Consider the following 138613-nt stretch of genomic DNA (forward strand, 5'->3'; position numbering starts at 1 on the left):
TACGCTAGTGAAATTAATCTCTATGGATTGTTAATTGTTAACACAAGTTGTTTGTGTTTTTTCTGTTTATATAATTAGCTAGGTAATGATTTTATGATGGTTTTGTTTGGTTTGGTCTAAATAAGATAGTTTATTATCAATTTTTATGCTGGGATTTATGATTTTCTAAACAAATTGACATGTTATTTAATCGCTAATCTCTCCTAAGCCATACGTGATTTGTTGTTGAGTGGTAGTTTGTTGCGGTTTTGTTCGTGGCTGCCTCGGAAGTGTGCCTGAATGCCTCTTTAAGTTTCCAAGAGTGTTCCGAAATAGCTCCATTATGCTCTAAACACTTATTTAATATAAAAAAAAAACTATATAAAAAAACATTAAAACACTTGAGAACTCGCTTTGAGTATTTATGCTTAGAAATACATGATAACTGTGTATATAATACACGTATGACTTTTTCACCGAAATCGTTTCATGCTAATGGTTCGCTTAATGTGAGAATGGTAGAGTTAGTAAATCGCATGTATTTCTATTCACAATTGTTAGTCTCGCGAATGAACCGAGAATATTATAAATACCAAATCCATGGATGGTCTTAAAGGTGTGGGGTTCCATCTAAAACCAAGCTTGGTTTTAGATGGAACCCCACACCTTTAAGATGGTATCAGAGCGGGACCCATTCTCAATTGTGGGCTACTTGATCGGGCCTATACTTCACGCTTCCAGTGTCTGTGCCAATGTGTGCCTGTGCCAGTGCGCGTGAGGGGGTGTATCAAGGATAGTCACACATCGACTGGGTATTACGATCCTGGGCTCTTTATAAGGATTGTGGGTTACTCCTCTAATCACCAAGCTTGGTTTTAGATGGAACCCCACACCTTTAAGATGGTATCAGAGCCAGGTTAAAGGTGTGAGGTTCCATCTAAAACCAAGCTTGGTGATTAGAGGAGTAACCCACAATCCTTATAAAGAGCCCATGATCGTAATACCCAGTCGATGTTGGACTATCCTTGATACACCCCCTCACGCGCACAGGCACAAGCACACATTGGCACATACACTGGAAGCGTGAAGTATAGGCCCGATCAGGTAGCCTACAATTGAGAATGGGCCCCGCTCTGATACCATCTTAAAGGTGTGGTTTTAGATGGAACCCCACACCTTTAAGATGGTATCAGAGCGGGGCCCATTCTCGGTTGTGGACTACCTGATCGGGCCTATACTTCACGCTTCCAGTGCCTGTGCCAATGTGTGCCTGTGCCTGTGCGCGTGAGGGGGTGTATCAAGGATAGTCCCACATCGATTGTGTATTACGATCCTGGGCTCTTTATAAGGCTTGTGGGTTACTCCTCTAATCACCAAGCTTGGTTTTAGATGGAACCCCACACCTTCCAGGCACACATTGGCACAGGCACTGGAAGCGTGAAGTATAGGCCCGATCAGGTAGTCCACAACCGAGAATGGGCCCCGCTCTGATACCATCTTAAAGGTGTGGGGTTCCATCTAAAACCAAGCTTGGTAATTAGAGGAGTAACCCACAAGCCTTATAAAGAGCCCATGATCGTAATACCCAGTCGATGTGTGACTATCCTTGATAGATGGAGGTTTAGCGTTGGTGGAGATAATGAACTTTATATTATTGTACTTCATCAATAATTTTATCATTTCAATTTAGCTTTATTCTCAACCCTTCCTTTGTCTTTATTTTCACTATAACTCAAATAAAAAATAAGTTTGATTGGTCTACGTTAGATTGATGTTTGCTTTCACTAGACTAATTTATTTTAGTAAGGTTTTTAATTTGTGAGTGTGCAAACCACATACATCAATTACCATATAAATAGTTAAGGTTTAAAGCGCAAGATACTTCGGATAGGATTAAATTTTCGGAGAGAGTGATTGAAGAAGGATATGTTGACGAGCTTCTGGATTGGATTCAAATACATGCCGAGGCTCGATCACAAGGTTTTGATGTTGATCCGGTGTAATGGTGTTGGTATCAATTCACATGATTGTTAATGTCAATTTCATATCAACACTAGAGCAGCTCGGCTCGACAAGAACTTGCGTCTGACTATTTGTGATCGTTTATGCCTTGAAATGTCGTTTTTTCACTTGTGCAAAACGGCAACATAACAATGACCGCCAGGGGTCAACAAATGATGGTGAATGTGATATCTTACGTAATGAAATATGAGATAAGGGTCTCAAGCTAATCTAGGATGTCAAAGTTGACATACGAGGCGTGCAATCAAATATCTTACTAATTTTGGAATATGAGATTAGGGGTCTCAAGCTAATCTAGCTAGGATGACAAGTTGACTACGAGGTGTGCAATCAAATATCTTACTAATTTTGGAATATGAGATAAAGATCTCAAGCTTATCTAGGATGTCAACTTGATTTCGAGGGGGTGCGATCGAATGTCATGTAACTCATCTTCTATATTTGATGTCGCCATCGAATGAATATTATAGCGATCGACAAAAGATGAATGGGCTGCAATGTTCATCTCTTCTATCTACAAATGCAAGGCTGACCAAATGGCTCCACTATTTGAACTGTTCATATCAACTCTCTCTATATCGCCCCTTAGTTTCAAAGAGAAAATGATGTATTTTGGTAGTGCCCAATTACTTGATAAGATCCGATAGACATTGTTATGGCATTGGGAAATTATCATAGAAGAAGCTCGAACCATTATTTATTTGAAAATTTTGGAGGCAAATATTTAATAGAATAAACAACAAACAAACTATATGATTAATAAAAACCCAAGCACGTTTTGTTATCTAGCCAAGGAAAAGAAAAAGCGTGACAAAGTGACAAAAACACACACAAAATAAATTTCCAACATACATTAATGTTACCATATACAAATTCAATATTGGCTTAGCTTTTCTCATGTGTGAACAAACAGAGTAACTTATCAAAGTACTTTTTTCTCTCCCTATATTAAAGCCACAGAAGCTCTCTCACTCTCTTCAACCTTCACAAAAACCACCATACAATCTCTCTCTCTCTCTCTCTCTCTCTCTCTCTCTCTCTCTAGACCACATTGCAATTGGCAAAATGAGTGGGGTTTGTGGAGTGATCGGAAAAGCGGCATTGACGGTAGTACTTGCATTGTTGATTTGGTCATCGTCAAGCTTTGAAACTTGCGACGCAAGAAAGCATATCAACAGACACCACCACAAAAACAGAGGATCCCCTGTTTCTTCGTCGTCCTCTCTCAAGAGCAAAAGCTCCTCTCACCGCCACACTCACCGCCACAAACACAAGTCCGTATCTCCGCCGCCGGAGAAGAATCCCGGAAAGTCGCCGGAGATATCTCCGGCGCCGGTAGCCACTCCCACTCCCATTCCTTCTCTGCCGCCGCCGGTCGAGAGCGGCGGCGGAGGCTCTGCTTCGTTTGACGTTTTGGATTTTGGTGCCAAAGGTGATGGGCGTACGGACGACACTAAGGTTTGTTTAATCATTATTATTATTTTTGTGTTAATTAAATTATTTATAAGCGTTACGGATATAAATGGTGTAATTTGAAATTAAAAAAAAGGGAATTGAAGTCATGGACAAAAAATTCATATAATTTTGTACTAAAAATATATGAATTGATAAAATTTTGAAGTAACAATTTTGATTTTCAAAAGTTTAAGGAGAGTGTTTAGTTACGCCCTTAATTTTTTTAGCTGGTAAGGGTAAGGATCGAACACGAATTATATTATAGCCGTCTTTTTAAAAAAAAAAAATGTGAGATGAGCAAATCATTGGCAAATACTCGGCAATGTGTGTGTGAAGAATAATTTATTATTATTTTTTTTTGCATCGTTATTTCAGACTCAGGTTAGGTATATGTATATATTTTTTTTCTACTAATGGTCGTAAAAGGGTACTTGAGAGTTATTGTTATGGTTGTGACTCGTGACTATTATGAATTTGAAAGACGAAAAAGGAAAAAAAAAATCATGCAAGCAATGAAGTGGTCTGAAAAAGTGTGTTTTGTTTTCTGGTTGGTGTAAAAAAAAACACTTTAGCTTTCAAGAAGACTAAAATAAAGTTGGTTTGGTTTTAGTGTTTTTTTTTTTTTTTTTTACTCTGCCAACTGAAACCAGTTATCACGTGTTATTCTATGCTACATTATGAATTTGAATGGATTCATGATTGAGTTTTATTTTTTTTAATATATAAATTAGAATCTACTAAGTGCGGTAACCTGAACTGAACATTCACATATTTTGCTGATTATTTTTTATCCTTTTTAACCCTCTAACAAAGGAAGGAGTTTGGTAAATTTTGTATTATTGTTACGCCTACGCATATAAGTTTTTGTGAAGCACGTAGTATTTGGAAACTCGGAAAAAAAAAAAAAAAAAGTACAAGTATTGCGTGACGATGATATGATGCCTAAAATAAGTTTTGTGAAGCACGTAGTTTTTTTTTATTTTTTTTATTTATTTTTAAGTGAGGACCACCTTTTAAATGATTCTCGTTAAATTATGGCAGTTGGGTTGGGTCAAGATTCCAACAATAATTGTTTGCAAATTCTTGTTAAAATCTAACACCCTGTAGGCTATTTTTTTTTTTTTTTTTTTGCTCAGAGAACACCTATAGGCTATATCATTCTTCTCTTTTTTTTTTCTTTCTTTTTTTTTTAATATTTTTTTTATATTGGTTTATTAAAAACATGTAGGCATTCCAAGCTACCTGGGCAGCTGTGTGTAAGGTTGAGGCATCAACGTTCCTGGTTCCATCTGGGTACCAATTCCTTGTTGGGCCCATCTCATTTTCAGGCCCATATTGCGAACCCAACATTGTTTTCCAGGTAAATTATGAGAATAATATATTGAATATTTTAAATTTTTTTATATATTATTTTTTTAAAGTAATTTTGTATTAAAAAAATTATGGACATTACTTTTAGACATTAATTTTACATAATTAGCAAATTAGCCATATTTACACTTTTAAATTGCTATATAGCCAATCTTTAGTAAATATTTGGTAAATAACCACAAATGATTACGTGACAGCATGTGCATCATTTACGGTTCTTAGGTTGCCTTTCTAATTTCATAAATAATTTTTAGTAAATATTACCTTTTGACTATTTACAAAATATTTATTAAAAATTGGCTAAGTAGTAAATTATATATGTATTAAAAGTTGGCTAAATAGCAAACTGTATGTATGTAAATATGGCTAAAGTTTATTTATGAAATTTGGACTCCAAAAAAGGAATCAAAGGACTCGTACAAAAAAAATTGCACATTTTTGTCTTTCATCATCAATACACTCTCATTGACGTTCATTTCCCTTTCATCGTCATTATTATCAGTACTTTTTACTTACATAATTTCCCACAAAATTTGAGCATAGAAATTCACTCAATAAATGCTCAATTTATTTTTGTATGTGTTTTTTTTTCTTTTTAACGTAGCTTTTGAAAAAAAGGATGTAATAGAATTTTGTTAAAAGGAGTTCATAAATGTGTACTGTCCTTAGGACGTGACTTTTGTACTCCTAACTTTAATGCTCCACAAGCCCTTACAAACAGTTCACTATCACTCATTACATCAGAAGAACGTAGAAGAAAGACAAAAATAAATTTTGTAAGACTAGACATGTTACATTTTGTGGCTCGAATTCTTATTTGTTTTTTTATTTTATTTTTATAAATTAAGTGAAAAAAAAAACTCGTAAATTTTTCAAACAAAAATTAAGCTCACTAATTAGATCTCAATTTTTTTTTTTCGTAGCTCGAAGGAACAATAATAGCTCCAACGAACCCCAAAGCTTGGGGTAAAGGACTTTTACAATGGCTCGAATTCTCGAAGCTAAAAGGAATTACGGTCCGTGGGACCGGCACAATCGATGGAAGTGGCTCGGTGTGGTGGCAAGAATATTCTCCTTATGATGACCCAGCCGATAATGACCTAAAACTAATCGTCCCTCTAAACAAAACCGCACAAAACCACCCTCCCGACCCGGTAATTAATTAATTAATTAATCAATTATTTAGTTTCGTATTTTTTCAGCATTTTTTTTTTTACATATTTTCTTTATGTGGCAGATAAAAAGCAAGCTCAACAACAAAATGCCAAGCATCAAACCAACTGTAAGGACCACCACCACATATAGAATTTTCTCAATTTTAACCACATTTGCACGTGAATGAGAGTATTTTACTAACATGTATATGGTTTGTTTGTTTGTTGTGTTTTTTGTGTTTGGGGAATATACTATATTCTATATGTAATGTTTATAGGCTTTGAGGTTCTATGGGAGCTCTAACGCGACGGTCACAGGCATAATGATTCAGAACAGCCCTCAATGCCACCTCAAATTCGACAACTGCGTCGGAGTTTTCGTGCACGATATGTCTGTTTCGTCCCCCGGCGACAGTGCTAACACCGATGGAATTCACCTCCAAAATTCCAAGGACGTCCTAATCCACTCCACCACTCTCGCTTGCGGTAATTTTTTTTCTATATATTTTTTTTATTATATTGAAATTTAAAGTAAATAATTATTTCGACGTAATTTAAGCACTATGTACAACATTAATATGTTTTAATAAATTATCACATATTAAGGCAGACAAAGAAAATATACTTTTCAGTAACATTTGTTTTTATTAGAATTCCGTTTTTTTTTTTTACTATTTATCTAATAAGTTAAGTTTGAAAAAATATACAAAATGTTTTATAAAAAAAAATACATACATAATGTGACCAACAGAAGTAGAACATCCAAATATTTGCTTCTCTGGGATCACTGTAACCATCGGTTGCTGGACACGTGGTGTTTGATGGGCACTACATGGCATCTTCGATCCCTAGCATTAACTATTTTTTTTTTTTTGTCATTATTTTATATCTTATGCTTAGCTATACTATATCAACTACACTTCCATTGGTGGACCACAATCAGATTAAATGTTGATGATTTGTCATCTTCATCAAGGAACTAAAAGTTTTGGATCTGTCATTTCTGCACTTTTACTCCTTTTTAAGGCCCACTTGACTTGATAGCTTTCACTTATTGGATCACGTAAACCAAGCCCGTCTGTCATCACAAAATATGCATCCATATTTCATGGGTTACATTATGAATCAATTGGTGTGGGACATCAATTTTTTTTTAAATGTAGTTTAATAATTTGTGTAACACTATTCGTGTAGGCGACGATTGTATCTCGATCCAAACCGGGTGCTCGAACGTGTACATACACAACGTCAATTGTGGCCCGGGCCACGGTATCAGCATCGGAAGCCTAGGCCGGTACAACACTAAAGCATGCGTATCTAACATCACGGTCCGTGATGTCAATATGCACAATACAATGACCGGCGTCAGAATCAAGACCTGGCAGGTACATTTTCGAGATTTAACCATGCGTAAGTTGAAAAACTTATCAATATATAATAAAAAAAAATGCGGAAATTGTTAAAAATATGACTAAATTAAGGCCCATTTCCAATTTCCTACTTTTTCCAAAAATTTACCAAACTAAGACTAGTAAAAAAAAATTATTTTACTTGATGGGCTGAGCGGGTAAAAGAGAAAAAAGAATAGATTTTATTGGGGAAAATGGTAGGTTGGTAATTAGTATGAGTGTATAATAAATAGAATTTTGTGTATCTCTCATTTGACTTTTTTTTTTTACTAGTCCTAGTTTGGTAAATTTTTGAAAATAGTAAGAAATTGGAAATGGGCCTTAATTTAGTACTACATAAGGAAATGTCTCATAGTAAAATAGTTGTTTTTTGATTTATTTCTTTCCGACGATGTTAATTTACAGGGAGGATTGGGATCGGTCCAGGGGGTCTTGTTCTCGAACATACAAATGACTGAGGTTCAGCTCCCGATCGTCATCGATCAATTTTACTGCGACAAGTCTCAATGCAAGAATCAATCGTCAGCGGTGGCAGTGTCTGGAATCACGTACGAAAGGATCCGCGGGACCTACACAGTGAAGCCGGTCCACTTTGCGTGCAGTGACAACTTGCCCTGCACCGATGTGACACTGAATTCGATACAACTCAAACCGCAACAAGAGCTCTATCACATGTACGACCCGTTTTGCTGGCAAACATTCGGGGAGTTGCGCACCCCCACCGTCCCTCCAATCAGTTGCTTACAGCTCGGCAAGCCAGCTAGCAACCGCGTCCAATCCGATCTCGACACTTGTTGATAAAAATGCTAAAACTATTACATTGTCGTTGCGAGGTCGGCCCGTATTTCCTGACCCCTTCTCTAATTACTAATATTTGTATTATCATTATTATTATTATTGTTTGTTGTTTGATGTTTGATGTTTTCTATTTGTAGTGGTAGTAAATAGAAGAGTGTAAATTTGGAAGTGGCTTAGATTCGTAGGAAATTTCTATTATATATTTACATTTCCGTTGTGATCAGAGAGCATATAGAAAATGGGTTTTCAGCTTGAGAAGTACCTATATATATTGTAATAGTGATGTATTTATACATATGTATAAGCTTTCTTATATTGCTAGGCTATGATAGACTTGGTTTGGGTTTTGAGTGGTAGTCAATTACGTAGTACTTGCATAGTTTTGCAATGGTGTTTACTATCTAAATTCTATAGTGATTGAGGCTTTTGGCAGGAAAAAAAAAAATTACAACTTAAAAACTCGTAAAGCACAAAAGAAACCGAAAACGCGAACAAAATTATGAAACTAAAGGGACATACGAAAAAAATTTATGAGAAATAAATTAAGCGATTTGGTTTCTTTTTATGATTTTATCTCTTCATCAAATTTAATCTTAGAACATCATTTTTGTGTGTATTTTTTGTGGGCTTTTTTTTTTTACCAGAAAAACAAAAAAATACATTCAGTTTCTTCTTTTGTTTGGCTGCTTATAATTTCAAGCACCCTTTACTACTTCAGAACAACAAAAGCATTTCTAAATTTAATGATAAGTTCCGCTGGTATATAAGAGATGTTAAAATGTTGTCAGCCGTATAAAAGTTTTTTTACAGATGGGATTTGATTCAAGAATTATAAGTAACTTGTAGACATTAAATTTATTAATTACATTTTAACCGATATTTAGTTAATAATAAAAAAATAGTTAATTTATAAAGTGACAAGTAAAGTAAATTATTTTGGACTGTACATACTCTTTATTAATTAGTTAATCAAATTAATTTTTGAAATAATTTTTTAAAATTAATATATAAATTTCTTAAATTTTAGAATCTAAGATCTATTGGGCTGTAGATCGACCACGGCTTTGTTCAAGCTCAATATTGATGATTTGGTCCCCAACAAGACTGTGAGGTGTGAACACGAGTTTTGACTGGTAATCTAGAGCTCTGTAGGCGAGGTAGTAAGGGCTTTCTCTAACAATATCACCTCCAACGATCATTTTACGGCTGAGTCCCTCGCAATTCGGCAATACTTTGGTCTTTCCGGAAAACACGGTCTCTCAATCGATATGGTGGAGAGCAGTTGCCCATCCGATTAGCGTTGACCTCATTTTATATCCCATACAAGCAATAAGACGGCTCACATCCAAATTCATGAAACATTTTCTTATCATACCAATTTGAATTGAATTATTGAAGGTCTTTTTTTTTTTTTTGTATTAAAGGTGTTATTTTGGTGGATTCCCCGCCTTATTAGTTATTAGCGAGAAGGATTATGGTAAGAAATTGGCAAACACACTTACTAAAAGAGAAATGTGATATTATAGATCTAATATTTAATAGTTTATCAAGAATGAACTTGTTCTTGAGAAAGTATTTGAAATTGGACTTTTGATCTATTATCAGACAAAAATGCCCATGAGAGTACTGAAACCTTGATTTTCAATGATTTTTTTATTATTATGATTTTTGGTGATTTACGATGACCTGATTAGATTAATTTTTTTCCCCATGGTTTTCGATAGTTTTCAATGATTTATGAGGGTTTAAAATTACAAACATGGTTTGAATATTATCAAGGGCATTTTTGTCTAAAAATGTGATAAAAGTCCAATTTAAATATTTTTCAAATAACAGTTTCAATATAGGTATTTTGTTAATTATAAGTAGGGATGACAATTTTACCCATTACCTGATGTAGACGGGCCAGGTAAGACCCGCTCTTATCGGGTAAACGGGTAAGACGCGTTAAGATTTTAGCGGGTCCGAGTACCAGAATAGGTGGACCCGTACTCGTCTACTCGGGACCCGGCCTGTTAATAATTTAACATTAAAAAAATTGTTTTGACTAAAAATTGATCCCTTTTCCATGAAGTTGTTTCAAGCTTTTACTACTGCTCGACTAATATTATAAGTTGTTGATGTAGTTTTTTTTTTTTTTTAATTATGTTTGACGATAGGTCCAAATGAATGCTTAAGTATCTGTATCTCACATTCTCCGTCATTTCTCTCGTACTTTCCTATGCTAACTAAAGTCACCACTATTATTTTACTCTCTTTTATTTTATAATAATTGTGTTTAGAATATCATGTATGGTTTTAGTTTTGTAAGACTGTTGGTTGAATTATTTTTAATGTTGTTTTTTTTTTAGATTCTTGGTTGATTTTTTTTAATAAGATTGTTGATTGTTTTTTAATTTTTTTATGATTCGAACGGGTAAACGGATCTATCAGGTTTACCCGACCGGAGACCCGGAAACTTTGAACTGGTAAACAGGTAAACGGGTCCAACACTTTTCTGCACGTTTATTCGGCGAGTATACTCGTTATTCTGCCCGGTCTAAAAACCGAGTAAACGGGTCTATTTTTAAACAAGTGGACACGGTCGGACCCGTACCTGTTGCCATCCTAATTATAAGGTCTTATAATGTGAAATTTCTCTACTAAATTTTGCTTATTTATTTATTTATATTTTTTTTTGGAGAAACTTATTTATTTTAATTTGTGACTTTATTTTATTTTTTTTTGCTCTAATTTTAATTTGTGACGTTTTAATTAGAAAAAATGTCCAGCATTAAGATTAACATCATTTAAAAAAAAATCATAACCGATACACGAATTAGAGTGTCGTGTACCTTTTTATTTTGTGTACTGAAAATGTGTTTTCAGGTATCTCGGGGAAAGCTGCTTAAGTAGTTTTTTTTTATTATTTTATTATGAATTTAGTTTTGATTTTGTATGTGCTTCTTTTGTCTGATACAATAAATATTAGAAGAAGAGCTAGAGCAAGAAGCGAAAGTGTGTCTTTTTTTTTAAATGGAGCAAGAAGCGTTAGCGACGCCGGCAAGTATCGCATGAAAACCACGACAACCTCATTCCCTCTCTTCGTTGCTATCCTCAGGAAATCGATCCACAATAATCAGAGACTATTAACACTCACAGATACTCATAGAGAAGAGATCCACTAAAATCTTTCACAGAAAAAGGATGAGTTACTAATGAACACAAAATAGCTCATAGATACTTCAGGATATTAGATCAAGCGTCACTGTGACCATCATAAGCGGTCTCGGCAAATGCATCGTAACGGTTCTTAAACGATGCATCTATCCAAACCAAAGTTTGTCCAGGTCGTATATCTTCTGCAAGTGTATAATGCTCCCACTGAGTGATCAACCATTACTCATGTTCCACATATATGAATTTAGATAAGACTTTCCCGGCGCATATTAGTCATCGACCATGTTTTAGTTCACCGCCCGAACTCGGATGCCCAACATGCGACTCAGTTTAATACGGAGACTATGGAATGATAAATGTTTGATAAATATTTGGATTAAGATACTATCGCGTTCAACTCATAAAGACGGTAAATGACAAACTTTATTTTATTAATTATTTCAGCGTGAAGTTACAAATAATATCTTCTCGTGGGCAACAATTCATAACAATACGATACACAAATATATTATATAGTTTCGTGATTGTTGAGGAACCGAATCCGACATCAACACTTATGTTTGTTTATAACTATTATGTACAAATAATTTTTACTCTCCTACTCTGTTTTCAATTATTATAAGAGCAATGCTATACGGCCCGATTCACGATTCCAAACGATCCACTCACGTGTTGACACATGGCAGTTTGTTGCCACGTGTCAACACGTGAGTGGATCGTTTGGAATCGTGAATCGGGCCGAAAATCAATTCCCTTATTATAAACATGTAACTTTATAGTTTTGCTAAATACGTACATTTGTTTATAACTATTATGCACAAATAACTTCTATTCCAGCAAACAAAAGACGTATGGGAATATATTTAAATAAACTTATTTTTGAACTATAAACTAGTATTTCACTTAATCGGTCACACTTTTATATATTTCTTGAAAACACAAAATAATCAACTTACCAACCTATAATATATTACACAATAACTATATCATTATAAATTATATTCTCCAATAAAATATTTATGGATTTCTCCCATTTTGATTTATCAATTTCTTACCTCTTATATGTATAAATTTACTGCTCTTTATTATTGTACTTAAATTAAATTTAAAATTTTAATTTTAACTTACTATATATATTAAGTGAAAATATCATAATTTAAAGACATTTAAGTTTTCACTATATTAATTTTTATAACATAGTAATAAATTTCCCCGCATGGCACAACAACTAGTGGTGAAAGAAAGAGAGTTTGACGAAACAGTTATTTCCACTTTTGATCTACGAGCAGCCCAACCGTTAAGATGGGTGATCCGTGCCTTATAAAAACAAGAGAAATTGCTTCATTTGCCACTAATTTCATAACATTTTCACTAATTTCATAGTAATAAAATAATTATTTCTACTTCAATATTCATAAAAACGGTTTAAGTGGCCTTCACTCCTGCGGTCTCAATTTGCTTCACGACACCGAATTTGAGCCCTGCCGCCGGACGTTGATGCCAAGCGTATATAAGCCAACAAAAATAAATCAATTAAAATAAACTGAGTAGTAATCGACGAGCAATATAAGTACGAGGATTTCTCATGTAAATGGTCATATAGAAGAGGTCGGGGAGAGAATGTAATTTTTAGTTCATGGTATTCTTAACTAAAATGTATTTGAAAAAAAAAACATGAATTTGATTACTCCCTGACTAGAAAATTTAAAGTTTTCCACTATTTTTGATTAATTTCTTGTAAACTGTTATTTGAAGGATATTTAAAATCTCTCTTCGATGAGGTGATATATACACATATGGTGGTACATTATCATTTGTATTTTGTTTGACGTATATGCATGTATTTCTCGATCGGACTTGTATATAAGAATGGGTATTATATAAGTTTCCATTCTAGCTTCTTCTTTAATCAAGTCTTACATTTTCAAATGTTTATTCTCCTATTGTTTTTGTTAATCAAGTCTTACCTTTTCAAAGGATTTTTTTTTGGGTGGTCAGGACTTAGAATTCAATTGGACGGTATTGCTTTGTTAGGATAAAGTAATTTATAAAATTATCAGCATTTATAAAAAAACAAAAAATCGTATTTGAAGTATTGAATCTAATTAATTGTTATTGAATTTGGTAAACTATTATTGAATTTGATTACCTAGTTTTGAATATGCTAAACTGTTATTGAATTTAATGAACTGTTAATGAATCTGATTCCAAATGTTGGTATATTGATCTATTAAACTCTTATTGAATATGGTAAACTGTTAATGAATCTGGTAAACCATTATTGAATATATGGACTCTTATTAAATCCGATGAACTGTTATTAAATCTCGTTCTAAATCTTGGTATATTGATCTGGTTAACTGTTGTTGAATATGATTATGTACTTTATTCGTATATTTTTAATAGAATTGGATATTTAGGATATATAAATAAAGTTGTAGATTTTTTTTCAAAATTAACCAAAAAGAATATGTTAGTTGGCTCTATGCCAACAAATTTTCGCAAGACTAAAATTTGTTGACAAAAGATGTCATTAAAATATGATTTTCTTGATATACGAACCGTTAATTATTATTATTAATTTTTTTTTTGGAATCTCTAATTCACTAGCATATTTATCCGTTATTATTATTATTCTATGACTTGTACAAAGATTTTGGACCAAAATCTACTAAACTCAAATAAATCATAAACTATGACTACCTATTTTCACTAAATACAAAAACACCCTTACTTTTAATAATATTTGATTTTCTTTCTTATTTAATTATTTGACTTTCTTTTCGTTTTGGGTTCCGCTCTCTTCCACTCTCTCTTTTCGTTTTTCAGTTCGTCATCTTTGTTTGGGTTCATCTTTGTTTTTTCAATTTGTCTTTTTAGTTTAGGGTTAGAGATTTTCATGAAAAAAATTTGATCCTATTCAAAGTGTTTAAGTCGTTAAATTTCTGTGGTTTTTGAAGTTAAAAAAACAAAGAAAAAACGATTCTCGGGATTCTGGAAAATTTTGAAAAGTTTATGAAAATTTATGGGTTTTCGTTGAAGATTTATTGACATTGATGTCAATAAATATTCATTTTTATTGACATTAATGTAAATAAATCTTTAACGAAAACCCAGAAATTTTCAGAAACTTTGCAAAATTATCCAGAACCAAATCTTCAACGAAAACCCAGAAACGTTGAAGATTTATTGACATTAATGTCAATAAATTTTATTGACATTAATGTCAATAAATCTTCAACGTTTCTGGGTTTTCGTTGAAGATTTATCTTCAACGATTCTGGAAAATTCCTTTGAAGATTTATTGACATCAACGTCAATAAATCTTCAACGAAAACCCAGAAATTAAATTTTTCAAAATTATCCAAAATCCCGAGAATCGTTTTTTCTTTGTTTTTTAACTTTAAAAACCACAGAAATTCTACGCGGAATCCATGGCGGGCTGTTCCGGCGGACACTTCGAGGTCTCCGCCGCCGGGATGGCCATGGGATGCTCTCCGGCGGCCATGACCGTCGTTCTCAGGAGCTTCAGCGTCGGAGATTCCCAGGGCTGCTCTCCGGGTTTTTGTAATGATGTTTGTTTTCATAATATAAACTAAATAATTGTTTTTGTTTTATTAATTAACTAATAAAAATAAACTAAATATGAAGGATAAATATGTAATTACTTATTTCATTAAGTCATAGTTTAGGATTTATTTGAGTTTAGTAGATTTTGGTCCAAAATCTCGGTACAAGTCATATAATAGGAATATCCCAATCTTTTTACTAATGCTGAAATTGCATCGGTACAAATGGCCCAATATATGAGCCCGGCCCACACTTAGCTAGGTTTAATAATCGCTCAAGCCTTCTTTATTTCGCCTCTTCTGCTCGGTCGAAGAGAAAACTTGGAGACTCTTTTTCTCGGGCAACCATGGGTATCTCTCGTGACTCTATGCACAAGCGTCGTGCCACAGGAGGCAAGAAGAAGAGCTGGCGAAAGAAGCGGAAGTAATTTGATCCCTCTTTCTTCTTTTTTTTTTTTCGCTTCTGATTTTTGTATTCCGTTCTAATCAAAATATTTGGTATAATCGAATAGGTATGAGCTGGGACGCCAGTCGGGAAACACGAAGCTGTCGAGCAACAAAACGGTTCGTCGTATCCGAGTGAGAGGAGGGAATGTGAAGTGGAGAGCTCTGAGACTCGACACTGGAAACTTCTCGTGGGGAAGCGAGGCTGTGACTCGCAAGACTCGGCTCTTGGACGTTGTCTACAACGCCTCCAACAACGAGCTCGTCCGAACTCAGACCCTCGTGAAAGGTGCGATCGTCCAAGTCGATGTTGCCCCTTTCAAGCAGTGGTATCTCCAACACTACGGTGTCGATATCGGGAGGAAGAAGAAGACCGTCTCTGCCAAGAAAGACACCGCCGAGGTAATGCTTCCATTCTCGATTCGCGATATGTAATTGTCGAAAATTGAGGTTAAGTTCTAATATCATAGGGTAAATTTGTTTATGGTTGTCAGAAACAGAGATTAAGTTCTAATGTCATTACATTAATACAGAAAACTAACTTGAATAAAAAAATAGGTACCGAGTCATTTTATTTCTGAATTGTGAAAAATGGTTTGGGGTTTTCGTAATATAACAAAATGTGGAATTAGCTTTCGTATTCATTTGGGATGGGTAATATAATATAATGATTCCATCTAAGTTAAAATCGAATTAATTTGAAAAGACAGTTTTTTTTTTTTTTAGATTGTCAAAACAAGAGGCTTAGTTATTATGTCATTGCATGAATACAGAAAATTTGATCAAGTACTAAAGTATGAGCAATTTATTACTGAGTTGCAAAAACTAGAGTTACTCTGGGGGTTTTCGTATCCCATTAAATTGTGGAATTAGCTTTCTTATTCACTAGGAATTTATGTATGATGTGTATATTAGGAGGGAGAGGCAGTTACCGAGGAAGTGAAGAAGAGTAGCCATGTCGTGAGGAAGATTGAGAAACGTCAAGAAGAGCGAAAACTCGACGCCCACATCGAAGAGCAGTTCAGCAGTGGCAGACTCTATGCTTGCATCTCGTCCCGCCCCGGCCAATGCGGCCGAGCTGATGGGTAAATCATCAAATTCCCAAATTTTTTCTATTTCCCGAACATTGGGGTTTCCTTTCAGTCCTTTTATTTGTTTTCTAATTGAACTCTTACGAAATCAGGTACATCTTGGAAGGCAAAGAGCTCGAGTTCTACGTGAAGAAGCTCCAGAGGAAGAAGGGAAAAGGCGCCGCAACTGCTTAGATAGTCTTCTTTCATGTCATGAACTCAGTTTTGATTTTGTATCTGCTACTTTTTTCTGGTTCAGATTAAAAGGGTTTTTGTTCTTGACTAGCATGTGTACTAAGACTTGATTCCTGCTCCAATATTACATTGATCTGGCTTTTACACCTCTAGTTCAAAGCAACTTTGTTATTTGCTCATATTCGAATGCTTAATGTATCCAAGATTAAGGTATTAATAGTTTGGTTTTTTTATTTTTTCTACTATTAAAAATTAGATGCTTCGAGAATTTTTATTTTTATTTTTATTATTATTATTTTTTTTTTGCAGTAGTGACAATTTGAGAAGTAAACTTACTTCTTCTTATCCTTTTGTTCCAAACTTTTATCGGTGTTCCTCATTTCAGGAAAGGGTCTTTTTATAGCAGGCAGGGCAAGTTCACGTAATTACTTGCATGGTTTTTAGTAGGGATTCTTGGGAGGTGCATAGGTAGAAAATCATGTACCCTTGCCTACCTGATGAAATCTCATTGCAGGCTGTGACTCGCAAGACTCGGCTCTTGGACGTTGTCTACAACGTCTCCAACAACGAGCTCGTCCGAACTCAGACGCTCGTGAAAGGGGCGATCGTCCAAGTCGATGTTGCCCCGTTCAAGCAGTGGTATCTCCAACACTACGGTGTCGATTCACTTTTTCTCGTCCTTGAATTAATTTTTATACCTAAAATGCGAAAATTAAATCGAGTTTTGGGGGTTTTTGAATTAGCTTTTCGTTTTTACTTTGGATGTATTTGTGTGGTGTATAAGGAGAAATTGAATAAAGTACCTGGTGTCCGACTAAAACGAGTTTGTGTGGTTTTCAAACACATCAAATTTCAAGAGTAGCCGTGCAATTAAATTTTTTATTAGAGATGTTCTCTCTATACTTTCTCGTGAAGTTTCACGTTGCAAGTGAAATTTTAGAATTTCGGAAGAAATTCTTAATTTGGATAAATCAATAAGGAAATGATGAATTGTAAGTGAAATTTTAGAATTTCGGAAGAAATTCTTAATTTGGATAAATCAATAAGGAAATGATGAATTTCGATAATCCGAATATAAGGAAAATGATTTTTTAAAGCACTTGAACGCTATAATAAATTTAAGTGCTTGAGAACGAAGGAAATAATATATAAGGTTGACAAAATTTCGGAATAAGAATATTCGAGTAAACTCGATATTACTTTCCGAATAAAATTATTCGGAACATACTCGGAGATTTAAAAAAAATCTCAAGAGTAAAAATAAATTCCGGAATCCTTTAAATATATTCAAGATGACTGGAATGAATGAGAATTTTCTCGATTATTTCTCAAGAATATTTTCAACTAATCAAGGACGAAGTTGCGAGGTTTTATTTTAAAAGGACTTATGTGCAACGTTTTAAAAAATTTTGTCAGCTCAAATCACCATCTTTGCCGAGCCTCACCATCATCACCGTAACTCTCTCTCTCTCTCTCCTTTCTTTCTTCTTTTCGCGCGCCATCACCGAGCTCCTCCACCACCGCGCGGAGGAAGAACGACGCCGCCGCGTGCTACGGTGACGCCGGACCGGGAGAGGACGTCGGGGAGGAAGTGGGAACTCATCAACGACACTCAATTCCACGGATTGAGGTGAGAATTTCTCTTCCCAGATGGATTTTCATTTCTAGGGTTCATAGATCCAAATTGGGGGGGTTTTTGAATCCGTGATGATTTCTGAGGAATTAGATGGTTTTGTTGGTTCATTGAGCTCGATTGATGATGATTATGGCTTGAAATTGAGGATTGAACTCGGAATCTCTTGGTTTGAGTTGATTTGACCGAAATTTTGAAAAAAGAAACTGTTTTGAACAGCCTCTGTAAATCGACGTGGACGGACCGGTATGATCTGAGTTCTTATTTTTGGATATTTTTCATGGATAGCTCTCATCTTCGCTCCATTATCGTCCTGAACGGAGCGCCATTTTTTAACTCTCTCCTCCGCTTCTTATCTTCGTCCCACATTCAAACAGGTTACATCATAAATCCTCCTTCCAATTCGATGAAAACGATGCGATATTGAATACTGGTCAACAAGTTTCTCCATTGTAAATTTTGAAGTTTGAATTTAGGAATTTACGGTTTTATTAGCATTAGGTCTGTTCGAATCAACACCCCAAAGTTCGCTTGACTGAAAAGAAAAGGCTTCTCTCTTGGATTTGCTCGGGAGTCTCGTCCTTTCCTCGGAGTCAGAGAGATTTGTAAAGAAGAAGAAGAAGAAAGGAATCTTTGTGTCTGTTCTGAAGGACGAAGGGTAATTGTGTAGTAGAACGTTTTTTTTTTTTTTTTTTTTTTGCTATTGAACCCTTGAAATCTGTGAAAATACAATTTAGGAGTTGTTCAAAGATCGATGATCACTTTCTTAATCGTGTAAGTGTTATTATATGTAATTTATCTTTTTTTTCCCCTTCTTCTTTACATTCAGTTTATTTGCTCGAAGCTTTTGAAGAATGAGTGGGAACGAGTTCCGCTTCTTCTTGTCCTGCGATATAAACCTTCCTGTCACTTTTCGGATCCACAGGCTAGAGGGGAATTTGCCTATTTCTAAATCCACAAATACAGGTTTGTTTTGTTTTTACCGAAGTAAGCAAATCTCTGAGTTTTTTTAGCCAATCGTTTGGTCGGAATTGGAAATGACGGTCATAGATTGTTTTCTGAAGTTAGGGCACAAGTCAAAGTAGTTTTTCTTATTCAATTGTTTTCGGTGTAGAAATTGATTTGACTTCGGGCGAGAGAAAATCGGAGCTCTATGTGGAATGCGCACTGTATATTGATGGTGCTCCGTTCGGACTTCCAACTAGAACAAGGTTTATTTCGATCACTGAACTTGTTTATTTAAGAACTTTATTTGTTGATTTTTAGTATTTCAATGGGTTTGTAATTGTTACCTTTCTTCCAGGTTGGAATCTGCAGGGCCTTCGTATTGTTGGAACGAACTGATTACGCTGAACACGAAATACCGGGACTTGACTGGTCACTCTCAGCTTGCTTTTACTGTAAGCTTGTACTTTATCATTCGACACTCTTGTGCCATTGTATAGTTCTTTTTTAATTTTGTAATTTTTTTGTTTTTTTTTTTTGCATTTGTTGGAATCAAATTGGTGAGTTTTCATGTCGATATAGGTTTGGGATGTTTCGTGTGGGAAAGACGAGGGATTGATTGGCGGGGCTACGATTCTTCTGTTTAATAGCAAAAGACAGCTCAAAACTGGGAAGCAAAAGCTTCGGCTTTGGCAAGGAAAAGTTGCCGATGGATCATTTACAACGACCACTCCGGGGAAGGTATAACATGACTTACGAGTTCCAATTTTCATCAAGTACATTTTTTCGGGTTTTTTTTTTTGTTTGTTAATTCTGTCAATTATCTGCAGGTACCTAAGCACGAACGCGGAGAGTTAGAGCGCCTAGAAAAGCTTATGAACAAGTACGAGAGGGGACAGATTCAACACGTTGAATGGCTAGACCGCCTTGCGTTTAAAGCTATCGAAAAAATCAAAGACCGCGAAAACTCTCGGAATGGAAGCTCTAATATATACCTGGTTGTTGAGTTCTGCGGGTTTGAACATCGGGTTGTTTTCCAGGTAACCAAGTATGGGATAAATATTATGTATGCTTGTAATTGTATGTATGGATCTCTAGAACGGTATGTAGTTGATTGGAGAATTTCAAACAGTTTCGGTATCTCATTCTGATAACTGTAGCATGTATTTATCGGATGTGAAGGAATCGGGGGCTAATTTCTTATTACCGTCACCTATCGCTTCCACAAATGAAATTGTTACTATTTGGGACCCAGAAATGGGAAAGATAAATCCCTCGGAGCACAAGCAACTAAAGCTTGCTAGGAGTTTAACTCGTGGTATCATTGACAAGGATCTTAAACCAAGCATGAATGAAAGAAAGTACGTTTACAAGTATTAAGTTTAGCTACATTTTTCCCCCATAATTGTCAGTTTTTTTTTTTTTAGTTAATTTATTTTGTGTGCCCTGGATGTTAGGTCAATTCAAAGAATTCTAAAATACCCACCGACAAGGACACTAAGCGGAGAGGAAAGGCAACTTTTATGGAAATTCCGCTTCTCGTTGATGTCCGAGAAGAGAGCTCTTACCAAGTTTCTGCGTTGTGTTGAATGGAGCGATGTTCAGGTTAGCAGTAATAATAAATACAGTTTTTCCATTGTTTTGTATCCCCCAATAAACACAGCCACGTTGATACATGGTTGAAACTTCTTTAGTATTTTGACCTTCTATTAAGAATTCAATATCTATCGCCGCCGGTTTATAAAGATTGCAATGTTAATGTCTTTTTCAGGAAGCCAAACAGGCACTAGAGCTAATTGGAAGGTGGGAAATGATTGATGTTTGCGATGCTTTGGAGCTCTTATCCCCTGTTTTCGAAAGCGAAGAGGTATTTGTACCCGTAACTCATTTTATAAGAGAAAAAAGATTTGTGCTTTAAGAGCCGGTTTACCTTGGTTATTTGTTGTCCTTTGTCCAGGCTTGGTATTTAGTCAACCCTACATATTTTTAGCCACAAATCTGATGTTCTACAATAGAGAGACATCATTGCCGAATGATTGGGTCATCTCTAATTCCATGTGCTAAATTAGTTTGTTTTTAGTCAAAGTTCAATGCTATTCACTACTTTGTTCAGGTTCGTGCATATGCCGTGAGTGTTCTAGAAAGAGCCGATGACGAAGAGCTTCAGTGCTACCTCCTTCAGCTTGTGCAAGCACTTCGATTCGAGCGCTCCGATAAATCTCGATTGTCTCATTTCCTCGTGCAACGTTGTATGTGCTGTGTTTCGGCTACTTATCGTTATGGATGAATATAACGCTAGTGATTAGCTTTTTTTTTTTTTTTTTTTTTTTTTTTTTTTTTTCCCTTGCTAAATACGCCTTTGAACTTGTAACAGCGTTGCGGAATATCAAGTTTGCCAGCTTCCTCCGCTGGTATGTTGCAGTGGAACTTTACGATCCGGCCTATGCCAAGCGTTTTTACTGCACCTACGAGATTCTTGAAGAGAATATGATAAAGGTGTGATTCTATGCTGTAACCTAGACCTAATTTTTTGTCTCCCGTGTCGAAATAATAGTCTTCTGTGTGATTTTTCTGTTAGCGTCAGAAAGATCATCACTTTTTTTTTAATTTTTTTTTATGGCATGAAAGAAGAATATAATTTATTGGACTTCGTGATGAATCGGCAAACGTTCTTAGCAGTTATCAGCTGGTGTGAATAAAGATGAAGATGGATTTAAACTATGGCAAAGTTTGGTTCGACAAACTGAATTGACTGCCCAATTGTGTTCGATCACGAGAGATGTTAGAAACGTGCGCGGTAATACCCAGAAGAAGATTGAGAAGCTAAGACACCTACTTTCTGGTCTTTTAAGCGAGCTTACTTATTTTGAAGAGGTTTGTTCTGAGCTTTCAGTCCCTGTCGCTACTGTAGCGTAATATCAAATATATATTTTTATAGGAACTTGGATATTGAGGATATTATAGCAACAAGTAGATAGTTCCAAATTAAATATATACTACTTAGAGAGGCAAGTCAGTCTATATATTCTCAGTAATATAAAATATACAATTAATGCCATACAACATTGTTTGTTTTTTTAAAATTTTTTTTTTTATTCATTTCAGCCGATTCGGTCACCACTGGATCCGGGCGTCCTCATCAATGGAATCGTGCCATCCGAGTCGTCGATTTTCAAAAGCGCTTTGCATCCTTTGCGCCTCACGTTTCGAACGGCGAATGGCGGGAGCTGCAAAGTGATATTTAAAAAAGGGGACGATCTTCGGCAAGACCAATTGGTAATTTTTTTTTCCCTCGATATACAAATTTGTTTCTTGCTCGAAAACCCATGTGTTCTTGACCTTTGATTTTTCCGAATCTCTCTCTCTCTCTCTCTCTCTCATGTAGGTTGTTCAAATGGTATCTTTGATGGACCGGTTGCTAAAATTGGAGAATCTTGATTTGCACTTGACTCCTTATAAAGTACTTGCAACAGGACAAGATGAGGGAATGATGGAATTCATTCCTTCCCGTACCTTAGCACAGGTATTCAAATTAAAAAAAGAAAAAATAAGAAAACCGCATTGACTTTAAAATTCTAGACGACGATGTCACGTTTATAGATTTTGGAATTTCCAGATTCTGTCGGAGCATCGGAGCATCATAAGCTACCTTCAAAAGTTTCACCCAGACGAGCACGGGCCATTTGGAATCTCGGCCACCTGTCTCGAAACATTCATCAAGAGCTGTGCCGGTTACTCCGTCATCACATACATTCTGGGCATTGGTGACAGGTAATTTTTTTTTCTTAATCCCACAATGAAGACGGTTTATGGAAAATTGAATCTTTTTTTTTTTTTTTTTTTTCTTTAAGACACCTTGACAACCTTCTCCTTCGAGACGATGGACGTCTTTTCCACGTTGACTTTGGCTTCATTCTCGGCCGTGATCCCAAGCCGTTCCCTCCCCCGATGAAGCTCTGCAAAGAAATGGTCGAGGCTATGGGCGGAGCTGAAAGGTATTTCTTCTAAACTAAGTTTGACATTGACTTTTTGCATAATTATTCATATTTATTTCTCGTCTTGCAGTCAATACTACACGAGGTTCAAATCCTATTGCTGCGAAGCGTACAACATTCTCCGAAAGTCGAGTAACCTTATTCTGAACTTGTTTCATCTGATGGCCGGCTCTAATATCCCCGACATAGCCTCTGACCCGGAGAAAGGCATTCTAAAGGTGACCCCTTTATCATTAATTTTCATCTGAATTTCCACACTTTGATTTTTTTTAATATATAATTTATTTTTAATGTTGTGTAGCTTCAAGAGAAGTTTCGGTTGGACTTGGACGATGAAGCGTCGATTCATTTTTTCCAGGACCTAATCAACGAGAGTGTTAGTGCTTTGTTCCCGCAAATGGTTGAGACGATTCATCGATGGGCTCAGTATTGGCGTTGAAATAAACCCAGGTCAAAGTCAAACTCGTTTCTTAACTGTGAAAAAAAAAATATAATTGCCCTATATTTCAGAAATGTACAGAGTTACCACATTAGACTCAGATTGTACCACTAGCAATTTTATAAGAAATAAACGTAGAATTTCAAAATGATTTTTTTTTTTTTTTTTTTCCTTTTGTTTTGATTCAGATCAGTAAAGCCAAGCCAGAGGCAAAGATGATAGAGCTGTGTCGAAGTCCTTGTGCTCAATGTAAATACTAAATATGGCTTTGAATTTGTAGTTTTGCACATATTCTTTTTGAAACTAATGTAAATAAATATGTACATATGCTATTTAAGTTACCGACTTTTTTTTTCTTCTTCCAAAAATTGACTTTGAATTTGAAACATACCAAGTCCTACCTGGACTTTCTTTTTCTCTGTCTTTCAGATGCATTTATTTCTCTTAATTTTCCTTGTCTGTCAGAAAGTGCCAAAAAAATAAACAAATAAAAAATGGGTTAAAAGTTAAAACATTTGCATTAAATTCGACATAACGCAAGACAGTCAATCAGGGTTGGAGAGATGCACATTTTCATCATTCTTTATTATAAAAATAATCACACACCTGATTGATTACTATAAGTCATTTAATTTTTTTAAAAAAAAAAAACATTTACAGACGTGCTACATTTTTAGCAAAAGAAAAAAAAAGACGTGCTATTGCTAACAAGACATCTATATAGACAACATTAAATATATATTAAACATATAGAATTCTTTTGTAGAAATTCTAAGCTCATACATCATGTTTAACTCTAATACATCTATTACTTTTAAATCAAAAAACAAAAACAAACTCTAATACAATTATTAAAACTTAGAACTTTCAAACTCTTAATCAACAAGAAATAAGTTTATAATTATTTTTCTGGGTCAAGTGGCTATCTAACCATATTAAACGTTAGAAATTTTGAAATAGCAAACGTTTCGTTAATTTTTTGTAAATAGCCACGTAAATCTATTTACGCTATAAAAATAACAAAAAACGCAGAGTAAATTTCTAGTAAATATGGTTATTTACGAAATATTTACGACAATTTTGGCTATTTACAAAAAATTTACAAAACGTTGGCTAAAAGGCAAACGCTTATGTTTATGTGGCTTATATCGCTAAATTTTTTTATTTTTCTTCATACGAGCCCCTTGCTGACGTGGCGGTATCTGATTCGAAAGACGAGCGTAACATGTCGCTTAAAACTTAAGCTGATCAAAGGGTATTTCGGTAATCTGAACTTATAAATGCAAATAAACACAAAGATATATAAATACCTCTCTACTTGTTCATTCTCTTACCAAATTCCGCGTTGGTTTAAAGCTTCTTCTTCTTCGTTAAAATCTTTAGCTCTCTCTCTCTCTCTCTACGCTTTAGAGATCTCTCTGCGAAAAGCTATTTGAAGGTCAGTTGTACTCTCAGATCTCTGAATTTCCCGTTTGATTCTCGAGATTTTAATCGGAATTCGATTTTCTCGCTTTTGAGTTTTCATACGCCATTTTGCTCATTTCTGGTTCCGATCGCTTGATTCGTTTATCTCTCTGCATGGGATTTGGATTTTCAGATCTCACGGTGTTTGAATCGGTTTAGTTTGATCTGATTCGCTAGAGCATTTCGGTAATGGAGTCATTGTGTATTTTTGTTGCTCTGCGTTCGGATCGAAATGTGTTTGAATTGTGAATGAATACTTTATGCCTTGTTATGTTGTCCGGATCTATAAAAACTGAGTCGAGATTTCTGACGAACTTGCAACGGGAATTGGATACTAAAGCTTCAATTCTTATTTACCTCTGGATCTCTTAGATCTGTGGATGTGTAGAGATGGTTGATTTCTCTTTTGTTAACGTTGTGTTGATGTTGGTGATCCGTGTTTTGGTTGTTTAGGGGATCGTCAGCGAAGAAGAATGGGGTTGACATTCACGAAGCTTTTCAGCCGGCTTTTCGCCAAGAAGGAGATGAGAATCCTTATGGTTGGTCTCGACGCAGCTGGTAAGACCACCATTCTCTACAAGCTCAAGCTCGGCGAGATCGTCACAACAATTCCTACTATCGGTGAGTTAGTCCTTGTCACTGAGTCAATTGGAATGTTTGTTAAACCTATTATGGCGTGTCCTGTTTTTGATCTGGCTCGGAATGTTAAAATGTTAGGGAGTTTTATAAAATTTATTTATTAATTTCCCGGGACTTGCTGAAACCCGTGTATGCTATTGATTCAGAGATTTTCTATTCCTCTCAGGGCAATAGGGTTATTTACGTCTGTTTTTAGGTACACCTTTTCCTCAAATCATGTCAAAGCACATTACTGTGTGTAGATTCAATCACAGCCCTAAAGCATTCGTTTCCAAATCTATATGCTATTCAGATTTCCAGGATTGATTAAATTTGTTTTTGAGATACAGAAGACCATGTTCCTCAAGCAATGCACGCTATTAATTTTTAATTTCTTATTTGTATTGAATCACAATAGTAAAGCATTCATTTTTTTTTTTTTTTTTTTTTTTTTTTTTTTTTTTTTTATCTAAATCATATATATAGTGGATTACAATGAGCAATTGTACATCTTTTTTTTTTTCCCAGGCTTCAATGTTGAGACGGTAGAATACAAGAACATTAGCTTCACAGTTTGGGATGTCGGGGGTCAGGACAAGGTATGGACATTTTTTAGTGTGTTATTTTTTTTTCTTTTGGATTTGGTTGTTTTATTTGTCTTGATGGTTGAATAGTGTTTTCTCTCTAGATATGAAGATGGATTGTCAATTTTAATTTATTATCATTTTTTTTTCAGATCCGCCCCTTGTGGAGGCACTACTTCCAAAACACACAGGGTCTCATTTTTGTGGTTGATAGCAATGACAGAGACCGTGTTGTTGAGGCAAGGGATGAACTGCACAGGATGTTGAACGAGGTACGCTAACATTGATTCAACTAGTTGATTTAATCTTTTTTGTTTCACTTTTTCCCCACATTGTTTAAATTGATGTTTATACATGAAAGAAAGGTATCTATTCCCCAAAACAATCCCATTGTTAGAGCTGATAAAAGCTGCAAAATAAGGTTCATACTTTTAAAGTTTTTAGTCCAACTAGACGTAATCCCCAATAGAATCTGTCTCAGGCATCTTTCATCTGTGGATATTTGTATGACATGACTGCAAGCTAATCCTAGACTTATTAGCTATTACCGTAACTCGACCATTTCTCATCTTCCAAAGTTACTCATGTTCCATAAATTTCCTTTTGTTATTTATTGTTGTATATTTTTTTTATGGGTATAGGATGAGCTACGTGATGCCGTTCTTCTTGTTTTCGCCAACAAGCAAGATCTTCCCAATGCGATGAATGCGGCGGAGATCACTGACAAACTCGGTCTCCATTCTCTCCGACAGCGACACTGGTGAGATCGCCTCTTATGATAATGCGTTTCGCTTCATTCTATTCTATCTTCAAGATTACTCGTAAGAACAGGTTGTGTTCTTTTAACAGGTACATCCAGAGCACATGTGCAACCTCAGGAGAGGGTTTGTATGAGGGTCTCGATTGGCTCTCCAACAACATTGCTAACAAGGTAATGCACATTTTTTCATAATTGCACATTTTAATGGCTTCAAACTTCACGTTAGGTTTCTATGCATTTTATTTATTTATTTATATATTTTCTATTGAAGGGTGTATGTAGAAAGGTAAAAACTAGTCAAATTACAACACTTTCAATTCCTATTGGAAATTTAGTCTCTCACATTGGTTCATGTTTTCCTCTAATTATTCCCTTAACTTCTACATCAGGCGTGATGCTCTTGGGACCATATTGTGGACAGACTTCTGGATGCAGGGGTGAATACTATCTAGTTTTGTTTTGTTTTTTTGTTTATTTTTTTGTGGTGTTGAAACAATTCTATTGTTATGTCTGTCACCCGGGAAAAAAATCATCTACGATTTTTTGAATGGTTATATGTAATAGAATGTCGGTTGGATATGTGCATTAAATATTGTTTGGGTTTTTAAAAACTATATACATTCTTTTTTTAGAAGTAGAAGAGTCTTATCAAACTGGACAAAACATTTGGCTACAAATATGCCTACACCAGCAAAAGTTCCCACCCAAATGGGAACGGTATTAGACCAGGGAAAAAAAAAATCACGCTTAAGGAAGATGTTTTAGCCACAATGGCGTAAATACAAGGACACTTAGAACAAAGTGTTGCCTTAGGGATTTGATGTCGTCGATGTTACAATCTGCTTCTCGTCCTACTCGATCATGAGCTTCGAGTGTCGCCTTTCGATTGTCTTCAAGATGTGCTTCTCAATCGGCATGGCCTCGTCAAATGCCACTTAATAGCACCCTTTCTTCGTATACCTAAAGAGATTGATGACATGTCTATCTGCATTTCTGAAAATCTCACCCAAGCCACGAGTATCGGAACTATGATCCAGCAGCCTCGATTGGTCTCCGACTCGGAGATGCTGCAGAAATACGAAGGGCTTGGAAGTCGATGAGCATCTTTGCGGCGCTATTGAGTGTAGAAGAAACCGTAACAGACAGTGTTAGTAGAGAGAGACATTTTAATCTCAGACACATAAATTTTCGGGGAGTAGATAGTGGCGTGACTCCTAGTTTCATTATCTCCCGAACAAAAAAGAAGCACATGGTGTTGTGTCTCGTCTAATTCCCCGAGAGAGGGAATAGTCTATTGGAACAAGTGTCGAGCAAAGATTTTCAATTTGTTGGGGACTTGGAGGTTTCACAGACTCCCACCATTCACGATAAACTTTGTGTCGTGCTTGGTTACCTATGAACTCTTCATCATAGGCCGTTTTCATCGAAAAATTCCCGTCCTTGTTGAAATGTCAAAAAGTAGAAGGGCTTTTCCTCGATGGTATCGAGATCCCTTTGGTTAGAACGGGGTGGAAATTGTGGGGGCGAGGGATTCCAATGTCGTCCATAAGATGCACAATATTGTTGGATTTTTGGCCAACCGTAAAAGTAGAGCCCCTAAAACATTTTTCTTGTAAGATGTGGCTCACCAACAAGTTTTGATTATGGATGAGACATCATCCTTGTTTCGCAAGCATTGCCATGTTAAGCTGTTTTTAAAACAATTGTACCTTGTAGCTCTTAGTTTAGTGTTTGGTAAAATTGATGTGAATATTGAAAACGACAAAAATAAAATGTGCTGTATTTGTAGTTGATAATTATTTATATTTAATGTAATTACTAAATATTATAAGATATTATTTTACCTATCTGAAAAATATATTAAAGTAGTTGTCTATTAATTGTAAAAACTAAGTTACGATTTTTGGTGAAATCAAAACAATTATTTGATAAAATAAAATATAAAGATAATTAGAATTGAAAATTAAAATATGAGAATAAACGAGAGAGGAAAAAGAATATATTTTATCAAATGATAAACCATGTTTTTTAAGAGCTTTAAAATATATGATTTTTTTAGTTTCTTAGTTAAAAGATTAAAAAATAATTTTAACTTTTTTTTTAATTTTTTTTACCAAAAAATAAAATAATTAATAAATTACCAAAAAAAAACAACCCTAAAACACGTCCTGAAAGCAAAACCAAACGAATCCTATATATAAGGATCATATCTTTTTGTTTCCCTCCTCCACATGGGTATATAAGAGCGATTGAAAAGCATATTCTCGTCTCTCTCGCTTGTTCATCAAATTGTTGCTTCAAGTCTTGAACATGCCGAAATCCGATTCTCGGGTAAACATATCCTATTATTATCTTTGACCATAAATACATTATGTTTTGATTTTCTAGAACTCGGTGGGGGTAGTTTTAATAAGTTTCTGCAACTTGTATAGTATGTCAACTATTCATCGTTTTTATTTGACTTAGTATTGTGCTGTCTCATTCGATTAAGGGTCTAGTTTGCGTAGGAATTGTATGATTCGTTTGGTCCTTGTAAATTGATTTATGTTTTTGATGTTCTTGTACAATAGGTTCGGTTTCACATATCAGATAAGAGACGGCGGCTATACAATAGGAAACGACGGATACAATGCCGAGATCGTCATTCGAACTTACGACCCCCTTAGCTATTTGATAGCACGATTGTGTCCCCCTACTTTAATTATTGTTATTATTTTTTACCTTTTCGTTTATTTCTCTCTCTCTCTCTCTCTCTCTCTCGTTATATGGAGGATGAATTAGTGAAATACGTGATCGTTGAAACTTGAGAGTGCAACAACAATCGTGAGGTCATGACCACATTCACAAAAACGACTCCTTCCGTTCTTATCGGTGATTGGAAAGAAACTATTGATGCACTTGAGTGGTGTAACAACATGGAGATGCGAGTTCGAGTGTGGCAAGTTCGGGAACCTCTACAAGTATCCATAGCGCAGCTACATGTCCAAAGGCGAGCATTTTTTTACTGGTTAAAGAAGATAGAGGACCATCTTGAAGCCGACTGGGAGTTCATGAAGAAAGTGGTCATACGCAATTTCTTAGCTTATGGATGACAAGCAAAAAATTTATCGTCGAACTTTGGAAACATGGGAAATGAGGACTGGAGAGACCGTAGTAGTACTCCTTGGCGGTCTCTCCCGTTCTCATTTTCCATGTTTCCAAAGCTCGACGATAAAATCTCGCCTTGTCATCCATGAGCGGTGAAATTGAGTATGACTCTTTTCTTCATAAACTCCCAGCCAGTTTCAGGGTGGTCCTCTATCTTTTTTAACCAGTAAACAAGTGCTCGCCTTTAGACCTGTAGATGCGCTATGAATACTTGTAGGGATTCTCGAACTCGCCACATTCTAAATCGCATGTCCATGTTGTTACACCACTCAAGTGCATCAATAAGTTTTGTCCATTCCCTAGTAAGAATGGGAGGAGTCGTTTTTTTGAATGCGACCATGACCTCACGATCGTTGTTGCACTCTCGAGTTTCAACAACCACATATTTCATTACTTCATCCTCCATCTAGTGAAAGAGAGGAAAGAAAAATAAATTACAGGTAAAATAAAAACAAAAACTAACTTACTTGGGTAAAGGGACACAACCGAGCGATTGAATAGCGAAGCGGGTTGCATGAATTTAATTTTATTGTTTATGATTTTAATTTTTATAAGCTTTTGGATCAAAAGAAGGGTTTCTGGTTTAAGTTAGTTTTGAACAGTACAAAATCGGCCCTTGTTTTCATATCTAAAATTTTTATTTCAAGCTAATTCACATGTTTTTGACCTATTACCAAAATTTGTTAATTTTTCAATAAACGGATATTATTTTATGAGTTATCTCAAAACAGTGCGCATACTAATTTTCTCGTCTGCCTAATTTCGAAAAACGTTTTTGTTTAAATAGCTTTAAAATTCCTTTTAATTTGGGCAATTAAGACAGTAATTCAATAGCATGCCCTCTTTTAAAAAAATAGTCAAAGTTTTATTTTATTAAAAAAAGTCTAACATGCCCGCGTTAAATTAATCAAGTAAATAGTAAATTAAATTAGCTTAAAGAATAAATTAAATATATTATTTGGTTAATTAATTTACTGTGGGTCTGGTGGACTATTTTCTTAATAAAATGAAACTTTGACTAGAATATTAAAAGAAGCTAAAGGTTGCAACAAATTTCTTCTAATATGAGATTTTATTATACGTTATCTATCTGTGATTTAAGTTTTCGGATTTTCGAATAGTGCTCAACCTTGTTATAAATCAATCTTTTTTTAAAAGAGGGTCTTTATTGTGTTTTAAAGCTCTAGTATTTTATTTTATTTTATTTTATAAACCAATTTCAACCGCGTCGCTTCAGGAGAAAATGTTGAAAATATTATTTACCTTTTGCTGGGAATTTTTCCAGATTTTGTTTTTGAAGTTTTATTTTTTCCTGAGCTTAAGGGTACTTTTGAAATTTCCGCCTTTAGCCGAATTTAAGAAAATTTCAAGAACCTAAATAATGTATATGGTATTATCATTAGCAGGATCTTAGTTATTGTTTCCTTCAATTAGGTTCCGATTTGTTTAAATCGTCCGATTTTCGACTACGATCTAGGATCGTCTAGGATCGTAATCTCCGATTTACAGGTGAGCATAATCTCACTACAACACAGATTAATTTAAAAATAAATTTGTTGCATATGTTATACATGACATAGTTTATCTAGCTTTGTATGGTTAATTATGTGTTTCGTTATTTGAAAGCATGATTGTATTTTTATGGTTTGTATTTTTGAGTGAATTATGATTTGCAAGTTATGTACTGTTAACGTTATGTTTAATTATGTCATCCTTTGAGCATATGTATGAAAGGATTTATGTCACATGTCGTATCTATATGCAATGTAAGTCTCGAAGTGAAAAGATAAAGATATACAATAGAGTCGTACCGCCTAGTGAGGTATTGATGAGGAGTTTCCCAGGTCCATGCCCTAACGGAGAAATTTCTCGGGCTGAGGACCAAATAAGAATTTTTTTCTCAAAAGTTATAAGTTTAAAAGATGGAACGAAACTATGGGAGGTCGCACCCTCGTAACTCGTTTCCAAAGTGTACACTAAAATAAGTACGACTACCCTAGGTACAGTCCGAACTTAAAAATGATATAATTAAGAAAACAAAGACCAAGCCACCATTTTAGTTTGAAAACAATAATAACCGGTTCATGCATTGCATTACTCATTCTTTTTGTGAGCTTTATATTACTCTCGCTGAGCGTAAGCTCATTCCCACGAAAAATATGCACCTGTGTTACAGGTAAACAATCTACAAATAAATGAGCAGGGTGGACCAGCGGCGGCGACAATAAATGATTAGGTTGTGGTTTCCACTCACAAATTAAACTTCCCGTAAGTAATATTTTATAATCCTTAAACCAATGTTTTTCTTTTTAATCAAAAGTTACAAAGTTCAAAAGCTTTATCATGTTCGTCGAATTCAGTATTTTCATTTACATCTTGATATCTCGCCGTAGTGTTTACTGTTTCAAATTTCTACTTCGTATTTTCTAAAATTTGGTTGAATACTTTTATTATATTTTAAAATGGTATTTCCATATTTTTCAACTTTTGAATTTGAGATATTCTCAAGTTTTTTTAAAAAAATACATAGGTTTAAACTTGTCATGATCTATGATGTAACGCAGAATAAAAAAAATTACTCCAAATTTTTCTAAAGTGTAAAAAGTAAATAAGTAAGACGGTCCGAAAAATTAGATTGTCACAGTAGGGACTCATCACGGCAGAGGTCACTGCCTCATTTCCTTTGAACCCTGCTCTCCTACTGAGAAACTTGTTTGAGTTATCAACTATATCTTGTTTATGGAACTTGTTTGAAACAATCTTGTTAGTATCTAATCAACTATTTCTTGTATGGGCAACTTCATATTCTCCTTCAACATATTTTGCCCTTGAGTTGTATCTTTGCTCGTCGTAGTTTAGTTTCTCATTAGCCTATGTGTCGGATTGTGGCCTGTAAAAGCAAATGTAGGGTGGGACAGAGACCGTACTCTTCCGCTCAAGGCAACTATTATTTTAAGCGTTACTTCTTTTCCTGCTTGTGCTCTTTCTACTTGTTTAGCGTTACGTGTTTGAGCTTTTTATAAAGGGATTTGGACACTATTAAGAGTGTTTTAAAACAAAAAAATCCCGGATTACTACAAAAAAAAAAATCTAAAAAAGACATATTTAAAAGTGTTAGGTGACAAACATGTCACTAAATCACAGATATTTTTTTTTTACAAATTTATCACTATTAATGATATGTTTATCCCTAAATACTTATCGTTTTAAGAATTTTATAAAAATCCGAAAAAATTATTGAGAACACTCATAGTCTTAATAATTCCTATTTTATAAACCGTCTTTCTTTGAATTTCAGCATCCAACACCCAATATAAATACTACTTATAAGTTAAAGGCCCCACTTTTCTTGTTGGACCTCAGTTTGTTTTATATGCAAGCATACGAGCATTGATATTCGTTAGAAGTGATTCAATTTAATTAACAATATGGCATCAATTTCCTAGTGACCATTGAGCAATTGCGATCAGCGGTTGATCTCCACCTTCTATCTAGATGATAAGGCTTTCCTAGACGAATGGTAGATTGAACACTGTTCATTCAATTTTCCTTCTTTATTTTCTTCAGTTGATAATATAGTGGTACTTCTTTACATTTCCTTAGACTAAAAAACAAAGGGAGAGGGAGGGGAAAAAAAAAGATATCTAGGGTAAAAATATCTTATATTTGCATTTTGGTCACATTTGGGGTTCATTTAATACTCATTTAAGGCCTATTTAAGACTCCAAAGAGATCCCATAAATTATCATACGGACATAAGGGTCAAGTAGAGTTAAAGGCTTATTATTCTCTCATTCCTTTCCCTCACACTCCTCAAACACAAAATTCCTTCCTTCCAAAATATTATTACACCATCACTCACTCAATATTCAATCAATACACACACACACAAACACACACACACACACACACATTTATATAGACATGGCTCCGGAAATAGAGTCCAATAACGACACGGGAAACAAGGCCGGGTATTCGTCAAAGAGACGGGCTTTTGTGACGTTCTTGGCGGGGGACGGGGAGTATGTGAAAGGGGTGGTAGGGCTGGCCAAAGGACTAAGGAAAGTGAGAAGCGCTTACTCTCTCGTGGTCGCGATTTTGCCAGACGTTCCCAAAGATCACCGAGAGCTCTTGAGGTCCCAAGGCTGCATCGTCCGAGAGATCGACCCTATTTATCCGCCTCCCAACCAAATCGAGTTCGCCATGGCTTACTATGTCATCAACTACTCTAAGCTTCGTATTTGGGACGTAAGTTTTATGATCTCAACTCGCAATAGTTTCGCATGCATGTAGATTAGTAATCTTGAAGGAAAAAAAAAATAATATTTGTTTTAAGATATGTTAAATTTATTCTTAAAAAAATAATGAAAATGGTTGTTTTGTACAATTTTTTATTGTAAAATAGTCGAGATTTCACATTTTATAGTTGATTAACTAGCGACTCGGATTTAGTTAAATCTCTAAGTGAAACATTGATGTTAGATAGCTAAAGGGTCCTTAAAAAGATCATATCATATTTTTCATTTTAGTGATCACATATATATGTTTGTTTCTTTAATTAAAGTGTTATATGTGATCAGGCACGAAGCCACATGAGAGTGAGAGGGAGCTATAGCCCCTCCTCAGTTTTTTTTTTTGCATTTTTATTTTATTTTTACATTTTTTTACCCTCAAAATTTACAAATTAACCCCCCTGGATTTTTTGTTACAAATTAGCCCCCCTAATCTACATTCCTGGCTTCGTCCCTGTATGTGATTGAATATATAAATTCAGTTTGAGGAGTACAGCAAGATGATATATTTGGACGCGGATATACAAGTGTTTGAGAACATAGACCATCTATTTGAAAGTCCAGATGGATATTTCTATGCCGTGATGGACTGTTTCTGTGAGAAAACTTGGAGTCACTCACCGCAGTACAAACTCGGGTACTGCCAGCAATGCCCCGATAAGGTGACGTGGCCAGCTGGGATTGGCCCGCCTCCGCCGCTGTATTTCAACGCCGGAATGTTCGTCTTCGAGCCGAGCCGGTCCACTTACCACAAGCTTCTTCAGACACTCCAGATTACCCCTCCAACGCCCTTTGCTGAGCAAGTAATAAACTCATACAATCCATATATTTACTTTTAGGCTTATACTTATTGGATAGGTTATGAACTTTTATGAAGCAAAACCCAAATATAATTTTCAAAATTTTAGGTTTTATGGTGGGATTAAATTTGCGTCAATTTAATAAAAGATTATTCCAAAACTATGATAATTTGATAATGTTTTTCCTATTATTTAATAGGAGTTATTCATTCCAAAAGTATGATAAAAAAAAAAACTGTCATAGAAAACTAAATTTAACTAAAAAAATGTTTTTAATGACAATCAAAACCATATAAGTATGGTTTAAAACATTCTTAATGGGTAATGGGAAATAGTCTTCCAATTAGTCATATTTTTTAAAAATAATCTTATTCAATAATATACCCAATCTAACAAAGGAAAGCAATATATATGCAGTGTAGTAAAATATGCCAATGAGAGAAGTACCATAACATCATTTGTTCATATTTTCTTGTTGTTGTTGTTGTTAATTTGAGTTGGCTCTACAAATTTAAGGATTTTATTCCAAAATATCTAACGTTTGTGATTTTGTGATCATATAGGATTTCTTGAACATGTTCTTCCAAAAGGTGTACAAACCCATCCCTTTATCATACAACTTGGTTCTGGCAATGTTATGGAGACACCCAGAGAACGTGGAACTACACAAAGTCAAGGTGGTCCACTATTGTGCTGCTGTGAGTACCTTATTACAATTCCATAATTTATACACCATACACCTCAATTCCATATGTTATTATTTTTATTTTTTTTTTTAATAGCTGTTTAACCTAATAATCCATGAATGATCATACTAATTATCTTGGCTTATAACTTTTTTTTTAATGCAAAGTATTCTCAAACTATTTTGTAGCATGTTGGTTAATTTCTAATATATATAACTAGAAGCTAACCAATTTAAAACAAGTTACTAAATTTTCTAAATATACTTTTAAGTTGCTTAGGTTTATAGGCGTGGAATTTCATATAGCCATGTTTTATAATATATTTTTTAAGAAGACTTGAATGCAATAGGCAATTTCGATTTTAAAGAAACAAAACTAATTAAGCATCAAATTTCCATTAATAAAAAAATCGTCATTTTTAATTACTAATTTTTTTTTCTTGTTATTTATTGTTCTCTAGGGATCCAAGCCGTGGATATACTCGGGCAAAGAAGTAAACATGGACAGAGAGGACATCAAGGTCTTGGTCGCAAAATGGTGGGAGATTTACGAAGATGATTCGCTCGATTTCAAGGCCGAAATCATGGCTTCCGATATCTCAATGATGTCACATCCGATGATCATGTCTTCGATGTCATACATTTCCGCTCCTTCCGCTGCATGAGCGGTGAAGAGTGTAATATACATGATATAAAACTAATCTAAATAATTGCAAAGCCTAGTATACTTTAAATCTCTCTTACAAAAGAATATTTCCCTCCTATAAGTGGCTCAATGTACACTCTTCTTTTCTTGTTTGGCCTTTGTTTTCTTAGTTGTTGAGACATAATTTCATGTAGGTTCACTAGTGTCCTTTTTTTTCCCGGTTTCTTGGCGTGTACTTTTGTGTTTGAAACTTCAGCATCAATATTAGGAAATTATAAAAATATAAATGAAATGTATATGACGTTGAAGCTGAATCTAATTATCTTACTCCATGAAAAAAAAAAAAAAAATTTCCACTTATTGACGTTAATATCTAAAAAGACATTATTGTTTCAATGCCATCAATCATCATTAGTTGAGTGCTGAAGCGAAGACGAATTACGACCATGCATATTGAGACAATACATTTTATATGAAATCATTATTATTATTATTATTATTATATTTATATATATATGAATGGTTAAAAACTACCATACCATGTACGTTACAGTCGCAGGGTGTGGACAATTCTGTCAAATCTTCATGGTGTCGACCTTTATGGCTTCATTGGGATTGTTTCTCTATCTCGGATTCCCATTCCAAGGAAAATTTCATATTTTATGTGTAAAACTTCCAAAAAAATGAATTTCCATTTTTTTTTGTCATAAAAAAACTGCTGTCTTTTAACCGAAAATCCTTCCCTCTAATTGAGTTATACATGATGATTCTCTCTATTCATTCTTTCTCGGATCTTCTAGCTATTTTAGCTACGTAGTCATTTAACTTATCGCATTTTGTATAATAGATAATTTTTTTGTTATTTTTTTATAAATAGCCTCATCAACTTATTTGAGGCACTCAATAATACAAAAAAACTCAAAATAGGCGGAAATGTTTTTAGGTATTTGTGTCTTTTTTAGTGCCGTAAATAAGTTGAGGTGATTATTTACAAAAAAATTACAAAAAGTTGACTATCTAACAATTCTTAAACTTTCGGTGGCTCATTTGACTAATTTTTTGTTCTTTCTTTCTACTAAAAAAAGATAAATATAAAAACTCTCTTGATACTTTTTGGGCAATATTCCATCTTATTTGTTTACAAGGCGGAACAAATAATGTTCTCTCTCTCTCTCTCTCTCTGCTCCTATTCGTTTCTCTATACTGTGCTATTAATCAAAAGGAAAAAAAAATAATAACTACATACAAGCCCATCTTAACATATACTAAGACATTTTAGAACTAGAACTCTCAGTAATCTTCTGGGACATAATGATCACTCACAAATCCATGGGACTATAAGCATCTTCGCCTTCAAAAAAGCCCGCTTGTTCTTGAAAGCATTTGCTTTCGAATAGAAACGGAGCGACGTCCTTGCTTCTCTGTGGCTTCTTGTCATTCATTTCAATCACAGAATTGATCTTTTCCGTGATGTTGGCTTCGACGATTTCACCCCCGGCATCACGAGACTGCAAACCAAGAAGAGATAAGCATTCCTGTTGGAAATGCGAGTCCTCGGAAGATAGTATTAGGCCCGAAATCGTTTTTGCAAGGTCCGGCGCGTAACTGCGAATCTGAAACACAAACGGAACACGAATTTTTAGACCACAAATACGTAATACACGAAAGAAACCAACTTGTCTGATCAAGTCTTCATAGAGTAATAAAGTGTTGAAAGTGAAACCTTGAGACAATGGGCACTTAAGAGAACACCAGAATGTTTGTCTCTCAGATCATCAAGTGCAAGTTTGACTGTTTTTTTTGTGAGATTGTGGTCAAGATGGGTCTTTCGCCTTGTTGATGGTCTCGTGGACTTGGCGTAAAGTCAAGGTACACATATATTCACGTGTATGAACTTCAATAAATAAAAGTATATTTTCCTAGAAAGAAATTTAGCATTTTATAGTTTAGGATATTGATCGTTGTTGTATAGATGGAGAACAATATCTATATGGGTATAAGCTGGGAAATTTTCCCACTCGATTAATACTTTATCGCCTCGAGTCTCGACGCTCGCCAAGGTCAACCCGTAGCTTTTCCAGTCCACACTTTTCAGTGCCTTGAGAGATGACTCTGTGATTGAAGATGGTAGGAAATCTCTGAAATGCAAAACCTGAAATGAGAAAGGAAACAAAAAAGATCACCACACTGATTGAGGACTTGTAACCCATGATTTCATAAGTTCGGTCTACTAAATTCTATTGCAGAGTACCTCGGTTTTGGCGCTGAATGCTTCGAAGCAAGAATTGTTTTGCTCTGATGTCTTGCTTACTATAATCACCACTTCCATAGCTAGTCCCGTACTCCTACGATTTGCACTAGAAAATGCCGTTCCACTTCCAACCTTGAGATATTCCCTAACAAGAAGTTTATCATATTCAACCTTAAAAAATGAACATCGAACATATAAGAGTCCCCTAATATTATTTTATGAACTTACAGACTTGGGAAACATGATTGGCATTGTTTGCTAATGGAATTTCCGTGCTTGAGAACATAGTCTTCGAGGCCTGACTTTAAACGCTCGAGATGTGAGGCTGAGAAAGGCAAGGGATTGCATTCATTTGCCAAAAAGAGGAACTCCTCTCTCGATCCTTCACGTTCAGCGACTAACTCAATAACAACGTTCTGATATTGAAAGAAAGACCAATGAGACAAGGGCTTAGTCTGTTGTTTATGGAATTACGCAATGATGTTCGTACACCTAGATATCAATATAAATTTGGAGAAATGGGTTTGTCTGATTTCTCTCGTTTCCGAAATATACTTTAACAGCAATACATAGTATTGAGGATAGTTAAAGTTGGACTTACAGGGATTTTTAGAATCAATATCTGCAAGACAATGGTAAAAGACATACATAATTAGTAAACAGGGAAATCCCATACTTTTTTTTCACAAAAAGGAAAAATAATTCTCAACCAAAGAAAAAAAAAACCAAAAAAAAATTCCATTCATGACCCATATATCATTGTACCACAACATCATTTCAAACAACATGACGATAATCCGAAACATAAAGATACTAGACCTTTTGAAAGAAGCGCTTAATCTCTCCAAATAAGACATCTGAAGATTCTGCAACGGAGAGGCATACCTCAGTCCCACTGCCCAAAAAAAAAGGTCCAAAATGTGAGCAGTAAATCATGTTAATAAACAACTCCAAAATCATTTACGAAATTCGCCACAAAAGCCTGAACCGATTTTACATGCCTGAATTTCGCTCCATTCTTGGACTTCGAAGCCAGCCTAGTCAACTTTCTAGTAGAACTACATTCTTTCAAATTCACCGAGTAACTAAATATCTCATCATCAAGCACACCTGAGGATCCGAAAATTTTAAATTGCTCATGAATTATATTCATAACACATTACTAACACCAAACAGCTCTGATTCAATCATATGAAAAAAATCCATCCAGTTACTTGATCAAGGTTCTAAACCACGTTTTTTTGGGGAAAACTAAACTAACTTGTTGTAGTGACGCAAAGCAATCCATCTACAAAATAAAAAAATAAAAACATCACAAAATCAGCAAAGATCGCAAGAAAAAGGAAGAATCGAAAGCTCAAAACCAATCAATCATGATTACTCACCCCAGTCTCGAGCTCTGAGATTTTCCGCTGAAACCTGCAAGTCTCGAAACTCCTCCGATGAGCTTCCGATCCCCGTGTCTGATACTGTGATTAGGTCATCGTGTATATAAATAATTCATCGATTACCCAAACGAGCACGAGAGAGAGAGAGAGAGAGAGAGAAAGAAAGAGAGAGAGGTATACTTGAAATTTGGAGGATCGGTGGATCGGAAGCGGAGGAGAGTCGGAGAACCACAGATAATCGGCAGATATCGTCGGAGACTCTACATCTCCGCCATGAAGATGAAATTATCTGCGATACTAAATCCATTAAAATAATTTGAATATTAATAATTTGTGTGTGTGTGTTTATAATTTGGATTCAGATTATGAGTTGTGAAGAAGATTGAAGCGGATTGAAATTTATCCCTTTGCAGAGGATACTACTTCCCGCGCTTTCTAGATTCAGGTCGTTCTGACTTCTGTTTGATAAACACTGTCGTTTTTACATTTTTAAAGCTTCTATTGTCAATGTCGTCTCTTTTCGGTTTGTCGTTTATATTCCATTGTCGTTTTTTTCATTTCGTCATTGTTTATTGTCGTTTACTTTCCATTGTCGTTTTTTGTTTGTCGTTTATATGTCACTGTCGTTTTTTACGGTTGTCGCTTACATTTCATTGTCGTTTTTTTATTTGTCGTTTACATGCCATTATCTTTTTTCGTTCGTCGTTTACATGCCATTGGTGCCTTTTTTTTTCTTTTTTTTTCCCCGTTTACTTGGGACATGAAATAAAAGCTTATCATTAAAAGTATTGATTTTACTTATATATTGGGGGAAATTCCATGGATAAAATAATGAAACTGTCTTCCTGAATGTTCATATTGGAGTCAACTTAAAGGTCTCAAAAGTCCTCTAGCCGCCTATCCATATTTTATTTAATATGGCACTCAAATGAAATATACATAAATACGAAAATTAGTTGACACGATTGATCATAATGAGGTTCTGGCTTATGCTGTTGACTTCATTAAAAAAGTAACACGTTTAGTTCGGTCGTATTCCATACTTCTAATATTCATCAATGTAACTTACAAAAGGAGCTAAATATTTTATAAATGAGTTGGTTCAACTTTCAAAATGCTAGTCTTCTGAGTTCTGACTCGTCGACCATGATTCATGACACACAATTCACTATGTAATTTTTAAGACCACCTACCTAATAAATTAATTGCAAACAATTGACCTGTCAATTCTTCGGTCAATAATTATAGTGTTATTGAGAGAATTTTTTTTTTTTTAAATGACGACAATGCATAGCGTATATATCTCATGAAGCTTACTCTTGTATTTCTACAACCATCAAATGTATTCATTTTAATTCTCCAAAATATGTGAAGTTTCGAATAGGCAGTGTCAGGTTTTTTTTTTATTTTTATTTTTATTTTTTAAACTATGAAGTAATCTCTTAATTTATTAGTTGATTTTTGTGTCGAAGCAATTAATTCAAACTATAATCTATTGGTGATAGTCTCATATGATTGGGATTTTTTTTTTTTTTTTTTTTTTGGCTGAGAAGCACGATTGACAAAAATTAGACTGGTCAAATTGTCTATTTGGGTCAACTTGTTCTTAAATAAAAGACACTTATTATTAACATATTCTGTGGCCGTTTAAAATTAACCTGATGCTAAATTTAAATAAAAAAATTAAAAAATAGCTAACTTAAACGTTTGACATTGCTAGATAACCAACGTTAGATAAATCTTAAGTAAATAACCACTTTGAGACATGAATCTTAGATAAATAGTCAACGTTTGATATATAAAAGTGGCTATTTATCTAAGATTTACGTTTGAAAATGGTTATTTATCTAAGATTTATAAAACATTGGCTATTTAGCAATATCAAATGTTTAAATTGACTATTTTCCTAATTGACCCGATTTAAATTGACATTTTAGTTTTGGTTAACTCAACTTACTCGAAAACAATAGAAAATCTAGAATATCTTCCACCCATAATTTTAAAATAAGGAAACCGAAGAGAAACAAAATTTGGCTCGCCCGTGCAATCAAGTCTAGTGATACTCGAAAAGCCCGTTCAGAGAATACACAAACATATTGAACGATGTGAGCGCCCAAAAACCATTCGAGAACTCGGGATTGGTCGAATAAACGATGTAACTCTTGTCGAAATCCCGGAATCTTCGCTGCTTCAACTGTCAACAGTAACCCCATCAACTGATACTTCTTAGACTGCAAAATATGAGTAAATAGTCATTATTTTATTATCACAAATCATACATTATTCAGAGTGAATAACATTCTGAAACGATTCAGAGTAGCTTCGGACACAAGTTACCTATTATTGATAACTCCTCTCCTAACCCTAATGACCCACCCTATATTTACTTGGAATGAAAACAACAATTTATAACGATGAATATATAGCTACACATTATACTCACCTCATGAGGCTTAAAATAATAATAAAATCTACTTTCTTACTATTTAAGTTATATAGTATATATAATATCTTTAAACATACACAATAGCTTATATACATTTCATAATAAAAGAAGGGAAAAAAAAGGCTAATACATATTGTGGTAATCCATATAGCAAAATAGCTAATACATATCTCTCTTACTAAAAGAAAGAAAAAAGGTAATGCATATCTCTTAATATAAGTTAATAAATCATGTTTATTTTATTCCACTCACATTTGGATTAATATCCAAAAGGCATGTATTATTATAGATAGGAATTTGGAATTTGGAATTTGGATCTCACCACCGTCCATTAAAAAATTCGGTGGTGTATGTATGTGTATATAAATTATAAAGAATGAAAATCAATTAATCCATTAAAAACCGTGGAATGAAACCAAAATAAGAATCGTTGCAGTAGAGGAAAGTCAATTAAAAGAAAAAATTAGTGGAAAGTCCATCCAATGTCATGGTCCGGTCAACAATAAGCAACTAAATGTTGTAGTTATTTTTATTATCATAATAAAATATGACAGGATACAAAAATTCATACAATGACGAATCAAACAGATAGCTTTCGATGAAAAAAAAAATTGTTAAAAAAACGTTTTATTTTTATTTTTTTATGGATAGAGTTGATACGTTATTACAAGCACCCAGATTAATTTCTTAAGATGTATAATATACATACAAACATAAAAATATTGAAATCTTAGAAATTAGAATGTCGTGTAATTCACACACCCACGTTTTCTTTTTTAAACATTACATGATGGCTTTCATGGTTTGTAAATTTGTTAAGAGATAAACAACAATTATATAGGAAATTATTATTATTAACCACGAATTGCCGTTTCAAGAAATAACTCGACCAAATTATTAACAACAAAATAAAACCTTAATTTCGCCAAAAAGACAATATAGCAGAGAAAGTACAGATAAATATTCGTTTTATAACACAGAAAAAATGAACAGTCACACACACGCGCGTTAGCGTCCAGATCAACCTTTACGTTTCCTCTCTCTTGTGGATTTTTTTTTCCTTATTAATTTTGTTTGACAAATTAAGAAGAAAGTCTATCTATTGGTCGGAGTTAGCCCGGTGAGCGATTTAGGTTGTATTTATAAGTTATAACTAATATATATTCTCACTAATAATCTTACAAAAGAATACAAAGAGAGAGAGAGAATGGATCAGCGAAACCTCGAAATCCATGGAAATCCGAATACAAAAGAACACGTTTCTCATTTGGCTCTGGATATCGGAGGTATGTTCAATTCCCGTTTTTATTTTCGTTAATTGGTTTCAAATTCAATCAACTGCAATATTTCTTCTGCTTAGTGGAAAAGGTTTGGACTGATTTTATTTTTTATTTTTTTTGGGGTCAGGGTCTTTGATAAAGCTGGTTTATTTCGCGAGAAAAGAGGAATTCAGAGTCGATGATAACGAGGAAAAGAATTCAAAGGACACACTGTTGGTCTCTAATGGCGGTCATGTTCTTGAGGGAAAGCTTCGTTTCGCCAAATTCGAAACAAGCAAAATCGATGATTGCTTGGAGTATATACATCGCAATCTCCTTCACCTCGATGGTACGTCAGATTTTTATTTTTTATTTGACTGTAATTATTGAGTGCTCTACAAGCTAAGAACACTTTGTTTTTAACAGTAAATATGATATAGCTTGGTTTCATGTATTTTTATTTATTTATTCGTGAAATCACGCCTCGAATGAGATTCATTTCGAGCCTTGATGTTTTAGTTTGTTTGGAAATGGAAATGAGTTTGGCCTAACTCAGTTCAACTAAATATTGTTCATTGTAAGTTATTGGTAGAAATAACTTTTTTTTAGTCATGTGCTTATCTGGTTTTAGATAATTGCAGGCTTCAGGAATCGGGGATCGCCGAGCAGTGAAATGTGTATTGTCAAGGTATAAATCGTGTGTGTGTGTGTATACATATTGTCATATAAAAGAAAATTATAAAGGGGTAAATTTGATTAAACTTGGATTGTTTATTTATATGAGAAAAGGCCACGGGCGGTGGGGCGTACAAATACGCGGATCTCTTCAAAGAGAAGTTTGGGGTTTCACTCGACAAAGAAGACGAAATGGACTCTCTTGTGGCCGGGGCTAATTTTCTGCTAAAGGTGTGATCTTTTTTCATCACTCTAAAAGCCATTGCTCTTCTTTCCTTGATTTTCGAAGATGTTCGATAACAATGGTTGTGTTTTGGCTCCCGGGCAGGGTGTTCATGAAGAAGCGTTCACATACGTAGACGATCGCAAGGACTTCGTGAAGATCGACCACGATGATTTGTACCCGTATCTACTTGTCAATGTTGGCTCTGGCGTGAGTATGATCAAGGTATGTTTATAAATATTTGGAGATTTAAGGTATTTTTTTTTCGGTCTTGGATTAATCTAGAGCTTATTTATAGGTTGACGGGGTCGGAAAATTCGAGCGGGTTAGTGGGACCAATGTTGGTGGTGGTACCTTTTGGGGTTTAGGAAGGCTTTTGACCAAGTGCAAAAGGCAAGATATTTTTTTATTTTTTATTTTTATTTGTTTTTATTTTTGAGAATAGTCTTTAATTTTGGTCATTAACGATCTCAGTTTCGACGAGTTGCTCGAGCTAAGCCGAAAAGGAAACAACAGAGTTATTGACATGCTTGTCGGGGACATCTATGGCGGAATGGACTACGCCAAGGTATTAATGTTATACAAAATTGTTTATATTTCTAGTTATTTATTTATTTATTGTTTATCTTACATTATCTTTTTAAATTGCTGTCGCAGATCGGTCTTTCGTCAACAACTATTGCTTCTAGCTTTGGAAAGGCGATTTCCGAAAATAAGAAGGTTGACGATTACAACCCCGAAGACATTGCTCGGTCCCTCTTGAGAATGATCTCAAACAATATAGGACAGGTCAGCTATCCTCGATCGGCATTTCGCAGAGAAATCGAAACAGCCTCTTAATAATATATACGTTCTTTTCAGATTGCGTATTTGAACGCACTCCGATTCGGGCTAAAGAGAATATTTTTCGGAGGATTTTTCATCCGCGGCCATGCTTACACCATGGACACGATATCCGTCGCCGTTAATTACTGGTAACTCTCATGGAATGATATTGCATAACTGTCCTTTTCTGAAAAAAAAAAAAAAAAAAAAAATAGCCATTGAAACTAATTGATTTGCAAAACATTCTTTAATTATAGAGCTATTTTGCAAATCCATTTGTTTCAAATTTCAATTGGCTATTTAGCTAAAAAAAAAAAACGTTTTATTGGTCTTATTTAGGTCGAAAGGCGAGGCTAAAGCTTTGTTCCTGAGACACGAAGGGTTTCTCGGGGCATTAGGTGCGTTCGCGAGCTACGAAAAGCAAGGCTCGGACGACTCGATCGTACGTCAGTTGATCCAACGGTCCACGATGACCGCCTCTTCCCACAAGGGCTACAAGATTCACAGCCCATTGAACGGGGAACGGAACGACAACGAGAGTATAGAATGTAGTGTTTATGTTTCTTAGTTACCCATTATAATTATCATTATTATTATACACACACAGATTCTTTTAGGAGAGGCAATTCTCTGTTGCCTGTGAAGTCCAAAAGAATCCAGGCAGTCTCTGGTTAATTTATGAAGTGTAGCATAGTTATAGAGTTAAAGGGAAAAACAAATAAAAGGAGGGAAAAATAAAATAAAAAGAAATAATTGATGTTTTATTGCTTGCTTGTAGTTGTAATTTACACCAACGTTGTGAGCTTTGTTGATTCAAATATTAGACTGTTAAACTTGATTTCTGGTTTCTGATCTCACATGATTCTACATGATTCGAATAATATTCTACAGGGGACGAGACAATTTTTATTACTGTAAACTTTCCTCATCAAACATATAGCACAACATTTTATCAGAACTCAATGAAACAAAAAGAGAACGCTAAAAAAATAGGGAAAATGTTCTAATACATACAATTTTATTAATGTACAAAAAAAAAAAACTCGGAAGAAGAAAAACTAATGACAAAACAATTGGCTATTTCTTCGCTAGTCTTCTTCGCAAAGCCCATCGTCTCTTGATGTCAGTTATACCATCGATTTCGTCAAGAATATCTCGAGACGATTCGATCGATGCATCGGAGTTTTCGAGTTCCGAGTCACCCCGAATCCTGGCAGCCTCGGATCGCAGATCGTTGATGAGCATCTCGGTGGTTCTCGATGTGATGCCTCTGAGATACCATGAGATCGGCGGCGGAGGAACAATGGCCGGTTGAATGAGCTGGTCTAGTCTCACTCTGGACCCGAGCCTTCCTTTCCCAGCCGTGCACGAGCAATACTCCGACCAAGTCTTTGGCTTGAAGGGAAAGCAAATCTTCTCGTCCACGAACAAAGGCTCAACTCTCCAACACCCTTCGAATTTCTTCATAAAACCCGTCTCCACTTGGTTGAATTTCATCTGTAAAAAATAAAATAAAAAGGGATTCGGATGATCTGGTCCGGCTTTGGGAGATTGAAAATATCGAGACATTTTCGATTTTGAGATCCCGTGTGCACGGTCCGGTCCAGAGAATTTTGAACGGTTTTAAAATATTGAGACCGGACCAAAACAAACAAGAAAATAAGCAAAACCGTGTTATTCTGATTTGGTCCGCTTTTTAGACCCTTTTTTTAACACTTTTAACTTCACAAATCTAACTATAAAAAATGGTTACGAAATATTCAATTATTCCAAGTCGTAACGATATCAATTAACATGTTTAGCTTAAACTTATTACGTTCAACTCAAAATATTGAGTTTATATGCCTAAAAGTAAAAAAAATTAAAAACTTGATTGGTCTAAATCGTGGGTTTAATATTTGGAACCAGACTGGACTGCTTGAGACCGGTTTAAGCTAATAGTACAAGTGTCCAAATCGGCAATTTAATAAATCGGTGATCTGGTCTGGTTTACGGATTATTTCTTTTTCCGGGTTTTTTTTTTGCAAACAAACGACAGTAATTCAGTAGAATCTTTGTGTTCTTACCGAGTAATCTTCTCTATTTTGGTCAACCACGACATGGACCGCGATCGTCCCCGACCACCACAGAAATTTCCATATAGCCGCTTGCTCGAGATCGACCACTTGTCTGTGACCCTCGTCAACCAAAACTCTTCTCGACATCACTTCCTAGAGAAGATCGAACGAACGATCGATCGATTGAATTCAATTCGTTAACACACAAGAACGGTTCATAAACGAAAAAAAAAAAAAAAACTCTTTTCTTAAACTGACCTTGATGTTCTTGAAAACCTTCTTGTTGTCGGGATCGATCACTATATTGTACACGGCGTCCGGAGGTAGACCGACACTAACATCGACGCCGAGATTACAAAGCGACCCTTTCGGTACACTGACCTGAGAAGACGAATCAGAAATCGGAAATCATTTTTTACGACTCTAAATCATACATGATTAGTTTTCAACGGTTTAAAGAAATACTTGACAGGTTTAAGATCGGTTTTGATTCAAATAAAAATTATTTCTTTTAAACATAGCTTGCGAAGATCAATTCTCCTAAAGCTTAAACATAAACATGCCAATAATTAACATATTCACAAACTATTAAGCTTAAAAGCCTTAAATTTAAAATATGTAGATTTTTAAAACCACTCCGGTACAGTCTAACTTTACGATATATCACAAAAACGCATTCTTGGCCATAATATCTTAAGGGCAATCTGATATCACAAGAAGCAATGTTTCTTACAAATTCATCAAGTAATGATCAAGAGAAATTAAAACTATTTTTACTCAACTACATTACAGATTATACTTAATACTATCATTACCACCAAACAGTCATAATGAAGGGAAATTTCATTTCATAAGGAAGCTATGTTTCTTACAAAAAGTCACACTTGACATATATAATCTGAACCCCCCCAAAAAAAAAAAAAAAGAGCCAATAATATATCTTAAAAGCTTATTACTTTTACCTTAACTTCAGGAGGTTCATCAACCCATGAAGGGTTCTCTCTCCAAGCTTGAAGTTGCTTCTTAAGATCATCATCCGAAAACTTTAATTCCCCTTTTGACCTTCTTAGGTCAGAGTTCATTGAATTTCTCCCATCAAATTTTGCAAACACCTTAAGCCGAGACTGAGACATAAATTATCACGAATTAGGAAAAAAAAAAAAAAAAAAAAAACTCTCTCTCAGTCACAAGGCTTATCTTATAAAAATTTACTCACCTTCATACAAATTTGAAGTTGAGCCAAAAAGTTTGGAACCACCGAATTAAATTTATTGAACCCACGCTTTCCCTCTCCATCTTGAATCTTAGCCATTTACACTGCCAAAAAGACAAAAAAAAATTCTAAACTTTAATACACTCTTTGGCTAAACAATTAAGAAATATGAAATAGATTTAAACTCACGAAGATGATTTATTATGAAAAAAGAAGGAGGAATATTCATTCCAGATTTCCACTACGTTTTTTTTTTTTTTTTTTTGGGGGAAGAAGCTTATGCGAGACTCGCTAAAGGAGCAAGAAATGTTTGTTTGAGCGCTTCCAAACTGTCACGTGAGACACGTGGCCTATTATGCAAGGTCGATAAAAGATTACATACTGACCGTTGGATTTGAGAACGGCTTGATCCAACGGCGATAGAGGAGGATCTAAGAAACCCATCAACGACAAACGACTATTGGAATGAGAATGTTGGTGTAGGCTTGAGATTTATGGGTTTAAAGCCCAAAAATTAGTCTCATTGTATTGTCGATTATGCGTTTTCGAGCTTCTATTCGAGATTATGCTTTTTATGTTTGGAGTGCAGATTGTAAAATTTGAAAGAAAAAGTGAGAACAACTCAAAATTAGTGAAGAAAAAAATTTAGGATAAAAAAAGAAAAAGATTATTATATATAAAATCGACAATGAGACTATTTAAGCCCAAAAATAGTTTCATTGGGATTATGTGTTTTCGAGATTATGTTTATGTTGGGAATTCGGATTGTGAAAATTTGAAATAAAAAGTGAGAAAAACTCAAAATTAATGGAGAAAAAAATTTGAGAGAAGAGAAGGAAAAAATTATTATATATAAAAAATAAAACAAAACGAAAAGAGTAAAAGCGAAACACGTCGTGTTTCAAGGTATCACATGTACGAGTTTAAATAAATTTGTTTTGTTTTCCGCAATATGAAAATATAATTTCACGTATAGTTATATCTTCCCTCAAATTTCTTCAATACAAACAATATGCCGAAAACAAATGGATTTTCATTTTCTTCTCGACTTATTTATCAGAGTCCAAACAAATCCAAAGTAAGAATTTGACTTGAGTGGCTAGTGGTCGAAGATTTTGGAGGTCGATGGATTCAAATGGTTCGGGTATAGCTGAGCATTGGTGTCGCGACTACAACGGTTACAGTCAGGCCGGCCCAAACTATTATGTGACCTTAACAAGAGTAAAACAATTAGGACTTTTTAAACATATATTAAAGATAAATTAGATATAGTAGTTTATTTTTCTAAAAATTTAAAGTATTTTTTCTTAAAATTTGAGGCTCTTTTTTTTTTTTTTGCCTTTTTTTCACAAAAAAAATTGGGGCCTTAGGCTATTGCTTAAGTGATTCGAGATATTCGTCAGATTTTGTGGTGGTCTTTTTGTGACTTTTTTCAACTTATTTGTAGCTTCTTCTTCGCATGAAGTAGAACCCTTATTTCATTTTTTCAACTTGCATCCGTATTTGTCTATAATTTTGTTGTTGTCTATAAGGATTTGACTTGAGATTAAGTCTATAAATTGAGACTATCAAAGTCTGCGTTAGTGGCCTCTTGTAATGAATTTTTATGATTTAAAAAAATGTTTCTTAAAAATTAAAAATTATCGTATTCATTAGACTGCAAAGCAGCAGAAGACTAGTTGGGCTAATTTTATTGGTGGACCGTTCATAGTTTAATACATTTATACAATTAACTACAAAGCCAAAGAATAGAAAAATAGAAACCAAATTACCCCTTAACACAAAGCAAAATAAAAACAAAAACAAAAGCGTATTAACACAAAGTAAAATAAAAAACAAAACAATAGCGTATTATAAGTTTTTAAATGATTTAAAGTCCATGACCTTCACTTGACTTTACGAAAGTTTATTTTTCAATATGATGTAATCATAGCATATTTTACATAGAGTAGAAAACGAGCACAAAAAAAAAATAAAAAATAAAAAAAATAAAATTCAACAACGATTATTCACACATATATTTCGGTACGAAAATTTGTAATTACTAGCATTTATTTATGCCTTCTCTAAACTCTTCAAGTGCTCTTGCGAGAAGGGATAAGCCTTTGCCCCGTGGGTCGTTATGGCCCGACGGGCCTCCATGTTGACTGTCCGTCCATTTGGCCCAATGGCAACGGCCGAAGGAATTCCGGGAATCTTGAACCTCCGATCCAGAAGCATTTTTCTCGGGTCGCCGAAGGGTAAGGCTAGCCAAGGCATGCTCTTGAAAAACTTGTCAAACGACGACTTGTCACGGTCGTTCGAGACAAAGATCACCTCGAACGACGTGTCATCTTTTGATTTGATATCGTGGTACGCTTTGATTAGCTTGGGTAAGAACGCGTGGCACAGTGGGCACCAATGGGCCGAGAAGTAGAGGATAATGTTCTTCCCTACTAGATCCGATATCGGCACCTATTAATTAATCAATAAAAATTAAAAAAAATTGTGAACGTGCATGGTGACTTATTGCATACGTGAAAATAGGTCATTAGGAAGAAAATATGACGAGGTTGACCGGCCGATTTTTATTTAGTTAGGCAAGTATTATTCTTATTCAATCAATTATTAAGTTAATTCAATTGAGGTGGAATATGATTCTTCGATAATGGAACCATCATAAAATGGACCGCCATAATTCAAGAGTTTGCACTTAAATAAATAAAATCTAGCCGGCGACAAAAAAGAATTAAAAAAAAAGTAGGAACTTATAAAAGTTATTTAAAAAAACAAAGTAGCTCAAATAGAGATGATTAAGACATCGCTTAATTTTAGTACTATAGACATCATTTTCAAAATAGCCACACTTCTCCAGTTTTTAGATTTGGCGGCTTAGGGTATTTTATTTACAATTATATCCTAATAGCAATAGTTTCTTAAAGTTAAAGAGAAGTTATTCAATTAAGGATTTTTAGAAAGAGCTCATGTTTAAGTTTCACATAGCTAAAAAAATAAAAGAGAGTAGAAATTGTACCTTGGAACCATCTTTTGCAATGACGAAATCTTTGTCGCCGGAGACCAAAAGCGACTCTAACGTTTGTGCTTCTTGTTTCGCCTTCTCAATCTCTAGAACCTTAGACGGTGTAAAAGGGTAAGCTTCGATGCCATGGTCTTCAACAAGCTCAACGACATTGAGGTTCAGAGTTTTCCCATCTTGACCTATCGCGACCAGCGTCGGGAGCGTCTTGAGGCCGAAGTAACGCACGAGCTTTTGACACCTCTTGTCCTTGTACGGAAAAAAAAGCCACGGCATGGCTTCGAGTCCTAGTTTAAATGTATCCTCGTCTTGATGGTCTAGGGATATCAAGACGACCTCAAATTCATGTCCCTTCTCCTTGAGTTCATTGTATACTTTTGTGAGGGTTTGAGTGAATTCGGTGCACAAACTACGAGAGTTCATTGAAAAATAAAGGCCGATTATTTTTCCTTCGAGCTCGGAGACAGGAATCTATAGGAAAAAAAAAGCCAAAGATTTCATGTAAAAAAAGTACACTTTTAGCATGACCAACTAGGAGCTAAGTTTTTGTTAAAACTCCCTTGAAAAATATATGAATTATCTTATGTAAAAAAAAGTTACGAATTATTATTATTCAACTTACATTTTCTGTATTAAACTAATTCATTACATAAAATATAATTAAATTATTGAATCTGGAGACATTTTAGTCATTTTATAATGATTATTTTTACAAACTTAAAACCTGAATGTCGCTTTAATTAAAAAAAAAATCATAATTAATATTAAGTCTAACTTCAAAAACTCCAAGTTGTTGTTGTTGTTTTTTTCATTTTTTTTTTCAAATTAACCATAAGATATGTAAGAATCTTAACCTTATCAATCCAAAGCTCATAAAAAAATTCATATTAAGGAAAAAAAAAAAAAAGAACCTTATTTCCATCATTTGAAATCAAATAGTCTAGATCACCATAGACCAAGATAGACCTCAAGGATTGGTTCATCTTAGCCTCTTTTTCTTCCTCAACCAAGGCCTCGATTTTCTCGAGGCTAAACGGATATCCACCGACCCCGTATTCCCTCACGAATCTCGTCCCGTGGCTCGTCGAAACCTTCCCGTCCGCGTCGAGAATCACGAGGCTCGGAATTCCCCGAATCTCGAACAACTCGGTCAAACACTTCCTCGTGTTCGAGTCGGAGAAAGGCACGGCGAGCCAAGGCATCCCCGAGAAGTATCCGGAAAACGACGCGTCGTTTCTGTCGGACGACACGAAAACGATCTCAAACCCTTCTTGGCCTATCTTCGACGATGACGTCATCACTTCTCGGTAGAGCTCGACTAGGGTCGGAGTGAACCGTCTACACGGACCGCACCACGACCCGGAAAAATACAACCCAACAATCTTTCCACTCAAATTGCTGATATTGACCTTAATTAAGAAGAAGAGAGCGATTTATAATATCAAGTGTCTTTTTTTTTTCTTTTTTTTTATGTCAAACGTATTTATTTTGTGTACCTTCTCACCATTGTTGCGGACGAGGAAGTCTCTCTCTTGCGACGATAGGATTTGTTTGAGATTGTGAGTCACGTTGATACCGTTAGCCATGCCGTTGCTTAGCCAGCAAGTCACTATCTTCAACGAGTCTCTTCGAGTTGTTTCTTCTTTGAAGATCGTATTTAGTCGATTATGACTGATTATGTATAGACTATAGAGAGAGATATTAATGGCTTATACTAAATAATCCGTACTTGTATATGTGTATCATCATCATCATTCACGGCTCAATATTATTTTGCCCTTTTGACAAAGGAAAGAATAAGTTAGGAGCTATATTAGTCTAATAATTAATAATATGTTTTGTCTGGCCTATTGTCATTCGGAGAGACGTTTTGATAAAACAGGTACGCAATTCACTTCCCAAAAAAAAAGGCAGGCAAAGAAAAGGTTAAATGAACCATCGTTATTCGATTTTAATATATATATATATATATATATATATATATATATATATATATATATATATATATTTACAAGTTGAAATTGTAATGGTCAAGTGTGCACGCCTATTATATGATTTTTTTTTTTTTTAGATTTATTAGTATCTAGCCTCTATTAAGATGGGAGATTAAAATAGTAGTCAAACTATCAATTTATTTTAAAAGATAACCAACATTGATTAAAGTCCCAAAAATATCATTCTCTCCCACACTTAAACACCCAAACACCACACTACAATCTTCCTCTCCGATCCACCGGATCTTCGCCGGAGACTCGCCGTCGCCGACGACGAAGAAAGAGCTTCGGACTCGATCGCTACCGCATCGTGTCCCTTCCGGAGAAGCTCGCACCGGTTCTCCTCACCGGTGATTCCAAGGTTGATTCTGACGTGGCTGTCACTCGGGTCGCCAAATTCCAGGTTAAATCGCATGTCGAACTCGAGGGTGGCAGAGGCGGGGCTGGCGCACGCGGCGGTGGAGGTGCGATTTCAGATCCTAGGGTTTTTCGTTCGACAATTAATCGGACTAACTGTCACATTTAATCTGATTAACGGTCACAGTTAACCTGATTAACTGTCTGTCACAAAGGCCAATCATGGTACGAAATTGTGATTTTTAGGCTATGCGATTTTTCTCATTGATCCTTTCAACGCATGCTCGAAAAACTAAGGTTGTGCTCGACCTCAGTTGGACTCCTCGTCTGATGAGTTGAGTCGCCGATGCAGGATGGAGACGCGTGATGAGACTAGTCTCCAAGTGAGAGATTGTTAGTGGTGGAGCCTAATTTGAGGAATTGGAAAAAGTCCTACATCGTTTAGGGAGAGTAACTTTGTACAATTCCTTAGTATATATAAAGGATGCTATGTGTTGTATTCTTTGTACCTTAAAAATACAAGAAACACTTGTACTTGTAAACAACTCCCCATTTGGGTTTATAGCTTTGCAGCGGCAAAGTGGATGTAGCTTTCTCATTGAAAGTGAACCACTATGAATCTTTTGTGTCCCTTCTTTTATTTTGTTTTTTGTTTGTTTTCTGGAGAGAATGGTTTGACGAAGTAAACCCAACAATTGTTTGGGCGAAGTGACGAACTAAATCCAACGACGTTTGGACGAAGTGACGAGGTCAATCCTAACAGGGCTGCTGCCGGAGAGGGCGGGGCCGCTGCCGGAGAGGAGAACGGCGGTAACGGCGGCGATGAAAATGAAGAGGGTGGCGTACCACCCGTCGCAGTATTGGCCGTGGAGGGGTTCCAATGCCCTTTGTTAGTGGTGGAGCCTAATTTGAGGAATTGGAAAAAGTCCCACATCGTTTAGGGAAAGTAACTTTGTACAATTCCTTAGCATATATAAAGGATACTATGTGTTGTATTCTTTGTACCTTAAAAACAGTAAACACTTGTACTTATAAACAACTCCCCAATTGGGTTTATAGTTTTGCAGCGGCTATAAGTCAATCCTAACACCCTTTCCCTCAATGCAACGGAAAGACGTTTAGGTTCAGGAGGGGCTATATACTCCACCGTTTGGATCACCACAGAAACGAGTCCAAGAGGAATTCAGTCTGTCCAGGGTGCGATAAACCCCTCACCCCAGACAGTTTTCCTGACCACACATGTTGATGATGGAAAAGATCCAGGAAGAGGAAAAATGACTCTGAACACTCATGACAATTGATAAAATAGATTCTCTTGAAAATCATATTGATACTTTCGATATATAGTTGCATGAAGTAAATTGGTGAAACCATGTAGCTAGACGAGATCTTTTTCCTTTTAAGAAACATCTTTTAAACAAAGTCAATAAAAGTTTATTTTCGGTAAAAATATTTCGATTCAACATGGAAGTCGAATTCAATTAATCTTTGTGTCCACGACAAAATAAAATAATAAGAGGTTAGTCAACATATATGTATATATAATTTCATTCCAAAAAATACATATAATCAACTGAAATATAGAAGGAAAAGAAAATATTAAGAGTCAATCCTATGCTACTCCTAATGTTATTACTATCTCTTACCGTGAAGATGAGCCCAAATACCAAAACAAGGCATTAAAATACGAGTTTAGTATGAATCTGGTTCGGGAATTCTTTGGCCATTGCTTTTGTTTTCTTTCCGAACACTCAATCATATGAATATGCACTGAAATAAATGGCGTTACTTGATTTTCTTCCCACTGAAGAGCCTTTGAGAGTCTGAGTTTCCATTGAATGAGTTTCTAAAATTCTTATAATGGCTTGATTATCAATGTAAGATTATAGGGATGAAAGGAACATAGTTTTCTATATCTTTTACTATGTCTCAATTTATTTAAAATAATTGAGAAGTAAGAAACTGTTACCAACCATATTGAAAAGAACAGTTCCATAAGATCGCCCGTCGGAAGGTTTGGGAATATTTAGAGGAATGTTGCTACCGGGAGCGCGAGTTCAAGACTGAGGAGCTATGGAGATTAGGTAATTTAGGTTGATAAGTTGTTGATCAATGTCCATTTTTTCTCCAGCTCTATTGTGTTGAATGTTTTTTTTTTTTTGTATAATAGTGTATAGTTCCCTTCAAATATAGGTAATGATGATTGTGTGTGTATATAGATGTGAATCATAAAATCTTAGAGATACGTTGTTTATTCTTCTCCTACTTAATTATTATGAATGCTCCAGTTTTTCCTAGTGCACCACCACTGGAAATTAGTTATGAATGTCAAACATGTACAGTTGAAGATGAAGCACCTGCAGTTCAAGAAGAAGAAAAAGAAGATGACCCAGATGCGGTAGAAGAGCAAGATGTTGAAGCACCTGCAGTTCAAGAAGAAGAAGAAGAAGAAGACAACCCAGATGCGGTAGACGAAACAACTGCTGAAGAAGATGAAGCAATAGTTGATGAAGAAGACGGCGACGACGCTGATGAAGAAGATGAAGCAATATATGATGAAGAAGATGAGAGATTTGCTGTTGAAGATGAAACAGATGCAATACAAGATAGCGGGTATGAGCTGAGTGAGGATGATGTTCACGTCGATGGTGATATCGTAGACGTTGGTTTGAGGAAGCTTCAGAAGAAAGGAAAGGCCGTAGTTAGTGACGAAGAAGGCTTACTGGAATCTGGTAGTGAGTATGGCGATGAATGCGACATTGGTGGTAGGCATAGCTCATCTTCAAGTGAGACAGAAGAAGTGACAAAAAAGAGAGCCGGTACATCGACAAAGGGCCAGAATCCGAAAAAGAAGTTGCCAACATTTCGGGAATTCAATGTTGAGATAGATATGAGAAATCCAACTCTGAAGTTGGGTTTAGTATTTCCCAGTCCAAAGGTTTTTAGAGAAGCAGTGAGAGAATATGCCATAGCTGCTGGGAAATAAATTTTCTTTAAGAAAAATGACTCAACCAGGGTTCGAGCCGACTGTAAGGATTCGAAATGTAAGTGGGTTTGCTATGCATCGTACCTTGGAAAGACAAACTCATTTGTGATCAAGACATATCAGCCGGAGCACACATGTGCGAGGACGAACAAGAATAAGTTTGCTACTTCCAAGTGGCTGGCGAACAAATATATACAGTATTTTAAAGACAGTGATTCCTGGTCGGCACCACAGTTCATGAATAAAGTCCAAAACAACTATATTTTGGACTGTTCGTATATGAAGGCGTATAGGGCAAGGAAGTTTGCTGAGAAAGTCATAGAAGGGTCCTATAAGGAACAATACAGTGCTTTGTGGAGTTATGGAGCTGAAATAAAGCGAACAAATCCTGGATCGACGGTTGAGTTTGAGTGCGATCATGATTCGGAAGGCAAACCAATCTTCAAGCGAATGTACATTTGCTATGCCGGGTGTAAGGAAGGTTTCCGATCGTGTAGGCCGCTCATAGGTCTATATGGGTGTCATATTAAGGGACATCACACGGGGCAGCTACTTAGTGCAATTGGTATAGACGCAAATAACAGCATGTTCCCGGTTGCCTTTGCTGTGGTTGAGTCCAAGGGAAAAGCATCGTGGTCATGGTTTTTGAATATTCTGAGAGAGGATATCAGTATTAGGAATGGATTGCATTGGACGTTTATCACGGACAAACAAAAAGGCCTTAAAGAAGCTTTGAACGGACTTTGGGACGAAGGATCAGAGCCGGCTGAGCATAGGCATTGCGCAAGACATCTTCAAAGCAACTTTACAAAGGTAAAAAATCTGTGATGGTAAAAAGATCTGCAATTTAATCATTTTAATATAAACTAGTAATTACATGACTTTTTTCTTTGTCTAAAATTAAATATATATATATATATATATATATATATATATATATATATATATATATGGAAATAATATTCCATGAAGAATAATGCATACAACCTGCCTAATAGTGGGATTAAAATGGAAAAAGAGACTAAGCGTCCAAATGGAAATTTTAGATTTTAGTAGCAAGTTGAAAAATAGAAGTCACGCTTGGTTTAAAGGTGGTGATAGAAGAAATAGCCTTGGTTAGATTGTTGTCCAACATGTTAACTTTGAATTTGCTAAGTACGTGTTGACTGATAGAATGTTGAGTAGATTTACAGAAACAACTAATGTGGAATAATAAATGAGTAGTGAAGCAAGAGATAAAATACATAGAGAATAGTAATCAGTGATGAACATCTAATTCCAGAATGTCAATGTGATCATTACATAAGACAGTTTTGTGATCTGAAATGGGTAGTAGAAATTAGAGTCACTTTATTTATTTTCGTTGATACAGTATCCATCTGGGTCCATATTCCATGAAGAATAATGCATACAACTTGCCTGCTAGTGAGGTTTACTAAAACTTAAACCAATATTTTTATACTATATTTCTCTCTTTCACTCTTTCATTATGAGTTCATACAGGTCTTCAAAAGACAGTTTATGAAGGTGACAATGATGGCAGCTGCTCAAGCATACTCAACTCATGGTTTTCAGACTAACATGGACTTCATAAAAGCCGAGGACGAGAAGGCGTATGAGTGGTTAATGGAGAAGGAGCCTCAACACTGGGCTAGATGCAACTTCCGAACTGCTATCAAGTGTGACATCCTCCTCAATAATCTGTGTGAATGTTTCAATGGAACACGAGCTATTCTGCTAGCTAGACAAAAGCCTATATTGTCTATGCTAGAAAGGATAAGAATGTACATCTTGCAACGATTCACAAAACAAAGACTTGCAGTGGATAGATGGCATGGTGATATAGGGCCAAGGATCTCAGAAATTCTTGAGAAGAACAAACTGAAGAGCGCTGAAAACATTGCAAAGTGGGCCGGTGATTCAGATTACCAGGTGACTAACATGTACGGGTCGATGTACGCGGTTAATCTCAGTGACAAGACTTGTTCTTGCAAACGATGGAACCTTTCAGGTATTAACAACTCTTTGTAATGTACATAGCTAACAAACAATACTTTATGTCTCTCTAACAATACAATTGTGTCAGGTATTCCGTGTTCGCATGCTATAAACTGCATCTGGCAAAGGCAAGAAGACCCTGTTCAATATGTCAGTGAGTGGTAGTACAAGCATGTGTATGTTGCTACTTACAAACACAAAATAAACCCACTGAACCCGATTAAACAATGGCCCAAGACCGGACTTCAACCAATGGAAATGCCATCAGACAGAGCAGAGCCTGGAAGGCCCAAAAAAGTTAGAAGAGTCGAACACGACGAAGTTATTCGACCGGGAGCAACCAGGATGTCAAGAAGATTTGTTATTACAAAATGTTCAAAATGTGGCGAAGAGGGACACAACATCAAGACTTGTTTTAGAAGGAAGCAAGCAGAAATGGTTAGTTTTTAATTTCTTGGGCTCATAATTTATTTACTGTAATTAGAGATCTTGTTAACTTTTAACTAAATACATGTGTCTATAATCAGCGCAAAGAAAGGGCAACTTCGCGCAAAAAGAAACAGTCAACTCCTCAAATAGGAAGTCAACCACGTCGTCACCAAGCCACTCGTGAACGAAGTCAGCAACCAGCAAGTCAGTCCAATCCAGCAAGTCAGCAACCACGGGTAAAAATTGTTACTCATAACTCAATTTCAAGCTTTTTTGTATACCTTACAGTAGTCTAAAGTATTCTGAATTTTGTGTTGTAAAGGAGTCCGAGACTCATGGCCGCGAGTAGTCCGAGAAGGTGCCAATCAGGACTTCAACCTAGGGGTTTATTTAACAAGTGAATTGTCTAGGTTGTTTTTGTGGAACATTGTGAAAGGACCATGTTGGTAATAGGCTGGTTTTGGTAACAATTTTTGGGACAGATTATGTAGCTAATCACTGTTAGTGATGCCATGTAATGTCAAACTCATTCTAAATTATGCATGTATTATGGTCCTCTTTTGGTACAATATTAAGTTATGAATGGATTATGGGTTTTCTTTTGACTTCATTTACCAATTTTTTTTTTTCATTTATTATTGACCATTGCCTTCCAAAATCTGATGCAAATTAAGTGAACTGGGTTGTTTGATTGCTATTGTCAAGTTCAGATTCAGAATCAGAAATTTCTCATTTTACTTTCACCTGTCTAATTGTGAAACATGAGCACCTCTGAAAGTTGAATGTTCTCAACAAGTATGCACTCATTTGTTTACCATGTAACATTTCAGAACTTACGCATAAACAACATATTTTCACACCTCATTCTTACACATAAACAACATATGTTCACATTTAATAGAGACAGGTACGTTCAACTATTACAAAACAGCATATGTTACACAAAACAATTGCACACTATAAATTACTTGCAAACTATTACAAATAACAATACCATACATATAATCAACATGATCTTCATTTTTTTTTATTCATTTGTAATTTTCCCAATAATTTCAACAGAGACAGGTACGTTCAACTCCATATCAATTTCACCAAGTTCTTCTTCAATCTGTGTCCTCTGTTTTTCAGCTTCCATTGCGTGTAACCTCCTCAGCAAACCTGGGATTACCTGCATCGACCTCGTACACATTGGCGGATCCAACCAATCAAAATGCCCGCAGCCTCTGTCTTTGGAGTTCTGAAATAAAAAAAGAATTGTGAATGAAAAAAACCCAACATCGACACAAAAACCTTATACAAATGCACAGAACCAGATTTCTCTTTCCTTACCTTAAAATTACGACAACCAAGAAACCTTCGACCTGGGTGATCGTCAGTCCAAGCCATACGCTCCACGCTCGCGACTCCACATCGACACAGTCGACGATTTTCTGGGGACGAGCTCACTTCGTTGTTGCTGTCAGAAGTTTGACTTCGTCGGCGATAACCGAGGCTCATCTCCTCTAATCTTGCTCGACTTCGAAGAAGAGATAACCATGCGAGTTTTTTAGGGTTTTTAGGGCACACAGTCTCGATTTGGAAGAGAGAGTCGGAGGCAAGTTTATTAGGTTAAGGTAATTTATATAGCATTTAAATATCAATTAATAATGTGTTAAAAATGGCATTTTAATAATTTTCCAAATCAGCCGTTCAAAAAAATAAATGGAAGGACTGAATTGTTAAGAAATTCAAAGTTTAAGACCACTGATGCGAGAAAAAAAAAAGTAGGGATGAGTTTGTTAAGTGGTCAAGAGTCCAGGGGGCATTTAAGTAATTTATCAAAAAAAAAAAACTATAGAAAAAAATATATAATTGATGAAAAAATTCAGCTCTTGTTACAATTATAGAATTTAATTTAATAAAAATATTTATATACATTAATATGCAAAAGCAAAATAGTTAGACAGAAATTTCAAATTACCGATTTAGAAAGTGGTTGATAAATAAAACGCCCTTCTTAATTTCAACAGGTTAAGACAAATTTTCAAGATTTAGCGAAAGTTTAAATCATTATTCATTAGTATTATTTTTTGTAAAAGATAAGAAAAACTTTCTCATTAATATTCCAAAAAAGAAAAATCAGTAGACCTCTTAGGCTCTTAGCATAGGATTTCTACACAGGACATCACTGATTTGTGAAATGGGTAAACTGAATTCTACGCAGGACATCACTGATTTGTGAAATGGGTAAACTGAATTATACGCAGGACATCACTGATTTGTGAAATGGGTAAATTGAATTCTACGCAAGACATCACTGATTTGTGAAATGACCAAGCTACCCTCTGTGATGAGCCGTATTTCGTTTGAAATACTAATCTGCTTCGCGGACCACGATACCACCAGTGCTTCTCCACTCAGAATCGTTGATTCCGTCGAAAGGGTACAAATACACACACTCTCTCTTCCCGTTTTACATTTATGAAAATTACGCAACAACCGAAAACAGAGTAATATTGTCCTTTTATTCGCTTGCAGAGAGAATTCCTTTCCCTCCAAGCTCTCTTCCTCATTTTGGTATAAGCTCTCGCACTACTCTCTCTCTCTGCTTTTCACTGAAATTTCTTGCTCGAAAAACCCTAATTCCGAATATCGCAACAAAGGCCAATCACGGTACGAAATTGTGATTTTTAGGCTATGCGATTTTTCTCATTGATCCTTTCAATGCATGTTCGAGTTTCTGAGGGTTTTTTTTTTCTAGTTTTTTTTTCTTTAAATCTTTTAAGTTTTCGTTTGATACCGGATTGGTAATCGAGGCTCAGAGAGTGTATTCGGAAACTTAGAATTTTAGTCTCATGTCATTAGCTACTGAGTTATTCTAAAACAAGCCTCTCGATAGTTTATTTTTGTTTATAAATTTCCTTTCATGTAGATATTCTTGCTTTATGTTTGTTCTTTTTGGTTTCGATTCAAGCAATGATTTACTGTACTCACGAGAAATTAGACTAAATCTGATGCTCTTCATTCATCTTTTTCCCAAATCTCTATGAGTTTGACATTATTTAGTGAAAGAGGAAACTGTAAAAGTTAACTTAATTAGCAGTTCATTCTGACGTTTGTTAATGTGTATCCATTGAGTTTTCAAAATATCGAGTATTATGATGTTGTTATAAAGAGTAATATTAAGTGAATAAGAAACCATAACAATTAGCTTGATTAGCAGCTCATTCTAACGTTTATTTATTATGTGTAGTTATCAATTGCCTGGCATTTTTGCATATAGATGTCTTATGTTATTACTTTCTGTTTTCTACTTTATGGTTTCGATTCTGTAACGACTTCAATGTTTTCACCATATAAATTCAAAGATCCTTTGATTACCTTATTACCTTGAACATATCGTCGCTTATAAGTATTTTGTTACAGGTTGGCTAAAAAACATGGGATTAGTCGACGAGGCAATTGTGGAGTCCGAGGAAAACCTGGCTTTGCCTCCACCGCGTGCAGTGATTCCCAACGATGTGAAGATGGAGATGCCACTGAGGCCAAAGTACACAGTAATGACTAGAAGTACACAGAGCATGGAATTCAAAATCATAGGCTTGAGTGAACTCCCGTGCAACAAGCTATTGTATGTACTTATCTTGTGAATATGTTCTTTCTGTTGCTCATATATGCCAGTTTCCGCACTACTCAAGATGGCCTTTCTCTTAATATGGGTAATCGTTCTTGTGCTGTGATTCATTGTAGCCTTGTTCACATGCAATAATAAGTTTACTATCGTTCTATGTCGTGTTTTGATTTGTATTCATAATTAACACGTACAGACTCTATCCAGGTGTTTCGACGACTATGATTCTGCAACCTGGACCAGTAACCGACTTTCTGAGAGCCGATCAGGGTGTGCGTGAGAACCGTTATATTGATTGGGTGAAGGTTAGTATTTGGATATTGTCTATGTAGATCCTTGTTTCTTTCGGGGTCTCAACACTGCAGTGATTTGCAGGCAAAGAGGATGCTAAAGAGGATTAAGACATCACATCAGAGTATGGAATTGAAAATCATAGGCTTGAGTGAACTCCCGTGCGACAAGCTATTGTATGTACTTATCTTGTGAATATGTTCTTTCTGTTGCTCATTTGTTCTAATGTTCCATCTGGGATTCTGCTGAAATTGATCGTATATCTCTCCACAGTTTTCCTTTGAAGGTGAAAAACGGGGGTGATGTTGAAAATGACGGGCAGACCAAAGATGTAGCCGTTTACGAGTACTTCACCAGACACCGTAATATAGAACTTGGCGAGTCCGCATATATGCCATGTCTTATTGTTGGCAGGCCTAAAAAGCCCGATTATCTGCCAATTGAGGTACACCAATTTCTATTAGATTTAGTTTTTCAAATTCTCTCTCTGCATTCGAGTTTTGATATGGTGTTTTAGCTTTGCACCCATGTTTCACTTCAACGCTACACGAAAGCATTATCCTCAATCGAGAGGACGGCATTGGTTGAAAAATCGTGGCTAAGGCCTCAGGATAAAACAAAGATCCTCACTGATGTAAGCTTTATTTGCCGCCACCTTAATGCATATTTTATCTTCTCCAAGTTTTGTTCTAACTTTTCTGTCCCGACCTGTAATTTCAGGCAATTCGCAACCACCGATATGATATTGACCCGTTGCTGGGTTCCTGTGGTATCTCCATCGAGAAACGATTCATTAAACTTGAAGACCGTATCCTAGATCCCCCAAAGGTAACATAAAACATAAAATGCAAGGATTCTGTACTTATTTTGTTTATATAATCTGGTCTAGGAGTTGGAAAATCTGATCTTATATGTATTTGTGTTTTACTGTAAGTATATTGCATGTTTTCTTGTATGATATACGTGCATTCGGTAGCCATATAGCTTTGAACTGGCCAAATTCACAGCATCGCTTTAAGATTTGATTGATGAATCTTATAGGAAATATTCTTATCTACTTTTTTTTTTTTTTTTTTTTTATAAATTCATGAAAATGATTATTTACCTAAAATTCACCAAACGTTGGTTACGTTTAAATTGGCTATTTTTCTAATGGACAAAAAAAAAAATTCAGTTAAGCGTACCTTCTGATGGGAATAAGCTCTTTTGCTTTAAGAGATTAATGAACTTTTTGGATGTCAATAAATTTACAAAGAATCAATTATTTTTCTTTGAATATTTATTGACATGTCTTTCAATAAGTTTATGAATGTCAGTAAATTTGGTATTTTTGATAATTTTTATTTTTATCATATAAATTAGTTAAGTAATTTAAAATGGGAGATTAGATAAAAACAAAAAAAAAAAACAATTTCGAGTTTGTTTGTTTAATATTTTAAATATCCATTTTGATTTAATGAATATAGGTATTTCACATGTGAAAAGCGAGGGAATAGAAAAAAAAACGTAATTGTACAAAATGACTACTCAGAAGTATGAAATAAAATACAATTAATGATTTTGATCCAAAATCATTTAAATGGTCATAAGTTGGCGTTAAGGTTTTGAAATCACTTCACCTGATTAAATGTTCACCTAGCGTGTGGACGACCAACTTGTTGAAAAATTGATTAATTTTAACAGTTTTAATCAAGATGATAAACAAACAAAACAATCAAGCAGAAAACAATAAGGACAAACAAGGATTGGTAACCATGTTCGGTATAAACAACCTACTCAGGAGGACTGATACGTCCGGGTGCAAACAATCCACTATAATCAATCGTCAGAAGAATAAGAATATTATGTTTGACAAAACTCCATTTTGCAATCACTGTCGTCTTTGACCTCTTCAATGGATGTAGATATGAGCTCTCCTCATACTCACTCTTTATGTTTAATTCAATATTCTCCCGAAGATTATCAGCCGCGACAATGCAGAAACATGCACTTGCCAAGTCCGACCACGGAATGATAAAGAAACTTGTAAGAACCAATAGCTACTTGTCGATGAAAATATCCGGTGTAGAGAGACTAGCTAGAGGAATAAGGTTGCGTGAATTTACCTAGCAAAAAATCAAGAGACGACCTAATTCACTCAGAAGGAGTTTTATACTAGGTCAAGTCTCAAATCTCTCGCGTATCTCTCAAAATTGAAAACCAAATATACGATAATATATACCCAATATATTTTAGACTAAGAAACCAGAAGTTTCCAGTTTTTGGTCGCTGGAGAGAACAACGTAGAACAAGTAGCACAGGTCTAGAACATCTTCTTGTAGCTTCAGTCGAACATCTTAAACACAAAATTGTTTTGCCAAACAAACTATGCCACCGAAGAAATAACAGGTTTTTTTTAAGCTTTTTACGAAGTAATTAAATCACACATAAAATTCCTGATATATTTAAATATTTATAAAGGGCTATAGAACGCTTGCAAAAAAAAAAAAAAATACAGGAGAATGAATGACTAATCAAATCAATAAATATTCGATCAAAAAAAAAAAAATCAATAAATAAGGATTTCATAATCTGATACGACTATCATATGTGTCATAAGTGGGCATTACCCAGATCGGTGGTCGTCGATAATTCATCTTCGAAACAATGTTTCCGCTGAGGCCAAAGTGAAACTTGAACGTTTTGGTGTCGACATGATAGATACCAAAGTCACCACAGCGTCCATCTTCCTTATATCGAAACCGTTCCAAGTCATAGCTAAAATATATACAGTTTGGCAAACACCCAATGACCTCCCTAGCATCAACGCAAATGGATGAATCGTCGCCCACAAAAATGGCTGTATTTCCAATGCTTTTCAACGGAATCCATGTCCTCGTCTCGAAATCCATTCTCAATATTCTGAACCATGTTGTCACGCGAGAACAATGATCCTCAGAAAACATAGTACCCCTCGCTACCTGCCAAAGACTCCCGCAATTCGACTCGACTAGATATCTCTTTAGCCAACAATTGCTCGCCCACAGCCGCGGAGGAGGCTTCGGGGAAAACGGCTCCAAGAACGGCTTGCTCGGGTCCGAAATATCCAGAGAAAACACGGCACCGTCGTAACCTGTGAAGTAGAGTCGACCCTCGTAACAAGCCATTTCTACCGGACATGGAAAACTACTCTCGACCAGTCTCTTGAGCACTCTCCACGTCGAGTCTTTCGCGGGTCTAATGTATACAATCCCTACATATCGTATGATCACGAAGACGCAACAATCGTCCGGACTTTCAAGTGGATCCGATGTGATCAATACTTTGAGCACATGACTCCCTCTATAAATGTCCGAATGATCCTCTTGCGCATGGTGAGCTTTTGAGTCGCGATAAATCCCGTACATGTGTGGGAGATGAACAATGTGAGGATTATTATCATCCCGTCCCTTATTCATGGAGAGAGGTTTGTACAATGTTACAGACAGATCTTCGTACATAACGAGTAGCCATCCTTGAGAAGAGCCGCTATGCCAATCTTCGTACGGCACCGATAGCTTCGTGGCCAAGAATTTGTTGTCTATGGTGTTGTATATGCTCCAAGAATGCTCGTCTTCGTCATCGGGAACGAGAAGCATCGGAATTTGCCTCTGTTTAATTTTAATGTGCTTGAAAACTGAGTGCCACCTAGGGCAAACGATCCCAAATTGTAAACTATCTTTCACTGATCCCAATTTCTCCAAGATCGCATCTAATATGTGTTTTGGAAATATATCCCAACCTACAACACAAATACAAGTCGATGCTGTTTATCAAATAAAATTGAAAGAAAAGAAACAATTCATCATGCCAAAGTAAGATAATAGCTCAGAACGATACAATTTTGTATATGCTATTCATACAAAATTGAAAAAAAGGCTCAGAATGGTATTTTGAGGGTTATTACTTAAACAACACCGTATGATTATAATAAGAATTAACGAGAAAGGTCAAAAAAAAAAAAAAAGCATACCCTGAGGGTCGTTGATATGTTCCATGTTCCAACTCTCTCTCTCTCTCTCTCTCCAGAGAAATAAACTTGTGATAGCCACAGACCTCGAAGTGTTATATTTATATGGAAATCTCAGCACCTCGTTTTTGTTATGAAGAATGTATAAGGAAACAAGTGTTATATTTATATGGAACGAATCGGAATGCTTCCTCCGAACAAAGAAAAAGAGAAGAAAAAAAAGGGAAATCATATAAATCCTATACAAACGCGAATGAAATATTTAAACTCCTAATCCTACTTTAAAATCTCAACGAAGATAATAAATAGCCAAGGCGAGATATATATACAATATTAATTTTAGGGAAAATATCACGAGTATCCCTTGTGTTTAATCGAAATGCGAGATTTATCCCCTCTATTTTTAGAGATATCAGACATATCCCTCCAGTTTAATATAAATGACATATACATCCCCTAAAAAATGTTATATTACAAATATCATCATTTTCGTTTATTTTTTACAAAAAAATAATTTGAAATCCCCTAAATACCCTTAATGAAATAATTTTTTATCTTCTATTCTATATACAAAAAAATTAAATTAAAAAAATTTCTTTATAAAAAGTTAAGGTTTTTTTTTATAAAGAGAGATTTTGATTTTTTTTATTAAAATAGTAAATAAATATTTATTCTATTAAGGGTATTTTGAGGAGTTCAAATTATTTTTTTGTAAAAAATAAACGAAAAGGGTGATATTTGTAATATAACATTTTTTTAGGGGATGTATATGTCATTTATATTAAACTGAAGGGATATGTCTGATATTTCTAAAAATAGAGGGGATAAATCTCGCATTTCGATTAAACACGAGGAGTACTCTAGATATTTTCCCTTAATTTTATAAAGGTAACAGATTTATAACTCATCCGGAAACGTGGTACCTAGGATAGCCTAGTGGTAATTCCACACCACCTCCTGTGTGGAGGTCGTGAGTTCATTCCCCACTGCAGTGAAGCTGCCTTAAAAAAAAATAACTCATCCGGAAACAGATTTACAATATTAATTTTGCATAATAGTCATAAACCCACATTAATCAAGCTAACATACTATAATACCCTCCATTTAATAAAAAACGATTTTGAATATAAAATAAGAAGTTTGAAAGGAATCACGTGGAACGATAAGAATATTGCCACATAAATATAATAAAGAAAATTAAATGCCAAAATAAATCAGTTTGACTTACATCTCAACGATAAAGGAAATTAAATGCCACATTTTGAACCTTCTCAAACTCACTTGCCTAAATCAATGGAAAAAATAAAACGAACCCCAAAAACTCTTCAAGTGCTAAAAATCTCGACAAAGGCGATATGGAGCGAAAAAGTGCTGACGATTGATGAAGAGGTAATTCGAATTAGTCTCGAATCCTAAAAATGTGGAAATCTAGGGTTTTGGTTAGGTATATTTTTAAAAAATTAGGGGTTTGTTGGTGTTTCTTCGTGGGTTGATAAAAAAAATTTGATATTTTTTTCAATTAATTAGCAAAATAGCCCACTTAAACGGTTGGTATTGCGAAATAGCCAACGTTTTGTAAATATTAGATAAATATTCACTAGTATGACGTGGACCTATTAGAATTTTTTTCACTTTCCAATTGTATCCTTCCTGTTTAAATTTCCGAATTTATTTAAAACTAGAATTTTTATTTCGTGCCTATCCAAATTTAAACAAAATCTGTAGGCTTAATTCGTTTCCTTTTTTTAGCAAATGAATAATTACGTGGCATTGATTTGTTTTCTTATTTTCGTATCCATATAATTGGTAGTTATTATTTTCAAAATTCACTGAGAAGAATTTCTTTGTATTTCAAAATTCGTATCCATTTAAGTAATTTATGACAAAAAAAAAACTATAGAAAAGAATATATAATTGATGAAAAAATTCAGCGCTTGTTACAATTATAGAATTTAATTTAATAAAAAAAATGTTTATATACATTAATATGCAAAAGCAAAATAGTTACACAAAAATTTCAAATTATCGATTTAGAAAGTGGTTGATAAATAAAACGCCCTTCTTAATTTCAACAGGTTAAGACAAATTTTCAAGATTTAGCGAAAGTTTAAATCATTATTCATTAGTATTATTTTTTGTAAAAAGATAAGAAAAACTTTCTCATTAATATTCCAAAAAAGAAAAATCAGCAGACCTCTTAGGCTCTTAGCATAGCACTGTAGCACGTCCAAAACCAAAATGGGTAAACAGAATTCTACGCAGGACATCACTGATTTGTGAAATGACCAAGCTACCCTCTGTGATGATCCATATTTCGCTTGAAATACTGATCTGCTTCGCGGACCACGATACCACCAGTGCTTTTCGACTCAGAATCGTTGATTCCGTCGAAAGGGTAAACAAATACACACACCCTCTCTTCCCGTTTTACATGTATGAAAATTACGCAACAACCAAAAACAGAGTAATATTGTCCTTTTATTTGCTTGCAGAGAGAATTCCTTTCCCTCCAAGTTCTCTTCCTCATTTTGCTATAAGCTCTCGCACTACGCTACTTCTTTCTCTCTCTCTCTCTGCTTTTCACTGAAATTTCTTGCTCAAAAACCCTAATTCCGAATATCGCAACAAAGGCCAATCACGGTACGAAATTGTGATTTTTAGGCTATGCGATTTTTCTCATTGATCCTGTCAATGCATGCTCGAAAAACTGAGGTTGTGCTCGACCTCAGTTGGACTCCTCGTCTGATTAGTTGAGTCGCGGCTGCAGGATGGAGATGCGTGATGAGATTAGTCTCCAAGTGGGAGATTGTTAGTGGTGGAGCCTAATTTGAGGAATTTGAAAAAGTCCCACATCGTTTAGAGAGAGTAACTTTGTACAATTCCTTTGTATATATAAAGGATGTTATGTGTTGTATTCTTTGTACCTTAAAAATACAAGAAACACTTGTACTTGTAAACAACTCCCCATTCAGGTTTATAGTTTTGCAGCGGCAAAGTGGATGTAGCTTTCTCATTGAAAGTGAACCACTATGAATCTTTTGTGTCCCTTCTTTTATTTTGTTATTTGTTTGTTTTCTGGAGAGAATGGTTTGACTAAGTAAACGGCGAAGTGACAAACTAAATCCAACGACGTTTGGACGAAGTGACGAAGTCAATCCTAACAGCGCTGTTGCCGGAGAGGAGAACGGCGGTAACGGTGGCGATGAAAATGAAGAGGGTGGCGTACCACCCGTCGCAGTATGGCCGTGGAGGGGTTCCAATGCCCTTTCCCTCAATGCAACGGAAAGACGTTTGGGTTCAAGAGTGGGTATATACTCTACCGGATGAAAGTCCACAGCAATGTGTCGAGGAGGAAATCAACCTCTCACCCCAGATAGCTTTCCTGACCACACGTGTTGATGATGGAAAAGATCCAGGAAGAGGAAAAATGACTCTGTTTCCACACATTAGGCAATATGTTTGTGATAAATATAATAACAAAAAATGTCGCGTTGCACTACCATTTGTATTGTTTTGTTCCTCTCTATGAGAACACTTAACAAAATAATTTAACAAAAAAAACTTGATAAAATGGTCAACAATTGAGGTTATCATTATTATTATTATTTACTTTAGGGAACTCGAGGTTAATATTTTGAAACCAAATTGTATCAATTACATAATGTATTATAATTTTAGCTTCCAATACCAACAATTAAAAAAAAAACTTGATAAAATGGTCAACAATGGATATTGTATTATTATTATTATTATTATTATTATTTATTTTAGGGACCTCGTGGTTAATATTTTGATATTTTAGGGACCTCTCAACATCACGCATCTCGTTGCGTGCTTGCTTGCTTCACAAATATGATTGGATATTCCATTCCCGCTAAACTTCATTCGCGTTTTTGAATCCTCTCAAAATACTCTCGCTTTTCTCTCAGCGAAACAATGGTGAGAAAAAGTGAAGATTGTAGTTCTTTGTTCTTCTACTTCTTCTTCAGGATAAATCGGTCTCGCGTTGATCCGATAGTTATCTTTCTCTTCCTCAGGTTATCGCTCAGGATCGGAAGCGGAAATCACTGAACAGGATTCACTGCTTCTGGTAATCAATTCTATTCTCTTTTGTTTAGTTCCTTTTTGCTTCGTCTACAATTTCAATGGCTTCTAGTTGCTTCGTGTTTGGGTCTGTAAAAAAATACATGAAAATGAATAAGACACGACATGAACACGACACGTAACCTGAATTGTCACCCGTAGTAACAGCCAATGTTTAAATTGTCATTTTGTTTAGTTCCTTTTTGCTTCGTCTACAATTTCAATGGCTTCTAGTTGCTTCGTGTTTGGGTCTGTAAAAAAATACATGAAAATGAATAAGACACGACACGAACACGACACGTAACCTGAATTGCCACCCGTAGTAACAGCCAATGTTTAAATTGTTATTTTTCATTTACAAATATATAATCGACAAAAAAAAACTATAGAAAAAAATATATAATTGATGAAAAAATTCAGCGCTTGTTACAATTATAGAATTTAATTTAATAAAAAAATGTTTATATACATTAATATGCAAAAGCAAAATAGTTACACAAAAATTTCAAATTACCGATTTAGAAAGTGGTTGATAAATAAAACGCCCTTCTTAATTTCAACAGGTTAAGACAAATTTTCAAGATTTAGCGAAAGTTTAAATCATTATTCATTAGTATTATTTTTTGTAAAAAGATAAGAAAAACTTTCTCATTAATATTCCAAAAAAGAAAAATCAGCAGACCTCTTAGGCTCTTAGCATAGCACTGTAGCACGTCCAAAACCAAAATGGGTAAACAGAATTCTACGCAGGACATCACTGATTTGTGAAATGACCAAGCTACCCTCTGTGATGATCCATATTTCGCTTGAAATACTGATCTGCTTCGCGGACCACGATACCACCGGTGCTTCTCGACTCAGAATCGTTGATTCCGTCGAAAGGGTAAACAAATACACACACTCTCTCTGCCCGTTTTACATTTATGAAAATTACGCAACAACCAAAAACATAGTAATATTGTCCTTTTATTCGCTTGCAGAGAGAATTCCTTTCCCTCCAAGTTCTCTTCCTCATTTTGCTATAAGTTCTCGCACTACGCTCTTTCTTTCTCTCTCTTTCTCTCTCTCTCTCTCTCTCTCTCTCTCTCTCTCTCTCTCTCTGCTTTTCACTGAAATTTCTTGCTCGAAAACCCTAATTCCGAATATCGCAACAAAGGCCAATCACGGTACGAAATTGTGATTTTTAGGCTATGCGATTTTTATCATTGATCCTTTCAATGCATGCTCGAAAAACTGAGGTTGTGCTCGACCTCAGTTGGACTCCTCGTCTGATTAGTTGAGTCGCCGCTGCAGGATGGAGATGCGTGATGAGATTAGTCTCCAAGTGGGAGATCGTTAGTGGTGGAGCCTAATTTGAGGAATTTGAAAAAGTCCCACATCGTTTAGAGAGAGTAACTTTGTACAATTCCTTTGTATATATAAAAGATGTTATGTGTTGTATTCTTTGTACCTTAAAAATACAAGAAATACTTGTACTTGTAAACAACTCCCCATTTAGGTTTATAGTTTTGCAGCGGCAAAGTGGATGTAGCTTTCTTATTGAAAGTGAACCACTATGAATCTTTTGTGTCCCTTCTTTTATTTTGTTTTTTTGTTTGTTTTCTAGAGAGAAGGGTTTGACGAAGTAAACGGCGAAGTGACGAACTAAATCCAACGACGTTTGGACGAAGTGACGAAGTCAATCCTAACAGGGCTGTTGCCGGAGAGGGCGGGGCCGCTGTCGGAGAGGAGAACGGCGGTAACGGTGGCGATGAAAATGAAGAGGGTGGCGTACCACCCGTCGCAGTATTGGCCGTGGAGGGGTTCCAATGCCCTTTCCCTCAATGCAACGGAAAGACGTTTAGGTTCAAGAGTGGGTATATACTCCACCAGATGAAAGTCCACATCAATGTGTCGAGGAGGAAATCAACCTCTCACCCCAGACAGCTTTCCTGACCACACGTGTTGATGATGGAAAAGATCCAGGAAGAGGAAAAATGACTCTGAACATGCACGACTATTGATAAAATAGATTCTCTTGAAAATCATACTGATACTTTCGATTCATAGTTGCATGAAGTAAATTGGTGAATCCACGTAGTTAGACGAGATCTTTTTTCCTTTTAAGAAACATCTTTTAAACAAAGTCAATAAAAGTTTATTTTCGGTAAAAATATTTCTATTCAACATGGAAGTCGAATTCAATTAATCTTTGTGTCCACGACAAAATAAAATAATAAGAGGTTAGTCAACATATATGTATATATAATTTCATTCCAAAAAATACATATAATCAACTGAAATATAGAAGGAAAAGAAAATATTAAGAGTCTATCCTATCTACTCCTAATGTTATTACTATCTCTTACCTTGAAGATGAGCCCAAATACCAAAACAAGGCATTAAAATACGAGTTTAGTATAAATCTGGTTCGGGAATTCTTTGGCCATTGCTTTTGTTTTCTTTCCGAACAGTCAATCATGAATATGCACTGAAATAAATGGCGTTGCTTGATTTTCTTCTCACTGAAGAGCCTTTGATAGTCTGAGTTTCCATTGAATGAGTTTCTAAAATTCTTATAATGGCTTGATTATCAATGTAAGATTATAGGGATGAAAGGAACATAGTTTTCTATATCTTTTACTATGTCTCAATTTATTTAAAATAATTGAGAAGTAAGAAACTGTTACCAACCATATTGAAAAGAACAGTTCCATAAGATCGCCCTTCGGAAGGTTTGGGAATATTTAGAGGAATGTTGCTACCGGGAGCGCGAGTCCAAGACTGAGGAGCCATCACTACTACAAAAATAGGATTCTACAACGCTTAAAAACAGTTGTAGAATGATTCTACAACGCTTCTTAAGCGTTGTAGAATCCTGCGTTGTAGAAGCTTCTACAACGCTTAAAAATCCGTTGTAGAATCCAACAGCTTTCTACAACGCTTAATGATCCGTTGTAGAAACTAAGCTTCTACAACAGATTCTTAAGCGTTGTAGAAGCTTCTACAACGGTTTGAATCCATTGTGTAATTTTTAAACATTTTCAAACATCTCACCGCGGCGAAGTATATTTCGCGCCGCGGCGACATATTCTACAACGGATATTCAATCCGTTGTAGAAGCACGTCGCCGCGGCGAGAAATATACGTCGCCGCGGCGAGTTATTTGCCGCGGCGAGGTACGTTCCATGCCGTGGCGAGAACATTCTACAACGCATAATAATCCGCTGTAGAATCATCTCGCCGCGGCGAATATTACACTTCGCCGCGGCGAGAAATTCGCCGCGGCGACGTCAAATCTTAGCCGCGGCGAGATTATTCTACAACGGATTATTATGCGTTGTAGGAATGTGATGAATTTTTTTTTTAAAACTCGCCGCGGCGAAGAAAAAATCTCGCCGCGGCGAGACTAAGATTTCTAATTTCCCTGCTCTCGGTATCTTGTCTCGCCGCGGCGAATAATATTTCCCGCCGCGGCTCGAATTACTTGCCGCGGCGAGAAAAAAAGTTCGCCGCGGCGAGAATCATTTATTTTCAATCCAGAATCTGTTTTTTACACGATACTAGCACCTGAAAATAATCTTCAATACAAAAAATATCTAATATATACATTCATCTTCAAATATCCTCATCTTCAAAACATTCAAAATCTAATATATACATCTTCAAAAAAACTAGCTAATCATCACAGTTAATAAATGTTTGTACATAAGTTACCCATTCTTCTCTAACTCTCTCTAAATCCTCTTTCGTATAGGATTTCTTATTTTCTAATTTTCCTACACCTCCTACGACTATATCACGCATATAAGAAATGACAAAATACCCGCATTCCATGTTTCCCGTTTGTCTCGGAGCGTCCCAAGCCTTGATGTACGTTGATTGCCCGTTACTATTGGCGTTTTGATGCTCGAGCTTGAAATCAACAAGAACCCTATATAACACGGAGATTATAAGAGAAAAAACATCTAGAACGGTTTATAATAAAAATTATTTAAGAAATCAAAATATTACCTTTTTATCAATCGATTTAAATCGGTTGGGATTTTATTTCTCAACGGGTCAAAGAACATAGCGCTATTTCTCTAAAGGTCGAGGACAACGAGCATCCAATGCGCACCTTTGTTATATGGCATCAAAACTAATTCACCAAATTTGCAATCTCGTACCACGTTTCCAACGTCCTTGACTCGTTTTGACAAATAAGCCTCCTCGTCGTCATTTTCGATATACGAACTTAAGCTCGGATTTATAAAACAAAAATTTCGAGTCTTCTTCGCCTTTTCTAGCCTCGAGCGTAGATAGCTATGACAAACAAATATTTAGTTGATCAAAACACTAAATATTGAATATTGATATTAAAAAACGCATATAAAGAAAACTCTTACTCCATATAAACCGTTATGCTCCCCGCGCCAATTTCCAAGTATTGCAAAAAATCGGAAATGTCTTCAAATGACACCGGAATCGGAATAGCCGCGAGACTTGGACTAACATTGACCATAATCACATCCCCTTCCGGTAACATTACTTTGTTGGCATGTTGAGCGAGCAATCGATACTTGGGATTAATCACCTTGTACGGAATCTTCTTAGTATCATCGATGCTAGCTTCACTCTCAAAACCGAGCTTTGAGAGTTGTTTGACAACCGGACCGCGACTCTCTATTCCCGAGTCCATTTCCATGAGTCTCTTCGGCCACGAGACAAACCCGCCTATAGCATCTTCAACGGTTTGAGCTTCTTCGGTGGGAATTGGCAATTTTGCTTTTTTAATCAAAACCCCCAAAACGGCCACGCGTAAATTTCCTTCCTCCAAAGGTGAGAAATGAACTACGCCTCCATTCATGTACGCTCGCCCATTTGCAACATGAATTGTGCCTCCGCACTCGGTGTCATCAATGAAAAGAAGACACTCGACGCTTTCATCCAAACTCGGTGTCACCGGCGTGGTTGGATTCAAAGAGCAACTAGCACGAACACTATTGGGTTTTTCCACAACAATAGGATCGATCTTCGGACGATCATCAACAATGATAGGATCGATCTTCGGACGATCATCAACAATGATAGGATCGATCTTCGGACGATCATCAACATCGTCGTGTTCTAAGCGAATCAAGAATTTTATCAATAACTTAATACCAAAACATTTATCTTTAATAAATAGATAAAAAAAAAAATTAAACATACCTAAAGAGACCGCTTCATTGACGTGTTCTTCAACATTTGCCATCTCTTTATCATCAACAACCTTCGCGTTGAGATTCTCTTTCACTTGCTCGACACTAGGCGACTCGACATTAATGCTACCATTTCCACCGAATGCCTTCATCACCAAAGACTTTAACTCGCTCATTTCCCGACGCATCTTCATTACTTCTTCGTTGGGCGTTGGAGGAACAAAGTACTTAAAACGCGACGTGTGTTTGGATTGACCGCAAACTCGCGACGTTCCCAAAGCTTCTTGCAAAACACTCTTTCCCGATTCCGGCAACCATGTCCCTTGCGATGCTTGTTGTGATAACGTTTTCTACACATAAAATTATTTGAAAATAAAATAATTTGAAAATAAAATTACAAGGTTAATTGTTATAACAAAGGTAAAGAACTTACGATTTTTTCTCCCATCAATTTGTCTTTCTCATCCTTGTAGTTATCTACGTCTTTCATTCGCGAGTCAATCCAAAGTTCCTCTTTCGTAGGCCATTCCCCCGTTTCGTCATGCTAGTAAGAAGTAATTATATAATAAATTAAAAAATAATTGCAACATTTGAAATAACTAAAAGAAAAAAATGAATCTAACCTTTTCTTGATCAAGCTTTCGATATCCATTTCGGCCCGTTCGAGATTTGTACACACTTTTTCCGATATTTGATTTCCCATGTTCCGATGTTTGTTTGAACATTTCGGTTCGTCTATACTCAACAAATGCTATCCAATCTTCTTCGGTGATACTTGTATAGTATTTCAAAATACAAGCCGGTCTCTTTAAGGCGATTGGTTCGTTGATTATGTCTTTGAGTAGATCGTTGTATATCTCATGAAGAAATAACCTTGCGGCTTCTCCGACTCTCATAAGGCAATCGTGTTTTTGTTCGATAGGAATCGTAAATCCTTCTTGCATTTCGTTCCAAATCCGTTCTTTAATTTGGGCGTTGTCTTTACATCTCCAATCACGCATCGAAAGTGGAACGTGTTCTCTTGCTAACACGCCAAAGTAACTCGACAACTCATCACCCTCTTTACCGATTGGTTGCCCTTTATCATCAAATTGTACCGGGATTTTTTTACCAAGTGTTTTAGCCTTATTAACCCGACCCATAAGAGTGTTTCTTCGTTTTCCTTGTTCATCGGAGTTAAGCGCTAGTTGTCTTCTAATTTTTCTTTTACCACTACCGCTAGAAGTAGTAGTAGTGGACGACATTGAATCTAATAAACAAAATTCAAATCATAATTTCAATTTTCAACTCAAATGTAATCAAAATTTCAACTCAAATGTAACAAAAATCAAATATAAACTCAACTCCAATCACAATATAAACTCAAATCCAATCCGATTCTAAACAAAAACACAATTTCAATCCCAATTCAATCTACTATCAAATATATTTCTCAAATCAAATCAATATCAAACTTCAATTCAATAAACTCAAATCCAATACAATATCTCCTAATTTCAAATCAATATCGAATTCACACTAAATAAAGTCCATGTAAAAATGTTCAAAAACATTACCCGGAGTTGGACGAGCACAAGGGCGGCGAAGAGAAGGTGGTGAGATGAGGGCCGGAGAGGTAATGGACTTGCACGGCGAGGTGAGGGCGCGCGCGCGCGGCGAGGTGAGGGCGAGCGGCGAGGGTGGGCACGAGCGAGGTGAGACTGGAGGGCGGCGTGGGCGCACGGCGAGGTGAGGGGGGGGGCTTAGCGAGAGGGCGGCGTGGGCGCACGGCGAGGAGAGGGAGGTGAAGGTCGGAGAGAGGGAGAGAACGCGCGGGGCGAGGGCACGGGGGCTCAGCGAGGTGAGGGACGGAGAGAGAGAGAGGGGCCGAGAGAGAGAGAGGCGGGGCGGCAAGAGAGTGGCGGAGAGAGAGAGAGGGACGAGAGAGATGAGTAGTGGAGATGAGAAGAAATGAGAATGAGAAATGAGGGAAACTTGAAAAAAAAAACGCTAAGTATAGATATGAAATGGGCGGGTAGTTAAAAAAATTTGAAATTTTCAGATTTTAAGACGCTCCTACAACGCTTATTCTAAGCGTTGTAGAAGCTCGCCGCGGCGAAGTGTATTTCTCGCCGCGGCGGGATGATTCTACAACGCTTAGAGTAAGCGTTGTAGGATCCTCGCCGCGGCGAAACCAAATTCTCGCTGCGGCGAGAGTTACCCAGAAACGTCTCGCCGCGGCGAAAATTTTCCATCGCCGCGGCGAGGTAACCCTATATGTCCTCGCCGCGGCAGTAGACAATTTCCGCCGCGGCGACACCTTCCTACAACGCTTCTCTAAGCGTTGTAGAAGCTTCGCCGCGGCGAAATATAATTCCCGCCGCGGCGAGGAATACATTCGCCGCGGCGTAAAATGTATGTTGCCGCGGCGAGACTATATGTCTGAAAGATGGTGCTCTCGGTAAGATTCTCGCCGCGGCGACGACGTGTTCCCGTCGCGGCGCAGGACTTCTGCCGCGGCGGGATTTGTACCTCGCCGCGGCGAGACTATATGTCTGAAAGATGGTGCTCTCGGTAAGATTCTCGCCGCGGCGACGACGTGTTCCCGCCGCGGCGCAGGACTTCTGCCGGGGCGGGATTTGTACCTCGCCGCGGCGTGACATTCTACAACGCTTTTGGAAGCGTTGTAGAATGTCTCGCCGCGACGAAGTAGAAATTTCGCCGCGGCGAGTGACACGAGACTGGTAATATAAATTCTCATTTCTGGTCTTTTTCACTTTGACCTCTCTCATAACCTCACTCGAAAAAATTCTCATAACCTCATTCTAGAGCGTCCTCGTTTACTAGTCTCATCTACACATTCAAATCTTGTAAGTTCTTCTTTAACTTGTTCTAATTGTTGTTCTCTTGATAGTTTACTAATTAGAATTGCCAATTTTTTGTATAATTAGGGTTTTTCTATGAATATGAAAAAGTGGATGTGGGAGAATAGATTGAATGAGATATATCGGAAAGGTGTAGATGAGTTTTGTGATTTTGCTAGAGAGAACATGGTAGATTTGAAATCTATTCGTTGTCCTTGTATTAAATGTGGAAATCATAGACATTTTTCGATTGATGTCGTTCGGACCCATTTGTTTGCATATGGAATAATGACCTCGTATCAAAGATGGTTCTACCATGGTGAGGTTTTTCGTTCTACGGCAAATGAGGATGATGTTGAAGATGATATTGATGATATGTGCGGAATGATGAATGATTTGGAGGACGATTTTGTTGAGCGACCGGAATTGTTTGAGTCCATGATGAATGATGCGGAGACACCATTATATGAAGGGTGTACAAGCTATTCGAAGTTGTCATTTTTAGTTACATTATTTCATTTGAAGGCGTCAGGGGATTGGACTAACACTAGTTTTACTCTATTGTTGGAAACACTGAAAGAAGCATTTCCGAAAGACAATAAAGTACCTTTAAGTATGTATGAAGCAAAGAAGACTTTGGGTACATTAGGCATGAAGTACGAGAAATTCCATGCGTGCCCAAATGATTGTGTTTTATATAGACACGAGTATGAAGATCTAGATGAATGTCCGACGTGCAAAGAGTCACGGTGGAAGAAGGGTAAAATTCCATGTAACGGGGTTAAAGGAGTTCCAGTTAAGGTACGTACATTTTCATCACTTGATTAGGAAATACATGTAGCTCATATTCATTATTTATTACTGATTTTTGTTAAATATATTTCAGTCGTTATGGTACATTCCTCCAATGCCGCGCTTTCGTCGAATGTTTAATAGTGTCAAACACGCGAAGAACATGGTTTGGCACTCCGAAAAGCGTATCGATGATGGTATGTTGAGACATCCTGCTGATGCTGCACAGTGGAAATCATTCGATTTAGAGTATAAGGATTTCAGTGTTGATACTCGAAATTTGCACCTTGGTCTAGCTTCTGATGGAATGAACCCGTTCAGCATGATGAGCAGTAAATACAGTGTTTGGCCAGTTATGCTTGTGAACTACAATCTCCCTCCAAAGCTATGTATGAAGAGAAAGTTCTTGATGTTAACGCTTTTGATTTCAGGACCGAATCAACCAGGAAATGATATTGATGTCTATTTGGCACCGTTGGTCGATGATTTGAAGATGTTATGGGAGAAAGGGATGGAAGTTAAAGACGCTTACCGTGGAGATTCGTTCAACTTAAGGGCAATGTTAATGTGGACTATTAACGATTTTCCGGCCTATGGAAACTTGTCAGGATACTCTGTGAAATGCTCAATTGGTTGTCCGATTTGCATGAAAGACACATCTTCCATCCATTTGAAGCATGGTAAGAAAACTGTTTTTCTGGGTCATAGAAGATTCTTACCAAGAGATCACTCGTATAGAAGATTGAAACAAGCGTTTGATGGAAATTCAGAAGAACGACCCCCTCCTAGAATTTTTTCTGGTGAAGATGTCTATGAGATGGTTAAAAACGTCAATGAAGTGCTTGGGAAAAGAAAGCGGAGTGCTAGTACTAAAGAATCGTTCAAAGAGAATCCTAGGAAGAAGAAATCGATTTTCTACGACCTTCCTTATTGGAAGACACACTACGTCCGGCATTGTCTGGATGTTATGCACATCGAGAAAAATGTTTGCGAATCGCTTATTGGTACACTTCTTGATGATCCAAATAAATCGAAAGACGGAATACAATCTCGATTGGATCTCAAAGAGATGAATATAAGAAGCATTTTGCATCCCGAGGAGGGGGGTGGGAAAAAAACAAAATTACCACCGGCAAAGTACACTCTAGATCGAAAGGAGAAAAAAAAATTGTGTAACTGGTTTGCTTCTATTAAAGTCCCCGAAGGTCATTCGTCAAACTATAAGAGGTTCGTGTCTTTGAAAGATTTGAGACTTACTGGAATGAAGACGCACGACTGTCATGTGCTGCTACAACAAATGTTGCCTCTTGCTTTGCGAGGAATTGTGCCAAAAGATGTGAGGTTTGCAATATCAAAGATATGTGTATTCTTTAACTCGATTTGCTCGAAGGTCATCGATCCAACTCGATTGGATTTAATGCAGTCAGAATTGGTGAAAACTCTGTGCTTGCTCGAAAAGATCTTTCCACCTTCGTTTTTCGACATAATGATCCACTTAACCGTCCACTTGGTACGTGAAGTGAAATTAGGAGGGCCCGTGTTTTTACGGTGGATGTATCCAATCGAACGTTATATGAAAGTGTTGAAAAGCTACGTGAAGAACTACAATAGGCCGGAAGGAAGCATAGTTGAAAATTACATAGCAGAAGAGTCGGTTGAGTTTTGTTCTGAGTATTTAGCTAAAACAGACGAAATTGGGTTACCCAAGAATACCAATTTTGATTCAAAAGCTCTATCTAAAGGTATTTTTTTTAACACTTTATTTGTTTATTTAAATTATATATGAACATTATTTTTAAGTATTTGTTTCATTATAGGTACTTATTCGATCGTCAACCGAAAAGAATGGGAGCAAGCAAGTCTCCATGTGCTACACAACGTTTCCGAGGTCAAGCCATTTGTGGATATTCATTTCAATGAGTTGAGAGTGAATAATCCAAAGAAGGGTAGAAATGAAAAATGGTTGCAAGAAGAGCACAACCGTTTGTTTCAAAACTGGCTTGGAAAACGCATATTTATAGAGGCAGGACATTCATCTACGTTGAGTAAACTATCTGGCGGGCCGTCCTCAATGGTTACAAGGTACACTGCTTGGTCTGTTAATGGTTTTACATTTTACACAAGGGAACGAGACAACAAGCATCCCGTACAAAATAGCGGTGTTACATTGTTTGCTGAAGCTTTACATGTTTCGTCGGCAAAAGATAAGAATCCAAAACATGCTTTTATGAAGTATTACGGATACATTGAAGATATTTGGGAACTTGATTATTGCGGGTTGCGAGTCGCATTATTCAAGTGCAAATGAGCAGACAATAATCACGTTAAAGTTGATAATGAAGGAGTTACAATTGTCGACTTTAGACGGATTGGCTACGAGAATGATTCATTTATTTTGGCTTCGCAAGCAAGTCAAGTGTTTTATGTTTCGGATCCAGCAAATCCTGAGTTATCGTTAGTGGTTCATATGAAAGCGAGAAACGGTAACGAAGAAGAAGACGAAGACATGTCTAGCATTCCTCCGTTCACATCAGGATTACCGCCAATTGATCAAGAAGTGGATGATTTTAATGATGACGATGTTTCACATCTACTTCGTAAGGATATAGATCCTATTTTTGTTTGATATTGAACATTTAGATAATGTATTTTCATTTTGGATTTTATGTTATTCTCCTGTGGACAACGTTATTTTTCAATCAAAATTTCTCTATACAATGTCATTTACATTTCTCCAACATCGCCGCGGCTGAGTACAACTCTCGCTGTGGCAGGATAATCTCGCCGCGGCGAAATACAAATCCTGCCGCGGCGAGGGACCTTCTACAACGCTTAAACAAGCGTTGTAGAAACCTCGCCGCGGCAACGTATAGTCCATGCCGCGGCGAGGTCATTACGCCGCGGCGGGAATTTCAACTCGCCGCGGCGAGACAAGTTCTTAAAAAACACAGACTCTCGGTATAAAAAAATCAAACTCTCGCCGCGGCGAAATACAAATCCTGCCGCGGCGAGGACCCTTCTACAACGCTTAAACAAGCGTTGTAGAAACCTCGCCGCGGCGACGAATATTCCATGCCGCGGCGAGGTCATTACGCCGCGGCGGGAATATCAACTCGCCGCGGCGAGGATATGTTCTCAAATATGAAGGCTCTCGGTAAGTTTCTCGCCGCGACTATGTTGTATTTGCGCCGCAGCGACACGTTTTCGCCGCAGCGAGAATACTATGCCGCCGCGGCGAGATTATGTTTTCAAAAATGCATGCTCTCGGTAAGTTTTTCGCCGCGGCTATGTTGTATTTGCGCCGCGGCGACACGTATTCGCCGCAGCGAGAAGACTACGCCGCCGCGGCGAGATTATGTTTTCAAAAATGCATGCTCTCGGTAAGTTTCTCGCCACGGCGATGTGTAAGTTTCGCCGCGGCGAAGACTTTCTACAACGCTTTGAAAAGCGTTGTAGAATGCCTCGCCGCGGCGAGGTAGAAAACACGCCGCGGCGAACGTTATACGCCGCGGCGAAATTTCTACGTCGCCGCGGCGAGATTAGAATAGAATCACCTCAGCCTACACATTTTTTTACTTTCTTTCCCATTTTAAACCTGGTTTTCAACAGAAAAATTATCATTCAAATAAAAAACCATCACACATTCAGATTTCACAATTTTTAAATATTAATCAAGTCTCAAACACACATTAACTAAAACACGAGTCTTAAACATAAACAAACCATGCGAGTCTTAATTTAAATTTAAAATGAAGCTTAAACAAACCAAACGAGTCTTAAATTTAAAATTTAAAGTTGGTGTTGTTGGTTTAGTCGTCATTCGGTGGTGGTGGTGGTGGTGAGTGCGCCGGATATTGAGGAGGTGCCATATGCGGTGGCCACTGTGGTGGTGGGTACGGATAATCGGAGTATTGAGGATATGGAGGAAATAACACCTGGTTCTCTTGGTTGATGTCCCACCGAGAGTAGAGATCGTTCAGTTGGTTGATGTGAGAGGCGCCGTACTCCGCTTGTTGGTGCATGTACTGTTGCGTGTGTTGGAACCCGCCGACGAGATAGTTGGAGCACTGAGCTATGTAGTCGATGGTGGCGGGGTCGACTACCGGAGGTGCTGGTAAGAACAATCGAGGCTCGTTGACTGGTGGTCCCTCTTCCCCTTCCTCCTCCTCTTCCTCCGCTTCCTCCTCTTGTGGTTCCTCCCTAATCTTGTAGCGATCGATGATGTTATTCGTAATAGGCCCCATAGGACCCTTGATCGTATCCCTTTTCGAGCGTCCTACCCCCGCATTTGTACAAAGGCCGGTAATGATCGACGGATATGGCAAACCGTGTCGTGCATTAGTATAGTCTAGACTCTTCATCCAATTGTAGATGAATCGACCGACGTTGATAGAATGACCTTTTATGATGCAGAACAACACCTGGATACGACCCTCGTCAAGAGTGGTGAAGTGCTTGATCGGATAGAGGCGAGCGCAAACAAAGTAAATCCAAGCTTTAGCAATCCTGGTGAGTTGGTCACGCTTGAGTACCCTTTTCCCTTTTTCAAGGACCCAATCCTCTCCTGGAATGCACAGCAACCTCGCCATCTCCTCGTGGCTGCAAGTTCTCAACCATTCCCGATAGCCTTCATTCTCGAAAGGCACATCTGGGGTCCCAAGCAAATCGTTGATCGCTTCGACGCTCACATCGACCGATCTACCTCGGACCGTCACAACATCTCCATTGTGATCTGGTAAGTTTGCGTAGAATTCGTACACGAAGTTTAAGTTCGTCTCGAACTCGGGAACGGCACAATACTTCACCCAGTCATGACCAAGAATACTGTTGCGGATTGACACTCTTATCTCGGTGTTAGAGCTCACATTGAATCCCCGCTCAGGGATCACACTGCGCGACGAGATTTTGTCGTAACGATCCTCCGCGGCCTTGCTAGTGAAGATACTCGTGTTATAATCTGCTTCAGGGGACGATTGACGAGCTCGCTTACTTTTACTTTTACTAGGACCTTTGGAAGTGCTCGGAGCCGTGGCGCCCGCCGGATTTTTTGTTCGAACCATTTTTCACCTTCACAAAGCATAATCATAAAAAATTAAATCTCGACATCTACAATCAACATAACCATTTTAAATACTAACAATGTCACAACAATCACAAATTCTATATCAATTCCAACTTCATTTAAACATAACAATATCAAATTCATAAACAATTCCATTCTAACACAAATTCTAACTCAAGTTCATTCTAACACAAATTCTAACTCTAATTCATTCTAACACAAATTCTAACGTCTCAAATTCATTCTAACACAAATTCTAACTCTAATTCATTCTAACACAAATTCTAACAAAAATTCTAACGTCTCAAATTCATTCTAACACAAATTCTAACTCAAATTCATTCTAACACAAATTCTAACTCAAATTCATTCATAATAAAATAAAAAACCCTAATTTTGTTAAATCAATAACCACCTTAAATCAATAACCCTAATTTTGTTAAATCAATAATCACAACATGCAACTCGGGGAAATAACATGAAATCCATATTCAAAAACACGAAATCCATATCAACAACACGAAATTAAATCAATAACCACCTTAAAAACTTAGAAAATCATACCTTTAAAAAGAGAGTGAGAGTCGGTGAGAGAGAGAGAGAGGCGCGAGAGAGTTGGGCGGCGCGGACGTGGCGAGCGAGAATGGCGGCGAGGATGTGGCGAGCGAGAATGGCGGCGAGGACAAGGCGACGGCGAGAAATCGGGGCGGCGAGGACGTGGCGAGGGAATTTGGAAGAGAAAATGAAGACAGACTCGGCCGAAATAGTTTGTCTCGCGTTTGTATTTTGAGGAGAATGAGAAAAAAAAACTGAAAACTGGTTTATATAGTGAAAACCTAAAAACCTCGCCGCGGCGAGAATATGTCTTCGCCGCGGCGAGAAGATCCTACAACGGATATTCTAACCGTTGTAGGATCCTCTCGCCGCGGCGGGAGTCCTTCATCGCCGCGGCGAGGCAGTTTCATAAAAAACTGCTAGGCCACGGTATCCTTCTCGCCGCGGCGGAGTATATTTCCAGCCGCGGCGACATAATCTCGCCGCGGCGAGAGATGACCATCGCCGCGGCGACTCTATTCTACAACGCTTATAAAAAGCGTTGTAGAATTCTTTGCCGCGGCGAGGTTTAAATCGTGCCGCGGCGAGGTCCATCCTTCTACAACGCTTTGAACTTGCGTTGTAGAAAGTTTTCGCCGCGGCGAAAATCACATGGTGCCGCGGCGACGGTTCTACAACGGATTGTGTTAACGTTGTGGGAAATCTGAAATTTAAGTTCTTCTACAACGCTTTACAAAAGCGTTGTAGAATCACCCAGATTCTACAACGCTTATCCATAAGCGTTGTAGAAACACCGAGATTCTACAACGCTTAGCCATAAGCGTTGTAGAAACACTATGTTTCTACAACGCTTATGTTAAGCGTTGTAGAATCCCTAGTTTCTACAACGCTTATGTTAAGCGTTGTAGAAAGTGGGTTGTATAATCCAACATTTGTAGTAGTGCATGGAGATTAGGTAATTTAGGTTGATAAGTTGTTGATCAATGTCCATTTTTTCTCCGGCTCTATTGTGTTGAATGTTTTTTTTTTTTTTTTTTTGGTATAGTAGTGTAGTTCCCTTCAAATATAGGTAATGATGATTGTGTGTGCATATAGATGTGAATCATAAAATCTTAGAGATACGTTGCTTCTTTTTTTTTTTTTTTGGAAAAAGATACGTTGCTTCTTCTTCTCCTACTTAATTATTATTATCTCTGTTTCTATTTTGATTGAGAAATAACTTATTTATTACACACAACTTATTTATATGAGTAATTATATATACTACCACTTAATTATTTCCACTCATTATTATTTGATTTTGACTATCGAAGAAGTTATTAAATTTTATTTTATTTTAAAATATATAAATATTTAAAAACGGGCACCTAGTTTTAAAAAAGAGAAATCGCACAATCTAGATCACTTGGAATATCATGGCAACTAAAGAATAGCCAACCTTTGTTTTATTTTTGATAACTAGCCATTCCTTATTATATAGGCAGATCTTATAAATTGATTTACTTTTTTGTCCTTCTTTTATAATTCGTTTTTTAATTATATTTTAGTTTATTATTTAAAAAAAAAAAAAAATTACGTTGATATTTATATCCATATATAAAACCTAACTTTCCGATTTAAAAGGATTCTATTTAATTGCTCATGACTATGTGTTAAAAAAGCAAAACGTTTTTCTTTTTTCACTTACACGATGAGTATGATTGAAAAACGAGAAAATGGTGGCAAAAGTCACCAAAAACTTACGCTAGTTGCAGGTCAGTCCTCATTCTTTTTTTTCGACGGGAAAAATCACTAGACTCGGATTCTAGTTGCACCGTCACTCCTTTGACGTTAAAATTAGACAGCATGCCACATGTCACGATCTTAAGCTATGAAGACAATTTATATTTATTTGTTTTAAAAAAAATTACTAGATAAAACACCAATTATTATTTGAGGAGGAGGATGTGGAAGAGGTGGGAGACGAAGCAGACGAGAGCTTCTCGTTCGCCGAAATTGAAACCGAAGTTCGTCGTTCTGCGTTACGGTATTGAAGCTTGTCATGACGGAAAAGTGCAGACAAGATCCGATTTCGTATCCGGCTCGTCTCTATTGCCTCCCCGTCCCAAAATCTGGCTCGTCTCGTCTCTGTGATTGATCAGAGTATTGACACAACACACTGGAAAAGAAAATAAATGGCTGGAATCGAGGAGGACTGATTATGGGTTTCAATTTTTTTTAACTCCAATAAAACATTGATGCAAGCCTGAAACACCTAAAAGATAGAAAAATCCTCCCTCGAACAGAATCACACCGAATCTCAAAAATCCTCACTCGACTGTTCAGAGAATGCCCCTCACAAGCAACAGATAGGAACTGAACGCCGATCGAACGCAAAATCGGCATCCGAAAAAATACAATCGGCCGACTATAACTTTATTGGACAATTTTCTATTCACTCCAGGCTTCAGAGTTCGAGTTCATCGGAGACAAATTAATATGGCTGTGGCGATATGCGGCCAATTGCGATGTTGTGATGCGGTGCCGATAAAGAAGGAATGGGATTGAAATTATGAAGACCTTTATTTTCTAATGCAATTCAATGCAGCCCTCATGCTTCTCCCAAATCCACCAAGAAGCTTCTTCTTCGCCCCCAGTCCCCCTCTCCCTCTTGTTTTTATTTTCATGAATGGTTGTTTACATGGTGTCGATGATTAAATGTCTTGAACGACCAAAATGTTGGAATAAAGTTAATGAATATTATTTATTAACATGTGGATGGCTGATTTTTGGCAACAATTTGAGTGGGTTCCACTCATCGGAATTGAATAATTCCAAGTGATACAGATTCCTCGTAACGAGGGCTATAAAATTGAATATTTGTTTGCCAAAATCGGACCTAAGATGAATGAGAAATTGATGCTCAAAGTAGACTAAAGAAACACAATTGTTGTGTTGTGGAAGTGAAAACCAAGAGTCCCACATTGGTTGGGGATGTGTGTTGTGGTAGTGTTTAAATACTATCATCTTTCTTTAGTAGTTAAGCAAGTGCAAGAGAAGAGAGTGTGGGTGGGTTATCTCTTAACCCCTCGCGCGCGCCGCTGCCGCCGAGCCGGGCCGGGCTCGGGTTCCGGGTTTCGGGAATTGTCTCGGTCTTGGGCTTTCTTTTTATTGCAAAGTTCACTTCCTTAATTCCATAAGTTTTGGTTACGTTGGGAATTAAACATTGGGTTAATTACCACCTTTACTCGGTGGGATTAATGCCATCAAGGCTGGAAAACTGAAAACGTTGCATGGACGGTTCGCATGGTTTGAATACAAAAACGGTGAGTTAAATGGTTGGATATAATAGCCTGCGTTAAATGCCTTTAAGGCTGGACATTTTGAATTTCAAACCGTAGCCTTGGCCTACATAAAGAGGCTTCAGCTCTCATTCAGAAGACACACCAACAACCACAATCTCCTACTGTTCCCGAGCTCCCTCTCTCCCAGAAATTTTTTCTTTTGTCGTGGTGATATTTTCGCACAGGTTCCAGTTCGCCGAGAGTCAAGTCTTTTGGTGCGAAGCTTGCCTCTGAAGTCGTTGTATCCTGGGAGGCTTTCGCTCGTTTAGTCCAGCATCCGTGGGAGAGCGATAAAAAGCTTCAAGGAGACCGTCCAACGGGCCTCGACTACTTTTCCGATTTATATGTAATTGGTTTTACGTGTTTTTCCTTCCCATGCAAATTGTCTTATTTTTTCCATCAATATTAATACAATATTGCTAACACAAAAGAGATAAATAGTTTGATTATTATTTTTCCTTCTTTATTTGTTTTTTTTTTATTGTTTTCTTATTTAAAAAAATTATTAAACTGTTTCCCAGCCTTACAGGTGTGGTTCTGTTAAATTTTAACGTCAAATGAGTGAAGGTGCAACTAGAATCAGAGTTTAGTGATTTTTCCCGTCGAAAAAAAAAGAATGAGGACTAAACTGCAACTAACATAAGAGTTTGGTAATTTTTGCCGCCATTTTCTTTTGAAAAAAGTACAAATTTACTACAAAATCGGAAATTGGAATAAATTGTGATAAGAATTTGGAATGGATTTAATGAGCTATTTATTTGTTCTTCCTCCCTTTTTCTTGGATGAACCGTGTACAGTATAACCTCTCAAAACAATTCAAATTCGTTTGTTTGTTTTTTTTTTTTTTTTTTTTTTTTTTGGTCAACCATTTAAAAGAGCGTCGTGTTTGCACAAAAGGGACTAGAAGATCGAAGCTCCAACCTGTGATTTGTTTCTAAACGTTTTTATTTATTTAATATAAAAACAAAAAAAAAACACACACACACACACGCAGTTTACTGGTCTGTTTACGTACAAATAGTCATATTATGTATTCTATTTTATTAAAAAAAAAATTATAGATAACTGTTTATTTATAAAAAAAATTAAAAAAAATACTAATGTACAGTAAATACACATTATATAGTTTTTTTTTTGTATTGTATGCAAATTGCCTATAAGATCAAGTTTATTTATGAATAGTTCGGCATTATAACATAATTTGTTGTTTTATGTTTTACTCTAACAAAAATGGAAATTATTCTAATTTCACAAAATATCGCTTTGTACTTTACAATTCGTAAGTAATACATTCGCTTGTGATCTAAGAGATACTTAACCGGAAACTACGTAGACTGGGCTCTAAGCCCATATAAGAGAATATAAATACCCCATTATAAGCATCTCTAGGCCATGTTTGGTATTCCTCTCAAAAACAATTTTTTAGTTTTTGAGTTGAAAAAATTGAAAACAAAAATTGAAAACATGTTTGGTTTAAGTTTTTGGAAAAAAATTTCAAAAAATTTTGAAGTTGTTTTGGAAAAAAGTAAAGAAAACTGAAAACAAATAAAATGTGTTTTTGAAAAAAAAATTCTTCTCTTCTCTCCTCTTTCTCCTCATCTTCTCTTTTCATTCTTTCAAAAACAAAAATGAAAACTATACCAAAGACTTTTTTCAGTTTTTTCACTTTCTCAAAAACAAAAATGAAAACTGTACCAAACAGCTTTTTGAAAACAACTACAAAACAGTTTTTCAGTACAACTACAAAAATTAGAAAACAGAAAACTCTCTACCCTATTCCACTATTTATTTTCTCGACCAGAATAAAAAAAAAAGAATAAAAAAAAAAAGACCGTACTCTGTCCTTCTGTCCATGTTCCGCTGCTATTTAAAGTTCAATTTTCGTAGCTTGTCGCAGGTATAACAAAATTAATCCCTTAACTGGTTGTTGATCATCGATCTGTATTAATATATGACTTTTGACAAATTGAAACAAGGAATCTCTGTGGTTTCTTTCAACCGAGTATCGATACCTAAATTATCAAAATACTAATAGAGGACTCGTCTTCTATCACTCGTGAAAAATAATGGAAGGTACGTTTGCGTTTTTTTATTTATTTATTTTTTATAAAACGTTTGTGTTCTTTTAACCCTATATATTCTTTTTCATCATCATAAGAATTTTTTAATTTAATTTCCTTTTGTGGTTAGGGTTTGTTGTAAGCAAAGAAAAAAAATCCCGTAAAAAATGTTATTAGCAAAATATTAACTAAATATTTTTTGCAGGAATTAAAAATAGATTGATATTACAAAAATACTTGTAGGCTCTTTTGATAATTGGCGTTGATTGTTTTGATACGATATTTCAAAAATATAAATATTATATTTCCAACAATGTCTTCGTAAATCTAAGCATTTGATTGTTTGTGCAGATTGGAGTAACTTGCCAAAGCATTTACTAGACTCAATTCTGGAACAAATGAGCTCGTACATTGACATGTTGCAATTTAGAGCCGTATGTGACACATGGCACAGCGTCACGATGGATGACAGATTCAAGCAACTTGAATTTCCGATGTTGTTGGTTCCGAATGAAAAAGAAGATAGTTGGCAAGTATACAATGTTGCTCAGAGAAAATTCTTGAAGGAGAGACTAAATATCGCACATAAGACGCGCTTTTGCTCTTCACACGGATGGTTGGCATCTGTGAATCGCGACTACTCCGTGACGCTTCACAGGCCTTATTTTGGGAATAAATATGGTAATGATGTTGCTTCAACTATCTCTCTTCCGCCAATATTTCCTTCTCTTATTGATTACATAGCAGAGGGCGGAGATCCAGCAGATCTCGAGGAAGATCCAGATTTATTTCATCCATGTGAATATCGCATTCACAAAGTCTGTGTCACATCAAACCCAGAGCTACATGCTAAGGAATGCATAATTTTTGCGATATTCGGACACTATTACGAGTTGGCATTTATCAGATACAATAAAGATACCACGTGGACTAGGATTCAAAAAAACTATGGATTCGACGATATGATGTGGCATGAAAATCGACTTTATGTCGTGAATACCCCCGGTGAACTTGAATATTTTGAGGTTCCCGGTGAAGCAGACAAACCTGTGGAGAAGACTCTCGTGACTACAAGATACAACGATGATACGGTTAGGTCGGAGATAGTCGGGAAAAGATATCTTGCAACAACTTTTGACGAAAAGATTCTTCTAATTGAGAGGCATTTCGACTATTGTTGGTATGACAATCCCGATACTCGTTTGACACACAAGATTCAGGTTTTCAAATTAGATGATCACAAAAAATGGGTAAAAGTTAGTTTACTTGGTGACGTAGCCTTATTTTTGGGTGACAATATATCTATATTGGTTCAAGCATCTAAATTCTCTGGGTGTTTACCAAATTGTATATATTTCACGCATGATATAGATTACACAACATATTATGATACTCCTGCTTTGTCTGATTTGGGTATGTACGATCTCGAGAAGGATAAGTTTACGTTATATTTTGGTTTAGATCCTAATAGCTTCCGCAATTTGGCCAATAAGCCTCTTGTTTGGATCATACCCACTTCTTATTAGTTGTTTAGTTTGTATTTATTTTTATCATGAAATAACTTATTGAAATAAAGATGTCATTTTTTTATATTACAGTTATATTTTTTTTAGTAATTATAGACTTTTATATCTACAATTGTTGCTACTTGTACTTTTGTAAGTTTACAGTTTATGATAATTGTATACTTTCCTTTCTATAGTTATTAGTAAAAGTATCAAAAAAATATAGTTGCTATTATTTTTGTTCAAATTATCAAAACTACTATTAGTTCATATCATTTCCCAACAATTAATGCCCAAAAACTTAAATCACGATGATGGTTTTGAAACATTAACACACGAAGGTAGGAGGGGCGACCGCGGCGGAGGGGGTGGTAGAGGCAGGGGCGGAGGAGACCTCAATGAAGTCCTCATATGCTCTTTATGCGGCACGAGGTTTCGTGATCGATGCGCCATTGAGTACCGTCGCAGCAACGATCATGCCGGAGAGTCGAGAACCTACTGCCCATTGTGTGAAAACACATTTGGGAAAGTAAGAGAGTTCATAGCTCACTAGTGCCGCCCGACCGATGATCAGATGACAGCATTTCTCTCTCTCGTTTTTAGTGTATTCGAACAGAATATTTCTTTTATTAGTGTGCCAACTCATTGTTTAGACTAAATGGTTGTATCATTTCTTCGTTTTATATTGCGATATATTCGACAATTAAGATACAATATCAGCTATAATTTGCAATATATTGTTCAGATTTAAAAAAAAAAATAGTCAATCCATAGACGTTTGCCGAATTGACTTATCAATAGAGCAAGCCAGATGAAATTAAAAGACCTGTTCAAGTGAATATTATGGAAGAATATATGACTCTTTATACAGTGTTTTGGAATGACAAATTTGTTTCTTCACAAGCAATGTGGGACTTTTTTTTATCTTACTTTCTTTGCTTTTGTTATGTTTTCCTATAAATTTGTGACGTGTATTCTATATCAACCATCACTTGCTTATCAACAAGTATTTTTTCTTAATCACTAGTTGGGCTTGGTCACCGTCTGTGACGTGCGTGACTCACAGATAAACATATATATATATATATATATATATATATATATATATATATATATATATAATAACGTGTAATGTATATATGTAGAAAGAAAAACGTATTATATATAATATCTATACTAATAGACTACATAATTAAATATACAATACTATTCCTTTTAATTATTTTAAAGAATATTTGTAATGTAGTAGAAAAATATTACATTTTCTTTGAATTTTTATTTTATTTTATTACATTTTTAATATTGATAAAGTAATGTAAATATTAATAATGTATATCTATAAGAAAAAACCGAACTCATATCATTAGCGAATGGAGTGTGCGAATGCATATGGTTGAAGAAAATTCTTAACGACCTCAGGGTCAATTTCGAATGACCTATCAAGCTTCTATGCAAAAATCAAGCCCCCATCAGCTTTGCTAAAAATCCAGTTCATCACGAATAACCAATTATATATATCAAGATTGACCATCACTTCATCAACGAGAAGATAGAGTTGAAGATCATTGAAAATGAGTACATTCCAACGCGTCATCAACTCGCAGACATCCTCACCAAACCTTTTTCTCGAGCTAGTTTTTCTGAGCCGTGTAGCAAGTTTGATCTTCTCAACATCTACCATCAAGCTTGAGGGAGAGTGTTGAAAACACAAGCTCTTGGAAGTTGCACTATCTCATTTGAAGTGTATTTCCTCTTTCCCATGTTTGTATATTTTATAGATTGTCTTTATTCTTCCAATGCACAAATGTAATTATTATTATTTTCCTCCTTGTATAAATAGAGGTTCTATTCTCATATAATAAAAGAACAAGTAGAAAATATTTCTCCATCTTTTCCTCTCTAAATTTCTACACATAACATAATTAGTTATACGTTATATGTTTTACTTTAACAAGAATGGACATTAATCTGATTTCACCAAATATCACTTTGCACTTCACCAAATTTTTGGGAAACTAATACATTCGCACATTCGGTTGTGATCTAAAGATACTTAAACAGAGGACTGCCTAGTGTTGGGCCCTAAGCCCATATAACCCATTACACGCATCTCTACCCTATTCCGCTATTTATTTTCCCGATTAAAAAAAAAAAGTAAGCCAGGCCCATAAAACAAATCTTATAATATACACATTATATAGCTGTTTTTTTTTTTTTTTTTTTTGTATACATTATTTAAATGGCTATAAGATAAAGTTTATTTATGAATAGTTCGGCATTATAACATAATTTGTGGTTTTATGTTTTACTCTAACATAAATGGAAATTATTCTAATTTCACAAAATATCGCTTTGTACTTTACAATTCGAAAGTAATACATTCGCTTGTGATCTAAGAGATACTTAACCGGAAACTATCTAGTCTGGGCTCTAAGCCCATATAACCTGATTGGAGAATATAAATACCTCATTATAAGCATCTCTAATCTCTACCGTATTCCGCTATTTATTTTCTCGAACAGAATAAATAAAAAAAAAAAAAAAAAAGATCGTACTATGTCCTTCTGTCCATGTTCCGCTGCTATTTAAAGTTCAATTTTCGTAGCTTGTCGCAGGTATAACAAAATTAATCCCTTAACTGGTTGTTGATCATCGATCTGTATTAATATATGACTTTTGACAAATTATAACAAGGAATCTCTGTGGTTTCTTTCAACCGAGTATCGATACCTAAATTATCAAAATACTAATAGAGGACTCGTCTTCTATCACTCGTGAAAAATAATGGAAGGTACGTTTGCGTTTTTTTATTTATTTATTTTTTATAAAACGTTTGTGTTCTTTTAACCCTATATATTCTTTTTCATCATCATAAGAATTTTTTAATTTAATTTCCTTTTGTGGTTAGGGTTTGTTGTAAGCAAAGAAAAAAAATCCCGTAAAAAATGTTATTAGCAAAATATTAACTAAATATTTTTTGCAGGAATTAAAAATAGATTGATATTACAAAAATACTTGTAGGCTCTTTTGATAATTGGCGTTGATTGTTTTGATACGATATTTCAAAAATATAAATATTATATTTCCAACAATTTCTTCGTAAATCTAAGCATTTGATTGTTTGTGCAGATTGGAGTAACTTGCCAAAGCATTTACTAGACTCAATTCTGGAACAAATGAGCTCGTACATTGACATGTTGCAATTTAGAGCCGTATGTGACACATGGCACAGCGTCACGATGGATGACAGATTCAAGCAACTTGAATTTCCGATGTTGTTGGTTCCGAATGAAAAAGAAGATAGTTGGCAAGTATACAATGTTGCTCAGAGAAAATTCTTGAAGGAGAGACTAAATATCGCACATAAGACGCGCTATCTCTCTTCCGCCAATATGTCCTCCTCTTATTGATTACATAACAGAGGGCGGAGATCCAGCAGATCTCGAGGAAGATCCAGATTTATTTCCTCCATGTGAATATCACATTCACAAAGTCTGTGTCACATCAAACCCAGAGCTACATGCTAAGGAATGCATAATTTTTGCGATATTCGGATGCTATTACGAGTTGGCATTTATCAGATACAATAAAGATACCACGTGGACTAGGATTCAAAAAAACTATGGATTCGACGATATGATGTGGCATGACAATCGACTTACAAACTATGGATACTTTTGTAAGTCTACAGTTTATGACAACTGTATACTTTCATGTCTACACTTATTAGTAAAAGTGTTAAAAATATAGTTGCTATTATTTTTGTCAAAATTATCAAAATTACTACTAGTTCAGATGATGATGGTTTTGAAACATTAACACATGTTGAATTTAATACTTAGCATTAAGAAGAATTAAATAAAATCATTTGAGCTTACTTAATATTTAGAACCAAAAAATGTGTTTTTTTTTTAAATGAATTTTTTATAATGGACTAGGATATGACTTCAACAAGATAGAGGTATCTGTTTTCCCCATTTTACTCTTATTTTGAATTGTGTAATGACCATTTTAACATGACTTTTTCCTATTACTTTTAATACAGCATATTTAAATAAGGAGAAATCAAAAGAAGGGAGAAAAAGAATGAAAGAAAAAATACAAATTTTAAAAGTCCATAATTTTTTTTTCCAATCTTCATTTTCGACAATTTTAGTATCATTGCAAAGATCTCAGAGACTGCTTGTTATTATATCATCTTGACCATGTTTTCTTTTAGGCCTAAATTTTGTGACCATGTTGTCACAAACTTGCAAATACATGACAACATGGTCACACGAAATATGAAATTTTCGGACAAATTCATCCAAAATTAGTGGATTCTCTTAGTTACTAAAAAATAAAGAGTACAAAATATACAATAAATGATGTATATTTGATCAGTAACCCTTTGTATATTTGAAAAAACATATAGTTAGATCAGTAACCCTTTGTATATTTGATCATAAGATAATAACATATATTATTTCGTAGAAAGTAATATCCTGACTAGTACTTTCAAGATTTACAAAAATGATGTATTTTTAATATTCACAGCAATGGCATATATATTTTCGGTAATTGTATTACCTAACTACACCATGTTATGACCTTCTAATCCAAATATATAAAACGTTACTTCTACGATTATACATTTTATTTATTTATTAGTGAGTCCATGTGTCTCTTTGGCAAATAATCTATTGATTCGAAAAAAAATATGTAACAAAAATAAGAGTTTCTTGACAAAATTATCACAAAATCTTCAGTTTTGTAACTACATGATCACCAAATTTAGCAGACAACATGGTCACGAAATTTACATGATCGTTAAATTATAGTCACAAAACCTGCGAATTCGTGAGAAACAATATTATTACGTGGACTTTGAAACTGTCAAGCAGTTTTTGGCCCAAAAACTTAAATCCTGATTATGATTTTGAAATATTAACACATTGCATCAGATATAAATTATTTGGGCATACTTTTTTCTCTCACAAGTAGAATTTATCATTCTTGAGCTCTAATTATCATATCTGAAGGGTTAGATATGTTCCACCACCCAACATAAGGCATCAGGAGAGTCAGATCCGTTGGTATATGGGAGGATTAGATCTAGCATAGGTTCCATAACTAAAAAAAAAGGAACTAATTACAACAACAAAAATCAAAGTATACTATTAAAACATCAAAGTAAACAAATCAATAATTACACTCATGATTTCGTTTCTAAAACAAAAAGGATTGCACTGCAGAAAGGATGAGTTGCTCTATAGGAAAGGTGATTTAAGCGGACATTTTTTCCTTTCGTATACACTGACCTTCATTCCATGCAGGCGCACGTTATCATGCTCTTCCAATGAGCTATGCAGCAATTTCAAAGCTGCTTAATTAGTCAATTTAAACAAGGTTAGTCAATTTAATACGTTGCACTTCTTCCTTTACATAGATATTTTAGACGATCCATGGAAATTTACTTAATTTTTTTTTAAGCATTTTATAGTTCTTTTGATGTACATTGGTTATAATATGGTTAGAATTGCTTTAATGTTTCTTTCAATTTATAGGACTTTGAAATTCACTATTATATTTGCTTAAGGGATGTGGAAAAAAAATTCATTAAAAAACTGGATACTCACACACTGCAAAGGTTTAAAACACATATTGTGTGATTTTATAGTTTCATTTCAATTTTTATAAAAGGTTTAAATTTTCATTAAAATTTTCATTAAAATTTTCATCAAATTATTCGAACTAGTTGCAGTTTCATGCACATTTCATTGTTGAAAAAAAAAATAATCTCATTCGCGTACTTCTCTCATTCTCTGGGAACAAAGGCCGAGCTAAAGATAGCAACTTCTTATACGGTCCTTCTTCGGGATAGGAGAAGGATGTAAACTTATGGCATCTTCGCAATCCTACAAACGAATGACATCTTCTTCTGGAAATCCTAGCCATTCTTAGCATGATATTGGGGAATCTCATTGCTATTACTCAAACAAACATGAAACGTATGCTTGCGTATTCGTCCATAGGTCAAATTGGATATGTAATATCGAATATTTATTTCCCAAAATCGAAGTATGAATGAAAAATTGATGTAATTGAGAGCAAGCACGGTCGTAAGTCTTACTCATATCTAATTTGATAGCAAGCACCCATTTTTTCCGTTGGTTCTCATCTTACTACAATGAAGAAGTTTGAAGACGATGGCAAAATTATCCGAGATGAGGCGCCTTAGAACAAAGGTGTTTTGGGATTCGGATACGATTAGCCACTAGCTTTGTAACCACCTTGAGAAACATGTTGCACAAGCTAATAGGCCGGTGGTCACCCACACGAACCGGATTCTTGACCTTGGGATTGAGTACATGTTGGTCGCATTCCACTTCTTCACACTCGTCCCAAGATTCTTTTGGAAAAAGAGAGCGTGGAACTCATCAAGTCTCGAGGCCTTGCGAGGCCTCATCGCGAAGATGGCCTTGTCCACCTCCTCCGGAGCAAAAGCTTCCTCCGACATACCTCTTTGCTCCGCCGACCAGCATGACATATCTTCTCTCGTAATGACCTCAAACTCTTCCCCGGTTGCCCCGTTTGAGCCAAATGCCAAAGTAGCTCTCGAAGGCACGTCGAACACCCTCTTCGAAACTAACCCAATCACCATCTTTGTTTAAGACCCCCGGATTGTGTTCCGACTCTTTCTCTGAGATGTACACGCTTCAAGCTTCCCTCCGGCCTCATCGATGAGCTCCATGGCTTGATTGCCCGATTTTGGGGGGGAGGCACGGAGGAAAAATGGAAAATCTATCGAAAACGATGGGACTTTCTTTTGAGATAGAAGAGCGCGGGTGGGTTGGGCTTTAAAGACTTGAGAGAGAGACGCTCATCGGTAAGACTTGAGAGACCTCGACGTCTTGGAGGGGCTCAGACAGTTGAAAGCTCAGGGCTAGAAGGTTGTTGCGGTAAGAGTTATCGCTCGAACTAATGTGTCGAAGGTCAGCTGCATTTGGAAGAGCATAATCAATGCCAACTCCTTGGAAGAGGCTGAGATGACTGGTCCGAAGGCCTTCTCTTAACCAAATTCAGAGGCTTGAAATGTGTAATGATCGAATGTGACAACAAGAACATAATGGATAGCCTAGGTAATTTTTTGCTCTGTCCTATTTGGTATTCATTTCCAATGTTTCTTAACATTTTGAATTTGTGTAAGTGGTTTATAAAAGTTAATTTTGTTTGGGCTAAACTGAAAAACAATATTTTATATAGCTCATGAACTTTGCCAATGGGCAGCTAAAACAGGTTTGGATGATTTTTGTAATGTTGGAGATTCTCCGCCCCTATGCCGAGAGCTTCGGCGGAAACCGGTTCTTAATCGATGCAAGGAATACTCTTTCCATTATCAATCTTTCCGCCTGGAAATGATGGAGAGGTTTTAACAAGGCCGATTCTGTTAAATAAATGATCTTAGGCCACCCTCTCTTAGGAAACAACTATTAACTTTGTTACCTTTTGTTACATACCTCGGTTATTAATTAGGAAAATTAGAGGTTTGAAATTATGCAATTAGAATTTTAAATTATACATTTTTATTATTCCAAATTTAGATAATTAATTCGAGTTTATTTTTGTAATTAGGTTTATGATTTTGAGTCCGATGGTTGTAATAATCATTGTCTATTTAAGAGAGCTTATATTAATTAGAAGAGTGCACCAAAAGTTTATAGTCTCTCTCAAGTCTCAGAGGAAGGGAGACTAAATTTGGTGAAAAATTGTTAAATCTCCCGTTTCAATATCCAAATTCCGGACCGTATCACCAGAGTGGGAGATGTGTTTTTGACCCCCATGCGGAAATCACTCGAGTTAAATCATTTAAACAAAAAATGTAGATATCTTAGTTTTCATTGAAATTACTTAATTTTATTATGAGAATATCTTGATGGAAAACCAGAAACTAAAAGCACTCGACTTGAATCAAACAAGAGATTTCGGAAAGAAGACACCAAAAGACTTGACTGTAAATCAAACAAGCTGAAACAATCATTGTCTTTTTTTTGCATTTGTTTCTCAGGCTCTGCGACAAACGTCGCCTTCGCAAACATAACCCTCCGCCGGCGCCGCCTCTTCTTCGTCTTCTTTCCCTTCCTCGGCGAGACGCTTCAGCCGTTCCTCCGTGAACGGGTACGCCTCGGCTCCATGGAGTCCGATGAGGTCCCGGGCTTCCGTTGTGACAGTCCGGCCCGACTGCCCAATGGCTACGGCCGTCGGGATGCCTTGGACTTTGAATTTTCGGCTGAGGAACTTCTTCCTCTCGTCTCCGTAAGGGAGGGCTAGCCACGGCATCTCGGAGTAGTACTCGTCGAACGAGGTTTGGTCTCTGTCGCTCGACACGAATACCACTTCGAACGCGTCGTCTTTCGCTTTGATGGCTTCGTATGCCTCGACAAGCTTGGGTGTGAAGCCGCGGCAAGGCGGGCACCAGTGAGCCGAGAAGTAGATCAGGACGTTCTTCCCGACGAGTTCAGACACCGGAACCTAATTTGACATCAAGAGAAATACGTTGAGTGTTGAGCAAGAAAGACATAAACAATATGTTTTCTCTTTTTTTTTTTACCTTGGAGCCATCTTTTCCGATCACAAAGTCTTTATCACCGGAGACCAGCAGCGACTCCAACGTCTGCGATTCCTGTTTCGCTTTCTCGATCGCGGCCAGCTCGTCCATCTTCTCTTGCGTAAAAGGGTAGGCGTTGATTCCGTGCTCTTCGATGGTTTCGGCTACGTTGGGGCTCACGGTTTTCCCGTCCGGGCCCAATATAACCAGCGTCGGAATCGTCCGGAGCTCAAAGTATCGCGCGAGTTTCTCACAGGTCTTGTCTTGAAACGGCAGAGCCAACCACGGAGCATTCTCGAGCCCTTTTTTGAACTCTTCCTCTTCTCGGTCCAAAGACACCGAGACGACCTCAAAGCTCTCACCTTTCTCCTTGAGTTTGTTGTAAATTTCAACAAGCGTGGCAGTGAATTGAACGCAAGGATCGTAGGCGTTCGCTGAGAAATAAAGCCCTACCATCTTTCCTTCAAGCTCAGAGACAGGAACCTGTAAATGCATTCATTAAACCCAAAGCGTAAAATTTCCATTTATTAAAAACAAAAACAAAAAAAAAAGACAAAAAAACTTACCTGACTCAGATCCTTCGAGATCACGTAATCCCGGGAGCCAGAGACCAAAAGCGAGCTCACGGTTTGGTTCCTTTTAGCTTCCTCTTCTTGCTCTTTCAGGAAAGCGAGCCTCTCTTGGGTAAACGGGTAACCATCAACGCCGTGTTCCATCACGATCGCCGTCCCGTCCTCGGTCGTGACTTTTCCATCGGAGCCGAGTATCACGAGATTCGGAATTCCCTGCACTTCGAACAGCTCGTTCAATCGCTTTCGTGTCTCCGAGTCGGAAAACGGAATGGCAAGCCATGGCATTTGGGAGAAGTATTCCTTGAACGACTTGTCGTCTCTGTCGCCGGAGACAAAGACCACTTCGAACTCGCCTTTCGGAGCGACTTCTTGGTATAACTCGATCAGTTTCGGGGTGAAACGGTGACAAGGACCGCACCAAGATGCGGAGAAATATATCCCCACAGTCTTGTCTTTCAAGCTACCGATTTCAACCTGACAAAATCATAAGCTTGAGTCCAATAGAAACTTAAAAATATGAATCCTTTTTTAAGCTGTTCAGCTTAATGACCTAAAAAATGGGTATCATTCTAATACGCCCCAATATTTTTTTTTTTGTAAATAATCTGAATGTAAACGGAACGAAATAGGAAATTTCTTCCTTTTAAATATTTTTCATACTGTTTTTGGTACCGTTTCCATCTTAATGTCTTTTTTTTTTATAGGCTAAGATGTTTCTAAATATTCTACTTTAACCCCTAATCAACTCAATACTATTTTTATCCTCTAAATCCCAGGTCCTAACATTCACTTGTCGTTTGATTGAATCAAATACCGATAGTTCTTAATAAGCAACAGAAATCAAAAACAAGGATTTACTGATTATAAACAATTAAAATCACAATCTTTCCAGTGACAGAGCAAGCTTATATCGACTAATTATTCAAAATTTTAAAAAATTGCTTATAAATTAGCCCTAATCAAACCGAAAACAAACTGACGAACATCAACTAGAAATAAATTTGAAAAAAAAAAACGGCGATCGAAACAATAAAGCTACCAGATGTATTGATTATACTGTGAAATGGAAACGAAAAACAAAGAAACAAAAGAATCGAACCTGATCGCCATTGCTGCGGACGAGGAAGCTTCTCTCGGCGGAGGAAAAGAGCGTCGACAGGTCGTGAGTAACGCCGTTAGCCATTTCTGTATACTGTAGATATGGTAAAGCCAAGGATTGTTTAGCTATATGTGTATTTCTATAGATATATTGGTACAAATGTGTCTGTGTGTGTGAATCTATTTATACGAGAGAGAGAAAGACTTCTCTTCTCTTAAAATAATTGAAAACTTAATTAATGTCAAGCTTAATTGCTAAGGAAAAAAAAAAAAAAAAAAAAGAAGAAGAAGAAGAATAATCCACGTTTTAGCGTTCTCGTCACGTTAGTTCTCATGGGCTTTAGCGAACGCCCAATATGAAGCTACTTCACATCAGACCAAACTTATTCCAGGCCTTTGTTACCATATTTACTTAATTTCTCAAAATGTAGTTTTTATTTCATAAATACCTATTTTTCAGTAAAAAAAAATATATAAAAATTAATGTCATTTTGGCCATTTCCTGTTATCGGAACCGAATAATTTTGTTGGCGTTTAGAGAGGTTATTACAATCACACAAATTTTTCTCTGCACGACTTCAAATATTAGAAAAACACTCTACCAAAATTGTATAAGATAATATACGAAATTTTTAGCTCATAAATATGTATAAAACTCTATCCAATTAAATTTGTACGTTGACGAAGACGAGAGACACGACGCCAAATTATTCCTTGACTGTTTGTTAATCATCGATTTGTATTAATATATAGCTTTTGACAACTCACAAGGATGTTTTAATATAATCAATTCAAAATTGAATTTATAAGTTTGTACTTTAATATATTATTTATCATAATCGAGTAATATGATTAGCTAGATATTATTATGTAAAGTCAACATAAAAGACCCTTCAATTACTTGCCGCCCAAGACTCCCGAATTAGTAACATCTTCATTTTTTTGTGCCACGAATCAGCTCGAGTTTTCTGGTCCAGCTCATCTACGCTCCCAGCACTTTTTCCGGCCAAAATGAGCTTCATTGAGTTCTATTCCACAATGAATGTAAAGGGCTTTTGTTTTTGCTTTAATAGGATGAACTTTGCTACTCTCAGTCCTTTTTTTTTTTTTCTTTTTCATTTTTTCAAATATCAAATAGGTTATTCTAAAACACTATGATCACTGAAAAAAAAGTTTACCAAAATATTAAGTCATATTTTTCCAAATCATGACATACAGGAGAGAAATTATTGGGTACAATACACTCTTCATTATTAATCATTTTATTCTTTTTTTCATTTAATTTATTAATCATCTTAACTTATTTTCCTTTAATATTTTTTTTACTGACCCATTAAATATTTTAACGAACTTTATATTGCCACTCTCTCTCTCTCTCTCTCTCTCTCTCTACGAACTTTAAATTACCCCTCTCTCTCTCTCCTCTTTTTTATTTTTTGTATTTTTCTAATCTTGGAGTTTTCATCAGATATATGTTTTATACGAAATCAAGTGTTTAGTGAAGTTAAAAACATATGTGTTGTTCTTGATTTCGGCTCATGTAAAATGGTCAAAGTCACTAGCTCTCTTGAGTCTTTGATCCACTCTCCAAAAAAGCTCAAACACCGAATCATTCTTCCGATAAACTATAATTCGGATACACCAGAGACTCGCAAAGGAGTCCTGAACATACCCGAGAGCTTATAAGGTGTGAAACTACATTTCCATATCTTTTTCATTTCCTTTCTTTTGCTGTTGTAAACTTAAAAGTTCATATTAATCAAGAGCTATGGTGGTGTATCTTCCATAGGCACAGATAAAGAGATCGAGCCAAAGGCATCAAATTTTTGGAGCCGAAGAAGGAAAGGTAATGGGATGAATTCTAATCTTTATGGGGATCTATTTCACCTTTGTAGAAAAGTAATTATTTAGTTACAAAAATGGTTGAGACATGAAATATGGGCAGCTCTACTATATCCATAAAACGCCTTACAAAAAAAAAAAAAAAAAAAAAAAAAAAACCGGGACAGAATTCGCACTTTACATAAGCTTCCTCAATCCTCTTACTATTCCCTAAAGAATCATAATCAACAATGTTTCCGAACAATATGTCAGACATGTCAGAATAGAAGGAAAAGAACATATCCAAATCAATCAAACAGTGAATACACTATTGTACCGGGTTTCTCTAGAAACGACGATTTCCGAAATTAGTTTGAGCGCCGAAGTTATTGTTCGAATTGAAAGCCCGAGTCTCGGACTCTCCGCTCGAGTTGTCGCGGTGATTCCACGGAGACTGGTTCCTCGGAGCCTCTCTAGAGTTGTTACCGAACTCTCCGCTGTACTTGTCGTACTCCGAGCTATCTCCCAATGCCATCATTCGAAACTTCATCATGTCCTGGTTGTACTGACCCGATTCGTAGATCGTGCTCTGTCCGTATTTCACTCCGTTCGAGAGATCCGACATTTCGCCTTCGCAGTCCAGTGCTCTTGCCACCTGAACATGGCCTCATCGGTGAGTACATCAGCCAAACTCAAGACATACTTAATCATTTAGTGCTCTTTTTTTTTTTAAGGGTCCAGTTGCTATCTAGCCATGAAACGTTAGAAATTTTAAAATATCCAACGTTTCGTTAATTTCTTATAAATAGCCACGTAAATCTATTTACGCTATCAAAATAATAAAAAACGTAAGAGTAAATTTCTAGTAAATATAACTATTTACGAAATATTTACAATAGTTTTTTGCTATTTACGAAAAATTTACAAAACGTTGATTAAAACGCAAATGTTTATGTTTACGTGGATTATATCGCTAAATTTTTTTTTTTAATGGGTTTATAGTCTTTGAACTCTAATGAGTATACTAATTTTATGGTTAAATTTACAAGAGATATAAGTCTAATTCTCAACACGTGTATTAAAGTTAAGAATCATGGTTTTTATAAGTTAAATAAATGTCCATTCACCCTCCTCATAAAGTCTAAAAATATACATTACTCGTGATCTAAACCTCTATTTTTATTAAATTTGTGGTATCAATGCGAAAACTCGGCGAGACGATTACTTCAAAACCGGTGATGACCTATTTCCGATACGTGGTATATTTTAAATTAACCGTCGTTAATAAAATCAACTACAAATTGGATATTACTCACTTAGCCCTTAAATTCTAATGCAATTAGTCCTTTTTATAAAGTGAACAAGTTATTGAACCAGGCAAATATCATTAAGTTTCTTAGGTGATACATTTCATCAAAAATACTATTTATTTGAAAATTATACATAGATATATATATATATATATATATATATATATATATATATATATGTGTGTGTGTGTATTTAAAGCTACAAAATCGATTGTTTCATTTATATTTTCCTCATAAAATTATCAAAAAATTAGGTAAATAGTCAACTAAAATGTTTGGAATTGCTATATAGCCAACGTTTCGTAAACTTTAGGTAAATAGCCATAAAGATAATATGACCTAATAAATGGAAGTGGCTTACCCTAAGATTTACGAAACGTTGGTTATTTAGTAATGTGAAACTGTAAATATGACTATTTACCCAATAGACCCTAAAATTATTGTATATGGACCAAAGTGTGAGTAAGTTTAAGGACCATTTGCGTTAAAAAAAAAAAGGCCTTTCTATTTTATTTTATAAATCATTGTGATCAACCTGAACCATTCGGGGCCGTTTAGGGGCAGAGTGGCGTACACAGGCCGCGGCAGCCTCGACCATTCTGGTCATTTCACCTTCTATGTAGTTATTCTCGAGCCGAGGATCGACTAGTTCAGTCAGGTCACCGCTTTCTAGAGCGCGAATTAGAAGAGGACGAGCCTATCGACAACCATGTGTTCAGTACTAAAATAGAGACGCATGGAAAAACAAAATAAAACAATTAACAAAAATTGGTCGGACAACTTACCCATTCAACAAGGCTCTCATCGCCTAATGGGCGAGTAGGGTCAACCGATTTACGCCCCGTGATGAGCTCTAGGAGAACTACGCCGAACGAGAACACGTCTGATTTATCTGTCAATTTTCCGCTCGATGCATATTCGGGTGCCATGTATCTATAGTAAAAATTACCAAAAAAAGGAAATATATTCATCATGAAATTTGCTCAATTTTTTTTTTATTTTTTATGTTATTTTAGTTGGAGAAGAAGGGTCGAGATGAACTAACCCGAAAGTGCCCATAACTCTAGTCGAGACGTGTGTGTGAGTGTCGTTGGACGGCTTGGCGAGGCCAAAATCAGCAACCTGTTATAGGAGTGATATTAGAGCCTGTTTTGGAGGGATAACACAACAAAGCACTTCCTAAGAAACAAAAACAAAAGTTCTGTTACACGCCTGTGCTTCGAAAGAATCTTCGAGCAGAATGTTCGCAGACTTAATGTCTCTGTGAATGATCTTGGGATGGCCTTCAAAAACAAAAAACAAAAAAATATTTCAAATTCATTGATTTATTGATCCCACAAGCCAAAAGAAAATTACCATAAAAATAAAAATAAAATTACTGTAACTTACAATCTTCATGCAAATAAGCCAATCCCTTGGCAGCTCCGAGAGCTATCTTGAGCCTTTTCGCCCAATCCAACACCGGCATTCCAGCCCCTAATTGCAGCACCCAAAATATTTATAAAAAATAATAATAATAAAATTAAAAAATTATGGATTTCATGTGGAAATTTCACAAATAGTTCATTTGAAAATGGTAATTCGTAGAATACCATTTCAAATCTATTATAAATACTACTTTTTTTTTATTCTCAAACAATTTTACCATTTATTCTAAAATCTAAATGAAACTGTAAAAAAAAAACACAAAAAAAAACACAAAAACAAAAACTGGCAATAACAAAGAAAATGCCGTAAAAAAATAGATATATATTTATAGAATAACAAAAAAAAAAGAACATTCGAGGGTTTAAATTCGAAAAGAAAGTACTGATTTCCACAAGATGACAAGATTTATGATAATTGAGTAACGGACCCACCAAATTTTATAAATTCGCTAAATACTCAACCTTTTGTAAATTTTCAATAAATAGTCAATATAGTGATGTGACATTATTTAGACGTTTTTAACATTCCATTTATGCCATAGGACTCTAATGGTTATTTACTATTATTTACAACTATTAATGTCTTTTTTTTTGCTTTGTTAATAAAATTCGTGGCTATTTACGAAAAATTGACTATATTACAAAACTTGAGTTATCATATGACTATATATATATACAAAAAAACTCGATTAATTTATACCGTGCAAATGATGCTCGAGGGTGTCGTTGGAGACGAACTCGTAGATGAGGAGGCGGTGGTGGTCGGAGATGCAGTATCCGACGAGGGAGACGAGGTGGCGGTGGTGGACTCGGCTGATGATCTCGACCTCGGCCTTGAACTCCCTCTCCCCTTGCCCGCTCCCGGCCTTGAGCTGCTTCACGGCCACCTCCTTCCCGTCGGGGAGCGTCCCTTTGTAGACGCACCCGAAGCCGCCCTGGCCCACCATGTTCTCCCGCGAGAACCCGTTCGTCATCTCCGCCGCCTCCTCGTAGCTGAAGTACGGGTTGGGCCCGCCCATCAGGCCCGAGTCGTGGCCCCGCTGGCTCCCGTGGCTGTTCACTGCGTACGAGCTCGGCGGCGTCGTCGGCGGACCGTAAAAGTTGCTGTCCGCCGGCCCCGAGCTGAAGTTTATGTTGTGTTGCTGTCCTCCTCCGGAAAAGTACACATCTGGACCATATTTCCAATTTAACGAATTCAATACTCTTTTTGCATTAGTAAAGGCTATCGAAAATTCCACTTCCAATGAGTTGGAATTTCGGTCGTTAACATAAAGACGGAACACTTCCGACTATTAAAGACCATAGTTCTAGCTTATTGAAATAGTGAAACCTTTTTTTCGAAAATTTACAACAATATTCACGAAATTAAATAATAATAACGGGAAATTCTAGTTTCGTGAATCATTGGAATGAAATTTCCGGTTTCTTAAGGGTTGGAAAGAACAAATTTCAGGTTTCCATTTGCTTACGTAGACCTTATAGAAAAAAAAAATGAGATACATAGTTTTAATTTTTATTTTTTAAGTATGAATTGTATTTGAAATAATATTTTTTATAATGCACTAATGTATAAATAAATACATAATACATATAAGTATTAAATTATAGTTATAAATTAAATTTTGAGTTAATTTTATAATGTTAAAAAAAAATTAGATATTAAAAAAAAATTAAATGGAATAGTGAAATGCATATTTGAAGATACACCATTTAATTCCATCTTCAAATATGAAAGAAAGATGAGTTTGCAAACTCATCTCTATCTCCATCTTCACAATGAAGATGCATTGCGGAAGCTCTAATAAAACTCAAACGAACTACAATACTAAAAAAAAAAATGACATCATTTTATAGAGTGAATTACTCGTCTCATTTTGCCAATGAGTAATCATATGTTTCATTTTGTTAATTGACAAGAAGAGAACGTGATTTTTATAAATGATGTCAGGTCTCTTTTTAAATATATATATATATATATATATATATATATATATATATAAATTTGGGGGGACAAATAGTTTAATTGTGTCATTGAAAAAAAACCTGATTTGGCGGGTGTGGTTCCGGCGGGAATGTAACGAGGCGGAACGGCATAGATTTCCGATCGCTTCCTTCTCCTCCGCCGACTTGAGCACATGAAGAACAGTGCTATCACCGCCACCAGGAAAACTCCGGCGATCGCAACTCCGGCGACTGTGCCGGGATGGATGCCAGTTTGCTCCGATGAGTCGGTTGTCGCCGGCGAGGAAGAAGAAGAAGAAGAGGACGACGATGATGACGTCGACGATGAAGAATCAGAACTCGATCTAGATCCCGGAGGAACTCCCGCGCTCGGCGTGATCGGAGTCCGTGTCGGAGGAGAAGGAGAATTCGAGCTCGGAATCGCCGGCGGAGGAGCGGCGCTGTTATCCGACGGCGGAGAATTCGGAGGCGGTTTGAATTCTTCAGGCGGCGGAGGCGATTTTTCGTCGGAACGTTCCGGACTTGGCGGAGAAGGCGAGTCTTCGGATTTCGGCGGCGGAGGGGAATCCGATTCCCCCTGCGGCGGTGGAGATTTTTTTGATTTCGGAGGGGGAGGAGAAGAGCTCGGCGAGGACTTCTCCGGCGGCGGACTGACGACCGGCGTCTCCTGCTGCGGCGGCGGAGATAGACTCGGCGAGCTTGGCGGGGGAGATTCCGATGCCGGAGGAGGTGGAGGATCGGTTTCCGTCGGAGGCGCCGGTGGAGGAGATTCCGGTGACGGCGGAGAGGATGTTGCCGGAGTTTCGTCCGGAGGCGGCGGCGATGGTGGAGAGCTAGGGTTTGGATCTTCGGTCGGAGGAGCGTTTGGCGGTTGTCCGCCGGTGAGAGGCAACGGTAAAAGAGAGGAATCCGAGGAAGGCGGCGGAGAGGAAGAATCCGGCGCCGGTGGAGATTGGTCGATAATTTCTGACATCTCTCAATAAGAATAATAATTTAATTTTTTGCAGGTTTTTGTTGTTGTAATAATGAGAAACGAAACCATGCAAAAGCAAAGCAAAACCAAAAAACTAAAAAAAAAAATCAGATCTAAGAAAAGAGAATAGAAACGGAAGGAAAAAAAAAAGTTATAATTATTTCTGATCGATCAAATACTATCGTACGTGTTTTCTGTTCTACTTCTAACGACGCACGAGAAAAATTAATAATAATAATAAGAATTATAAATAAATAAAATTAAAATGGTAATTTATTTGTTGTTGATGGTTATAGAGAGCTAATGAAAACAAATCTTCATGAGCACCACCACCAACAACATTCCCGTCAACAAACCATAATAACAAGAACACCTATAATTTCTGTCTCTATTTTTTATTTTTATTTGTTTTTCAGTTTTCAAGATAATTATTCTTGGGTCTGTTGTTTGTCTGAAGGAGCTTTGTGATTACTTGGCTGCACGATCTTTTTCCTCTGGGTTTGTTAAAATTCTCCAACTGTCAATACTTTTTTTATTATTATTATTCACTCGAATAAGAATATTAAAAATATATATAATAAATAATATAATTAGATGTACTCGTTCCTTGTGCTTCGGGTTACCGCGAAAACCTGGAAGAGACAGTTGTGACGGCCCATTAAGTGACTTGGACTCCTTTGGGCCCACTAACTGAGTTCTAATTGAATTTATTCTTTTTTTTCACTATTAATTATCTGCCACGTCATATCAGGATTTGAACTTCTAGATTCTCAATAATCAATTATAACGGATCTGGGCTGCAGTATTTGGCAAACAAATAAATTTTTTCATGTTGTTCGAATACTTGTGCCTATAATTATCCGCGAGGATTATGACAAAAATGAGACAAATAGATATATTATCTCATGTATAGTAGCAAAAGTATTCACTATTTGTAATCTGTATGGTCCTATGGTGTGCCAAATAGATCATTTTTCTCGGGTGTAACATTTGCTTTGTTGGGATGATAAAATTTCCATACCATACACAAAAATAAAAGTAATAAAAGGTATGGAATTTATGTATTTACTTATAATGTATAGTATGAATCCTAAGTTCGTTGCACATAATGAAAATGACATGTAAGCAATAAATAATTATGTAAGAAAGTATACCGTGAGACTAATTATTGATATCTAGTTATCTACTACTGCAATAAATGCCTTTAGACACAAGGACACATTCGCTATAAGTCGCGTTTGTTTAGACCCGAGAAACGAAGATTATTAATCGTCAAAGGAGCTCTCGATGCTAGTATTACAATATATAATCAACGATTATGACTTTCAATATTTTTTCATGATAATGCATGGCTTAAGATTCCAGATGTGAGACCGGTAACGTCATAATTATTGTTATGTTTGTGAATAATAAATTATTGTCGGAAAAATACTAATCTTCAAACAACCTCGACTGTATCAATGATTTGATACATAATAGATAATAAAAATGATATAACGCTTAACCTTATAAGTATATACATTACCAATATTATGAAATGAGATTATTCAATGAAGTTGTCGCATCAATAATTTTACATCGATGACATATTATTTTATATACGAGTTTAATAATGTTATGATTATTGTTACACGAGTACATTAATCACCATCAATACTACGTTTATATAAAATAAAAATAAAAACATTAACTACTTAGCTAGTTATTTGATCCATATAACATAATGAAAATATCGTAACGTCCAATGTAATAGATACTTACGTAAGTAGTATGACGTGAGATTAATCAATTGTGACATCAATAATTTATATATAAGTGATGTGAGATGGGTACATAATAATTATTATCACACGAATCCATAATTAATTATTATCGACAAAAATTTATCAAACAAACCACGGCTTCCTAATCGGTGATTTTATTGATAATAAATAACCAATATGACGTCACGATGAACGCCGTAAATAATTCAAGTAGTACGACGTGAGATGATGATGAATGATTGTTGTCACAATCAGTGTCGTCAATAATATTCATAGCATTGACATAATATTGACGTGAGATTGCTAACGTCTTCCATGAGTGCAAAATTAGTTATTTTCGACAAACATTTATTCAACAACCTCGAATCTCAAACCATCGATTTACAAGGAAGACGCAAGATAAATGACGACACATGATTACAAAATCGCGTATCAAACCCGACATCGGTCAAAAGTGTGTAATGTATATTATTATAATGACATTGTGATTAATTTAATTTGGTAATAGTAATTGATTGCTAATTAAAAGTGGGTCAAACAATTTGTTAAGAACATAACAAACTCTTTTTATATACTTTAAACACCTAGCTAGGTAGTGTCAAAGTGTCAAATCAATATAGCTTTTGTAACTTAAAAATATACAACTATATTTTCCTTAAATGTCATGCTAAAAACAAGAAGAAAAAAAATGTAATAAATGCACAATTTCACAAATTCATTGAATAAAACCAATTTATATCTCTAAAATGATAAACACCCAGATTCTCTCCCTTGCCTCTGTGTCCACAGTTCACAACCACCACCCTCTCCCTCTCTCTCTCATCTAATATCCAAAAATACCCCTTCAATGCTCCCACCTGGAGGTATCCGGCGAGGGGCAAATTTGTAAAAGGGCAAAAAAAAAAGAAAAGAAGAGCGTTACAAGGCTTTTTTGACACGAGCAAAGTCACACCCGAGCGAGTAATTGGTCAACCCCCGAACGACGACCTTCCTCAGAATTAACACGTGCCATGCTCTCTCCACACATACTCATCCTCTTTGTCCTCTCTCTCTCTCTCTCTCTCTCTCATTATATATACACATACATATGATATATCACTCACTCCTTTATAGAAGTATCTTTCAAGGCTATCTAGTCTCTCTCTCTCTCTCCTTCGCTACATCCTTGCTTTGTAGAAGTCTCTTTCAAGGTTAGTCACTTTTCACTTCTCTCTCTCTCTATATGTATTTATATATATATATCATAGATATCACTCATTGCTTTGTAGAAGTATATTAATCTTCTCTATATCCTTTGTACAAGTATTTTTCAAGGTTTAATCCCTTTTCATTTCTTTCACTCTCTCTATATAGATATACATAAATATATATATATATAGATATAAGCATTTGCTTTTTTGCTTTTCCAGGATTTGAAAATGGACAACAACAACTACTCGTCATCATCATCATCCCACCAATCCACGTCATCATCATCCTCCTCGGAAAAAGAAACCGTCGTCCCGGCAAACCCATCTCCGCCGCCGCCGCCGATCATCCCCTCCTCCGGCGACGGCGACGACGAAGCCCTGAGTCCGTACACGCTGACGGAGCTGGCGGCGCACGGAATCCATCGCGTGGGGTCATCATCGAGCGAGGAGAGAGAAAAAGTGAAGACGATGTTCATGACCGGAATGGGCTCTCTGTCGGCCCAAACGGCGGTGATATCGGTCCACAAGAACTCGGCCGAGCCCAGCCACGCTTTTCAGGCCGACTCGGCCGTGCTGGCGCGTAAACACCACGGCCTCTCCGTCTACGCCGACGCGTGGCTCGGTGGGCCCAAGGACCAGATCTTCGGGATCGTCCAGCGTGGCTTCCCTCGCCACCGCGACGGACTTGATTCCTGGCCGGTTTGCCTCTCCGCGGTCAATTACGCACTCGATAGGTATAATCATAAATAATAATAAAATATATAATAGCAGTTATAGAGAGTGTATGTATCAAATATCAATCACTCGCTATAAGAAACACAAGTACTACGTACGCTTTATAATGAGACCAAAAGAATAGTTAATAGATTAATTGTTTACATGAGTTTGACTAGAGTAAAGTAATATTAGGTTTTTTTTTAACCATTAGTTGAGTAACTAAGCTCGGAGATTTGCTAAATTATCAATCAATTATATAAATTTTTAAGTAAATAGTTATTGCGGTGATATGACATTGTTTATATGTTTTTAGCATTTTATTTATGTATTTAGAGAGATGATTATTTAGAATTATTGACGAATATCTACGATTATTAATGTGTTTTTTCGTGTTATTTATTTAAAATTTATGAAAGGTTTGTTTTAATGGGATTTTTAGTGGTCAACTTTTTTGTCGTCTAATATCAATAAAAATAATAACTACTATAGAGAGTGCATGTATGTATCAAATATCAATCACTCGCTATAAGAAACACAACTACTACGTACCCTTTATATAAGACCAAAAGAATAGTTGATAGATTAATTGTTTACATGAGTTTGACTAGAGTAAAGTATATTAGGTTTTTTTAAACCATTAACTAAGCTAGGAAATTTGCTAAATTATCAATCTACTATATAAATTTTAAGTAAATAGTTATAACGGTGATATGATATTGGTGATATGATATTGTTTAGACATTTTTAGCATTATATTTATGTATTTAGACTAGAGTCCGATGACTATTTAGAATTATTTACGAATATTTACGATTATTAATGTGTTTTTTCCTGCTATTTATTTTAAATTTATGAAAGGTTTGTTTTAATGGGATTTTTAGTGGTCAACTTTTTTGTCGTCTAACATGTTTTTTGTTTTAATAGATATGTACAAACATGTTTTATGGGAAATTTTACAGAAGAAGAAAAACATTTGCAATGGTGACGTATTATCGTTTTTATATATTTATAATTTTTTTATTATAAATTTTCAATTTGGAATTTGGATCAATGTAAGAAATTCTATTACATTATAGTGGACGAAATTTTAAGAACATAGCTATTTAATTTGTAATGCTTATACAATGTTTGCATTTTATAGACTGCATTTATATAGTATGTTTTCATATATGTCTCACAACGAAACTTTAATGGCATGTGTAGGTACGGAGTAACGGAGGAATGTTACATTTTTGGAGAACCTATTGAGTTAGCTTATTCGTAGAATATGATTGCTTAACTATTAAGATTACTTTGATAAATAGAAGTTAAATTACGTTTTTTTTAAATAAAGATTATTTTTACTTATTATTATTATTTTATGATTTATAATTTAGTATTTTTTTTTCTCAAAATACATCAATGTGAAATACCAAACATGAAACACCCATAATGCACATCTAGAAATTTATTTATCACTTTAATACTATAAAGTTAAATACAGAACTATCTCAAATTTTCTTTACATAAATATGAGATCTCTCGGACAGAGCTATAGATTATTACACAACAAATATACTCATATGTAATATAATTAACACCGTAGATACAAATATAATCATATGTATCACCAGCTTTCGAAAGAGTTTGTGATTAAGTTTTTGGAAAGTGGTCAATTGATTATGAAAAATAAATGACAATATAATATTGATTAAGACTTTAATTTTTTATTATTAATTAATTAGTTTCAAATGATCATTTTATATAATTTCTCTTTCTTTTTTTTTTTTTGGCTAGTTTGCAAAATAAAATGACTAATATGAAATGGCACAGTGTGTTAAAATGTGACGTGGACGAGGGAGGTGTTAGGCACGTGATGCTTTGCCGTGTGACCCTGGGACTGATGGAAGAAGTGAAGAACGATTCAACTCAGAAGCTTCCGAGTTCGAACGAGTTCGACTCAGGTGTGGACAGTCGAACTTACCCATCCATATTCTACATTTGGGCTCCTTTCGTCAACGTTCGGATTCACCCTAAATACATCGTCTCTTTCACCACCTATGGCCTTGACGGTACGTAATTAATTATATATATATATATATATATATATATATATATATATATACATATACATATACATATTGACATTATTATTTTCTTTTGGGTTCTTCAGATCTGAGAACCAGGACTTTAATGTCTCCGATTTCTCACTCCGAGGCTTTTGCTCTCATCATGCAATCTCTCACCAAGTTCCTAGACTCGGAGAGAATGAAACTCATTGTTCAATCCCACAATGATTTTCTAGTGAGTTTCTATATATACATAATATACTTGTAAAGCACCACTGTGTATATACAGTAGTCTAATGATTGTATATTATTTATATGAATATTTGATGATCAGGAAAGAAAGATAAGTCGTCCACAGCTGATAATGAGGATGAGGGACGTAGTTGGAGATCATATCTTGAGGAAAGCGATCAAGTTGAATCCATTGAATCCCATTAAAAAGGAATAGCTCATCAACTCTCTCTCTCTCTCAAATCACCGTCTAGGGTTTGGGTTCATTCTTATATGTTGTTTGTCCGTTTGTGGGTCTGACTCTTATTTACATATTTATGTCGTCATGGTGGTCTTTTAATCGTTGTCGGTGGGGAAAATATCAACAGTATCCCTCGTGTTTAATCGAAATGCGAGATTTATCCCTTCCATTTATAGAAATATCAGACATATCCTTTCAGTTTAATATAAATGACATATACATCCCCTAAAAACATGTTATATTACAAATATCACCCATTTTCATTTATTTTTTACAAAAAAATAATTTGAACTCCCCAAAATATCCTTAATGAAATAATTTTTTATTTTCTATTCTATATAAAAAAAAAGTTTAAATTAAAAAATTTATTTATAAAAAGTTAAGGATTTATTTTATAAAGAGATATTTTGATTTTTTGTAATAAAATAGTAAATAAATATTTATTCTATTAAGGGTATTTTGGGGAGTTCAAATTATTTTTTTGTAAAAAATAAACGAAATGGGTGATTTGTAATATAAATTTTTTTAGGGGAGGTATATGTCATTTATATTAAACTAAAGGGATATGTCTGATATTTTTAGAAATAGAGGGGATAAATCTCGCATTTCGATTAAACATGAGGGATAATTTTGATATTTTCCCTTGTCTGTGTCACAATCTTTCCAAAGCAGTGGTCTTTTCTTTTTAAAATAAGAAAGTATTTGACTTCTTAGTGGTATTACTTTTACTTGTATGCCCATGTGTCTTATTGCGTGTTGGTTATTTAATTTTTTGCTGCACTAATCTGTTAATTATTCCATAGATTGAAAATGAATTGTATATATTCAACTGGACAATGAAGCTAAGGCTACATTTCACAGCACTAAACATATACTATATGTAATCTAACAGTTTTAAAAAAATAATAATATTAACATAAGTGCATTAATTTACCGGAAGTATATGTTTAGGCTACATTTCACAGCACTAAACATATACTATATGTAATCTAACAGTTTTAAAAAAAAAAAAATAATAACATAAGTGCATTAATTTACCGGAAGTTATATTCTCTAAATATAAACTTAATTGCAAGCCCAAAAGCTGAAATCGTATCACCTTATTTTGCTATTTAAGAATATATATGTTAAGTAATTGAAGAATTTTGTGAGAGCTACAACGAGAAAATGTTGGTTTACAAAGTAATATACATTATCGAACCGTTAGTATTGGCAGCAACTTTACTCCTTGGCCGAAACATAGTCTTCTATTTTTCATTATATTTTAAATAGGGTTTGTTAATTAAATTCACATGGTCTAAATTAACGCAATCGACGCATGAAAATATTTTGTAATTTCGTATTTAAGGTATGGCTAGCGCAGTTTTATTTGTTCATTCGACATTGTGTATATACGGTTATATATAAATAATGAATAATTTACAGGCGATCAATGAGAAGAAGAAATAAAGAACGAAAAAATCATGCTAAAGAAATTGGCTAATGTCTGTACAAAAGTATTGAAACCTGTACGTCATGCGGTTTTTTTTTTTAAAAAGAAAAAATAACAGAGAGAGAGAGAGAGTAATAGGCATAAAATGGATTTGGCGGCTCCTACTCTTTAATATTCAGAGCCTTTATTTTCTTCTCAAGCTGTTGACAACACAGAAAGAGAGACCAGTTTAAACTCCTCAAGCAATACACACATATATAGAGCTTTCATATATGTATGAAATAGAGATACAGACCTTGGCACTTTCCATCCTTATAATGTCCAAATCTTTCAGGAGTTGCTCATTGCTGTACAGAAAAGAGAGTGAACCAAAATGATGCCTGGACTGTTAATAGAAAAAATAAAACAGATATTCCGACTTACCATTTCGTCATAGACAGAAGACGGGATTCAAGGACCTTTTCTCTACAAAAAGTCTCAAACATCTGCAAAAATAAAAAAATAAAAAAATACAAAAATCAATTGTTACTCATCTACATATAGCTTGCTTCTTTCCGGCTCGACAGATATAAAGGTATGATCACAAGCAAAGCCTTTTCTACCAATCTTTACGTGTTTGCATTTCATTCTAACCGGCTTTATTATAACGAAAAAATTCGATATACATCATTTTTTTTACCTGACTATGCTCCTTGCCGGTTGCTGATTCTGCAAAATATGAAATATAGTATTATGTAAATATATATACGTATATTATTCTGAAATAGATAGCTCGTTGATGTACGTACCACTGGCTTCCTGTACGTATTTAAGGCATGTCACTATTTGTTCCTGCCAGCATAGTCATAATGTAATAATTAGAAAACAGTGATACATAAAAAAAACTAAAAAATTACAATTAATAAAGGAATTTATATGAAGATTTAAAACCGTGCCTTTTGCAGGGAATTTTGCTTCAGGATATACTTCAGCGATGGAAGAATCGAAGCGGTTGTGTCAGAAGAGGAACCACTATCAGAGCCATTCGGAATGTCCTAAGAACAAAATCACCAAAGGAAAACGATTTAATTGTTCAAAATTCAGAATTATTACCCTATAATACATGCATTATATGAATTAATGCATTATATGAATTGATTTATTTTTCAAGAAATTTTCTACCTTCGGACTGGACTCCAGCTTTTCAGAAGACTGTGCGTCAAACGGCAAGCTCACATCATGTGATTCATTTTCTCCTACACATTGGTCACATTTCACATACACTAATAATATGCTTAAACAACATAAGATCAGAACAAAGACTAGTATGAAAACCATGCGTACCAGATAGGGCGTTTCCGCTACCACTTCCCAGAAGTAAAAGCTCATCCCTGCAAACAATTCAACTTGCTACTATAAAACGATCGAGCTTCTTTTTCGGAGCTAAATGATTACTATCGCCTCACATATTTTCTCAAATATAAGACGAATATATTTATGATAAGAGTATGACATCACTATTCTTCTCCGGGCTTATTAAGGTTAAGAGAATCTATGGAAGCGTACAGTTAATCATACATTAAAGAGTAGTTAGACCAGAAAAGGAAAAAGGTGAAACGTACTCGAGTGTCGGAGAGAATCCGTTGGGAAACGACTTGGACGAACCATTGGGATTCTGAAAATTATTACACCCGTTCTGAAGAAGTAAAAATGCGTTAAAGATATCTTGTATGAGAGGGTTGTATACTCATTGGCTCAATAAATGAAAAGATTCCAAAATGATATACCTCCTTATCGGGTATAACAGAGTTGTCCGAATCAGAATGATTTGGTATTTCCACTAATTTCTCCTGTTCAGACGAGTTATCAGATTCATCCTCTAGTTTGCTGGGCGAACCGTGATTTTCCGCCCTAGGAACACTGTCGTCTTCATCACTATCTCCAAGCTGAAAAGTTCATAATTCTTATGAGCGCCAATCACTTCACATTCATATTCCGTATGATCAAAATATAAACTCAGAAAAGAAGAAAAAACTTAATTCTTGACATGAATCTACTTACAAGAGCAGCCTGATTTTTCAGATCGTTAGGGTCAAAATCCCAACCACTGATTCCCTTAATATACTCTTTCTGCAACATTGAAAAACAGCTTCATCATTCAAAGGAACAAAAAAAAATTACAAACTGGTGTAACTATGCAATATGCATATACGTCGCAATGATTAAAATTTAACTTTCTCACACGACAACTTTCTATAGAGATGAAGTAACAAGTCAGGAACTGAGCAGTTAAGAGATGTAAAGAGTTATGTTTCTAGAAATCAGTACCTGAGATATATTCTCTTCTTCGCCAAGCATGACCTTATTCTGGGCAAAAAGGCTAGCCTCTTTTTCCTAGACAATGCAATGAAGGCATGTCAAGGTGTGCACAAAATATACCCAGATATATTTTGAGTACTTGATGTTAAAATCACAAGCATGAACCTTCAAGATCCTGTAACGATCGCCCATGGGCGGAAGACCCTGAAGAAGGGTATGTGCCACATATTCGTTAGACTCTGCATATTTGAAGAACCGATGATTTAAAAGCCTCTTTGCTGAAGGACGCTTCCTTGGATCTTTCACTAGGCACTTGGCCACCAAGTCTTTGAAGGACTGCAAAATATCGCCACTCTTAGTTAAATTTAATAGAATTAACTATCCCCAAAGATATTCGAGTTCCGTAGATATTTACCCTTGAAAATATTTTGTCCCTCTCATAGTCTAGGCCAGGTGGCGCGTTTTGTATGGTCATCAGCAAAACCTGTCATAGAGGCAATATCATATGATCTCGATTCATATGCACACACAATTCATGATTGTATTAGGGTTAGGACACTTTTTGTAGATTTCAATAAAGCATTTCACGATGAAAACACACAAGAGTTTATGTAGAGATTGATTGAGGCTTACCTTCATCGGCGGGTAGTTGGAAAAAGGAGCGTGGCCATGAGCAAGTTCAAGAGCTGTTATACCAAATGACCATATATCTGCTCTGTTTGCATGAAACTAAATGTCATGATCCGATACAGGAAACAAATCCAGTACGTAAATATAAATATACCCTAGATCGTATTCTATGTAACAAATTATGTCATCCTAGTATTGAAGTGAAGACATGTACATTCCATTTGAAACTCTTGTATGATTTGTCATGGTGGAATTTCCTTATGCATTTAAGGAGACTAGTACACCAATTTAATTATAAAAAAGAGTCAAAGCAGTTTATTGATCACAATGGACATGAGTAATTAATAAATCAGTACCATAATTACATGCTTGACAGGCGTTATTTATATATAAACTTTAATACCCTTTTCGGAAATTAACCGCCAAAATATAATAGGTATAAAAAGTAAAATCCAAAGTAAGTTTATAAAATGAAAATCCGATATACAGAACTTACTTAAAATCATATCCATGCAATTGCTGCATCACTTCAGGAGCCATCCTGCAAGGAAAAAGAAACATACAAACAGGTTTCAACAGATTGGTGACGAAACAAAACAAAGGGCTAACGGGGCACTTTGTTAAATATATACATAGATATATATAATAAAAAAATACTGAAAATAATCAGAAGGTAGGTACGCACCAGCAGGGCGTCCCAACAAATGTGTTCCTTGCATGGCGTCTATCACCGCTATCAAACAAACTAGCTGAAACACCGAAATCTGCCAACTTCACCGAGCCTTTTGAATCGACCAACACATTCCCAGCCTGCAAATTAATACAGCAAATCATCAAGTTACGAGCAACAAATTCAAATCCTTCAGATAATCATGCGAAAAGAAATGTAAATACTGCAGATAATGAAACGAAAAAACAAATGCAACAGAGAGAGAGAGAGAGACCTTAATGTCTCTGTGAATGAGTCCCTCTGTATGCAAATATGCAATAGCATGCAGAACCGCTTTCAACATCGTTGCGATGATGGGCTGAGTAAAGCCGTTCGGATGAACATACTTCATTATGTGGAGAGCCGAACCGCTGTCCATGAAAGGCGTCACGATCCAAAGGGTCATCCCAGAAACAAAGGAGCAATGTGCCTTGAGCAGATGCGGATCGTTGAGCAAGGTCATCGTTTGCACTTCTCTGCGAATCACGTCCTGCTCAAAAACAATAGTTCGTCGATTCCATTCCATATACACAAAAGATTCTATGTAACGGCAAAAGTAATCGGTGCATACCAAATCAGTGCCACATCTTTCCAAGTCCATAACTTTGATTGCGACGATCTCGTTCAGAGGAATGCAAAGAGCTCTGTGCACGGCGGCGCTGACACCGCGGCCGACTTCTTCGTACAGCTTGTAATCCTCGGCCCTGAGTGGGAATTTCTTGGCCGGCAAGTCTTCCGTCACGGCCTCTTTACGAGACTTCTGAGTCTTCATTATAACCACACCCCTTAGTGAACCTGTGTATAATAACATCACATCAATAATGAAAAAAAAAAAAAAACACGGAATCAAGGAAATAATATTTTATATGATTTATGTGAATTTAATGGGGATTGTTAGCTTTGACTAGGTTTGACATTCCATTATTTAAGTTCTACTAGCCAAACAGTATTGAATTGTTTATTCCGATTACAAACTATTCTCTATTGCTTATTCGCCAAGGAAATGCGAATTCCGATCAAACCCTAAGCGATAAAGACCTCTTATATTGCAATTTTGATAACCCTAACACCGGAAGTTGATTTCTTTGTGATTCACGACTGTCGCAGAAATTTAGGACTCGGAATCAAGAATCAGATTCTTCAGCAGAAAATCGCGTATAAGGAATCAAGAAAAATTGGGAATCGAGATAAACAGAAAGAGCCGATTGTCTGATTGATTGATTTCGAAACACTAAATTAAATGACAACAACAACACCGGAATTCGATTCAATAGAAATCAAAATGTATTAAATAGGTTAGCAAAGAGAGAATGAAGAATTCAGTGGTCAGCCATTAATGAAGAAGCTTCGAAACTCACCAACAGTTCTCTTTCTTCTTCGTTCTCTTCGTCTCCGAGCTCGCCGTTCTCCGACTAACACTCGCTTTCTGTTATTTTTCTTTTTACCATTTTACTTCCATAGTTAATTGCCGGTATTTATTTTGGCAAAACCTAGGTTAAGTTACCCCTAAAATAAATTATGTTCGTTGATGTAAATTTAATGGATGAGATGAGAGAGTGAGTGAGCTAGAATTGGTAACGGTGGACTAATATCGTAATTTAAAACAAAATAGTTTTTTTTTTTTCCTGTTCAATTAATTAAAGAACATGAATAATTGAATAAATTAGGTCATGGGGCTTTATCTTTTCGTTTTTTTATTTTATTTTACAAACGAGTTTATCGGGTTGTTTGTGTGTTATTAGTTTGACATTTACATTAGAATAAATAATTTTTTTTTTTTTTTGTGTGTGTGTGTAAAACAATATAAATTCTAGGAGCGTGTACAGTCTAGTAAAAAAAAATTGGATCAAGTCATTTAAAAAAAAAAATTAGATCAGACTGGACTATTTAAGAAATATAATTAAATCGGATCAAACCATTTCAAATCGATCCAATCCATTTTAGACCGTTTTATATTTTTTTACAAATTTAATTAGAGAATAAAACAAAACAAAAATTATATATTAACATAAACATGCATGAATTAAGATTTTTAACCCAAAATAGTCTGTTCAAATATCTAATAATTATTAAGAAAAACATTAAAAAAAAAATGGAATCCAATTCGGTCTAACTCACGCTCTATAATTTTGAATCGAGAGAACCGTTTTAGACTAGTCCAAAAAATAGACCGAGCGAGATTGGGAAAATAAAAAACCGCTTTAAACCGGACCGGTGGTTTAAAATACTGGTGATCTTGTCCGGTAAACATTTTTTAGTTTTTTTGCACAACCCTAACAATTTTATTAAGACAAAAAAATGGTGTTTATATCATGGTTTTAAATTTCACCAGTTTTTTTGTCCAAATTATCTTTCACTAATTTTTCTTAATGAAAATCATGTTTATAGTGACGTTTTTGACATGATGAAGTTTAAAGAAAAATTGCACGAACTAAGCCGCTACAAACGTCGAAATGATTCAATCAACGTTTCAAATATGTTTTAAATATAACTACAAAATGTTATGTGTCAAGTTATTTTCCGTTAATTTTTTTTTTATATTTTAGATATTTGTATACTGTTAATTTTTATTAATGGTTATTTTTTCAAATTAATCAAACGTTGGCTATTTATCAAAATTTGAGTTTGTATATGACTAATTAACTATATATTAATTTGTTTCCGCAAAGAAATATTAACGAACTCTATTAACGTCGTTCCCTATATACGTATCAAAATAGCCACACAAAAAATGGTAAAACCAGATTATTTCATTCAAACTAATGAAAGAGGCTTGCAGTCCACGTGTGTACAATAAGTTAGCCATTCATTAAAAAAAAAAAAAAAAAAAAAAAAAAAGGCCGGCAATTGCAGATAGACAAAAGTAAATTGTGCCTCACCACACAATCTGAGTCATAATCATCCCGGAAGGACGAGCATATTGACCATATGAGTAGCCCACAAGCAGTCTAACTCGACCATATGGTCAGTTTAAGAACAAAAAATTAGATAAATAGCCAATTAAAATGTTAGAAATTGCTATATAGTCAACGTTTTGTAAATCTTAAGTAAATAATCACTATTTACTTGAGATTTACAGTTGTAAACATATGAAAGTGACTATTTATCTAAGATTTATAAAATGTCGACTATTTAGCAATGCCAAATTATAAATGTGGTTATTTACCTAATAGATCATTTTATGGAAGTGATCACGCGTCTCAACATGTTTGGTTCATTTTTTCTTTTATGAGGGTATAATAATCATAAAAATGAACCAAAACAAAACAATGATTACTTTTGAAATCTATTCCATTTCATTTCCACCTAATTCCATCTAACTAAATATACCCTAAAAAATTAGAATCGTTGCTTTATCAAGCAAGTATATTGAGGACGAGCTTGCTTAGCATATACACATATATATAGTATATACATATATAATGCAAAAGAATACATGTACATCGCCTATGTGTGCATATTAGAAATAATCGATATATGTAACGTCTACATTTTCATAATGGAATGCAATGGTATTGGTTTTACGCCCATACAGTCTAATATAATTATTGTCCCCGAAATAATAAATAAATAAATAAAAGCCCGTTAAAAATTTGTTTTTTAACAAGAAACTCCGCCAAAGATTACAGAATATGGCAAGAACATTAAATGCACCGGTGAGTCTTGATCATTCTTTTCTTCAACTTTATTCCGTACTCGTTAGGGTAGTACCGGCCGATCAAGTTCGTGTGTCTTTTAAACTTGAATCTTTTGTCCTCACAGTAGATGCACACATGATGGTCTCCAATCGCGTCCTTCAGTGGTCCGGTGAGAATGAGAAACTTTGAACTCTTTCGCTAGTAGCTGTGACGTAAATTAGCTCAAGAGTTTTGTGAGATGAAATGTGAGTATATAGATTACTAGTTTCATGATCGGAGTAACCCTTTTTTTTTACGGATTGAATTTTCATGTGTTGCGATGAAATCACACACGCAAGCGTACGTGTAACTCAAGTAATATATATATATATATATATATATATATATATATATATATATATATATATATATATAGAAGTACGAGTGTCGATCCCACGAGAATTAGAAAAGTTAACAATTTAATATAATTTATTGCGAATTGATTCTAAGAAAACGGAAGATGGTTTTGAAACAGTTAACAAAATTAAGTAAAACAAAAGAAGAAATAATCACGAGTTTTCAATAAAGAAAAAATAGGGGTCACGACTTCATCGAAATTATCTAGGTCGGAGGTTTCGGGTTTGAACAACAAAATCTACTCATATGGATGTTAATCACACTCTATCAAAAATGTCCACGAGCCTCTTATCTTATTAAAACAACTACAATATTGTTCTAGCAAATCTATGTAATTGACGGATTATTATTATTCCGGTCTCTAATCCTATTAAAACAACTACACGCAACACGACAAGAGTTCAAACGATTATATAAATTGCATAAATTTCCTATTAACCTAGATCAACTATGAAGACATGACTACGAACATGATTCTCTACTTTTTCTCAAGAAGCACGCAATCTTAGATAACAATTCTAATAGTGATCAAGCACTAAAAAACTTTAAAAACAATTCATATCAAGCACTCTAAAAGAGTGAATTCGTACGGGTAAAACGCATTCATCTCCATGTAACTTGATGTTTCTAATTTATTTTCTTAATTTTCATTTTTAAAAGGATCTGTATATTAAATTTACGTGGCTTGAACTAATGCGATCCGTCACAAAGCATGGAAATATTTTGTAATTTCCCATTTAAGGTATATGACTAGTGAAATTTTATTTGTTTATTTCGACAATGTGTATACGGTTATGTATAAAAACTAAATAATTTAGAGGCGATCAATGAGAAGAAGAAAGATTAAATGAAATAACTATGCTAAAGAAAATTGACTAATGTCTGTGCAAAGGGTTTAATACCTTTAGATATATAGATAGATAGAGAGTCATTCATGTATGTGCAGTGGCGGATCCAGACTCGGAAGGCGGGGGGGCCAAAACTGAATTTTGGCCGAAAAAAAAAAAAAAAAAAAAAATTAAGCCTGAATTTTTTTTTTTTGGGGGGGGCCCAGGCCTCTTGGGCCTTCAACGTGGGTCCGCCACTGTGTATGTGTATATAGAATGGAAAATAGAGATACGGACCTTGGCACTTTCCATCCTTATAATCTCTAAATCTTTTGTTACTCATTGCTGCATAGAAAAGAGAGTAAACCAAATGTACAAAATGTTAAAGAAAATGGACACAAAATATTATTCTCACTTATTATTTCATTTGTCATGGACACAAGACGGGATTCGTTGACCTTCTCTCTACAAAAAGTCTCAAACATCTGAGGGAAAAAAAACAAAAAAAAGGAATAATACATTTAAGTTGGTTTGAAGATTTGTTGATATTGTTTGAAAATTTGTTGACGTATATGTCAACAAATTTGAACTTGTTTGAAGGTCCAAATTTTTCAAAAACGCTTAACTTTAGCATAGAGTTAGGCACCGACGAGAGACAACGCATATATGGTCAGATGGAGAGATAAAAAGAAGGGGAGGGAAAAGGAAAATAATGAGAAAAAAAATGCAACGAAAAATTATTCACAAATTTTTCTCTCTGCAAATGTTACTAATAATGATGTCCATATATTTCTTTTAGTTGATTTTTGTGAAAATATTCTAAACTACTAATATTCTAGTCCAGATCCCTAAAATATATATACAATGTCATGCATGGCGATATTAGGGATTAGTTGACTCGTGATGAATCTCAATGCAAACTCAACTTAATTTTAGTTCTTGCATCTCAGTCTCACGTCTCATTTCTCGGGCCTTTTAACACCTTAACTCTAAACTACGAGCAATTTTTTTTTTTTTTTGCGAGAGTTAGGCAGCTTAACTATCATTTAATTAAAAAAATAGTCAAAATTAAGATAAGACGCACGCGACTTAGACAAGTGTGTTGAGTTAAATTTTTAATATCTAAATGGATAGGTTATATTAAATGAGGGTAGTATATTTGACTATTTCATAAAGTTTTTTTAACTCGCTATTCCTTATCTATTAAAAAAAATAGCAACTCCTAGGATACAATCAGCTTAAAACATATTTACAAATTCAAGTAACGGCTTATAATAAGTTTAAAATATCATTGAAACAAAAATATTACTTTAAAAATATAAGTTTACTCAAGTTTAAAATATCATTGAAACAGAAATATTACTTTAAAAATAAAAAATATTACTTTAAAAATAAAAAAAATATTACAAATTCAAAGAACGTTCTTACAAGTTTACTCAAGTTGTAAACATGTCTTAAGTTTGAGGGAAAAAGAAAGGTCTTAACTTGTTTAAGCATAGAATTTCATCTGACAAGTTTTGATTTTTTTTCTTTAATGATTAAAATGTTACAAAATCAATATTTAAAGACCAATTCCCAGTTCACTAACAAAAATAGTTTAGAGACCAATATTTGAACCACAACTAAAAAAATACCTCAACTATAATTCTGAAGCCGGAGATTTTTATATGTTACTCCACTATGTACATGTAGAAGAAAAAAATATTCATAATAAAAGAGACACACATTAAGACGATGACTTCAAATAGTTGTGAAATGATAAACTTGTGACTCTAGTAATTTGTTTTCAGATTATATGTTTGGCTGAGAATAAAAAAAGGAAGTGGATAAATCCCAATTCAACAGAAAGCGACTCATCCTAAATTCATCGCCGGCCAAGTAATAGCTAGCTAGTGAACCATTTTGAGGTTTTGAGAGCAACTAACTAATAATTAATTTTGGAGCCATCATTTTCTTGGTCCCTTTCATTAAATGAATGAGATCAAACAACCAAGTGTTAGCCAGGCCAATCAATTCCTTAAACCACAAGACTTGCCTGTATCAAATAGTTTTAGTTGAAAGAAAATATATAATTAGTTTTATGGACTTGGTTTACTTGTACCATTTAATGGTAGGCAATACAGCTATCATATTGGAAGTGGATTACATTTTTATCTAATTGAACGAATAAAAAAAGGGATTGGGAAAATTTTATGAAAAATTGTGGTCCTTTGTTCAATATTTATATCATATATCTATATAATATAATAAGTCAGAATGTAAAATTACTATTCATAGACTATTCATCCTATTCATTGTCCAATTAAATCATGACACTTCATTTTCAACCAATAAGAACACAACACATCATCTTCAAACCGGATTTTTATTACACTCACGCAAGATCTCACGCGCCCTTTCAAACTCACGTGCATGATATCAGTTATATCGAAAACGGTTTTAAAGAGTAATTAGCGGAATCACAAAGTCCCGCTCTGTCACTCCTATTCCTATTTCTTCCCTAAAACTTCGCGCGCGCTCTATCTCAGTCTCTCGTCTCGCGTTACAGTTTCCTGTTCTCCGAATCCCTAAAACTTCTCTGTGTTTCGCATTACGGTTTCCTGTTCTCGTCTCGCGATTATTGGATTTACTGGTCGGACTCCGCAGGTTCAAGATTCGCGCTCCTCTAGGTTCGTTGCCGATCTTAATTTCCCTTCAATTAAGCGTTTTGTTCTTCTAATTGTCTTTGAAAATGTATGTGGTTTTTTGGGTTTTTTGGGTTTCCTGGCTTCTCGATCGTTAAAGGCTTGAGGAATTTATGAATTCCGGTTGGAATCTTAGTGTGACGCTTGAAATACCTTGGGTACTGAAGATGAAACGGGAACAAGATTTAGGTTTCATATTTTTGGATTGCTGAAATGACTTAGACATGTAAAAATAAAGTCCCTGAGATGGCGAATATTTAAAGTCTTTGGTGTTGGTTTTATTATGGTTTATTATAATTTATGGGGAGAGTATTGCATTACAAACCTCTTGATTTTGAAGTTTTATTGTGTTAAATCCCTATATTAATTGAATGTAAATGCGTCTTTGTTTTGCTCAAATATGGGCTGCGATAAATGTTTTGATTTGGGTTGAGAATTTCTAAATTTATAATTTTTCAGATTTGATATTGATGGGTATGTCACTGGGTTTGGTCATCCAAAGTGAGTGAGAACACATGAAGCAGCTTCGGGAACATGTCCAGTGGTTCTCACTCTCGTTGATGGAGGAGCTACGTGCATTGGTAAAACGGTCATCGATGAATTAGCCTACAGGTATATACTTTGATTTTTGAATGCTGAACATTGTGAAAGTCTGCATTTTTTTTAGCTTCAATTAAATAAGGTTGTACATTTTTTTAAATAGATTTTCCCGAGTAATGGTAGTTCCTATTTCTCGTAGAAATTATATCTTGTAAATTCTGAATTTTCCATTTTCTCAGATGTCTACTTTCAGATGCGGCCTTAAAATATGGCAATTTAACTTGTATCGTTTTACTTCTTTTGGCTATTTTTTCCCATTATTGCTGAATTGAAGTTTGGGTTTAACAAACGTTACCAGGTAGAAAATTTCAGTTGGATTATCTTCAACAAGTCTTACCAGATATGTCATATTCATATGCTATCTTAGATAGGCTATTGAATCTATAAGACATCAATGTTTTGACCATTTTTTTTTTCTATGCATTAATAGTTTTTTTTTAATTTTTTTTTATTTGTCTCCCATATCTTTATCAGAATAATTTCCCTAATGATGAAATGCCGGAAAAATATCATCACGTACCAAAAATTCGGATAAAAAAGATTTGTAGATCCGTCGTTGTGTTGAAAAAACGAAGGCCATGTGCGGAGCCTTATTCCTCATTGTTATTATTTATTGAATAACTAACTGCGATATAACGTGATTCCTCAAACTAGGCGTTGTTTTTTTGTTAGAAGTCTATATAATAGCTCTATCTCTGAATTGCGTTTTCACGTTCTGTTTGATTTCATTACAGATGCGCTTTGGTCTCTCCAACCAACTTTCATTTAGATCCAGATTTGATTTCATCAGATTACGTGCGAGGTTAGAACTTTTTGGTCAATGATTGAATTTTGGTTCACCAGTGATTGATTTTTATGAATTTCTTTTGGCCCTTGGTTGATTCTTTTTCTGGGTTACAATTCACTCATTTCAGTAATATTTTTTCTCTTACGATGATTATTTCTATAACGGGAATTATGTGCTTTAGTTTTGTAATGTTTGACATAGTTTCTTGGATAATTGTAGATTTGCACAAATCAGTATGTGTGAATGTTTGGTGACGTTGTTTTTCTCTGATTTGTGTGCATTTCATTGGATCGGATGATTGGATAATGTTTTTATTTTATTTTATTATTACTATAACTATTCTTCTTTTTCTTTTTTGCAAATACATGCTGTAAGAGACTTAGTCGAGTAGTGCATTGGTCTTTTTATATTCAAAGATGTCGTAGAAGAAATTAAACAGCAGAAGGGGATCTATATTTTGTAAATTTGGGAACAATTTCTGAAAGTATGATCAATAACATAGAGTACCATTTAGATAAATAACATATATGAATCTCCACACCTTATTTAGATCGTTGATCATCAAGGAAGGTTTTCATTGTTGGACATGGATTTGAGACAATCTTTGTTATTAAGATTGATGAAATTGGGGTTAGCCATGAGTCTGAGTGATCCATCAACTCTGAATTTTTGAATCGTGTGGCTGAGAAATTAGTCATTTGTACTTTATAGATTATTGGAGTATTTAAGATTTGTGGATTGTCTTGAACCTTAAGATGCCTTGAACCATCTAGAGATGATTTACTTTTTTTTTTTGAAAAATTCCTCTTGCTAATTGCAGATTTACCCACACCGACTTTGGACTGTTTTCTCTTGATTAACTGCTTTTTTATTCTTCTTGGTTTTTTGATTTGGCATCTCTCCCCGCGTTTTTTTTCCTACCCGTGCTCTCAACGGACTCAATCTATGACCCGATTCTTAACTCTGCTGCAACTCGTCGATCATTATACCGTTCTCGCCCTAACTCCGGCGACGAGACTGAACTCACACGGACAAGAAGGTCACGGTATGCTTTCTTTGTGAACAAACAGATTCGCGAGAATGGGTATGCTTTCCCATCATTGTTGCAAAACAAAGCTTTTTTTTATCATACAATCTGGCTCATCTTCAATCATCCCCGATTCGATCTCTCTTCAGACAAATTTTAGGCCGTAATTTGTAGCCAAGGAGTTCACTCTATATATTCCCAGCCATTCAGAGCAGCAATATCACTGTATCATCTGGAGCAAGAACGATCTTGGAATGCTATTCATAGGTGGGGAAAAGCAATCAAATTTCTCAACAATTTAATGATTTGATCTTAATGTAAAATATATTTTTCCAATCTTTAATTATGTTAATCACTCTTTATCTTTAATGATGACCAGGTGGTTGTTGGACCCGCTTCTCTCTCTGTTTTATCAATCCACATATGCCATCCTTTGTTGAAGCAACGGTGTGAGAAAGATAAATGGCAAGATTGGCATAAGATTGCCCACATCCTTGAAATCAAGTTCCAGTAAAGCAACATCTGAATCTTATTAAAGGTAAATTATTCATTTATTATTTTTCAATTTGTCTGATAAGTTATATACATGCTATGACTCTCCCTTACCATTTAAATTTTATTAGACTCTAATGCTGGTTTCTTTGTTCGTAAAGGGACAAAGGAAGCCTGTGCCTTTGCATAGTGTTATGGTTCTTGAGGTCAACCAGGTACTTGGAGAAAGTTTCAGCACGTGGTGTAGATGATTCTCATGATTAACGATAAGGTTTGTGGAATCGATTTTGAATTGTTAGTATTAAATTTTACGTGCTTGGTCTGGGAATCGAAGGACGGGAATGATAAAATGCTAGGTTTGAGAACTTAAGAACTGGATTTATTATTACGACTACTCTGATTTTTATTTACTTATGTCAATTTTTTTTTTTAAGTATGTCACTGACTATATATTTCCTTGAAATATTTGTACTGATTATGAGAGTCTCTAAAAAAATTTACTCCCTAAGTATTATGTATTGTTGAAATATTTCATAACTTAGTATTCATTTATAACTTCATGCTTTGAAGAAAAACTTGATAAATTAAATCATACATATATTAATTATTTACTGATTACAACTACAAACACCACGTGCATTACAACTACAAACACCACGTGCGAAGCACGTGTTTCAGACTAATATATGTGTGTGTGTGGGGGGGGGGGGATCTAACTAAACACATAAGAGTAAACACTTTGATTATTTTCAATAGGTCATGATGAAACATGTTACTCCTTTTAAAGAGATTTGTAACTAACTAGACCACTTTAAACATGTGATTTTGGATCTAGCCTATGTTTGACAATTTTTAGGGATATAGTCAAATGACTTATGTGGCAATAATTAAGGTCTGATTTGTTCTTATTTATTAATAAATTCGTCACTTTCTTTCTCCTATATTTTTTCAAATATTTTTTTTTTTGCATCAAAACTTCAAAAATTCGTATCTTTCTCATACGAACTCGAAATTGAGTGATTTCAAATCCTACAAATTCGTGGCATCGAGATCTTCAAAAATAGACCCAATGTGTTTGATGAAAAATTATGTTTAATGCATCATATTTACATTTCCATTTTTTTTTTGATAATTTCAAAAAATTTCCGTTATTTCCATATTTAAGGTAGATTTTTCTACATCTATGGTATTAAACATTATTTTTCATCAAACACAATGGATCTATTTTTGAAGATCTCGGCGTCACGAATCCGTAGGATTTGGAATCACTCAATTTCGAGTTCATATAAGATAAATATGGTTTTTTGAAGTTTTTATGTAAAAAAAGTGTAGGAAAAAAATAGGAGAGAGAAACTGACGAATTTATTAATAAATAAGGGTAAATAAGACCTTAATTATTGCCACATAATCATGTTAGCTATTTTCCTAAAAATTGTGAAACATAGACTAAAAACAAATTTCAAAGTTTCATTTTGGTTATTTCGCTACAATGCCTTTTATCTTTCAAATTTGCTCAAATTGATAAACATGCGGAGAAAATGAAGAATATTTCAGAATCAATTTCTTTATTATCTTTACAAGTAAATAATAACCAATATATTTTTTATAATAAATAGAAGCTTCTCTTAATTATTCGTTATCCGAAACGTTTGACTTTCAACTGTGATGTCTTCGACCAAAACTTTGACCAAAAAGTTTATTTTAGCAGGTAGGTGCAGAATATTGTTATTTTTTATAGTTGTGTTTGCCAAAAAAAGAAAAAAAAAAAAACGATACGAAGACCGTTGATTTTGACCAAAAATGTGGGCTTTGTCAACGAGTCTTGGCTTTAATTTAAGCGAATGTGCAGACATAGGTGAAATAAAATGGATTCTTTGATTTTATGACTTTGAATTTTAGCCCAAGTTAAGATAAATCTTTAAATGGTTGTTTGAGATCATTATGAAAAAATAATATTACTCGTACATTTTATGAAATGGATTCATGCCAAGTAGGCATAAACAGGGATAAATATGACTTTTTGACCAAAATACTTTTAATGACTCTAGGAAAAAATAAATAAATAAACGTTTGGTCGTGTTCTATCACAGCCAAACGCTGTATTTTTCTTTAGTTAATGTGCATTTTGATTGAATGTCATATTTTTTCAAAATTTTGACGAAATGGTGTAAAAAAAAATGCAATATCATAGATCATGAGTCACACTTTTATTTTTATTTTTTTCTTGTTTAATGGTTTGAAATTCAACGTTGACATGGAGTTGTTTTGTTTTTATATAAATTTTACATGTCAAATGATGTTTCATATGAACTAATTCACTTCTGAAGTTATTTAAACACAAAATTTAGCAGATTATTTGGAATTTTCAATGTATGCGTATCTAATTAGTCACATATAAACTTAAATTTTGATAAATTATCAACGTTTATGTTAATTTTACAAAAGTAGCTATTAATAATCAACGGTATACAAATATCTAAAAAATCATTGAAATTAACATAGATTAATTTTGTCATGTCAGAGAGCGTATTTAGAATGTTGGCTAAATAATAATTATTAATATTTCATATCACCTAAGTCGATTATAACTTTCTGTTTTATTTCATTATGAATGTAAGTATTGGTATTTAAGTATAACTATTATCATTATCAGCAGAGACTCAAATTCTTTTTTTTTTCGGTTATTGACGGCATAAATACCACAGTTATTCAAATTTACACACTTATATACCACATTTTTTCGGCGACAAAAATACCAAATATCATTACTTAGCACCATCGTTAACTTAAACACGTTAATTGTCCAAGTGGCACCATTCATTTAAAACAATATAGAATATGCGTGTCCACATGGACAATTAACGTGTTTAAGTTAACGATGGTACTAAGTAATGATGTTTGGTATTTTTGTCGCCGAGAAAAAGTGATATATAAATATATAAATTCGAAAAATTGTGATATTTATGTCGTTAATAACTTTTTTTTCAAAATTCATAAATTAGTATAAGAGCAACCATAGATTTCCCTATCCTAGGTTGAACTAAATTGAAACGGCACATTTATTCATATTAAAACAATACGTTGTGACTCTTCTTATTCTTTGTCACAAAATTTATTTTTTAAACAATTTTATCACAATATTAAAGAAAGCCTTTTATTTAAATGTTGTATGTAAATTCACTCAAGATATGCATCACATTGGGATTGTAATTAATATATGGATATCCTTAACTCTCAAAGTTCACATTATCTAGTTAATATAGCATCATTAATATGACATAGAATATAGGCGAAAAAAATCATAAATATTTATTATAATGGGAGTAATATATAATGGAATTGGGATTGTAATTAATCAGACATCTTGAAAAAGTAGATGTACTGTTTTCATAATGTTTTTTAAGGATATTTTAGCAAGCTAAGCAACGCCTATTAATTTATCAGATTAATAAGATAAATTAAACTGTAAATAAAGAAACAAAAAATTGATAACCCAATTCGGCCTATCGTGTCTACGTCTGGAGGGATGATATTTCCGCTGGAGATACTTCACTAACTGATAGAATAAGTATAGTGACGGATAGCCTTGAATGATCACCTTTCAGGTTTCCTCAACTTCAAAATTACCCAAGTGAAATCTATCCCAGGCTCCCCCTGTGTTTGAACTCTCTTAACTTTTCACTCAACTCGGTCATCAAGTGATTGAACAACGTTTATAACAATGTGTGTTTTACAATACCAATACAATAAAACCCAACTCTTTATATTGCTCTAACAATGACAATCAAGAACAACAGAGTAACATCACACAAACGACAAGATATTTCGGCTGTAGCAACTCCGATAAAACCTTAAGTATGTAACCATACCCAAGAGGGTTAACAATCCTTTTATAAGACACATTCTCAACTGAGAGTCATTTGCTAGAGCTTCTCAATGAAATCGTTAAAGCCTCATTGGTTGATCAGAAAAAACACGGAAGCAAATCATACAAAAGCACTTTGCATAAATTTCACGCCAGAAATGCTAACGTGAAATTAGACAACACATGTCACATCACAAATTTTCAACATCATAGAGCACAACTTTGGCCAATAACAAAAATTCTTCGGCACTTGTTAACTCTAGCTGGTTCTTTGGGTATTATTGCTTTTGAGTCCTTCCTATCCTAGTTGGGGTCGCTCATTAACTATCATTCCGGCTTCATTCAAGGTATAGCTCTATATTGCTTTAATTCAATGCAAGAGATCTATCATTTCTTTATGCTTATAACTCTCAATATCGATAGCATTCAATAATTTTTTTTTCTCATTGTATTACTCTCTTCAATAGGTATTTGTCCATCTAACTCTCACGGCAACACATTAATACTTGTTGATATTAAAGAACTAATACCAGTTTCCCACCTCTTCTCGAGAAACAAGTGGACTCTCTCTTTGCAAAATTGTGCTCAACTTCATATGTGGAAATTACGCCAAGATCTCTTATTTAGTTGGAGGAAGAATCCGCACGAACCATATTTTTTTAGGAACATATCGAGAGAGAATTGAGTTTGGTTAGACAATGTGTGGTTGGAAAACAAGGATCGGTTTTTTAGAGAACTAATACCATAACAAAGACCTATAAAGACATACGGCATGAATTCACCATTTCTGCATTTATCTCACTCCTTCATTTCGATACCTACGGTACTAGCATTAAATACCATAACTAAATATAGAACTAATACCTTTAACTCATTATAGAACCAACCTTGACAAACTGGCATTCAAGAATAAAGGTCAACCAATCTATAATAACAACACCCTTAAATCTGCAAAACTGATAATCGTATTTAGGGATGGTAAATTTACCCATCAATTGTAACTCGACCCGTTATCAAAATTAAATGGCCTAAGTAAAACCTAGTCTTAGTAGATAAACGGGTAGAAGTCGTTAAGATTTTAGCGGACCCGAGTAACGAAATAAGTGGACCCATATAGGTATACTCGGTACTCGACCGATTAACATAAAAAAAAAACTTTTAACTAAGAATTTGTCTCGGATCTATTAAATTTTTTAAGCATTAATTACCACATAACTATCATTTTAATGTTGATAGTTTTATTTTATTATTATTTAAAATATTAATTAAACGGGTAAATAGGTGACAGAAGAGCATTTTCTTATTAGTTTCTTGGCAGATATATGTGTTGTTCTGCTAGCTTCAAAAATTGAGTAACCACCTACTGATAATGAGTTTTTTTAATCATATTTGGGTGATTGATTAAATAAATGGTTCCATAGTTATATCGTCATATACAAATTTTAAATTTGCATAATAGTCAATATTTAATTAATTATAATTAATAATTAATTATAAAATTGATTATATTAATTATAATTAAATTTATTAACTTTGTCCAAATAATTCTGTCTATTGATTGAGTTGTTTGGATAAAATTATTAATTTAGTTAAATCGGTGACTAATTAATTATAACTAATTAATAGTTGGTTATTTAATAAATAATAAATTTGATGTTGTTTAGTTGTTTATAAATTTCTTAAATAAAACCGGCTATACTCATATTCGCCGATAGCTGAGATACACGAAAGACCTACTTGCATTAGTGTTATTTAGGAATTAGGACGCTATTTTTCTCTAGCCAAACTAATAAATATACGTAAACAAGTTAAAGGACTTATAATAATTTTTTAATTTTTATTTATTTTATGACTGTGAAGATGAGTGCAATGCCACATCAGCAGGGACACATCAGCATCGACATCAAGTTAGTTATAACTACCCGAGATAGCTTGTGCGACACGTCACCTCTGTATCATTCTTTATAACCTCTTGTAATCGTTTGCGTTAGTCAAGTCTTTCTTTCAGAGTTGTATTCATGAGTTTCTGAGTGAAGAGAGAGAGAAAAAACCAAGAATCGCAAGCAAGGGCTTGGCGATCTAGAGTGTTTGTCTCGACGGCGATCGAGTGATCTTCTTGTAACCTCCGATTGAATATAGTGGAAGCAAATAGGGAAATCTCATCCCTGATTAGTTGTGTTCTTTTCGATTGTTGTTCATTATGTGATTGCTTACATCGCAAGTTATTTCTGTGCATTTCCAATTGTTATTTGTTCTTGGTT

General features: G+C 35.4%; 17 protein-coding genes and 1 long non-coding RNA gene across 22 annotated transcripts; 10 read left to right on the plus strand and 8 right to left on the minus strand.

Annotated features, from left to right (window-relative positions):
* The first annotated feature begins 2948 nt into the window (after positions 1-2948).
* LOC149403323 (Pectin lyase-like superfamily protein) lies at positions 2949-8302 on the plus strand. Its single transcript, XM_089609845.1, has 7 exons — positions 2949-3459; positions 4685-4816; positions 5751-5981; positions 6065-6109; positions 6260-6467; positions 7176-7366; positions 7796-8302. The coding sequence occupies exons 1-7, from the start codon at positions 3067-3069 to the stop codon at positions 8186-8188; spliced, it is 1593 nt and encodes a 530-aa protein (XP_089465971.1). The 5' UTR covers positions 2949-3066; the 3' UTR covers positions 8189-8302.
* A 6889-nt stretch (positions 8303-15191) lies between these two features.
* Positions 15192-16858, plus strand: LOC149403324 (small ribosomal subunit protein eS8-like). The gene is made up of 4 exons (XM_089609360.1): positions 15192-15340; positions 15429-15762; positions 16276-16445; positions 16544-16858. Exons 1-4 carry the CDS (start codon positions 15264-15266, stop codon positions 16623-16625), a joined length of 663 nt encoding a protein of 220 aa, XP_089465486.1. The 5' UTR covers positions 15192-15263; the 3' UTR covers positions 16626-16858.
* A 1206-nt stretch (positions 16859-18064) lies between these two features.
* Positions 18065-24272, plus strand: VPS34 (vacuolar protein sorting 34). Of its 2 annotated transcripts, XM_089609282.1 has the most exons (21): positions 18069-18255; positions 18478-18635; positions 18754-18916; positions 19088-19224; positions 19373-19469; positions 19562-19658; positions 19786-19944; positions 20034-20243; positions 20386-20564; positions 20661-20808; positions 20975-21070; positions 21317-21452; positions 21578-21699; positions 21883-22077; positions 22309-22479; positions 22589-22726; positions 22820-22974; positions 23055-23198; positions 23269-23416; positions 23500-23648; positions 23826-24272. In XM_089609282.1, exons 4-20 carry the CDS (start codon positions 19113-19115, stop codon positions 23635-23637), a joined length of 2445 nt encoding a protein of 814 aa, XP_089465408.1. In that variant the 5' UTR covers positions 18069-18255; positions 18478-18635; positions 18754-18916; positions 19088-19112; the 3' UTR covers positions 23638-23648; positions 23826-24272. The 2 variants fall into 2 exon arrangements, 1 of the variants encoding a protein (XP_089465408.1); XR_016296082.1 differs by lacking the exons at positions 23500-23648; positions 23826-24272 and having other exon boundaries at positions 18065-18255; positions 21880-22077; positions 22804-22974; positions 23269-23287.
* On the plus strand, positions 23505-27693 carry LOC149403326 (ADP-ribosylation factor 2). 2 transcript variants are annotated; one of them, XM_089609284.1, is made up of 7 exons: positions 23505-23648; positions 25555-25722; positions 26248-26318; positions 26456-26575; positions 26945-27063; positions 27153-27234; positions 27453-27693. In XM_089609284.1, the coding sequence occupies exons 2-7, from the start codon at positions 25575-25577 to the stop codon at positions 27456-27458; spliced, it is 546 nt and encodes a 181-aa protein (XP_089465410.1). In that variant the 5' UTR covers positions 23505-23648; positions 25555-25574; the 3' UTR covers positions 27459-27693. The 2 variants fall into 2 exon arrangements, with proteins under 2 accessions (XP_089465410.1, XP_089465409.1); XM_089609283.1 differs by lacking the exon at positions 23505-23648 and adding an exon at positions 24928-25075.
* Positions 27694-33900: 6207 nt separating this feature from the next.
* Positions 33901-36917, plus strand: GOLS4 (galactinol synthase 4). The gene is made up of 4 exons (XM_089609151.1): positions 33901-34458; positions 34985-35305; positions 35866-36000; positions 36449-36917. The coding sequence occupies exons 1-4, from the start codon at positions 34135-34137 to the stop codon at positions 36650-36652; spliced, it is 984 nt and encodes a 327-aa protein (XP_089465277.1). The 5' UTR covers positions 33901-34134; the 3' UTR covers positions 36653-36917.
* Positions 36918-37737: 820 nt separating this feature from the next.
* On the minus strand, positions 37738-40609 carry LOC149403328 (type 2 DNA topoisomerase 6 subunit B-like). The gene is made up of 11 exons (XM_089608675.1): positions 40453-40609; positions 40270-40353; positions 40146-40172; positions 39886-39994; positions 39704-39779; positions 39486-39506; positions 39113-39300; positions 38885-39029; positions 38589-38785; positions 38357-38480; positions 37738-38246 (listed from the first exon to the last, which is right to left on the minus strand). The coding sequence occupies exons 1-11, from the start codon at positions 40577-40579 to the stop codon at positions 37953-37955; spliced, it is 1392 nt and encodes a 463-aa protein (XP_089464801.1). The 5' UTR covers positions 40580-40609; the 3' UTR covers positions 37738-37952.
* Positions 40610-43713: 3104 nt separating this feature from the next.
* PANK1 (pantothenate kinase 1) lies at positions 43714-46555 on the plus strand. Of its 2 annotated transcripts, XM_089609110.1 has the most exons (10): positions 43714-44004; positions 44126-44326; positions 44619-44665; positions 44767-44883; positions 44981-45100; positions 45174-45268; positions 45350-45443; positions 45533-45664; positions 45737-45849; positions 46040-46555. In XM_089609110.1, the coding sequence occupies exons 1-10, from the start codon at positions 43926-43928 to the stop codon at positions 46266-46268; spliced, it is 1227 nt and encodes a 408-aa protein (XP_089465236.1). In that variant the 5' UTR covers positions 43714-43925; the 3' UTR covers positions 46269-46555. The 2 variants fall into 2 exon arrangements, with proteins under 2 accessions (XP_089465236.1, XP_089465237.1); XM_089609111.1 differs by lacking the exon at positions 43714-44004 and having other exon boundaries at positions 44223-44326; positions 44609-44665.
* A 28-nt stretch (positions 46556-46583) lies between these two features.
* On the minus strand, positions 46584-49299 carry LOC149403330 (uncharacterized). Its single transcript, XM_089609112.1, has 6 exons — positions 49160-49299; positions 48974-49074; positions 48720-48881; positions 48016-48138; positions 47767-47910; positions 46584-47197 (listed from the first exon to the last, which is right to left on the minus strand). The coding sequence occupies exons 2-6, from the start codon at positions 49067-49069 to the stop codon at positions 46778-46780; spliced, it is 945 nt and encodes a 314-aa protein (XP_089465238.1). The 5' UTR covers positions 49070-49074; positions 49160-49299; the 3' UTR covers positions 46584-46777.
* Positions 49300-50659: 1360 nt separating this feature from the next.
* On the minus strand, positions 50660-53715 carry LOC149403331 (putative nucleoredoxin 1). Its single transcript, XM_089608728.1, has 4 exons — positions 53483-53715; positions 52898-53395; positions 51984-52457; positions 50660-51424 (listed from the first exon to the last, which is right to left on the minus strand). The coding sequence occupies exons 1-4, from the start codon at positions 53570-53572 to the stop codon at positions 51026-51028; spliced, it is 1461 nt and encodes a 486-aa protein (XP_089464854.1). The 5' UTR covers positions 53573-53715; the 3' UTR covers positions 50660-51025.
* A 3624-nt stretch (positions 53716-57339) lies between these two features.
* On the plus strand, positions 57340-60099 carry LOC149403332 (uncharacterized). Its single transcript, XM_089608676.1, has 6 exons — positions 57340-57381; positions 57609-58136; positions 58827-59334; positions 59410-59471; positions 59849-59986; positions 60073-60099. Exons 1-6 carry the CDS (start codon positions 57340-57342, stop codon positions 60097-60099), a joined length of 1305 nt encoding a protein of 434 aa, XP_089464802.1.
* A 624-nt stretch (positions 60100-60723) lies between these two features.
* Positions 60724-61294, minus strand: LOC149403333 (uncharacterized). The gene is made up of 2 exons (XR_016295969.1): positions 61083-61294; positions 60724-60990 (listed from the first exon to the last, which is right to left on the minus strand). It is a non-coding gene; the product is annotated as an uncharacterized LOC149403333 (long non-coding RNA).
* Positions 61295-63355: 2061 nt separating this feature from the next.
* LOC149403334 (protein argonaute 16-like) lies at positions 63356-64618 on the plus strand. Of its 2 annotated transcripts, none has more exons than XM_089610006.1 (6): positions 63356-63451; positions 63560-63668; positions 63739-63830; positions 63928-64099; positions 64172-64288; positions 64375-64618. In XM_089610006.1, the coding sequence occupies exons 2-6, from the start codon at positions 63585-63587 to the stop codon at positions 64489-64491; spliced, it is 582 nt and encodes a 193-aa protein (XP_089466132.1). In that variant the 5' UTR covers positions 63356-63451; positions 63560-63584; the 3' UTR covers positions 64492-64618. The 2 variants fall into 2 exon arrangements, with proteins under 2 accessions (XP_089466132.1, XP_089466131.1); XM_089610005.1 differs by having other exon boundaries at positions 63413-63451; positions 63571-63668.
* A 1600-nt stretch (positions 64619-66218) lies between these two features.
* On the minus strand, positions 66219-67670 carry LOC149403335 (putative F-box protein At1g44080). Its single transcript, XM_089608677.1, has 2 exons — positions 67646-67670; positions 66219-67414 (listed from the first exon to the last, which is right to left on the minus strand). Exons 1-2 carry the CDS (start codon positions 67668-67670, stop codon positions 66219-66221), a joined length of 1221 nt encoding a protein of 406 aa, XP_089464803.1.
* Positions 67671-91492: 23822 nt separating this feature from the next.
* On the plus strand, positions 91493-93048 carry LOC149403336 (putative F-box protein At3g25750). Its single transcript, XM_089608678.1, has 2 exons — positions 91493-91535; positions 91874-93048. Exons 1-2 carry the CDS (start codon positions 91529-91531, stop codon positions 93046-93048), a joined length of 1182 nt encoding a protein of 393 aa, XP_089464804.1. The 5' UTR covers positions 91493-91528.
* Positions 93049-100874: 7826 nt separating this feature from the next.
* LOC149403337 (putative nucleoredoxin 1) lies at positions 100875-103472 on the minus strand. The gene is made up of 4 exons (XM_089608727.1): positions 103286-103472; positions 102181-102660; positions 101618-102097; positions 100875-101538 (listed from the first exon to the last, which is right to left on the minus strand). Exons 1-4 carry the CDS (start codon positions 103367-103369, stop codon positions 101071-101073), a joined length of 1512 nt encoding a protein of 503 aa, XP_089464853.1. The 5' UTR covers positions 103370-103472; the 3' UTR covers positions 100875-101070.
* Positions 103473-105362: 1890 nt separating this feature from the next.
* On the minus strand, positions 105363-110777 carry LOC149403338 (proline-rich receptor-like protein kinase PERK12). Its single transcript, XM_089608679.1, has 8 exons — positions 109886-110777; positions 108543-109010; positions 107805-107891; positions 107628-107698; positions 107461-107537; positions 107201-107348; positions 106951-107112; positions 105363-105760 (listed from the first exon to the last, which is right to left on the minus strand). Exons 1-8 carry the CDS (start codon positions 110775-110777, stop codon positions 105452-105454), a joined length of 2214 nt encoding a protein of 737 aa, XP_089464805.1. The 3' UTR covers positions 105363-105451.
* A 3181-nt stretch (positions 110778-113958) lies between these two features.
* LOC149403339 (putative inactive poly [ADP-ribose] polymerase SRO3) lies at positions 113959-116943 on the plus strand. Its single transcript, XM_089608680.1, has 4 exons — positions 113959-114464; positions 116260-116498; positions 116600-116730; positions 116830-116943. The coding sequence occupies exons 1-4, from the start codon at positions 113959-113961 to the stop codon at positions 116941-116943; spliced, it is 990 nt and encodes a 329-aa protein (XP_089464806.1).
* Positions 116944-118456: 1513 nt separating this feature from the next.
* LOC149403340 (serine/threonine-protein kinase BLUS1-like) lies at positions 118457-123577 on the minus strand. The gene is made up of 20 exons (XM_089609952.1): positions 123395-123577; positions 122608-122831; positions 122272-122526; positions 122013-122137; positions 121824-121868; positions 121331-121412; positions 121113-121181; positions 120863-121033; positions 120707-120772; positions 120440-120508; positions 120166-120324; positions 120001-120074; positions 119723-119769; positions 119561-119634; positions 119335-119433; positions 119188-119230; positions 119079-119107; positions 118823-118884; positions 118695-118746; positions 118457-118599 (listed from the first exon to the last, which is right to left on the minus strand). Exons 2-20 carry the CDS (start codon positions 122806-122808, stop codon positions 118561-118563), a joined length of 1761 nt encoding a protein of 586 aa, XP_089466078.1. The 5' UTR covers positions 122809-122831; positions 123395-123577; the 3' UTR covers positions 118457-118560.
* Positions 123578-138613: the final 15036 nt, after the last annotated feature.

This window comes from Urtica dioica, chromosome 3, assembly GCF_054948205.1.
Source record: "Urtica dioica subsp. dioica isolate 48M chromosome 3, U.dioica_male_clone48M_v1_H2, whole genome shotgun sequence".
Lineage (NCBI taxonomy): Eukaryota > Viridiplantae > Streptophyta > Magnoliopsida > Rosales > Urticaceae > Urtica > Urtica dioica.

What these genes read in the sequence shown, in the direction of transcription:
- LOC149403323 (XM_089609845.1), top strand. Translation starts at nt 3,067, where the DNA reads ATGAGTGGGGTTTGTGGAGTGATCGGAAAAGCGGCATTGACGGTAGTA. An exon ending in AAAACCACCCTCCCGACCCG is followed by an intron (nt 5,982 to 6,064) that starts GTAATTAATTAA and finishes TTTATGTGGCAG; the next exon opens with ATAAAAAGCAAGCTCAACAA. An exon ending in TGCCAAGCATCAAACCAACT is followed by an intron (nt 6,110 to 6,259) that starts GTAAGGACCACC and finishes TAATGTTTATAG; the next exon opens with GCTTTGAGGTTCTATGGGAG.
- LOC149403324 (XM_089609360.1), top strand. Translation starts at nt 15,264, where the DNA reads ATGGGTATCTCTCGTGACTCTATGCACAAGCGTCGTGCCACAGGAGGC. An exon ending in AGCTGGCGAAAGAAGCGGAA is followed by an intron (nt 15,341 to 15,428) that starts GTAATTTGATCC and finishes ATAATCGAATAG; the next exon opens with GTATGAGCTGGGACGCCAGT. An exon ending in CCAAGAAAGACACCGCCGAG is followed by an intron (nt 15,763 to 16,275) that starts GTAATGCTTCCA and finishes TGTGTATATTAG; the next exon opens with GAGGGAGAGGCAGTTACCGA.
- VPS34 (XM_089609282.1), top strand. Translation starts at nt 19,113, where the DNA reads ATGAGTGGGAACGAGTTCCGCTTCTTCTTGTCCTGCGATATAAACCTT. An exon ending in CTGTTTTCGAAAGCGAAGAG is followed by an intron (nt 21,071 to 21,316) that starts GTATTTGTACCC and finishes TACTTTGTTCAG; the next exon opens with GTTCGTGCATATGCCGTGAG. An exon ending in GCTATGGGCGGAGCTGAAAG is followed by an intron (nt 23,199 to 23,268) that starts GTATTTCTTCTA and finishes CTCGTCTTGCAG; the next exon opens with TCAATACTACACGAGGTTCA.
- LOC149403326 (XM_089609284.1), top strand. Translation starts at nt 25,575, where the DNA reads ATGGGGTTGACATTCACGAAGCTTTTCAGCCGGCTTTTCGCCAAGAAG. An exon ending in CACAACAATTCCTACTATCG is followed by an intron (nt 25,723 to 26,247) that starts GTGAGTTAGTCC and finishes TTTTTTTCCCAG; the next exon opens with GCTTCAATGTTGAGACGGTA. An exon ending in TGCACAGGATGTTGAACGAG is followed by an intron (nt 26,576 to 26,944) that starts GTACGCTAACAT and finishes TTATGGGTATAG; the next exon opens with GATGAGCTACGTGATGCCGT.
- GOLS4 (XM_089609151.1), top strand. Translation starts at nt 34,135, where the DNA reads ATGGCTCCGGAAATAGAGTCCAATAACGACACGGGAAACAAGGCCGGG. An exon ending in CTAAGCTTCGTATTTGGGAC is followed by an intron (nt 34,459 to 34,984) that starts GTAAGTTTTATG and finishes ATATAAATTCAG; the next exon opens with TTTGAGGAGTACAGCAAGAT. An exon ending in CAACGCCCTTTGCTGAGCAA is followed by an intron (nt 35,306 to 35,865) that starts GTAATAAACTCA and finishes GTGATCATATAG; the next exon opens with GATTTCTTGAACATGTTCTT.
- LOC149403328 (XM_089608675.1), bottom strand. Translation starts at nt 40,579, where the DNA reads ATGGATTTAGTATCGCAGATAATTTCATCTTCATGGCGGAGATGTAGA. An exon ending in TCTCAGAGCTCGAGACTGGG is followed by an intron (nt 40,173 to 40,269) that starts GTGAGTAATCAT and finishes TTTATTTTGTAG; the next exon opens with ATGGATTGCTTTGCGTCACT. An exon ending in TATTGATTCTAAAAATCCCT is followed by an intron (nt 39,301 to 39,485) that starts GTAAGTCCAACT and finishes TTTCAATATCAG; the next exon opens with AACGTTGTTATTGAGTTAGT.
- PANK1 (XM_089609110.1), top strand. Translation starts at nt 43,926, where the DNA reads ATGGATCAGCGAAACCTCGAAATCCATGGAAATCCGAATACAAAAGAA. An exon ending in GTGAAATGTGTATTGTCAAG is followed by an intron (nt 44,666 to 44,766) that starts GTATAAATCGTG and finishes ATATGAGAAAAG; the next exon opens with GCCACGGGCGGTGGGGCGTA. An exon ending in GCGGAATGGACTACGCCAAG is followed by an intron (nt 45,444 to 45,532) that starts GTATTAATGTTA and finishes TTGCTGTCGCAG; the next exon opens with ATCGGTCTTTCGTCAACAAC.
- LOC149403330 (XM_089609112.1), bottom strand. Translation starts at nt 49,069, where the DNA reads ATGGCTAAGATTCAAGATGGAGAGGGAAAGCGTGGGTTCAATAAATTT. An exon ending in AACTTCAAATTTGTATGAAG is followed by an intron (nt 48,882 to 48,973) that starts GTGAGTAAATTT and finishes TTTATGTCTCAG; the next exon opens with TCTCGGCTTAAGGTGTTTGC. An exon ending in ATGAACCTCCTGAAGTTAAG is followed by an intron (nt 48,139 to 48,719) that starts GTAAAAGTAATA and finishes TCGTCTTCTCAG; the next exon opens with GTCAGTGTACCGAAAGGGTC.
- LOC149403331 (XM_089608728.1), bottom strand. Translation starts at nt 53,572, where the DNA reads ATGGCTAACGGTATCAACGTGACTCACAATCTCAAACAAATCCTATCG. An exon ending in TCCGCAACAATGGTGAGAAG is followed by an intron (nt 53,396 to 53,482) that starts GTACACAAAATA and finishes TTCTTAATTAAG; the next exon opens with GTCAATATCAGCAATTTGAG. An exon ending in TTTCAAATGATGGAAATAAG is followed by an intron (nt 52,458 to 52,897) that starts GTTCTTTTTTTT and finishes TTTTTCCTATAG; the next exon opens with ATTCCTGTCTCCGAGCTCGA.
- LOC149403332 (XM_089608676.1), top strand. Translation starts at nt 57,340, where the DNA reads ATGACTCAACCAGGGTTCGAGCCGACTGTAAGGATTCGAAAT. An exon ending in CGACTGTAAGGATTCGAAAT is followed by an intron (nt 57,382 to 57,608) that starts GTAAGTGGGTTT and finishes TCGTATATGAAG; the next exon opens with GCGTATAGGGCAAGGAAGTT. An exon ending in AAGAAGACCCTGTTCAATAT is followed by an intron (nt 59,472 to 59,848) that starts GTCAGTGAGTGG and finishes GTCTATAATCAG; the next exon opens with CGCAAAGAAAGGGCAACTTC.
- LOC149403334 (XM_089610005.1), top strand. An exon ending in GTTATATTGATTGGGTGAAG is followed by an intron (nt 63,669 to 63,738) that starts GTTAGTATTTGG and finishes AGTGATTTGCAG; the next exon opens with GCAAAGAGGATGCTAAAGAG. An exon ending in AAACAAAGATCCTCACTGAT is followed by an intron (nt 64,289 to 64,374) that starts GTAAGCTTTATT and finishes CTGTAATTTCAG; the next exon opens with GCAATTCGCAACCACCGATA.
- LOC149403335 (XM_089608677.1), bottom strand. Translation starts at nt 67,670, where the DNA reads ATGGAACATATCAACGACCCTCAGG. An exon ending in ACATATCAACGACCCTCAGG is followed by an intron (nt 67,415 to 67,645) that starts GTATGCTTTTTT and finishes TTTGTGTTGTAG; the next exon opens with GTTGGGATATATTTCCAAAA.
- LOC149403337 (XM_089608727.1), bottom strand. Translation starts at nt 103,369, where the DNA reads ATGGCTAACGGCGTTACTCACGACCTGTCGACGCTCTTTTCCTCCGCC. An exon ending in TCCGCAGCAATGGCGATCAG is followed by an intron (nt 102,661 to 103,285) that starts GTTCGATTCTTT and finishes TGATTTTGTCAG; the next exon opens with GTTGAAATCGGTAGCTTGAA. An exon ending in TCTCGAAGGATCTGAGTCAG is followed by an intron (nt 102,098 to 102,180) that starts GTAAGTTTTTTT and finishes ATGCATTTACAG; the next exon opens with GTTCCTGTCTCTGAGCTTGA.
- LOC149403338 (XM_089608679.1), bottom strand. Translation starts at nt 110,777, where the DNA reads ATGTCAGAAATTATCGACCAATCTCCACCGGCGCCGGATTCTTCCTCT. An exon ending in AACCACACCCGCCAAATCAG is followed by an intron (nt 109,011 to 109,885) that starts GTTTTTTTTCAA and finishes AATATGGTCCAG; the next exon opens with ATGTGTACTTTTCCGGAGGA. An exon ending in AACGGCCCCGAATGGTTCAG is followed by an intron (nt 105,761 to 106,950) that starts GTTGATCACAAT and finishes GGCCATGTTCAG; the next exon opens with GTGGCAAGAGCACTGGACTG.
- LOC149403339 (XM_089608680.1), top strand. Translation starts at nt 113,959, where the DNA reads ATGGACAACAACAACTACTCGTCATCATCATCATCCCACCAATCCACG. An exon ending in GTCAATTACGCACTCGATAG is followed by an intron (nt 114,465 to 116,259) that starts GTATAATCATAA and finishes GAAATGGCACAG; the next exon opens with TGTGTTAAAATGTGACGTGG. An exon ending in CACCACCTATGGCCTTGACG is followed by an intron (nt 116,499 to 116,599) that starts GTACGTAATTAA and finishes TGGGTTCTTCAG; the next exon opens with ATCTGAGAACCAGGACTTTA.
- LOC149403340 (XM_089609952.1), bottom strand. Translation starts at nt 122,808, where the DNA reads ATGAAGACTCAGAAGTCTCGTAAAGAGGCCGTGACGGAAGACTTGCCG. An exon ending in CCAACTACCCGCCGATGAAG is followed by an intron (nt 121,182 to 121,330) that starts GTAAGCCTCAAT and finishes CCTCTATGACAG; the next exon opens with GTTTTGCTGATGACCATACA. An exon ending in CCGGCAAGGAGCATAGTCAG is followed by an intron (nt 118,885 to 119,078) that starts GTAAAAAAAATG and finishes TTATTTTTGCAG; the next exon opens with ATGTTTGAGACTTTTTGTAG.